The following is a 144,179-nucleotide window of genomic DNA, read 5'->3' as shown; positions in this document are numbered from 1 at the left end:
GTTAATCTCACCCGGTGAGGTACTGACCCACACAGAGAGCAGGAAAGACCCAATTCTGTCCCCGGCTTGTGTTAAATCGTCCCGGTGTTGTATTGACCCACACAGAGAGCAGGAAATACCCAATTCTATCCCCGGCCTCTTAATCCCACACAGTGTGGTACTGACCCACACAGAGAGCAGGAAAGGACCAATTCTATCCCTGATCTGTGTCACTTCCACCCGATGTGGTAATGACCCCCACGTACACACAGAGAGCAGGAAAGGACCATTCTCTCCCTGATCTGTGTCACTCCCACCCGATGTGGTAATGACCCCCACGTACACACAGAGAGCAGGAAAGGACCATTCTCTCCCTGATCTGTGTCATTCCCACATCGTGTGGTACAGACACAGCTAGAAATTTCTATTTCTCTCCCTGGCCTGTGCCAATCCAACATGTTGTGTTAATGACCCCCACACACAGAGCAGGAGATTTCCATCTCTCTCCCTCGCCTGTGTTAATCCAACAAGGTATGTTCCAAGTACAAGTAACGATCAGCCTCTGCTTAAAATTGCTGTCCGTCTATCCCTGATCTGTGTTACTTCCACACAGTGTGGTTTTGACCAAACAAACAGAGCAGGAAAGGACTAATTCTCTCCCTCATCTGTGTTAATCCAACATGATGTTTTCCTGAACCATATCAAAGTACAAGTAATGATCAGCCTCTGCTTAAAATTGTTGACCGTCTGTTGTGCATATCAGGTAAGGTTTCAATGGTTTCTGTTCCCACAGACTCAAAGAATCATACAGCACGGAGGAGGCTATTTGGCCCATCGTGTCTGTGCATGCTGTTTGAAGGAGCAATCCCATTTGTCCCTCTCCTCTACATAATTACCACTTCGCTGAAAATCTCCTCTGATACTATTGAATCAATTCTCTTTTTTAAATTTATTATTGAATCTGCTTCACCACTCTTTCAGGTTGTGAATTCCGGTTTATAATAGATCAATGCATTTTTGTTGGCCCATCACCTTAAAAATGTGTCCTCTGGTTACTGACAGTACTTCCAGTGAAACCAAATTCTCTGTCTTTGCTCCATCAAATATTGTTCAAGATTTTGCATATCTCTATTCAATCTCCATTTAACATTACTGCTCTAAAGAGAACAATTCCAGTTTACAGTCAAGGGACACGAGATAGAGGGGAGGGCGTTGAATTCAGCTCGGACTCGAACACAAAACACCATCACCTCCACATTCCCCTCCTCCGAGCCAAACACCATCTAGACTTGGACAGAAATCACCGTTCCTTCATCATCACTGGGTTAAAAGCCTGAAATCCTTTCTGTAACAGCATTGTGGGAACACATTCACCACACGGACTGCAGTGGTTCAGGATGAAGGCCCATCATTTTCTCATGGTAACCAGGCATGGGGAAGTAATGCCAGCCTTGTCAGTATCACTCATATCTTGAGAACAAATAGACAGGAAATAAAATGGGAATAAAATCAATGTGTTTGTAACTGACTGATTGAAGTGATCAAAGAGAGAGACGTCATAACCCAATATAGTAAATTGTCAGCACAATTCATCTCACCTGGCCCTTGTGTTTGCGTTTCTTCTGTTATCTGTGTGAGGATACAAGTAACAATGAGCCGCTGGCTCAAGAACTGCTGGACATCAATTGTACACACGGAATAAGGACTCAATGGATTCTGTTACCATAGAATTGGAGAATCACAAAGCATGGAAGCAGTCCATTGTCCCATCGTACCTGTGCCATCTTTGAAAGAGCTTTTTATTTTACCCCTCTTTCCTCCTCTTTTCCCAAAGCCCTGCAAATCCCCCTCTGCAGCATTTATCCAGTTCCCTTTTGAAACTTGCTCTTGAATCTACTTCCAGCACATCTTCAGGCCGTGTATTCCAGATTAAAGCAACTCACTGTATAAAAAAATGTTTTCCTTATGGCACCTCTGCATCTTTTGCCAAGTATTTTGAGTCTTGTTATCGGTCCTTTTCCCAAAGGAAACAGTTTACCCTTACTCTGTCAAAACAGCACATAATTGTGATCTGTTCCATTAAATTCCCCCCTTTACCTGATCTACTCTGATTCCTGTTTCTGTCGTCTCCCCATGTTCCTGAACTCCCACATTCCTGGACCATTCCAGTAAATCTCCTCTGCACCTTCTCCAACATTCCGACATCCTTTCTAATAAGTAATGCTCAGAATCGGACACAATTCCTCAGCTGAGACCTAACCAGTGATTTACAAAGTTTCAGTTGACTTCCTTCCTTTTGCACGCTATGCCTCTATTTATAAAGCTCGATATCCTGGATGTGTTTTTAGTAATTTTATCGACTTGTTCTGCTATATTCAAAGACATCTGTTCATGCACCCAATTTAAAATTGCCCCATTTCATTTACATTGCCTCACCTTATTCTTCCTCCCTTACCCCATGTCTGCACTAAATTTCATCTGCTTCATTTCCTCATTTCATCGGTCTCCCTGAATCCTTCTGATATCATCCTCATTTTTTTTGCATTTCCGAGTTTCTGTCACCTGAGTACATTGAAATTATGCCTTTTATATATAAGTAAATGTCACACACAAACACAATACACGGATATATATTTATGTATGTTTCCATAAAGAAGCAATGGCCCGAATACCGACCATTGGGGAGCATCACTGTATAATCCCCTCCACTGTCTGAGCAACAATAGATCACCACTTCCCTCTGTATTCTATCCCTTAGCCAATGTCATATCCACACTGTTACTGCCTCTTGAATCCATGAGGTTCAGACGTCCTAACAAATCTATTAAATGGCATTTGATTCCACGACTTTTGATTGTTCATATACAAAGTAGCAACCATGCTATCCGCAGCAACACTCTCCATTACTTCATCAAAGAATATGATCAAGATAGTCAGACATGATTTGCCACTAACATATCTGGTGGACCTTCTTGTCATTTATAAACTCATGCTATTCAAACCACAATTATCTTGTCCCAGATTACAGACGCTACAAGCTTCTCCAACATTTCAGTGAGGTTAGACTGATGGGTCAGTAGTTCTAGGGTGTAGCCTATCTCTACTGTTTTGAACAGGGTGTAGAATTTGCAACACTTCAGTCCTCTGACATCACTGCCATATCCAAGGAGGATTGGACGATTCGGGCCAGTGGCTCCGCTATTTCCAACATTCCTTCCCTCAGCAACCCTCATACATCCCATCTAGACTGGATAATTGTTTATTGCGGTACAGAAAGTGTTGGATTGAAAGGTGTTGACTGAACTTGTTTGTTCAGTGACTGTAATTAATGTAAGTCTCCATGGACCCTAATTGTGTCATTGGAGGGTTTCCCACTTCTATTAATACAGGACTCCTTCCAATGTGTTATCCCATAGTATCAGCAGGAGCCTCCACCGCGCCCACCCCCACCTCCATCCCTCTCACCGGCACTGACAGGGATAAGTGGCTCCAGAGAGAGGGAGAGGATAGATCAGAATCTGAGAACAATCGATTGGAATGTTACAACAATGGGTCAGAATCTGAGAACAATCGATTGGAATGTGACAACAATGGACAGGAGTTTCTCGTGGGCGTCTGACTATCTTTCTACAAATTATCATCGGCTTTCTTTACAATATCGGATCTATTTCGCGCTTTTGACTATTCAAACGATTTACTATCCGGTCCTCATTGTTGGTGTCCCTGGTAAGTCTCTCTCTACCTAGCTATTAATGTTATAACCAATGATTAACTTCAGTACTGTTCTTGTCAATTACTCTGCCCTTCTTGCGAATATTATTGTTCCTGGTAAACCTCTCTGTCCAGCTATTAGAACTATAGATCATGTTTCACTGCATTGCTGTTCCTTTTATTTAAATATTGGGAATACTAAATCCACTGCCATCGGTTTCTGTCACAAATTCTGTCCCTGTCCACCGACTCTATCACACTCCCTGCCCAATGTCTGAGAACAAACCAGCCTCTTCACAACGTCAGCGATTCCTTTCATCCTAAGCTAAGTTCCAATTCAATATCCTGTCGATCACTAATCCTGCCTACAGCCACCTTTATAATTTTGTTCATTTCCACATCTCCTTCAGTTCATCTACTTATAGACCCTCAGCCGTGCCTTTCTTAGATCCACACTTGATGATACCAATGTCTTCCTGGTCATGCTCACAATAACAAAGCTCGATAAACTGCAGCTCATTCAGAAAACTACTGGCTGCATCACAACTCACACCCAGTCCAGATCACCCATCACCCCTGTACTCACTCACATAACCTACCTCCCAGTCTGGCAATGCCACAATTTTAATATAATCATACTTGGATTAAAAGCTCGAAATTGCCTCAACCTTCCAATTATCCCTATTCCCCTGTCGGGTTCCCATATTCCTTCCATTTGTTCTATTTGAAGTGTTTGTCATTTCTCGTTTTGAAGTGAATTTCATTAGCTATGGATCTGTCTCTGACTCTGATTTGGTCTCAGTACTATCACTGGTGCTGGTGCAGTGGAATCCACACTGATGGGCAGTTCTGGTGTGGCCGACACAGTTCTCATGCTGGACAGGGCACGAGTCCAAGAGTACCCTGCATGGACTGGTAGACTGAACAGGGGTCTGGATGGCATATGAACAACCTGTTCCAGCAGCTTGGAAACTTGGCCTATGCATGTTCACTGACCGCCTGTGTTAGTCACTCTCAGTTAAGCATCCATTCAGCTGGCACAAGGAATCCCCTCTGGGGTTATTTAAAAGGACCGAGCATCCAACTTGCAGGTGAGGGGCTTTGACTTACTGCTGCTATTGTAAAGTTAGTGGAGGTGCTGTGGATGGTTTTCTGGAGTTTGTGTTGTGAGCTCCTGCAGACATTCAGGGAGGACAGAGGATTTAGTGTTCCAACTCTAGACGAGGTATCGGGACTGTAGTTACAGTGTCTCTGGGTCTGTAACATGATCAACAAATGGAGCAGAGGCTGCAGAGAGGGAAAGCTCTGGATGGGAACCAAATGAGGTCAGTGGAGAGTTAGGATGTATTAACGAAAGCCTGTAAGGAACGAGATAATGAAGTCAGCGTGACTAAGGGAAAGAGTAGGCAGGGAGCAGATGATGTAAGCAAAGGGACTGGTGGTCTGAGGTGAATTTGTTTTAATGCAAGAAGTGTAGTAGGTAAGGAAGATGAACTTAGGGCCTGGATTAGTACCTGGGAGTATGATGTTATTGCTATTACTGAGACTTGGTTAAGGGAAGGGCATGATTGGCAACTAAATATCCCAGGATACCGATGCTTCAGGCGTGATAGAGAGGGAGGTAAAAGGGGTGGAGGAGATGCATTACTGGTCAAAGAGGATATCACATCTGTGCTGAAGGAAGGCACTATGGAGGACTCGAGCTGTGAGGCAATATGGGCAGAACTCAGAAACAGGAAGGGTGCGGTAACAATGTTGGGGCTGTACGACAGGCCTCCCAACAGCGAGCGTGAGATAGAGGTACAAATATGTAAACAGATTATGGAAAGCTGTAGTAGCTACAGGGTGGTGGTGATAGGAGATTTTAATTTTAGAACATAGAACATAACAGCGCAGTACAGGCCCTTCAGCCCTCGATGTTGCGCCGACCTGTGAAACCATCTGACCTACACTATTCCATTTTCATCCATATGTCTATCCAATGACCACTTAAATGCCCTTAAAGTTGGCGAGTCTACTACTGTTGCAGGCAGGGCGTTCCACGCCCCTACTACTCTCTGAGTAAAGAAACTACCTCTGACATCTGTCCTATATCTATCACCCCTCAACTTAAAGCTATGTCCCCTCGTATTTGCCATCACCATCCGAGGAAAAAGGCTCTCACTATCCACCCCATCTAACCCTCTGATTATCTTATATGTCTCTATTAAGTCACCTCTTCTCCCCCTTCTCTCTAACGAAAACAACCTCAAGTCCCTCAGCATTTCCTCGGAAGACCTTCCCTCCAGACCAGGCAACATCCTAGTAAATCTCCTCTGCACCTTTTCCAAAGCTTCCACGTCCTTCCTATAATGCGGTGAGCAGAACTGCACGCAATACTCCAGGTGCGGCCGCACCAGAGTTCTGTACAGCTGCAGCATGACCTCGTGTCTCCTAAACTTGATCCCCCTACTAATAAAAGCAAACACACCATATGCCTTCTTAACAGCTCTATTAACCTGGGTGGCAACTTTCAGGGATTTATGTACCTCGACACCAAGATCTCTCTGCTCATCTACACTACCAAGAATCTTCCCATTAGCCCAGTATTCTGAAATCCTGTTACTCCTTCCGAAGTGAATCACCTCACACTTTTCCGCATTAAACTCCATTTGCCATCTCTCAGCCCAGCTCTGCAGCCTATCTATGTCCCTCTGTACCCGACAACATCCTTCGGCACTATCCACAACTCCACCGACCTTCGTGTCATCCGCAAATTTACCAACCCACCCTTCTACACCCTCATGCATGTCATTTATAAAAATGACAAACAGCAGTGGCCCCAAAACAGATCCTTGCGGTACACCACTAGAAACTACACTCCAGGATGAACATTTACCATCAAACACCACCCTCTGTCTTCTTTCAGCTAGCCAAGTTCTGATCCAAAGCACTAATTCACCTTCAATCCCATACTTCTGTATTTTCTGCCATAGCCTACCGTGGGGAACTTTATCAAACGCCTTACTGAAATCCATATACACCACATCCACGGCTTTACCCTCATCCACCTGTTTGGTCACCTTGGCAAAAAACTCAATAAGGTTTGTGAGGCACGACCTACCCTTCACAAAACCGTGCTGACTATCTCTAATGAACTTATTATTTTCAAGATGATTATAAATCCTATCTCTTATAACCTTTTCCAACATTTTACCCACAACCGAAGTAAGGCTCACAGGTCTATAATTACCAGGGCTGTCTCTACTCCCCTTCTTGAACAAGGGGACAACATTTGCTATCCTCCAGTCTTCCGGCACGATTCCTGTCGACAATGACGACATAAAAATCAAGGACAAAGGCTCTGCAATCTCCTCCCTGGCTTCCCAGAGAATCCCAGGATAATTCCCATCTGGCCCAGGGGACTTATCTATTTTCACACTTTCCAAAATTGCTAACACCTCCTCCTTGTGAACCTCAATCCCATCTAGCCTGGTAGTCTGTATCTCAGTATTCTCCTCGACAACATTTTCTTTCTCCACTGTAAATGCTGACGAAAAATATTCATTTAACACTTCCCCTATCTCCTCCGATTCCACACACAACTTCCCACTACTATCCTTGATTGGCCCTAACCTATCTCTAGTCATTCTTTTATTCCTGATATACCTATTGAAAGCCTTAGGGTTTTCTTTGATTCTATCCGCCAATGACTTCTCGTGTCCTCTCCTTGCTCTTCTTATCTCTCCCTTTAGATCCTTCCTGGCTAGCTTGTAACTCTCAAGCGCCCGAACTGAGCCTTCACGTCTCATCCTCACATAAGCCTTCTTCTTCCTCTTGACAATCTCTTCAACTTCTTTAGTAAACCACGGCTCCCTCGCTCGACAACTTCCTCCCTGCCTGACAGGTCCATACTTATCAAGGACACGCAGTAGCTGCTCCTTGAATAAGCTCCACATTTCGATTGTGCCCATCCCCTGCAGTTTCCTTCCCCATCCTACGCATCCTAAATCTTGCCTAATCGCATCATAATTTCCTTTCCCCCAGCTATAATTCTTGCCCTGCTGCATATCCCTGTCCCTGCCCATCGCTAAGGTAAAACTAACCGAATTGTGATCACTATCACCAAAGTGCTCACCAACTTCTAAATCTAACACCTGGCCGGGTTCATTACCCAGTACCAAATCCAATGTGGCATCGCCCCTGGTTGGCCCGTCGACATACTGTGTCAGAAAACCCTCCTGCACACACGGGACAAAAACAGACCCATCTAAAGTACTCGAACTATAGTATTTCCAGTCAATATTTGAAAAGATAAAGTCCCCCATAACCACTACCCTGTTACTGTCGCTCCTGTCAAGAATCATCTTTGGTATCCTTTCCTCTACATCTCTGGAATTATTTGGAGGTCTGTCGAAAACTCCCAACAGGGTGACCTCTCCTCTCCTGTTTCTAACCTCGGCCCATACTACCTCAGTAGACGAGTCCTCAAACGTCCTTTCTGCCGCTGTAATACTTTCCTTGATTAACAATGCCACACCCCCCCCCTCTTTTCCCATCTTCTCTGTTCTTAGTGAAACATCTAAATCCCGGAACCCACAACATCCATTCCTGTCCCTGCTCAACCCATGTCTCTGAAATGACCGCAACATTGACTGGGATTCACTTAATGTTAGAGGTCTAGATGGAGCAGAATTTGTAAGGAGCATCCAGGAGGGTTTTTTAGAGCAGGATGTAAATAGTCCAACTCGGGAAGGGGCCATACTGGACCTGGTGTTGGGAAATGAGACAGGCCAGGTGGTTGACGTTTCAGTAGGGGACTACTTTGGGAATAGTGATCACAATTCCGTAAGTTTTAGAATACTCATGGACAAAGACGAGAGTGGTCCTAAAGGAAGAGTGCTAAATTGGGGGAAGGCCAACTATACCAAAATTCGGCAGGAGCTGGGGAATGTCAATTGGGAGCAGCTGTTTGAAGGTAAATCCACTTTTGATATGTGGGAGGCTTTTGAAGAGATGTGGATTAGCGTGCAGGAGAGACATGTTCCTGTGAAAATGAGGGATAGAAATGGCAAGATTAGGGAACCATGGATGACAGGTGAAATTGTGAGACTAACTAAGAGCAAAAAGGAAGCATACATAAGGTCTAGGCGGCTGAAGAAAGACGAAGCTTTGAAAGAATATCGGGATTGTCGGCGCATTCTGAAACGAGGAATTAAGAGGGCTAAAAGGGGTCATGAAATATCTTTAGTAAACAGGGTTAAGGAAAATCCCAAAGCCTTTTATTCATATATAAGGAGCAAGAGGGTAACTAGAGAAAGGATTGGCCCACTCAAGGACAAAGGAGGAAAGTTATGCGTGGAGTCAGAGAAAATGGGTGAGATTCTAAACGAGTACTTTGCATCGGTATTCACCGAGGAGAGGGACATGACGGATGTTGAGGTTAGGAACAGATGTTTGATTACTCTAGGTCAAGTCGGCATAAGGAGGGAGGAAGTGTTGGGTATTCTAAAAGGCATTAAGGTGGACAAGTCCCCAGGTCCGGATGTGATCTATCCCAGGTTTCTGTGGGAAGCGAGAGAGGAAATAGTTGGGGACTTAACAGATATTTTTGCGACATCCTTAAACACGGGTGAGGTCCCGGAGGACTGGAGAATTGCTAATGTTGTCCCCTTGCTTAAGAAGGGCAGCAGGGAAAATCCAGGTAATTATAGACCGGTGAGCCTGACGTCAGTGGTAGGGAAGCAGCTGGAGAAGATACTGAGGGATAGGATCTATTCCCATCTGGAAGAAAATGGGCTTATCAGTGATAGGCAACATGGTTTTGTGCAGGGAAGATCATGTCTTACCAACTTAATAGAATTCTTTGAGGAAGTGACAAAGTTGATTGATGAGGAAAGGGCTGTAGATGTCATATAGGTGGACTTCAGTAAGGCGTTTGATAAGGTTCCCCATGGTGGGCTGATGGAGAAAGTGAAGGCGCATGGGGTCCAGGGTGTACTAGCTAGATGGATAAAGAACTGGCTGGGCAACAGGAGACAGAGAGTAGCAGTAGAAGGGAGTTTCTCAAAATGGAGACGTGTGACCAGTGGTGTTCCACAGGGATCCGTGCTGGGACCACTGTTGTTTGTGATAGACATAAATGATTTGGAGGAAAGTATAGGTGGTCTGATTAGCAAGTTTGCAGACGACACTAAGATTGGTGGAGTAGCAGATAGTGAAGGGGACTGTCAGAGAACACAGCAGAATATAGATAGATTGGAGAGTTGGGCAGAGAAATGGCAGATGGAGTTCAATCAGGGCAAATGCGAGGTGATGCATTTTGGAAGATCCAATTCAAGAGTGAACTATACAGTAAATGGAAAAGTCCTGGGGAAAATTGATGTACAGAGAGATTTGGCTGTTCAGGTCCATTGTTCCCTGAAGGTGGCAACGCAGGTCAATAGAGTGGTCAAGAAGGCATACGGCATGCTTTCCTTCATCGGGCGGGGTATTGAGTACAAGAGTTGACAGGTCATGTTACAGTTGTATAAGACTTTGGTTCGGCCACATTTGGAATACTGCGTGCAGTTCTGGTCGCCACATTTCCAAAAGGATGTGGATGCTTTGGAGAGGGTGCAGAGGAGGTTCACCAGGATGTTGCCTGGTATGGAGGGCGATAGCTATGAAGCTATGCAGAACCAGAATGTGGCTCCTCGGAGACAATGCCTACCTCACTCTGTACATCACTCCTAATTCAACCCCCAGCATCAATGCCAACCAACCGCATGAAAATAACCCGTGTATAACGTGAGCAATGGAGTCACCAGGAACATGGTGGAACAGACCATCGGTGTGATGAAGCAATGCTTCCAACGTCTGAACCGCTCGGGGGGAGCCCTCCAGTACTCACTGGAGCAGGTGTCCAAGTTCATGGTGTTCTGCTGCATCCTTCATATCATCACCATCATGAGGACACAGGCATTGGCACCAGTAATCCGGAGGCTACCTCAGGAGGAGGAGTGAGGGAGGATATTTCCTGGATGCCTTTGAACCGGGCAGGCTGTCGGAGAGACCCTGCTAGAATTTCGGTTCCCACAGGAGAACTTCCCTTTCCCACCATGGATCCTCCATTCTCCCCCATTACACCCATCTGAGACGCCCCATCACAGTGTCCTGCAATAAAAAAACACCAACAAAAAACTTTTCATTGACATCTTTATCCAATAACACATCCAATTATACAAGCAAAGCTGAACTATTCACCCTTGAATATTCCCTTAGTGCCTGTCTTGTGGATCCCTCGACTTGCCTCGTGCTCCTACACAGTGTTTCCCCAGTGACTGCAGCATGGATGGTGGAAGGCTGCTGACTTTCACTGGGGGAGACTGCAGATGGCCTTGCAGGACGTCCTCGAGCAGCACAGGGCCTTGAGGGCACGGATTCAGACTGCACCACCACGACATGGGCAGCATGCCGTCTGTGCTGCAGTGGAAGCTGAGACAATGGTCACCAACAATTGTATCAATGCTGGGTCCGCTAGTGCTGTCATGGAGTTAGTGACCACTTCCACAGGGGGAAAAATGGGCTTCAAGCTCTGTGCAATGTCCTGTGCCATGTTTGAGCTGGACTCCTCCATGTTATTTGATAGTGACAACAGACTGTCTGACAGGCCTGTCAATGGACAAAGTATCTCTGTGTCCATATCCATCAGCATTCTCCTGTATGCTGTTCCAGCAAAGTTCATATCTGAGTCCTGTGTATTATAACTCGTTTGTGACATTGCCCTCCGGTCATCTGACACATGAACTATCCTTTCCCCCTGGCCTGGCTGCAGCTCACTCGTGCTCGGTGACTCACCACGTGTAGATTCTGACTCTTTACCAGCCTCTAAAGCACACACAGTGTAAGTGTTTGATCTGTTGTCTGTGAGTATCAGACCAAGTGATGGGGCTTCACCATCAGTGCTGTGCTGCTGCTCTCTCTCTGTCTCCTGGAGCTGCTGTGACTGGGAAGCTGGCAGTTTTCAGTTATCGTTGGAAAGAATAAATCAGAATTGGAATGTTGGGGTGAGGGATTGGGGGTGGGATGAAAAGCAGGAGGTCCATGGTCCCATCTGCAGCTTGGACATCATCCCAGACAGCAGGATGAGGGGGAGGTAGGAGTTAAAAAGGGACATAAGGCAGGAACATAGCAACAGCCTGAATGCTGTCGGCGAGGCCGGATGCCACGGGCTCTGTGACAGCCAGTCCCATGATGTATAGAACCATCTCCTCCCTCAGGCTCAGGGGATGAAGATATGCCTGGCCCCCACCAGTTCACTTCTGCCCCCTGTGATTATGGGCAACCTTGTCCTGTAAGAGAGGGGGTGGAATATCAGTAATTGTGTTTCACAGTGTTTGTGTGATGTGCCTTCCATAGCTCAATAGCTGGAGATATGTGGAGACAGTGAGATGTGGGTGTGAGGCTGGTATCAGTGGAAGGTGTGTGAGGGTGAGGTGGAGTATGTGAATGTTAGGTGTGAGTCCTGAGTGTTAGGGACAGCTGATGGGTGAGTGATGGGGGTGTGGTACATTGAGCAGTGTGAGAGGTTGAAAGATATTATTGAATCTGCTTCCATCATGTTTTCAGGCAATGAATTCCAGATCAAAACAACTTGCTGTGTAAGAAAATTCTCCTCATTTCACCTCTGGTTCTTTGTCAATTACCTTCAATCTGTGTCTTCTTAATACTGCACTTTCTGACACTGGAAACAGTTTCACATTAATTACCCTATCAAAACCCCTCATGATTTTGAATTCTATATTAAATCTCCCCTTACCCGTCAGATCTCTAAAGAGAACAATCCCAGCTTTTCCAATCTCTCCACATAACTGAATTCCCAGATCCCTGGTACCATTCCACAAAATCACCTCAGTATCTTCACTAAGTCCTTAACATCCTTACCAAACCGTGGTGATCAGAATTGGACACAATTCTCCAGCTGGGACCTAACCAATGATGTATAAACATCAGCATTTCCTCCAGAGTTTTATTACTCTGTATCTCTCTCTCTAACACCAAAGACACTACATGTTACCTTCTAAGATCTGTGTGTGTACACGCCACTTCTCTCGAATCCTTCACCCGATTTATAATGGTACCACTGAGTTTATATTGTTTCACCTCATACTTCCTACCCAAATGTCTCACTTCACACTTCATTGTGTTAAATTACATCTGCCATGTTCCTGTCCATTTTACCAGTCAGTCTCTGTCCTCCTGAAGTCTTTTACTATCCTTCAGACTGTTTATTAACATTTCTGAGTTTCCAGCCCTCTGAAAACTTTGACATTATCCTCTCTGTACACAAGCCCATTGCATTAACATACAGCAACAGTGATTCCAACAGTAACCCTGGGGAAACCCCACTTTGTACTTCCCTCCAGACTGAACAATAACCATTCTCCACTCCTCTCTGCTTTCTGTCACAGAGCTAATTTCCTGCATGCTGGCATTGAAAATAAAAAAAGGACTTCCATTTATGTAACGCCTTCATGATCACTGCATGTCCCAAAGCGATTTACAACCAACGAGTAGTTTTTAACGTTTAGTCAGTCTTGGAATGCAGGAAAAACAGAGTCAATTTCCGCACAGCAAGATCCCACAAGTAGCAGTCTGATCATGACCAGATCTGTTTTTGTGATGTTGAATTGAGGGGTAAATGTTGACCAGGACACTGGAAATAATTCCATGGGATCTTTACATCCACCTGAGTGGGCAACACGGGGCCTGGCTTTACCTTTTCGGTGATCAGGCGGTACCTCTGACAGTGAAACACTCCCTCAGTACTGCACTGCAGTGTCAGCCTTGATTCTTGTCATCAAGTCCTGCAGTGACACTTGATCCTAGAAGCTTGTGATTGAAAGGGGAGAGAGCGACAAACTGAGCCACTGCTGACATTGGTCCTTTAATCCCATGTGTTTCTAATTTGGTAACACGGCTGTTATGTGGTAATTTATCAAACAGCTGCTGAAAGGATAGGAATATTGGGAAAGTACAGGCTGGAACAATCATAGAATCATAGAATAGCACAGCCCTGAATGATGTCATTCGGCCCATCAAGTCAGTGCTGAACCCTTTCAAAGAACAATCCAGTTAGTCCCACTCCCTGACTCTTTCACTATATCCGAACATTTTTTCTTCTTCAGATATTTATCCAATTCCCTTTTGGGATATACAATTGAATCTGTATCCATCAGCCTATCAGACAGTGCATCCCAAATCCAAACCACTCAGAAACAAAAATCCTCATGTCTGCTTCTTTTACCAATCGCCTTAAATCTGTGTCTCTGATTAATGGTCCCTTGGACATTGGAAACAGTTTCTCTTTATTTAATTTATCTAAACCCTTCCTAATGTTAAACAGCTCAATCGAATCTACTCTGAAAGTTCTCTGCTCGAAGCAGAACAACCCCAGCTACATAACTGTCATCCCTCATGCCTGCACAAATTCTCGTAAAACAGTTCTGTACCCTCTCCGAAGGCTTCATGTCCTTCCTAAAGTGTGGTTCCCAGTATTCGACACAAGACTTCAGGTGCAGCTGAACTAGTATTTTATATATGTTTCACATAATGTCCTTGCTTTTGCTTTTTTTGCTTCTATTTATAAAACCGAGGATCCCATATATTTATTAACGGTTTGGCGACAACGATTTGTGTACAAATACTCCAGGTGTCTCTGTTATTTCACCACCTTTATAGTTATACCATTTAACTTGTATTGTCTCTCCTCATTCTTCCTTTCAAAATGTATTACCTCATACATCTGCAATGCCAATTAAATATTGAGAAGACTGAAGCCATTGCTTTCTGTCTCTGCTTCAAATATTTCCTAGCTACACACTCCATCCCTCTCCTTTGTAAATGTTTGAGACGAAAAGCCAAACTGTTCACACACTTGGTTACATAGTTAACCTTGAGATGCCTTGCGATGAGCTTCTGACCAAATATTCACACCATCAGTAAAATGGCTTATTTCCACCCGCGGTGGAGTTGCATGTCTGGTTAAAAAGGAAAGTAATACAATAGAGAGGAAGGATATGAGATCTGATGATGTGGAGTCTGTATGGTAGAGCTGGGAAACACTAAGGGGCAAAAAACGTGAGTGGGGGCTATATATAGACCCCCAAACTGTGGTGGTGATGTGGGAATGGTCTTAAACAGGAAATTAGAGATGCATGCGATAAAGCAACATCTGTAATTATGGGTGAATTATATCTGCATATAGATTGGTCAAATCAAATTTGTCACAATAACGTAGAGGAGGAATTACTGGAGTGTATACGGGATGGTTTTCTGGACCAATATGTTGAGGAACCGACCAGAGAACAGGCCATCCCAGACTGGGTATTGTGTAAAGAGAGAGGAATAATTGGCAATCTAGTTGTGTGAAATCCCTTGAGGTTGAGCGACCATAATATGATAGAATTCTTCATGAAGAAAGCCAACAGTGACGTCAGAGGAGAGCTGCAAACTGATTGGTTGGGTGAGGATCAGCTATTAGTGCATGTAGATATCTTTAAAAAAGTGAAAAGTTTATTTTTGTGGGAAAAGAACTCTGGTGATAAGGTGAGTACTACTGAAGTGTTTCTTTTTTTAATTCAGTGTAGTTTATTAAGAATCTTAGATTGAAGTGGGTAGAAAAAGGCCCCTCATGGAATTAGTATTTTTTTAAATTAAGGGTGTAACTAATTAGTCTAAGGGTAGGTCATGACAGGAGAGTTCAGCCCCGTGATCTGCTCCTCCTGCCCTTTGTGGAAAATCAGGGATGCTTCCAGTGTCCCTAGTGAGCATGTGTGCAGGAAGTGGATCCATCTGCAACTACTGGCGACCCGCATTATGGAGATGGAGCTGCAGGAGAATTCACTGTGGAGCATCCATAATGCTGAGGACGTCGTGGATAACATGTTTAGCGAGGTGGTCACACCGCAGATAATAGCTGCACAGGCAGAAAAGGGATGTGTGACCACCAGACAGAGTAGTAGGCACAGGCAGGTAGTGCAGCAGTCCCCTGTGGCCACCACCTCTCAAACAGATAGACCACTTTGGATACTGTTGGGGGGGATGACCTCCCAGGGGAAAGCAGCAACAGCCAGGCCCATGGGACCACAGAGGGCTCTGCCGCACAGCAGGGCAGGTAAAGGGGTGTAAGAGCTATCGTGATAGGGAATTCTATCGTAAGGGGTGCATGTAGGCGTTTCTGTGGCCGCAAAAGAGGCACCAGGATGGTATGTTGCCTCCCTGCTGCGAGGGTCAAGGATGTCTCGGAGTGACTGCAGGAAATTCTGAAAGGGGAGAGTGAGCAGCCAGAGTACGTGGTCCATATTGGTGCTAACGACATAGACAGGAAGAGAGATAAGGTCCTTCAAAGTGAATATAGGGAATTAGGCAGAAGGTTCAAAAGTAGAACCTCTAGGGGTAATCTCAGGATTTGGCCTAACCATCAGCCTCAAGAAAATGAACATCATGGGACAGGATGTCAGAAATGCTCCATCCATCAATATCGGCGGCCACGCTCTGGAAGTGGTTCAAGAGTTCACCTACCTCGGCTCAACTGTCACCAGTTACCTGTCTCTAGATGCAGAAATCAACAAGCGCACGGGAAAGGCTTCCACTGCTATGTCTAAACTGGCCAAGAGAGTGTGGCAAAATGGCGCACTGACACGGAACACAAAGTCCGAGTGTCAAGCCTGTGTCCTCAGTACCTTGCTCTATGGCAGCGTGGCCTGGACAACGTATGTTAGCCAAGAGCGACGTCTCAATTCAGTCCATCTTCACTGCCTCCGGAGAATACTTGGCATCAGGTGGCAGGACCGTATCTCCAACACAGAAGTCCTCGAGGCGGCCAACATCCCCAGCTTATACACACTACTGAGTCAGCGGCGCTTGAGATGGTTTGGCCATGTGAGCCGCATGGAAGATGGCAGGATCCCCAAAGACACTTTGTACAGCGACCTCGCCACTGGTATCAGCCCCTCTGGCCGTCCATGTCTCTGCTTTAAAGATGTCTGCAAATGCGACATGAAGTCCTGTGACATTGATCACAAGTCGTGGGAGTCAGTTGCCAGCGATCGGCAGAGCTGGCGGGCAGCCATAAAGGAGGGGCTAAAGTGTGGCGAGTCGAAGAGACTTCACAGTTGGCAGGAAAAAAGGCAGAAGCGCAAGGGGAGAGCCAACTATGTAACAGCCCCGACAGACAATTTTTTCTGCAGCACCTGTGGGAGAGCCTGTCACTCTGGAATTGGCCTTTATAGCCACTCCAGGCGCTGCTGCACAAACCACTGACCACCTCCAGGCGCTTACCCATTGTCTCTCGAGGTAAGGAGGTCAAAGACAAAGAAGAAGAAGAATCTCAGGATTACTCCCTGTGCCACGTGCTAGTGAGGATAGGAATAGGAGGATTAGGCAAATGAAAGTGTGGCTGAAGAGCTGGTGTAGGCGGGAGGGCTTCAGCTACTTGGATCATTGGGATCTCTTCTGGTGCAGAGGTGACCTGTTGAAGAGGGTCGGATTGCATCTAAACTGGAAGGGGACCAATATCCTTGCGGGGAGGTTTGTTAGTACTACTCGGGAGGGTTTAAACTAGTCTTGCAGAGAGGTGGGACTCAAAGTAGTAGTCTCTCCGATGAGATAGTTAAGGTAAATGTAGAGGTTAATGCAAGCAAGTCCAGTAGGCGGGCCTGGCAGTGGCCTGACAGGGAGCATGGAAGGTCTGGTCGACTAAACTACAAGTACTTTAATGCAAGAGGCCTAACAGGTAAGGCAGATGAACTCAGAGCATGGATCAGTACATGGGATTGTGATATTATAGCTATTACAGAAACGTGGTTGAGGGATAGGCAAGACTGGCGGCTCAATGTTACGGGGTACCGATGCTTCAGTTGGAGGGAAGAGAGGATGGGGAGTTGCACTATTGATTAGGGAGCACATCACGGCAGTAGTTAGAGAGGATATCCCGCGGGGAACGTCCAGTGAGGCCATATGAGTGGAGCTTAGAAATAAGCAAGGGGTGATCTCTTTGATGGGATTAGACTATAGGCCCACCAATAGTCAGAGGGAATTGGAGGAGCATATATGCAGGGAAATCACAGATAGGTGTAGGAATTATAGTGTTGTAATAGTAAGTGATTTTAACTTTCCTAATATTGACTGGGACTGCCTTGGTGCTCAGGGATCAGATGGGCAAGAATTTGTTAAGTGTGTCCAGGATAGTTTTATGAAACAGTATGTGGATGGCCCGACGAGAGAAAAGGCTACACTCGACCTCCTCTTTGGAAATGAGGATGGGCAGGTGGATGATGTGTCAGTGAGGGAGCACTTTGGAACCAGTGACCATAACTCCATTAGCTTCAAGATAGTTATGTAAGAGGATCGGACTGGTCCTCAGGTTGAAGTCCTAAATTGGAGGAAGGTTAATTTTGATGGCATCAGACAGGAACTCTCAAAAGTTGAATGAAAGGGGCTGTGTACAGATAAAGGGACGTCTGGCAAGTGGGAGGCTTTTAAAAGTGAGATAGGAAGAGTTATGGGCTGGCATATTCCTGTTAGATGGAAGGGCAAGACTGGCAAGTTTAGGGAACCTTGGTTGATGATGGATGTTGAGGGTCTGATCAGGACGAAGAAGGAGGCATATGTCAGGTATAGGCAGCGGGGATCAAACGAGTCCCTTCAGGAATAGAGTGGATGTAGGAGTACACTCAAGAAAGAAATTAGGAGGGAGAAAAGGGGCCATGAGATTTCCCTGGCAGATAAGATAATGGAGAATCCTAAAATAGTCTATGAGTATATTAAGAGTAAAAGGGCAGCTAGGGAGAGAGTCGGTCCCCTTAAGGATCAGTGTGGTAATCTACGTGTGCAGCCACGGGAAATGGGCGAGGTCTTAAATGAATACTTCTCGTCTTTATTTACCATGGAGACAATATGGAAGCTAGTGAGTTCAATGGAGGGAACAGTGATATCCTGGAGCATATCAACATTACAAAGGAGGCGGTGTTGGAGGTTTTGAAGCGCATTAAGGTAGATAAATCCTCAGGGCCTGACCAGGTGTATCCTGGGATGCTATGGGAAGAAAGGCAGGATATTCCTGGTGCCCGAGCAGAGCTTTTTGCATTATCGTTAGCCATGGGTGAGGTACCGGAAGACTGGAGGATAGCTAATATTGTGCCTTTATTTAATAGGGGCAGCAGTGATAAGCCAGGGAACTACAGGCTGGTGAGCCTGACATCAGTGGTGGGAAAGTTACTGTAAGGGATTCTGATAGACAGGATTTATATGCATCCGGAAAGGCAACGTCTGATTAGGGATAGTCAACATGGCTTTGTGCATGGGAATCGTCTCAGGAATTTGATTGCGTTTTTTGAGGAGGTGACCAAGAGGATTATGGGGGGAAGGGCGAAGGACGTTGTCTACATGGACTTTAGCAAGGCCTTTGACAAGGTCCCGCATGGTCGGCTGGTTCAGAAGGTTCAAACACATGGGATCCAGGATGTGCTAGCCAATTGGATACAAAATTGGCTTCGTGATCGGATAGTAGTGGGGGGTTGTTTTTCAGATTGGAGGCTGGTGACCAGTGGTGTGCCACAGGGATCGGTTCTGGGTCCTCTCTTGTTTGTCATATATATTAATGACTTGGATATGAATGTAGGGGGCATGATTGGTAAGTTTGCAGATGATACAAAAATTGATGGGATAGTAGAAAGTGAAGAAGGTTGTCTAAGGTTACAACAGGATATAGATAAACTTGGAAAGTGGACAAGGGATTGGCAAATGGAATTTAAGGCAGACAAGTGCGAAGTGATGCATTTTGGGAAGTTAAACCAGTGCAGTACATATACAGTGAATGATAGGGCCTGGGGAGTGTTGTTGAGCAGAGAGACCTTGGGGTGCAAGTGCATAGTTCCCTGAATGTGGCAAAACAGGTAGACTGGGTGGTGAAGAAGGTGTATGGCATGCTTGTCTTCATCAAATGCGGCATGGAGTACAAGAGTTGGGACGTCATGTTGCAGTTGTACATAACATTGGTTATTCCGCATTTGGAGTACAGTGTGCAGTTCTGGTCGCAGCACGACAGGAAAGATGTGATTAAGCTAGAGAGGGTGCAGAAAAGATTCATAAGGATGTTGCCTAGTTTGGAAGGCTTGAGTTATAAAGAGAGATTGGGTAGGCTGGGTCTGTTTTCCCTGGAGCAAAGACGGCTGAGAGGGGACATGATGGAGGTATATAAAATTATGAGAGGCATAGACTGAGCAGGTAGCCAGAGTCTGTTTCCCATGGTAGGGGTGACTAAAACTAGAGGGCATAGATTTAAGATGAAAGGGAGGAGGTTTAAAGGGGATTAAAAGGGTTATTTTTTCACACAAAGAATATTGCGTATCTGGAATGAGCTGCCAGAGGAGGTGGTGGAGGCAGGAACAGTAGCCACATTTAAGAGTCATCTGGACAGGTATTTGAATGAGCAAAGCATAGACGGATATGGAATTAATGCAGGCACGTGGAACCAGTATAGATCGGCATTATGGTCGGCATGGACTCAGTGGGCCGAAGGGCCTGTTTCTATGCTGTACGAATCTATGACTCCAAGATGGAGAGTGACGTAGTTGATTCTGAGACTAGGGTCGTGAATCTTAATACAGCAAAGTATGAAGGTATGAGGCACGAGTTGGCTATGATGGATTGGGAAACGTTACTTAAAGGAATGAGGGAGGAAAGGCAATGGCAATATTCAAAGAGTGCATTGATGAACTGCAACAATTGTTTACTCCTGTCTGGCGCAAAAGTAAAATGGGAAAGGTAGCCAAACCATGGCTGAGAAGGAAAATTAGAGATAGTATTAGATTCACAGAAGAGGCATATACATTCGACAGAAAGGAACAACAGACCTGAGGATTGGGAGCAGTTTAGAATTCAGCAAAGGAGGACCAAGGGATTGATTAATAAGGGGAAAATAAAGTACATGGGTAAGCTTGCGGGGAACATACAACCTGACTGTAAAGGTTTCTGTAGGTATGTGAAGAGGAAAGGATTGGTTCAGACAAATGTAGGTCCTTACAGTTAGAAACATGGGAATTTATTATGGGAAACAAAGAAATGGGTAACCAACTAAATGCTTACTTTGATTCTGTCTTCAGAAAGGATGGCACAAATATCTTACCAGAAATGTTGGGGAACACAGGGTTTAGTGAGAGGAAGGAACCGAAGGAAATCAGTATTAGTAGAGAAATTGTGTTGGGGAAGTTGATGGTATTGAAGGCCGATAAATCCTCAGGGCCTGATAATCGACATCCCAGATTACTTAAAGAAGTGACCCTAGAAATAGTGCATGCATTGGTGGTCATCTTTCAAGATTCTTTAGACTTTGGAACAGTTCCAGCTGATTGGAGGGCAGCTAATGTAACCCCACCATTTAAAAAGGGAGGTAGAAATAAAGCAGGGCATTATAGACAAGTCAGCCTGACGTCGGTAGTGGGGAAAATTCTAGAGTCCATTATCAAAGTTTTTATGGCAGAGCACTTGGAGAACAGTGTTAGAATCGGATAGAGTCAGCATGGATTTACGAAAGGGAAATCATGCTTGATAAATCTATTAGAATTCTTCGAATATGTAACTAATAGAGTGGATGATGGGGAGCCAGAGAATGTGGTTTATTAGGACTTTCAGAAGGCGTTCGACAAAGTCCCACATAAGAGATTATTGAGTAAAATTAAAGCGCATGGGATTAGTGGTAGTGTATTGCGATAGATAGAAAATTGGTTGGCAGATGGAAAAAAAGAGTAGGGATCAACGGATCTTTTTCCAAATGGCAGGCAGTGATTAGTGGGGTACCACAGGGATCGGTGCTAGGACCCCAACTATTCACACTCTATATTAATGATTTAGATGAGGGAACTAAATGTAATATCTCCAAATTTGCAGAAGACACAAAACTGGGTGGGAGGGTGAGTTGTGAGGAGGATGCAAAGAGGCTTCAGGGTGATTCGGACAAGTTGAGTCAGTGGGCTATTGCATGGCAGATGCAGTATAATGTGAATAAATGTGAGGTTATCCACTTTGGCAGCAAAAACAGGAAGGCAGATTATCATCTGAACAGCTACAAACTGAGAGAGGGGAATATGCAGCGAGACATGGGTGTTCTCGGACACCAGTCACTGAAGGTAAGCATGCAGGTGCAACAGGCGGTAGAAAAAGGTGAATGTTATGTTGGCCTTCATAGAGACAGGATTCGAGTACAGGAGCAGAGATGTTTTGCTGCAATTATACAGGGCCTTGGTGAGGCCGCACTTGGAATATTGTGTGCAGTTTTGGTTTCCTTCTCTGAGAAAGGATGTTCTTGCTATAGAGAGAGTGCAACGAAGGTTTATCAGACTGATTCCTGGGATGGCGGGACTCACGTATGAGGAGAGTTAGGATTATATTCGCTGGAGTTCAGAAGAGTGAAGAGGGATCTCAAAGAAACCTATAAAATTCTAACAGGATTTGACAGGGTAGTTGCAGGAAGGATGTTCCCTATGGTGGGGGAGTCCAGAACCAGGGGTCATAGTCTAAGGATACGGGGTAAACTTTTCAGGACTGAAATGAAGAGAAATTTCTTCACCCAGAGAGTGGTGAGCCAGTGAAATTACGTCATCACTCCCATATCCAAGAGGGATTGGAATATGCTGGCCAGTGCCTCTCCTACTTCCACCATTTCATCCCTCAGCAACCCTCATGCATCCAATCCAGACTGGGTAAATTATCTACTTTATTGTGGTACAAAAAGTGCTGTATTGAAAAGGGTTAACTGAATCTGTTTGTTCAGTGTCTGTAATTAATGTCAGTCTCCATGGACCCTAATTGTGTCATTGGAGGTTTTCCATCTTCTATTAATAAGGGGCTTCCATGTGTTATCCCATCGTTTCAGCCGCAACATCAGCCCCGGCACAACAGAGATCAGTGGCTCCAGAGAGAGAGAAAGGATAGATCAGAATCTGAGAACAAATGACTGGAATGTAACAACACTTGGTCAGAATCTGAGAACAATAGATTGGAATGTTACAACAATGGGTCAGAATCTGAGAACAATAGATTGGAATGTTACAACAATGGGTCAGAATCTGAGAACAATAGATTGGAATGTTACAACAATGGGTCAGAATCTGAGAACAAGGGATTGGAATGTTACAACAATGGGTCAGAATCTGAGAACAATAGATGGGAATGTTACAACAATGGACAGGAGTTTATCCTCGGATCTTTACTCTCTTTCTACATATTATGATCGGTACTCATTAAACTTCCGTATCTATCTCGCACTGAAGATTATTCAATACATTTACTATCCCATATTGGCTATTATTGGTGTCCCTGGTAAGTCTCTGTATCTAGCTATTAATTCTATAAACCAAGTTTAACAGCATTACTGCTCCTGTAATTTACTCTGCACTTTTTGCTGCCGTTGTATTCCTGGTGAATATGTCCAGCTATCAGCTCGAAAAACCATTGCCAACTTTATTGGTATTTCTTGTCATTTAATCTCTCATCTTTGCTGCCCTTGCTGTCTCTATTTCCGTCTAGGAGATCTGTAAACCCTGTTTTACTGAAATACTGTTCTGTTATGTAAAGTTTGGGAAGACTGAAGCCAGTGTCATTGGTCTCCATCACAAAGTCCATCCCCTATCTGTCAAACAAATACACCACCCTGCCCAATACTGAGGCTGAACCAGATTGTTTGCAATCGGTGTGTTCTATTTAAACCTGAGCTGAGTCCATCTCCATATTCTCTCCATTACCAACCCTGTCTACGACCACCTCTGTCATATCCCCCATCTCCACCTCTGTCTCAGCCAATCTGCTGCATAAACCCTCACCTGTACCTTTGTTAAATCCACACTTGACTATTCCAATTCTATCCTGGTCACCCTCCCAGTTATAAACCTCCATAAACCACAGCCCATCCAGATCTCTGCTGCCTGTATCCTAACTCACACCAAATCCCGATCACCCATCACCCCTGTGCTCACTGATCTACATTGGCTCCCGGTCTGGCAGCACCTTAATTTTAATATTCTCATCCTTGTGTTTGAATCCCTCCATGGCCTCACCCCTCCAATTAGTCCCATTCTCCTGCCCATTCTCATATTCCTGAAAATGTTTTGACTTCAATCTTTTCTCATTTCTCCTTTTCAAGTGAATTCCTTTCCCTCTGTATCTGTCCCGAGCCACTATTTAGACTCTATAGCACTACTGGTGCTGACGGTACAGAAGCTGGGATCCATAGAGAGATGTGAGCTGCTCAGCCAGGCACTTCCAGTGCGGCCTGCACAGTGCCCCATGCTGGGCAGGGATCTAGTTCAATCGTACCATGTATGTGTTGTTGCGCTGAGGATGGTTTTAAATGTGATGTCAATATACCAAACCGGCAGCTTTGATGTACGTCTTTGAAACTTGGTCTGTGCATGTCCGCTGACTGCTTGTGTTAGTCACTCTCAGCTGAACATATATTCAGCAGCATGAGGATTATGCATAACATAACATCTAGTATTATTTAAAAGGACCAGGCATCCAACTTACAGGTGAGGGGCTTTTGACTTACTTCTATTATTGTAAAGTTAGTGGAGGTGCTGTGGATGGTATGTTGGAGGTTGTGTTGTGAGCTGCTGCAGACATTCAGGGAGGACAGAGGATTTGGTGACCCAACTCTGCACGAGGTATGGCCTATCAGGGGAAAACAGCAGCAGCCAGAGCAGTGGCACCACGGCTGGCACTGTTGCTCAGCAGGGAGGGACAAAGCGCAGAAGAGCAATAGTTGTAGGGGACTTTATAGTCAGGGGCACAGATATGCCCTTCAGTGGACGTGAACGAGACTCCAGGATGGTATGTTACCTCCCTGGTGCCAGGGTCAAGGATGTCTCTGAACGGACAGGGGGCATTCTGAAGGGGGAGGGTGAACAGCCAGAGGTTGTGGTACACATCGGTAGCAATGACATAGGCAGGAAGAGTGATGAGGTCCTGCAGGGGGAGTTTAGGAAGTTAGGGAGTAAGTTACAAAACAAGACCTCGAGGGTTGTAATCGCTGGATTCCTCCCTGTGCCACGTGCCAGTGAGGCTAGAAATAGGAAGATAGTGCAGCTAAACACGTGGCTGAGCAGCTGGTGCCGGATGGAGGGTTTCAGATATCTGGACCATTGGGCTCTGTTCAGGGACAGATGGGACCTGTACAAGAAGGACGGGTTGCATCTGAACTGGAAGGGCAAAAATATCCTGGCTGCAAGGTTTGCAAGCGTCACTCGGAAGGGTTTAAACTACTGTTGCAGGGGGGTGGGGGGGGGGGGGGACCAGAGCAGGAGGACAGCTAGTGAAATAAATGAGGAGGACATAGTAAATAAGACCAGTAGGACGAAGAGGAAGAGCAGGCACTGAGATGTTGCTGAGTACAGCGTGACTGGTGGTCTGAAGTGCTTTTGTTTCAATGCCACAAATATAACAGGTAAGGCAGATGAACTTAGAACTTGGATTAGTACTTGGAAATCTGATGTTGTTGCTATTACAGAGACTTGGTTGAGGGAAGGGCAGGATTGGCAGCTAAATGTTGCAGGCTTTAGAAGTTTCAGGCGGGATAGAGGGGAATGTAAAAGGGGTGGGGGAGCTGCATTACTGCTTAAGGAGAATATCAAAGTTGTACTGCGGGAGGACACCTCAGAGGGGTCATGCAGCGAGGCAATATGAGTGGAGCTCAGGAATAGGAAGGTTGCAGTCACGATGTTGGGGGTTTACTACAGGCCTCCCAACAGCCAGCGGGAGGGAGAGGAGCAGATATGTAGACAGATTTTGGAAAGATGTAAAGGTAACAGGGTTGTGGTGGTGGGTGATTTTAACTTCCCCAATATTGACTGGGATTCGCTTTGTGCGGCTTGGATGGGGCAGAATGTCTGAGGAGAATCCAGGAGGGCTTCTTGAAACAGTATGTAGATAGTCCAACTAGGGATGGGGCCATTCTGGACCTGGTATTGTGGAATGAGCCCGGCAAGGTGGTCGACGTTGCCGTGGGGGAGCATTTCGGGAACAGTGACCATAGTTCCATAAGTGTGAAGGTACTTGTGGATAAGGATAAGAGTAGTCCTCGGGTGAAGGTGCTAAATTGGGGGAAGGCCAATTATAACAATATATGGCAGGATCTGAAGAATTTAGATTGGGGGCGTCTGTTTGAGGGTAAATCAACATCTGAAATGTGGGAGTCTTTCAAACGTCAGCTGATTAGAATCCAGGACCAGCATGTTCTGGAAGAAAGACAAGTTTGGCAAGTTTCGGGAAGCTTGGATAACACGGGATATTGTGAGCCTAGTCAAAAAGGAAAAGGAAGCATTTGTAAGGGCTGGAAGGCTAGGAACAGACGAAGCACTTGAGGAATATAAAGACAGTAGGAATGAACTTAAGCAAGGAAGACTAAAAGGGGTCATGAAAAGTCATTGGCAAACAGGATTAAGGAAAATCCCAAGGATTTTTATACATATATCAAGAGCAAGAGTGTAACCAGGGAAAGGGTTGGCCCACTCAAGGACAGAGATGGCAATCTATGTGTGGAGCCAGAGGAAGTGGGCGAGGTGCTAAATGAGTACTTTGCATCAGTATTCACCAAAGTGAAGGACTTGGTGGATGATGAGCCTAGAGAAGGGAGTGCAGATAGTCTCAGTCATTTCATTATCAATATGGAGGAGGTGTTGGGTGTCTTGCAAAGCATTAAGGTAGATAAGTCTCCAGGGCCTGATGGGATCTACCCTAGAATACTGAGGGAGGCAAGGGAAGAAATTGCTGGCGCCTTGACAGAAATCTTTGCATCCTCATTTGCGACAGTTGTGGTTCCAGAGGACTGGAGAATAGTCAATGTTGTTCCTTTGTTTAAGAAGGGTGGCAAGGATAATCCACGAAATTATGGGCTGGTGAGCCTTACATCAGTGGTAGGGAAACAATTAGAGATTATTATTCCGGACATGATTTACTCCCATTTGGAAACAAACGAACTCATTAGCGAGAGGCAGCATGGTTTTGTGAAGGGGAGGTCGTGTGTCACTAATTTGATTGAGTTTTTTGAGGAATTGACGAAGATGATTGATGAAGAAAGGGCAGTGGATGTTATCTGTATGGACTTTACTAAAGCCTTTGACAAGGTCCCGCATGGCAGACTGGTACGAAAGGTGAAGTCACACGGGATCAGAGGTGAGCTGGCAAGATGGATACAGAACTGGCTCGGTCAGAGAAGACAGAGGGTAACAGTGGATGGGCATTTTTCTGAATGGCGGGATGTGATTAGTGGTGTTCCGCAGGGATCACTGCTGGGACCTTTGCTGTTTGTAGTATATATAAATGATTTGGAGGAAAATGTAGCTGCTCTGATTAGTAAGTTTGCGAACGACACAAAGGTTGGTGGAGTTGCGGATAATGATGAGGATTGTCAGAGGATACAGCAGGATATAGATCAGGTGGAGACTTGGGCGGAGAAATGGCAGATGGAGTTTAATCCGGAAAAATGTGAGGTAATGCATTTTGGAAGGTCGATTGCAGGTGGGAGGTATGCAGTAAATGGCAGAACCCTTAGGAGTATTGACAGGCAGAGAGATCTGGGCGTACAGGTCCACAGGTCACTGAAAGTGGCAACACAGGTGGATAAGGTAGTCAAGAAGGCATACGGCATGCTTATCTTCATGGGTCGGGGCGCAGAGTATAAAAATTGGCAAGTCGTGTTGCAGCTGTACAGAACCTTAGTTAGACCACACTTGGAATATTGTATGCAATTCTGGTCACTACACTACCAGAAGGATGTGGAGGCATTGGAGAGGGTGCAGAGGAGGTTTACCAGGATGTTGCCTGGTCTGGAGGGCATTAGCTATGAGGAGAGGTTGGAAAAACTCGGATTGTTTTCACTGGAACGACGGAGGTGCGACATAATAGACGTTTACAAAGTTATGAGCGGCATGGACAGAGTGGATAGTCAGAAGCTTTTTCCCAGGGTGGAAGAGTCAGTTACTAGGGGACATAGGTTTAAGGTGCGAGGGGTAAAAGTTAGAGGGGATGTGCGAGGCAGGTTTTTTACACAGAGGGTGGTGAGTGCCTGGAACTTGCTGCCGGGGGACATGGTGGAAGCAGATACGATAGCGACGTTTAAGAGACATCTTGACAAATACATGAATAGGAAGGGAATAGAGGGATATGGGCCCCGGAAGTGAAGAAGGTGTTAGTTTCGGCAGGCATCAAGATTGGCGCAGGCTTGGAGGGCCGAATGGCCTGTTCCTGTGCTGTACTGTTCTTTGTTCTTTGTTCTTGACTGTAGTTACAATGTCCCTGGGTCTGTAACGTGATCACCAAATGGAGCAGAGGCTGCAGAAAGGGGAATCTCTGTAAAGAGGGATGAGGAGCGGGTTCTGCCCGCTTATATTTAAACCTGAGCTGAGGTCATCTCCATATTCTTTCCATCACCAACCCTGCCTACTAACACCTTTGTAATATCACCCATCTCCACTCCTGCCTCAGCCCATCTGCTGCATAAACCCTCATCCGTGTCACTGTTAGATCCACAGTTGACTATTCCAATTCTATCCTGGTCACCCTCCCAGTTATATACCCCCATAAACCACAGTTCATCCAGCACTCTGCTGCCTGTATTCGAACACACACCAAATCCTGATCACCCATCACACCTGTGCTCACTGATCTACATTGGCTCCCGGTCTGGCAGCTCCTTAATTTTAATATTCTCATTCCTGTGTTTGAATCTCTCCATGGCCCACCCCTCCAGTTAGTCCCATTTCCCTGTCCATTTCCCAGATTCCTGCAACTCTTTTGACTTCAATCTTTTTTTCAGTTCTCCTGATAAAGTGAATTTATTTCCCTCTGTATCTGTCCCAAGCCCCGATTTTAGACTCTGCAGCACTACTGGTGCTGACGTTACAGATGCTGGGATCCATAAAATGATGAGAACCGCAGAGCCGACCACTGCTAGTGCACAATACCCCATGCTGGGCAGGGCTCCAGCAAACTCGTATCATCTATGTTCCATTCGTGTGGTCTTCACAGCTGGCCAATTCTAGAGTGGCCTGCACAGTGTCCCAATCTGGGCAGGGCTCTAGCTCAATCGTACCATATCTCTGTTGTGCCTTTGAGCATGGAGTTGAAAGTGATGTCAATGTACCATACCGGGAACTTTGATGTACGTCTTTGAAACTTGGTCTGTGCATGTCCACTGACCGCCTGTGTTAGTCACTCTCAGCTGATATACATTCAGCAGCACGAGGAACTCCCTTCAGTGTTATTTAAAAGTACCAGGCATTCAACTTACAGGTGAGGGGCTTCTGGCTTACTTCTGCTATTGTAAAGTTAGTGGAGGTGCTGTGGATGGTTTCCTGGAGGTTGTGTTGTGAGCTGCTTCAGACATTCAGGGAGGACAGAGGATTTGGTGACCCAACTCTGGACGAGGTACGGGGACTGTAGTTACAGTGTCTCTGGGTCTGTAACATGACCAACACATGGAGCAGAGGCTGCAGAGAAGGGAAGCTCTGTCAAGAGGGAGGAGGAGTGGGCTCTGCCCTACCCACCCCGGGTTTTCCAGGAACACTTTTCCTATCTGCACCTAACCCAGGAGCAGTGTGTGAGGTAACTCTGATTCAATAAGGAGGTGGTCACAGAGCTGCGTCACCTCCTGTAACACAACCTGGATCCTCACACCAGGGTGAGGACGGAGTTGTCAGTGGCTGTTAAGGTCACAGTTTCATTGATCTTCTCTGTATCTGAATCTTTCCAGGCAGCAGCAGGAGACATATCCAACATAGAGTCATAGAGAGTGATAGATACATTTATGACATAGAAGAAGGCCATTCGGCCCCTCGGTGCCCGCTCCCTGTGGAGCAATCCAGTCAGTCCCACTCTCCCAGTCAGTACCCGTATCCCTGCAAGATCATCTCCTTCGGGTGTCCAGCCAGTATCCTTTTGAAGTAATTGCCTCGAATGATGAAGCCCAAGATCTGACATGCTTCTCTAAACACGCTCCTAATATGTCCTGCCAACATCAAATATCAATGCATATGCAGCCCCAGGTCCCTCTGTTCGTGCACAATCTTGAGAACTCTGTCATTAAGTCTATATTACCTTCCTATGCCTTCTGACAAAATACATCACCTCAGACTCCTCTGTATGAAATTCCACCTGCCACTTCTCTGTCCATTCTGCTAGCCTATCTGTATCCAGCTACAGGTGGTTTGTAACATCCTCACTGTTTACCACACCTCCAAGATTGGTATCATCGGAAATTATTGAAATTCTACTCTGTATTCCAAGAGCCATGCCATTTATATATAGGGGGACTTTAACTTTCCAAATATTGACTGGAAATACTATAGTTCGAGTACTTAAGATGGGTCTGTTTTTGTCCAGTGTGTGCAGGAGGGTTTTCTGACACAGTATGTGGACAGGCCAACCAGGGGCGATGCCACATTGGATTTGGTACTGGGTAATGAACCCGGCCAGGTGTTCGATTTAGATGTAGGTGAGCACTTTGGCGATAGTGATCACAATTCGGTTAGGTTTACCTTAGCGATGGGCTGGGACAGGTATATACCACAGGGCAAGAATTATAGCTGGGGGAAAGGAAATTATGACGCGATTAGGCAAGATTTAGGATGTGTAGGATGGGGAAGGAAACTGCAGGGGATGGGCACAAACGAAATGTGGAGCTTATTCAAGGAGCAGCGAATGCATGTCCTTGATAAGTATGTACCTGTCAGGCAGGGAGGAAATTGTCGAGCGAGGGAGCCGTGGTTTACTCAAGAAGTTGAAGAGCTTGTCAAGAGGAAGAGGGCGGCTTATGTTAGGATGAGACGTGAAGGCTCAGTTAGGGCGCTTGAGAGTTACAAGCTAGCCAGGAAGGATCTAAAGGGAGGGCTAAGAAGAGCAAGGAGAGGACACGAGAAGTCATTGGCGGATAGGATCAAAGAAAACCCTAAGGCTTTCTATAGGTATATCAGGAATAAACGAATGACAAGAGTTAGAACAGGGCCAATCAAGCATAGTAGTGGGAAGTTGTGTGCGGAATCAGAGGAGATAGGGGAAGCGTTAAATGAATATTTTTCGTCAGTATTTACAGTAGAAAAAGAAAATGTTGCCGAGGAGTTTACTGAGATACAGCCTACTAGGCTAGATGGGATTGAGATTCACAAGGAGGAGGTGTTAGCAATTTTGGAAAGAGTGAAAATAGATAAGTCCCCTGGGCCAGATGGGATTTATCCTAGGATTCTCTAGGAAGCCAGGGAGGAGATTGCAGAGCCGTTGTTGTTGATCATTATGTCGTCATTGTCGACAGGAGTAGTGCCGGAGGACTGGAGGATAGCAAATGTTGTCCCCTTGTTCAAGAAGGGGAGTAGAGACAGCCCTGGTAATTATAGACCTGTGAGCCTTACTTCGGTTGTGGGTAAAATGTTGGAAAAGGTTATGAGAGACAGGATTTATAATCATCTTGAAAAGAATAAGTTCATTTGCGATAGTCAGCACGGTTTTGTGAAAGGTAGGTCGTTCCTCACAAACCTTATTGAGTTTTTCGAGAAGGTGACCAAACAGGTGGATGAGGGTAAAGCCGTGGATGTGGTGTATATGGATTTTAGTAAGGCGTTTGATAAGGTTCCCCACGGTAGGCTATTGCAGAAAATACGGAAGTATGGGGTTGAAGGTGATTTAGAGCTTTGGATCAGAAATTGGCTAGCTGAAAGAAGACAGAGGGTGGTGGTTGATGGCAAATGTTCATCCTGGAGTTTAGTTACTAGTGGTGTACCGCAAGGTTCTGTTTTGGGGCCACTGCTGTTTGTCATTTTTATAAACGACCTGGATGAGGGTGTAGAAGGGTGGGTTAGTAAATTTGCGGATGACACGAAGGTCGGTGGAGTTGTGGATAGTGTCGAAGGGTGTTGTAGGGTACAGAGGGACATAGATAGGCTGCAGAGCTGGGCTGAGAGATGGCAAATGGAGTTTAATGCGGAGAAGTGTGAGGTGATTCACTTTGGAAGGAGTAACAGCAATGCAGAGTACTGGGCTAATGGGAAGATTCTTGGTAGTGTAGATGAGCAGAGAGATCTTGGTATCCAGGTACATAAATCCCTGAAAGTTGCTACCCAGGTTAATAGGGCTGTTAAGAAGGCATATGGTGTGTTAGCTTTTATTAGTAGGGGGATCGAGTTTCGGAGCCACGAGGTCATGCTGCAGCTGTACAAAACTCTGGTGAGACTGCACCTGGAGTATTGCGTGCAGTTCTGGTCACCGCATTATAGGAAGGATGTCGAAGCTTTGGAAAGGGTGCAGAGGAGATTTACTAGGATGTTGCCTGGTATGGAAGGAAGGTCTTACGAGGAAAGGCTGAGGGACTTGGGGTTGTTTTCGTTCGAGAGAAGGAGGAGGAGAGGTGACATAATAGAGACAGACAAGATAATCAGAGGGTTAGATAGGGTGGATAGTGAGAGTCTTTTTCCTCGGATGAGGATGGCAAACACGAGGGGACATAGCTTTAAGTTGAGGGGTGAAAGATATAGGACAGATGTCAGAGGTCGTTTCTTTACGCAGAGAGTAGTAGGGGCGTGGAACGCCCTGCCTGCAACAGTAGTAGACTCGCCAAATTTAAGGGCATTGAAGTGGTCATTGGATAGACATATGAATGTAAATGGAATAGTGTAGGTCAGATGATCGGCGCAACATCGAGGGCCGAAGGGCCTGTACTGCGCTGTAATGTTCTAAAAAAAAAGAAAAACAGTGGTCCTAAGCACTGAACCTTGGGGAACATCACTGTCTACCATCCTCCGGTCTGAAAAACAACCATTTAACACATTGCTCTTTTTCTTGTCATCTGGACAATTTTTTTCCAATTGGATGCTATTCCATGAGGTTCAATTTTATCAACCAAGCTTCTGTGTTGTTCATCATCAAATAATTTCATAAAGTCCACGTAGACAGCATCCACCACATTCCCTTCATCAACCTTCTCTCATTTTCCGAATAAATTCAATTAGTTCATCATGCATGATCTGCCTTTCAGAAATCCGTGCTGACAGTCCTTAATTAACTCAATCTCTCCAAGTGTGTGTTGTCCTTTTGCCCTGATTATTGTTTCTAAAACCTTACTCACCACTGATGTTAAACTAACTGGCCAGTAGTTGCGAGGCCTGTGTGTTGTCCATTGATAATTCTGGGAAGTGAGTGTGACCATCTATGTCATCAATATCTCCCTCAGCAGGAAGAAGCAGGATGAGAGATCCTGTGGCTTTGTCAGGATAGCGGGATTCCTGATGGTTTCGGTTGATCTGCGGGGCCCCCATGTCAATGGGTTGAGGTACAGGAACTGGAAGAACTCTCACTCCATTAATGTACAGTTGGTGTGTGAGCATGCCCAGTACATCATGCTGGTGAATGTCCACTATCCTGGCAGCAGACACCATACATTCATTCTGAAGCAGTCAGCCGGTCCCAACACTTCGGGGCTCCATGCAGAACCAGAATGTGGCTCCTTGGAGACAAATGAACCCCCTCTAGACACAGCTCATGTTTCTACACCCCCAAACCACCTCCCACCGTCAACTGTTAGTTACGCAATTAACGTGTGTTATGTGAGCAATGGAGTCACCAGGAGCATGGTGGAACAAACCATCGGTGTGATGAAGCAATGCTTCCGATGCCAGAACCGCTCGGGGAGAGCCCTCCAGTACACATTGGAGAAGGTGTCTGAGCTCATGGTGTTCTGCTGCACGCTTCATATCGTCAGCAGCATGTGAACACAGTCATTGGCACCAGGAATCCGGAGGCCACCTCAGGAGGTGGTGGGAGGGAAGATATTTCCTCGATGCCTTCGACCCGGACAGGCTGTCGGAGAGTCCCTGCTAAGATTCCAGTTCCCATAGGACAACTTCCCTTCCCCACCATGGATCCCCCATTCTCCACCATTACACCCATCTGAGACGCCCCATCACAGTGTCACCTTGGTCAGCATCCTGTAATATAAACATCAGAGAATTATTACAGCACAGAAGGACCAATTTAGCCTTTCGTGTCTGCACTGGCTCTCCGAATGAGCAATTCTCCGAATGCCGTTCCCTGCACTCTCCATGCAACCCAGAACATTCTTCCTTCTCATAGAACAGTCGATTCAGCTTCAATTGAACCTGCCTCCACCACACTCTCAGGCAGTGAATTCCAGACTCTAACCACTCACTGTGTGAAAAAATATTTTCCTCGGGTCGTCTTTGCTTCTTTTACCCATGACTTTAAATCTGTGCCCTTTCGTTCTCGATCCTTTCAAGAGTGGGAACTGTTTCTCTCTATCTGCTCTGTCCAGAAACCTCATGATTTTTGAAACATCTAATTAAGCACCTCTCAGCCTTCTCCGAGGAAAACAGTCCTAACTTCTCCAGCCTATCTTCATAACAGAAAATCCTCATCCCGGGAATCATTCACGTGAATATTTTCTGTACTCTCTCCAATGCCCTCACGTCTTTCCTCAAGTGTGGCACCCAGAACTGGACGCAATGTCACAGCTGAGGCTGAAATAGTGTATTATATAAGTTCAACATAACTTCCTTGCTCTTGTACTCTATGCCCCTATTAATAAAGCCCAGGATACTGTATGCTTAATTAAACACTTTCTCAACCTGTCCTGCCGCCTTCGATGACTTCTGCACATATACACACAGGTCCCTCTGCTCCTGCACACCCTATAGAATTGTATCCTTTATTGTATATTGTCTCCCCATGTTCTTCCTATCAACATGAATCACTTCACATTTCTCTGTATTGAACTTCATCTGCCACCTGCCTGCCCATTCCACCAACTTGTGTGTGTCCTTTTGAAGTTCTACACTATCCTCCTCACAGTTCACAATGCTTCCAACTTTCGTATCAGCTGCAAACTTTGAAATTGTGCCTGCATACCCAGGTTTCGGTCCTTAATATATATCAGGAAAAGCAAGGATGTCTGGGGAACTCCACAACAAACCTTCCTCCAGACTGCAAAACATCCATTAATCATTAATGTTTGTTTCCTGTCACTTAGCTAATATCGTATCCATGTTGCTACCGTCCCTTTTATTCCATGAGCTACATGTTTGCTCACAGGTCTGTTGTGCGGCTTTGTATCAAAAGGTTTTTGCATGCAGGGAATAGTTAAATGTCTGGAATGCACTGCTTGAGAATGGTGGAGGCAGGTTCATTTGAAACTGAATAGACCGTTATATGAAAGTCAATGTACACCACATCAACAGAATTGCTCTCATCAACTTTCTATGATACCACCTCAAACATCTCCAGCAAATTAGTTAAACATGATGTTCTCTCAAGAAATACATGCTGGCTTGTTTAATTAACTCGCATTTGTCCATGTGACTATTAGCTTTGTCCAAGATTATTTCTTTCTAGAAGTTTTCCCACCACCGAAATTAAACTGACAGGCATGTAGTTGCTGGCCTTATCTTTACACTCTTTTTGAACAAGGGTGTAACATTTACAATTCGCCAGCCCTCTTGCATCACCCTCAAGTCTAAGGAAGACGGAAAAATTATGGCCAGTGCCTGTGCGATTTCCACACTTACTTCCCTCAGTATCCTTGGATGCATCTCATCTTTTCCTGGAGCCTTATTCAATTTAAGTCCAGACAGCCTATCCAATACTTCCTCTTAATCAATTTTAAACCCCACTAGTGTCGGACTTACCTCCTCTTTCAACATTGCCTGGGTTGCGTCTTGGAATCATAGAAAGCGAAGTCATTCTTGTAATGTAGGAAACAGGCAGCTCCTGGAAATATGTCCTGTCTCAGTCAATTACTATCATCCTGACTCTCTGTCTATTCTAATTATCTGTGTCCTGTTTCAGTGAATTACTATCATCATGATCCTCTGAACATTCTAATTATCTATGTCCTGTTTCAGTCAATTACTATCATCCTGATCCTCTGTCTATTCTAATTATCTATGTCCTGTTTCAGTCAATTACTATCATCCTGATCCTCTGTCCATTCTAATTATTTATGTCCTGTTTCAGTCAATTACTATCATCCTGATCCTCTGTCCATTCTAATTATCCATGTCCTGCTTCAGTCAATTACTATCATCCTGATCCTCTGTCCATTCTAATTATCCATGTCCTGTTTCAGTCAATTACTATCATCCTGATCCTCTGTCCATTCTAATTATCTATGTCCTGTTTCAGTCAATTGCTATCATCCTGATCCTCTGTCCATTCTAATTATCTATGTCCTATTTCAGTCAATTACTATCATCCTGATCCTCTGAACATTCTAATAATCTATGTCCTGTTTCAGTCAATTACTATCATCCTGATCCTCTGTCTTTTATAATTATCTGTGTCCTATTTCAGTCAATTACTATCATCCTGATCCTCTGTATTTTATAATTATCTATGTCCTGTTTCAGTCAATTACTATCATCCTGATCCTCTGCCCATTCTAATTATCTATGTCCTGTTTCAGTCAATTACTATCATCCTGATCCTCTGTCCATTCTAATTATCTATGTCCTGTTTCAGTCAACTACTATCATCCTGATCCTCTGAACATTCTAATTATCTATGTCCTGTTTCTGCCAATTACTATCATCCTGATCCTCTGTCCATTCTAATTATCTCTGTCCCGTTTCAGTCAATTACTATCATCCTGATCCTCTGTCCATTCTAATTATCTATGTCCTGTTTCAGTCAACTACTATCATCCTGATCCTCTGAACATTCTAATTATCTATGTCCTGTTTCAATCAATTACTATCATCCTGATCCTCTGTCCATTCTAATTATCTATGTCCCGTTTCATTCAATTACTGTCATCCTGATCATCTGTCTATTCTAATTATCTATGTCCTGTTTCAGTCAATTACTGTCATCCTGATCCTCTGTCCATTCTAATTATCTATTTCCTGTTTCAGTCAATTACTGTCATCCTGATCCTCTGTCTATTCTAATTATCTATTTCCTGTTTCAGTCAATTACTATCATCCTGATCCTCTGTCCATTCTAATTATCTATGTCCCGTTTCAGTCAATTACTGTCGTCCTGATCCTCTGTCCTTTCTAATTATCTATTTCCTGTTTCAGTCAATTACTGTCATCCTGATCCTCTGTCTATTCTAATTATCTATTTCCTGTTTCAGTCAATTACTATCATCTATATCTTCTGTCTATTCTAATTATCTATGTCCTGTTTCAGTCAATTACTGTCATCCTGATCCTCTGTCCATTCTAATTATCTATGTCCTGTTTCAGTCAATTACTGTCATCCTGATCCTCTGTCTATTCTAATTATCTATGTCCTGTTTCAGTCAATTACTGTCATCCTGATCCTCTGTCTATTCTAATTATCTATGTCCTTTTTAAGTCAATTACTGTCATCCTGATCCTCTGTCTATTCTAATTATCTATGTCCTGTTTCAGTCAATTACTGTCATCCTGATCCTCTGTCTATTCTAATTATCTATGTCCTGTTTCAGTCAATTACTGTCATCCTGATCCTCTGTCTATTCTAATTATCTATGTCCTTTTTAAGTCAATTACTGTCATCCTGATCCTCTGTCTATTCTAATTATCTATGTCCTTTTTAAGTCAATTACTGTCATCCTGATCCTCAGTCCATTCTAATTATCTATGTCCTGTTTCAGTCAATTACTGTCATCCTGATCCTCTGTCTATTCTAATTATCTATGTCCTGTTTCAGTCAATTACTGTCATCCTGATCCTCTGTCTATTCTAATTATCTATGTCCTTTTTAAGTCAATTACTGTCATCCTGATCCTCTGTCTATTCTAATTATCTATGTCCTGTTTCAGTCAATTACTGTCTTCCTGATCCTCTGTCTATTCTAATTATCTATGACCTGTTTCAGTCAATTACTATCATCCTGATCCTCTGTCCATTCTAATTATCTATGTCCTGTTTCAGTCAATTACTGTCATCCTGATCCTCTGAACATTCTAATTATCTATGTCCTGTTTCTGCCAATTACTATCATCCTGATCCTCTGTCCATTCTAATTATCTCTGTCCCGTTTCAGTCAATTACTATCATCCTGATCCTCTGTCCATTCTAATTATCTATGTCCTGTTTCAGTCAATTACTGTCATCCTGATCCTCTGTCTATTCTAATTATCTATGTCCTGTTTCAGTCAATTACTGTCATCCTGATCCTCTGTCTATTCTAATTATCTATGTCCTTTTTAAGTCAATTACTGTCATCCTGATCCTCTGTCTATTCTAATTATCTATGTCCTGTTTCAGTCAATTACTGTCTTTCTGATCCTCTGTCTATTCTAATTATCTATGACCTGTTTCAGTCAATTACTATCATCCTGATCCTCTGTCCATTCTAATTATCTATGTCCTGTTTCAGTCAATTACTGTCATCCTGATCCTCTGAACATTCTAATTATCTATGTCCTGTTTCAGTCAATTACTATCATCCTGATCCTCTGTCCATTCTAATTATCTATGTCCTGTTTCAGTCAATTACAATCATCCTGATCCTCTGTCCATTCTAATTATCTATGACCCGTTTCAGTCAATTACTATCATCCTGATCCTCTGTCCATTCTAACTATCTATGTCCTGTTTCAGTCAATTACTATCATCCTTTTCCTCTGTCCATTCTGATTATCTATGTCCTGTTTCAGTCAATTACTATCATCCTGATCCTCTGTCCATTCTAATTATCTATGTCCTGTTTCAGTCAATTACTATCATCCTGATCCTCTGTCCATTCTAACTATCGATGTCCTGTTTCAGTCAATTACTATCATCCTGATCCTCTGTCCATTCTAATTATCTATGTCCTGTTTCAGTCAATTACTATCATCCTTTTCCTCTGTCCATTCTGATTATCTATGTCCTGTTTCAGTCAATTACTATCATCCTGATCCTCTGTACATTCTAATTATCTATTTCCTGTTTCAGTCAATTACTGTCATCCTGATCCTCTGTCCATTCTAATTATCTATGTCCCGTTTCAGTCAATTACTATCATCCTTTTCCTCTGTCCATTCTAATTATCTATGTCCTGTTTCAGTCAATTACTATCATCCTTTTCCTCTGTCCATTCTAATTATCTATGTCCTGTTTCAGTCAATTACTATCATCCTGATGCTCTGTCCATTCTAATTATCTATTTCCTGTATCAGTCAATTACTGTCATTCTGATCCTCTGTTCATTCTAATTATCTATGTCCTGTTTCAGTCAATTACTATCATCCTGATCCTCTGTCCATTCTAATTATCTATGTCCCGTTTCAGTCAATTACTATCATCCTGATCCTCTGTCCATTCTAATAATCTATGTCCTGTTTCAGTCAATTACTATCATCCTGATTCCCTGGCTATTCTAATTATCTATGTCCTGTTTCAGTCAATTACTATCATCCTGATCCTCTGTCCATTCTAATTATCCATGTCCTGCTTCAGTCAATTACTATCATCCTGATCCTCTGTCCATTCTAATTATACATGTCCTGTTTCAGTCAATTGCTATCATCCTGATCCTCTGTACATTCTAATTATCTATGTCCTGTTTCAGTCAATTACTATCATCCTGATTCCCTGTCTATTCTAATTATCTATGTCCTGTTTCAGTCAATTACTATCATCCTGATCCTCTGTCCATTCTAATTATCCATGTCCTGCTTCAGTCAATTACTATCATCCTGATCCTCTGTCCATTCTAATTATACATGTCCTGTTTCAGTCAATTGCTATCATCCTGATCCTCTGAACATTATAATTATCTATGTCCCGTTTCAGTCAATTACTGTCATCCTGATCCTCTGAACATTCTAATTATCTATGTCCTGTTTCAGTCAATTACTATCATACTGATCCTCTGTCCATTCAAATTATCTATGTCCTGTTTCAGTCAATTACTATCATCCTGATCCTCTGTCCATTCTAATTATCTATGTCCTGTTTCAGTCAATTACTATCATCCTGATCCTCTGTCCATTCTAATTATCTATGTCCTGTTTCAGTCAACTACTATCATCCTGATCCTCTGATCATTCTAATTATCTGTGTCCCGTTTCAGTCAATTACTGTCATCCTGATTCTCTGAACATTATAATTATCGATGTCCCGTTTCAGTCAATTACTGTCATCCTGATCCTCTGAACATTCTAATTATCTATGTCCTGTTTCAGTCAATTACTATCATCCTGATCCTCTGTCTATTCTAATTATCTATGTCCTGTTTCAGTCAATTACTATCATCCTGATCCTCTGTCCATTCTAATTATCTATGTCCTGTTTCAGTCAATTACTATCATCCTGATCCTCTGTCCATTCTAATTATCTATGTCCTGTTTCAGTCAATTACTATCATCCTGATCCTCTGTCTATTCTAATTATCTATGTCCTGTTTCAGTAAATTACTATCATCCTGATCCTCTGTCCATTCTAATTATCTATTTCCTGTTTCACTCAATTACTGTCATCCTGATCCTCTGTCTATTCTAATTATCTATGTCCTGTTTCAGTCAATTACTATCATCCTGATCCTCTGTCCATTCTAATTATCTATGTCCCGTTTCAGTCAATTACTGTCATCCTGATCCTCTGTCTATTCTAATTATCTGTGTCCTGTTTCAGTCAATTACTGTCATCCTGATCCTCAGTCTATTCTAATTATCTATGTGCTGTTTCTGCCAATTACTATCATCCTGATCCTCTGTCCATTCTAATTATCTATGTCCTGTTTCAGTCAATTACTATCATACTGATCCTCTGTCCATTCAAATTATCTATGTCCTGTTTCAGTCAATAACTATCATCCTGATCCTCTGTCCATTCTAATTATCTATGTTCTGTTTCAGTCAATTACTATCATCCTGATCCTCTGTCTATTCTAATTATCTATGTCCTGTTTCAGTCAATTACTATCATCCTGACACTCTGTCCATTCTACTTATCTATGTCCTGTTTCAGTCGATTACAAACATCCTGATCCTCTGTCCATTCTAATTATCTATGTTCTGTTTCAGTCAAATACTATCATCCTGATCCTCTGAACATTCTAATTATCTATGTCCTGTTTCAGTCAATTACTATCATCCTGATCCTCTGTCAATTCCAATTATCTATGTCCTGTTTCAGTCAATTACTATAATCCTCATCCTCTGTCCATTCTAATTATCTATGTCCTGTTTCAGTCAATTACTATCATCCTGATCCTCTGTCCATTCTAATTATCTATGTCCTGTTTCAGTCAATTACTATCATCCTGATCCTCTGAACATTCTAATTATCTATGTCCTGTTTCAGTCAATTACTATCATCCTGATCCTCTGTCCATTCTAATTATCTATGTCCTGTTTCAGTCAATTACTATAATCCTCATCCTCTGTCCATTCTAATTATCTATGTCCCGTTTCAGTCAATTACTATCATCCTGATGCTCTGTCCATTCTAATTATCTATGTCCTGTTTCAGTCAATTACTATCATCCTGATCCTCTGTCCATTCTAACTATCTATGTCTTGTTTCATTCAATTACTATAATCCTCATCCTCTGTCCATTCTAATTATCTATGTCCCGTTTCAGTCAATTACTATCATCCTGATCCTCTGTCCATTCTAATTATCTATGTCCTGTTTCAGTCAATTACTATCATCCTGATCCTCTGTCCATTCTAACTATCTATGTCCTGTTTCAGTCAATTACTATCATCCTGATCCTCTGTCCATTCTAATTATCTATGTCCTGTTTCAGTCAATTACTATCATCCTTTTCCTCTGTCCATTCTGATTATCTATGTCCTGTTTCAGTCAATTACTATCATCCTGATCCTCTGTGCATTCTAATTATCTATTTCCTGAATCAGTCAATTACTGTCATCCTGATCCTCTGTCCATTCTAATTATCTATGTCCCGTTTCAGTCAATTAATATCATCCTTTTCCTCTGTCCATTCTAATTATCTATGTCCTGTTTCAGTCAATTACTATCATCCTTTTCCTCTGTCCATACTAATTATCTATGTCCTGTTTCAGTCAATTACTATCATCCTGATGCTCTGTCCATTCTAATTATCTATTTCCTGTTTCAGTCAATTACTGTCATTCTGATCGTCTGTCCATTCTAATTATCTATGTCCTGTTTCAGTCAATTACTATCATCCTGATGCTCTGTCCATTCTAATTATCTATTTCCTGTTTCAGTCAATTACTGTCATTCTGATCGTCTGTCCATTCTAATTATCTATGTCCCGTTTCAGTCAATTACTGTCATCCTGATCCTCTGAACATTCTAATTATCTATGTCCTCTTTCAGCCAATTACTATCATCCTGATCCTCTGTCCATTCAAATTATCTATGTCCTGTTTCAGTCAATTACTATCATCTTGATGCTCTGTCCATTCTAATTATCTATTTCCTGTTTCAGTCAATTACTGTCATTCTGATCGTCTGTCCATTCTAATTATCTAAGTCCTGTTTCAGTCAATTACTATCATCATGATCCTCTGTCCATTCTAATTATCTATGTCCTCTTTCAGCCAATTACTATCATCCTGATCCTCTGTCCATTCAAATTATCTATGTCCTGTTTCAGTCAATTACTATCATCCTGATCCTCTGTCCATTCTAATTATCTATGTCCCGTTTCAGTCAATTACTGTCATCCTGATCCTCTGAACATTCTAATCATCTATGTCCTGTTTCAGTCAATTACTATCATCCTGATCCTCTGTCCATTCAAATCATCAATGTCCTGTTTCAGTCAATTACTATCATCCTGATCCTCTGTCCATTCTAATTATCTATGTCCTGTTTCAGTCAATTACTGCCATCCTGATCCTTTGAACATTCTAATTATCTATGTCCTGTTTCAGTCAATTACTATCATCCTGATCCTCTGTCCATTCAAATCATCTATGTCCTGTTTCAGTCAATTACTATCATCCTGATCCTCTGAACACTCTAATTATCTATGTCCTGTTTCAGTCAATTACTATCATCCTGATCCTCTGTCCATTCTAATTATCTATGTCCTGTTTCAGTCAATTACTATCATCCTGATCCTCTGAACATTCTAATTATCTATGTCCTGTTTCAGTCAATTACTATCATCCTGATCCTCTGTCCATTCTAATTATCTCTGTCCTGTTTCAGTCAATTACTATCATCCTGATCCTCTGTCCATACTAATTATCTATGTCCTGTTTCAGTCAATTACTATCATCCTGATCCTCTGAACATTCTAATTATCTATGTCCTGTTTCAGTCAATTACTATCATCCTCATCATCTGTCCATTCTAATTATCTATGTCCTGTTTCAGTCAATTACTATCATTGTGATCCCCTGTCTATTCTAATTATCTCTGTCCTGTTTCAGTCAATTACTATCATCCTGATACTCTGTCCATTCTAATTATCTATGTCCTGTTTCAGTCAATTACTATCATCCTCATCATCTGTCCATTCTAATTATCTATGTCCTGTTTCAGTCAATTACTATCATTGTGATCCCCTGTCTATTCTAATTATCTATGTCCTGTTTCAGTCAATTACTATCATCCTGATCCTCCGACCATTCTAATTATCTATGTCCTGTTTCAGTCAATTACTATCATCCTGATCCTCTGTCCATTCTAATTATCTATGTCCTGTTTCAATCCATTACTATCATCCTGATACTCTGACCATTCTAATTATCTATGTCCTGTTTCAGTCAATTACTATCAGCCTGATCCTCTGTCCATTCTAATTATCTACGTCCTGTTTCAGTCAATTACTATCATCCTGATCCTCTTTCCATTCTATATATCTATGCCCTGTTTCAGTCAATTACTATCATCCTGATCCTCTGTCTATTCTAATTATCTATGTCCTGTTTCAGTCAATTACTATCATCCTGATCCTCTGAACATTCTAATTATCTATGTCCTGTTTCAGTCAATTACTATCATCCTGATCCTCTGTCCATTCTAATTATCTATGCCCTGTTTCAGTCAATTACTATCATCCTGATCCTCTGTCCATTCTAATTATCTATGTCCTGTTTCAGTCAATTACTATCATCCTGATCCTCTGTCCATTCAAATTATCTATGTCCTGTTTCAGTCAATTACTATCATCCTGATCCTCTGTCCATTCTAATTATCTATGTCCTGTTTCAGTCAACTACTATCATCCTGATCCTCTGATCATTCTAATTATCTATGTCCCGTTTCAGTCAATTACTGTCATCCTGATTCTCTGAACATTATAATTATCTATGTCCTGTTTCAGTCAATTACTATCATCCTGATCCTCTGTCCATTCTAATTATCTATGTCCTGTTTCAGTCAACTACTATCTTCCTGATCCTCTGATCATTCTAATTATCTATGTCCCGTTTCAGTCAATTACTGTCATCCTGATTCTCAGAACATTATAATTATCTATGTCCTGTTTCAGTCAATTACTATCATCCTGATCCTCTGTCCATTCTAATTATCTATGTCCTGTTTCAGTCAATTACTATCATCCTGATCCTCTGTCCATTCTAATTATCTATGTCCTGTTTCAGTCAACTACTATCATCCTGATCCTCTGATCAGTCTAATTATCTATGTCCCGTTTCAGTCAATTACTATCATCCTGATCCTCTGTCTTTTATAATTATCTATGTCCTGTTTCAGTCAATTACTATCATCCTGATCCTCTGTCCATTCTAATTATCTATGTCCTGTTTCAGTCAATTACTATCATCCTGATCCTCTGTCTATTCTAATTATCTATGTCCTGTTTCAGTCAACTACTATCATCCTGATCCTCTGATCATTCTAATTATCTATGTCCCGTTTCAGTCAATTACTATCATCCTGATCCTCTGTCTTTTATAATTATCTATGTCCTGTTTCAGTCAATTACTATCATCCTGATCCTCTGTCCATTCTAATTATCTATGTCCTGTTTCAGTCAATTACTATCATCCTGATCCTCTGTCCATTCTAATTATCTATGTCCTGTTTCAGTCAATTACTATCATCCTGATCCTCTGTCTATTCTAATTATCTATGTCCCGTTTCAGTCAATTACTGTCATCCTGATCCTCTGAACATTCTAATTATCTATGTCCTGTTTCAGTCAATTACTATCATCCTGATCCTCTGTCCATTCTAATTATCTCTCTCCTGTTTCAGTCAATTACTATCATCCTGATCCTCTGTCCATACTAATTATCTATGTCCTGTTTCAGTCAATTACTATCATCCTGATCCTCTGAACATTCTAATTATCTATGTCCTGTTTCAGTCAATTACTATCATCCTGATCCTCTGTCTATTCTAATTATCTGTGTCCTGTTTCAGTCAATTACTATCATCCTGACTCTCTGTCCATTCTAATTATCTATGTCCTGTTTCAGTCAATTACTATCATCCTGATCCTCTGAACATTCTAATTATCTATGTCCTGTTTCAGTCAATTACTATCATCCTGATCCTCTGTCCATTCTAATTATCTCTGTCCTGTTTCAGTCAATTACTATCATCCTGATCCTCTGTCCATACTAATTATCTATGTCCTGTTTCAGTCAATTACTATCATCCTGATCCTCTGAACATTCTAATTATCTATGTCCTGTTTCAGTCAATTACTATCATCCTCATCATCTGTCCATTCTAATTATCTATGTCCTGTTTCAGTCAATTACTATCATTGTGATCCCCTGTCTATTCTAATTATCTCTGTCCTGTTTCAGTCAATTACTATCATCCTGATACTCTGTCCATTCTAATTATCTATGTCCTGTTTCAGTCAATTACTATCATTCTGATCCTCTGTCCATTCTAATTATCTATGTCCTGTTTCAATCCATTACTATCATCCTGATCCTCTGACCATTCTAATTATCTATGTCCTGTTTCAGTCAATTACTATCAGCCTGATCCTCTGTCCATTCTAATTATCTACTTCCTGTTTCAGTCAATTACTATCATCCTGATCCTCTTTCCATTCTAATTATCTATGCCCTGTTTCAGTCAATTACTATCATCCTGATCCTCTGTCTATTCTAATTATCTATGTCCTGTTTCAGTCAATTACTATCATCCTGATCCTCTGAACATTCTAATTATCTATGTCCTGTTTCAGTCAACTACTATCATCCTGACCCTCTGATCATTCTAATTATCTATGTCCCGTTTCAGTCAATTACTATCATCCTGATCCTCTGTCTTTTATAATTATCTATGTCCTGTTTCAGTCAATTACTATCATCCTGATCCTCTGTCCATTCTAATTATCTATGTCCTGTTTCAGTCAATTACTATCATCCTTATCCTCTGTCCATTCTAATTATCTATGTCCTGTTTCAGTCAATTACTATCATCCTGATCCTCTGTCTATTCTAATTATCTATGTCCCGTTTCAGTCAATTACTGTCATCCAGATCCTCTGAACATTCTAATTATCTATGTCCTGTTTCAGTCAATTACTATCATCCTGATCCTCTGTCTATTCTAATTATCTGTGTCCTGTTTCAGTCAATTACTATCATCCTGACTCTCTGTCCATTCTAATTATCTATGTCCTGTTTCAGTCAATTACTATCATCCTGATCCTCTGAACATTCTAATTATCTATGTCCTGTTTCAGTCAATTACTATCATCCTGATCCTCTGTCCATTCTAATTATCTCTGTCCTGTTTCAGTCAATTACTATCATCCTGATCCTCTGTCCATACTAATTATCTATGTCCTGTTTCTGTCAATTACTATCATCCTGATCCTCTGAACATTCTAATTATCTATGTCCTGTTTCAGTCAATTACTATCATCCTCATCATCTGTCCATTCTAATTATCTATGTCCTGTTTCAGTCAATTACTATCATTGTGATCCCCTGTCTATTCTAATTATCTCTGTCCTGTTTCAGTCAATTACTATCATCCTGATACTCTGTCCATTCTAATTATCTATGTCCTGTTTCAGTCAATTACTATCATCCTGATCCTCTGTCCATTCTAATTATCTATGTCCTGTTTCAATCCATTACTATCATCCTGATCCTCTGACCATTCTAATTATCTATGTCCTGTTTCAGTCAATTACTATCAGCCTGATCCTCTGTCCATTCTAATTATCTACTTCCTGTTTCAGTCAATTACTATCATCCTGATCCTCTTTCCATTCTAATTATCTATGCCCTGTTTCAGTCAATTACTATCATCCTTATCCTCTGTCCATTCTAATTATCTATGTCCTGTTTCAGTCAATTACTATCATCCTGATCCTCTGTCTATTCTAATTATCTATGTCCCGTTTCAGTCAATTACTGTCATCCAGATCCTCTGAACATTCTAATTATCTATGTCCTGTTTCAGTCAATTACTATCATCCTGATCCTCTGTCTATTCTAATTATCTGTGTCCTGTTTCAGTCAATTACTATCATCCTGACTCTCTGTCCATTCTAATTATCTATGTCCTGTTTCAGTCAATTACTATCATCCTGATCCTCTGAACATTCTAATTATCTATGTCCTGTTTCAGTCAATTACTATCATCCTGATCCTCTGTCCATTCTAATTATCTCTGTCCTGTTTCAGTCAATTACTATCATCCTGATCCTCTGTCCATACTAATTATCTATGTCCTGTTTCTGTCAATTACTATCATCCTGATCCTCTGAACATTCTAATTATCTATGTCCTGTTTCAGTCAATTACTATCATCCTCATCATCTGTCCATTCTAATTATCTATGTCCTGTTTCAGTCAATTACTATCATTGTGATCCCCTGTCTATTCTAATTATCTCTGTCCTGTTTCAGTCAATTACTATCATCCTGATACTCTGTCCATTCTAATTATCTATGTCCTGTTTCAGTCAATTACTATCATCCTGATCCTCTGTCCATTCTAATTATCTATGTCCTGTTTCAATCCATTACTATCATCCTGATCCTCTGACCATTCTAATTATCTATGTCCTGTTTCAATCCATTACTATCATCCTGATCCTCTGACCATTCTAATTATCTATGTCCTGTTTCAGTCAATTACTATCAGCCTGATCCTCTGTCCATTCTAATTATCTATGCCCTGTTTCAGTCAATTACTATCATCCTGATCCTCTGTCCATACTAATTATCTATGTCCTGTTTCTGTCAATTACTATCATCCTGATCCTCTGAACATTCTAATTATCTATGTCCTGTTTCAGTCAATTACTATCATCCTCATCATCTGTCCATTCTAATTATCTATGTCCTGTTTCAGTCAATTACTATCATTGTGATCCCCTGTCTATTCTAATTATCTCTGTCCTGTTTCAGTCAATTACTATCATCCTGATACTCTGTCCATTCTAATTATCTATGTCCTGTTTCAGTCAATTACTATCATCCTGATCCTCTGTCCATTCTAATTATCTATGTCCTGTTTCAATCCATTACTATCATCCTGATCCTCTGACCATTCTAATTATCTATGTCCTGTTTCAGTCAATTACTATCAGCCTGATCCTCTGTCCATTCTAATTATCTACTTCCTGTTTCAGTCAATTACTATCATCCTGATCCTCTTTCCATTCTAATTATCTATGCCCTGTTTCAGTCAATTACTATCATCCTGATCCTCTGTCTATTCTAATTATCTATGTCCTGTTTCAGTCAATTACTATCATCCTGATCCTCTGAACATTCTAATTATCTATGTCCTGTTTCAGTCAATTACTATCATCCTGATCCTCTGTCCATTCTAATTATCTATGCCCTGTTTCAGTCAATTACTATCATCCTGATCCTCTGTCCATTCAAATTATCTATGTCCTGTTTCAGTCAATTACTATCATCCTGATCCTCTGTCCATTCAAATTATCTATGTCCTGTTTCAGTCAATTACTATCATCCTGATCCTCTGTCCATTCTAATTATCTATGTCCTGTTTCAGTCAACTACTATCATCCTGATCCTCTGATCATTCTAATTATCTATGTCCCGTTTCAGTCAATTACTGTCATCCTGATTCTCTGAACATTATAATTATCTATGTCCTGTTTCAGTCAATTACTATCATCCTGATCCTCTGTCCATTCTAATTATCTATGTCCTGTTTCAGTCAATTACTATCATCCTGATCCTCTGTCCATTCAAATTATCTATGTCCTGTTTCAGTCAATTACTATCATCCTGATCCTCTGTCCATTCAAATTATCTATGTCCTGTTTCAGTCAATTACTATCATCCTGATCCTCTGTCCATTCTAATTATCTATGTCCTGTTTCAGTCAACTACTATCATCCTGATCCTCTGATCATTCTAATTATCTATGTCCCGTTTCAGTCAATTACTATCATCCTGATCCTCTGTCCATTCAAATTATCTATGTCCTGTTTCAGTCAATTACTATCATCCTGATCCTCTGTCCATTCTAATTATCTATGTCCTGTTTCAGTCAACTACTATCATCCTGATCCTCTGATCATTCTAATTATCTATGTCCTGTTTCAGTCAATTACTGTCATCCTGATCCTCTGTCCATTCTAATTATCTATGTCCTGTTTCAGTCAATTACTGTTATCCTGATCCTCTGTCTATTCTAATTATCTATGTCCTGTTTCAGTCAATTACTGTCATCCTGATCCTCTGTCTATTCTAATTATCTATGTCCTTTTTAAGTCAATTACTGTCATCCTGATCCTCTGTCTATTCTAATTATCTATGTCCTGTTTCAGTCAATTACTGTCATCCTGATCCTCTGTCTATTCTAATTATCTATGTCCTGTTTCAGTCAATTACTGTCATCCTGATCCTCTGTCTATTCTAATTATCTATGTCCTGTTTCAGTCAACTACTATCATCCTGATCCTCTGATCATTCTAATTATCTATGTCCCGTTTCAGTCAATTACTATCATCCTGATCCTCTGTCTATTCTAATTATCTATGTCCTGTTTCAGTCAATTACTATCATCCTGATCCTCTGAACATTCTAATTATCTATGTCCTGTTTCAGTCAACTACTATCATCCTGATCCTCTGATCATTCTAATTATCTATGTCCCGTTTCAGTCAATTACTATCATCCTGATCCTCTGTCTTTTATAATTATCTATGTCCTGTTTCAGTCAATTACTATCATCCTGATCCTCTGTCCATTCTAATTATCTATGTCCTGTTTCAGTCAATTACTATCATCCTTATCCTCTGTCCATTCTAATTATCTATGTCCTGTTTCAGTCAATTACTATCATCCTGATCCTCTGTCTATTCTAATTATCTATGTCCCGTTTCAGTCAATTACTGTCATCCAGATCCTCTGAACATTCTAATTATCTATGTCCTGTTTCAGTCAATTACTATCATCCTGATCCTCTGTCTATTCTAATTATCTGTGTCCTGTTTCAGTCAATTACTATCATCCTGACTCTCTGTCCATTCTAATTATCTATGTCCTGTTTCAGTCAATTACTATCATCCTGATCCTCTGAACATTCTAATTACCTATGTCCTGTTTCAGTCAATTACTATCATCCTGATCCTCTGTCCATTCTAATTATCTCTGTCCTGTTTCAGTCAATTACTATCATCCTGATCCTCTGTCCATACTAATTATCTATGTCCTGTTTCTGTCAATTACTATCATCCTCATCATCTGTCCATTCTAATTATCTATGTCCTGTTTCAGTCAATTACTATCATTGTGATCCCCTGTCTATTCTAATTATCTCTGTCCTGTTTCAGTCAATTACTATCATCCTGATACTCTGTCCATTCTAATTATCTATGTCCTGTTTCAGTCAATTACTATCATCCTGATCCTCTGTCCATTCTAATTATCTATGTCCTGTTTCAATCCATTACTATCATCCTGATCCTCTGACCATTCTAATTATCTATGTCCTGTTTCAGTCAATTACTATCAGCCTGATCCTCTGTCCATTCTAATTATCTACTTCCTGTTTCAGTCAATTACTATCATCCTGATCCTCTTTCCATTCTAATTATCTATGCCCTGTTTCAGTCAATTACTATCATCCTGATCCTCTGTCTATTCTAATTATCTATGTCCTGTTTCAGTCAATTACTATCATCCTGATCCTCTGAACATTCTAATTATCTATGTCCTGTTTCAGTCAATTACTATCATCCTGATCCTCTGTCCATTCTAATTATCTATGCCCTGTTTCAGTCAATTACTATCATCCTGATCCTCTGTCCATTCAAATTATCTATGTCCTGTTTCAGTCAATTACTATCATCCTGATCCTCTGTCCATTCAAATTATCTATGTCCTGTTTCAGTCAATTACTATCATCCTGATCCTCTGTCCATTCTAATTATCTATGTCCTGTTTCAGTCAACTACTATCATCCTGATCCTCTGATCATTCTAATTATCTATGTCCCGTTTCAGTCAATTACTGTCATCCTGATTCTCTGAACATTATAATTATCTATGTCCTGTTTCAGTCAATTACTATCATCCTGATCCTCTGTCCATTCTAATTATCTATGTCCTGTTTCAGTCAATTACTATCATCCTGATCCTCTGTCCATTCAAATTATCTATGTCCTGTTTCAGTCAATTACTATCATCCTGATCCTCTGTCCATTCAAATTATCTATGTCCTGTTTCAGTCAATTACTATCATCCTGATCCTCTGTCCATTCTAATTATCTATGTCCTGTTTCAGTCAACTACTATCATCCTGATCCTCTGATCATTCTAATTATCTATGTCCCGTTTCAGTCAATTACTATCATCCTGATCCTCTGTCCATTCAAATTATCTATGTCCTGTTTCAGTCAATTACTATCATCCTGATCCTCTGTCCATTCTAATTATCTATGTCCTGTTTCAGTCAACTACTATCATCCTGATCCTCTGATCATTCTAATTATCTATGTCCTGTTTCAGTCAATTACTGTCATCCTGATCCTCTGTCCATTCTAATTATCTATGTCCTGTTTCAGTCAATTACTGTTATCCTGATCCTCTGTCTATTCTAATTATCTATGTCCTGTTTCAGTCAATTACTGTCATCCTGATCCTCTGTCTATTCTAATTATCTATGTCCTTTTTAAGTCAATTACTGTCATCCTGATCCTCTGTCTATTCTAATTATCTATGTCCTGTTTCAGTCAATTACTGTCATCCTGATCCTCTGTCTATTCTAATTATCTATGTCCTGTTTCAGTCAATTACTGTCATCCTGATCCTCTGTCTATTCTAATTATCTATGTCCTTTTTAAGTCAATTACTGTCATCCTGATCCTCTGTCTATTCTAATTATCTATGTCCTTTTTAAGTCAATTACTGTCATCCTGATCCTCAGTCCATTCTAATTATCTATGTCCTGTTTCAGTCAATTACTGTCATCCTGATCCTCTGTCTATTCTAATTATCTATGTCCTGTTTCAGTCAATTACTGTCATACTGATCCTCTGTCTATTCTAATTATCTATGTCCTTTTTAAGTCAATTACTGTCATCCTGATCCTCTGTCTATTCTAATTATCTATGTCCTGTTTCAGTCAATTACTGTCTTCCTGATCCTCTGTCTATTCTAATTATCTATGACCTGTTTCAGTCAATTACTATCATCCTGATCCTCTGTCCATTCTAATTATCTATGTCCTGTTTCAGTCAATTACTGTCATCCTGATCCTCTGAACATTCTAATTATCTATGTCCTGTTTCTGCCAATTACTATCATCCTGATCCTCTGTCCATTCTAATTATCTCTGTCCCGTTTCAGTCAATTACTATCATCCTGATCCTCTGTCCATTCTAATTATCTATGTCCTGTTTCAGTCAACTACTATCATCCTGATCCTCTGAACATTCTAATTATCTATGTCCTGTTTCAGTCAATTACTGTCATCCTGATCCTCTGTCTATTCTAATTATCTATGTCCTGTTTCAGTCAATTACTGTCATCCTGATCCTCTGTCTATTCTAATTATCTATGTCCTTTTTAAGTCAATTACTGTCATCCTGAAACTCTGTCTATTCTAATTATCTATGTCCTGTTTCAGTCAATTACTATCATCCTGATCCTCTGAACATTCTAATTATCTATGTCCTGTTTCAGTCAATTGCTATCATCCTGATCCTCTGTCCATTCTAATTATCTATGTCCTGTTTCAGTCAATTACAATCATCCTGATCCTCTGTCCATTCTAATTATCTATGTCCCGTTTCAGTCAATTACTATCATCCTGATCCTCTGTCCATTCTAACTATCTATGTCCTGTTTCAGTCAATTACTATCATCCTTTTCCTCTGTCCATTCTGATTATCTATGTCCTATTTCAGTCAATTACTATCATCCTGATCCTCTGTCCATTCTAATTATCTATGTCCTGTTTCAGTCAATTACTATCATTCTGATCCTCTGTCCATTCTAACTATCGATGTCCTGTTTCAGTCAATTACTATCATCCTGATCCTCTGTCCATTCGAATTATCTATGTCCTGTTTCAGTCAATTACTATCATCCTTTTCCTCTGTCCATTCTGATTATCTATGTCCTGTTTCAGTCAATTACTATCATCCTGATCCTCTGTACATTCTAATTATCTATTTCCTGTTTCAGTCAATTACTGTCATCCTGATCCTCTGTCCATTCTAATTATCTATGTCCCGTTTCAGTCAATTACTATCATCCTTTTCCTCTGTCCATTCTAATTATCTATGTCCTGTTTCAGTCAATTACTATCATCCTTTTCCTCTGTCCATTCTAATTATCTATGTCCTGTTTCAGTCAATTACTATCATCCTGATGCTCTGTCCATTCTAATTATCTATTTCCTGTATCAGTCAATTACTGTCATTCTGATCCTCTGTTCTTTCTAATTATCTATGTCCTGTTTCAGTCAATTACTATCATCCTGATCCTCTGTCCATTCTAATTATCTATGTCCTGTTTCAGTCAATTACTATCATCCTGATCCTCTGTCCATTCTAATAATCTATGTCCTGTTTCAGTCAATCACTATCATCCTGATTCCCTGGCTATTCTAATTATCTATGTCCTGTTTCAGTCAATTACTATCATCCTGATCCTCTGTCCATTCTAATTATCCATGTCCTGCTTCAGTCAATTACTATCATCCTGATCCTCTGTCCATTCTAATTATACATGTCCTGTTTCAGTCAATTGCTATCATCCTGATCCTCTGTACATTCTAATTATCTATGTCCTGTTTCAGTCAATTACTATCATCCTGATTCCCTGTCTATTCTAATTATCTATGTCCTGTTTCAGTCAATTACTATCATCCTGATCCTCTGTCCATTCTAATTATCCATGTCCTGCTTCAGTCAATTACTATCATCCTGATCCTCTGTCCATTCTAATTATACATGTCCTGTTTCAGTCAATTGCTATCATCCTGATCCTCTGAACATTATAATTATCTATGTCCCGTTTCAGTCAATTACTGTCATCCTGATCCTCTGAACATTCTAATTATCTATGTCCTGTTTCAGTCAATTACTATCATACTGATCCTCTGTCCATTCAAATTATCTATGTCCTGTTTCAGTCAATTACTATCATCCTGATCCTCTGTCCATTCTAATTATCTATGTCCTGTTTCAGTCAATTACTATCATCCTGATCCTCTGTCCATTCTAATTATCTATGTCCTGTTTCAGTCAACTACTATCATCCTGATCCTCTGATCATTCTAATTATATGTGTCCCGTTTCAGTCAATTACTGTCATCCTGATTCTCTGAACATTATAATTATCGATGTCCCGTTTCAGTCAATTACTGTCATCCTGATCCTCTGAACATTCTAATTATCTATGTCCTGTTTCAGTCAATTACTATCATCCTGATCCTCTGTCTATTCTAATTATCTATGTCCTGTTTCAGTCAATTACTATCATCCTGATCCTCTGTCCATTCTAATTATCTATGTCCTGTTTCAGTCAATTACTATCATCCTGATCCTCTGTCCATTCTAATTATCTATGTCCTGTTTCAGTCAATTACTATCATCCTGATCCTCTGTCTATTCTAATTATCTATGTCCTGTTTCAGTAAATTACTATCATCCTGATCCTCTGTCCATTCTAATTATCTATTTCCTGTTTCACTCAATTACTGTCATCCTGATCCTCTGTCTATTCTAATTATCTGTGTCCTGTTTCTTTCAATTACTATCATCCTGATCCTCTGTCCATTCTAATTATCTATGTCCCGTTTCAGTCAATTACTGTCATCCTGATCCTCTGTCTATTCTAATTATCTGTGTCCTGTTTCAGTCAATTACTGTCATCCTGATCCTCAGTCTATTCTAATTATCTATGTCCTGTTTCAGTCAATTACTGTCTTCCTGATCCTCTGTCCATTCTAATTATCTATGTCCTGTTTCAGTCAATTACTATCATACTGATCATCTGTCCATTCAAATTATCTATGTCCTGTTTCAGTCAATTACTATCATCCTGATCCTCTGTCCATTCTAATTATCTATGTTCTGTTTCAGTCAATTACTATCATCCTGATCCTCTGTCTATTCTAATTATCTATGTCCTGTTTCAGTCAATTACTATCATCCTGACACTCTGTCCATTCTACTTATCTATGTCCTGTTTCAGTCGATTACAAACATCCTGATCCTCTGTCCTTTCTAATTATCTATGTCCTGTTTCAGTCGAATACTATCATCCTGATCCTCTGAACATTCTAATTATCTATGTCCTGTTTCAGTCAATTACTATCATCCTGATCCTCTGTCCATTCTAATTATCTATGTCCTGTTTCAGTCAATTACTATAATCCTCATCCTCTGTCCATTCTAATTATCTATGTCCTGTTTCAGTCAATTACTATCATCCTGATCCTCTGTCCATTCTAATTATCTATGTCCTGTTTCAGTCAAATACTATCATCCTGATCCTCTGAACATTCTAATTATCTATGTCCTGTTTCAGTCAATTACTATCATCCTGATCCTCTGTCCATTCTAATTATCTATGTCCTGTTTCAGTCAATTACTATAATCCTCATCCTCTGTCCATTCTAATTATCTATGTCCCGTTTCAGTCAATTACTATCATCCTGATGCTCTGTCCATTCTAATTATCTATGTCCTGTTTCAGTCAATTACTATCATCCTGATCCTCTGTCCATTCTAACTATCTATGTCTTGTTTCATTCAATTACTATAATCCTCATCCTCTGTCCATTCTAATTATCTATGTCCCGTTTCAGTCAATTACTATCATCCTGATCCTCTGTCCATTCTAATTATCTATGTCCTGTTTCAGTCAATTACTATCATCCTGATCCTCTGTCCATTCTAACTATCTATGTCCTGTTTCAGTCAATTACTATCATCCTGATCCTCTGTCCATTCTAATTATCTATGTCCTGTTTCAGTCAATTACTATCATCATTTTCCTCTGTCCATTCTGATTATCTATGTCCTGTTTCAGTCAATTACTATCATCCTGATCCTCTGTGCATTCTAATTATCTATTTCCTGAATCAGTCAATTACTGTCATCCTGATCCTCTGTCCATTCTAATTATCTATGTCCCGTTTCAGTCAATTAATATCATCCTTTTCCTCTGTCCATTCTAATTATCTATGTCCTGTTTCAGTCAATTACTATCATCCTTTTCCTCTGTCCATACTAATTATCTATGTCCTGTTTCAGTCAATTACTATCATCCTGATGCTCTGTCCTTTCTAATTATCTATTTCCTGTTTCAGTCAATTACTGTCATTCTGATCGTCTGTCCATTCTAATTATCTATGTCCTGTTTCAGTCAATTACTATCATCCTGATGCTCTGTCCATTCTAATTATCTATTTCCTGTTTCAGTCAATTACTGTCATTCTGATCGTCTGTCCATTCTAATTATCTATGTCCCGTTTCAGTCAATTACTGTCATCCTGATCCTCTGAACATTCTAATTATCTATGTCCTCTTTCAGCCAATTACTATCATCCTGATCCTCTGTCCATTCAAATTATCTATGTCCTGTTTCAGTCAATTACTATCATCTTGATGCTCTGTCCATTCTAATTATCTATTTCCTGTTTCAGTCAATTACTGTCATTCTGATCGTCGGTCCATTCTAATTATCTATGTCCTGTTTCAGTCAATTACTATCATCATGATCCTCTGTCCATTCTAATTATCTATGTCCTCTTTCAGCCAATTACTATCATCCTGATCCTCTGTCCATTCAAATTATCTATGTCCTGTTTCAGTCAATTACTATCATCCTGATCCTCTGTCCATTCTAATTATCTATGTCCCGTTTCAGTCAATTACTGTCATCCTGATCCTCTGAACATTCTAATTATCTATGTCCTGTTTCAGTCAATTACTATCATCCTGATCCTCTGTCCATTCAAATCATCAATGTCCTGTTTCAGTCAATTACTATCATCCTGATCCTCTGTCCATTCTAATTATCTATGTCCTGTTTCAGTCAATTACTGCCATCCTGATCCTTTGACCATTCTAATTATCTATGTCCTGTTTCAGTCAATTACTATCATCCTGATCCTCTGTCCATTCAAATCATCTATGTCCTGTTTCAGTCAATTACTATCATCCTTATCCTCTGTCCATTCTAATTATCTATGTCCTGTTTCAGTCAATTACTATCATCCTGATCCTCTGTCTATTCTAATTATCTATGTCCCGTTTCAGTCAATTACTGTCATCCAGATCCTCTGAACATTCTAATTATCTATGTCCTGTTTCAGTCAATTACTATCATCCTGATCCTCTGTCTATTCTAATTATCTGTGTCCTGTTTCAGTCAATTACTATCATCCTGACTCTCTGTCCATTCTAATTATCTATGTCCTGTTTCAGTCAATTACTATCATCCTGATCCTCTGAACATTCTAATTACCTATGTCCTGTTTCAGTCAATTACTATCATCCTGATCCTCTGTCCATTCTAATTATCTCTGTCCTGTTTCAGTCAATTACTATCATCCTGATCCTCTGTCCATACTAATTATCTATGTCCTGTTTCTGTCAATTACTATCATCCTCATCATCTGTCCATTCTAATTATCTATGTCCTGTTTCAGTCAATTACTATCATTGTGATCCCCTGTCTATTCTAATTATCTCTGTCCTGTTTCAGTCAATTACTATCATCCTGATACTCTGTCCATTCTAATTATCTATGTCCTGTTTCAGTCAATTACTATCATCCTGATCCTCTGTCCATTCTAATTATCTATGTCCTGTTTCAATCCATTACTATCATCCTGATCCTCTGACCATTCTAATTATCTATGTCCTGTTTCAGTCAATTACTATCAGCCTGATCCTCTGTCCATTCTAATTATCTACTTCCTGTTTCAGTCAATTACTATCATCCTGATCCTCTTTCCATTCTAATTATCTATGCCCTGTTTCAGTCAATTACTATCATCCTGATCCTCTGTCTATTCTAATTATCTATGTCCTGTTTCAGTCAATTACTATCATCCTGATCCTCTGAACATTCTAATTATCTATGTCCTGTTTCAGTCAATTACTATCATCCTGATCCTCTGTCCATTCTAATTATCTATGCCCTGTTTCAGTCAATTACTATCATCCTGATCCTCTGTCCATTCAAATTATCTATGTCCTGTTTCAGTCAATTACTATCATCCTGATCCTCTGTCCATTCAAATTATCTATGTCCTGTTTCAGTCAATTACTATCATCCTGATCCTCTGTCCATTCTAATTATCTATGTCCTGTTTCAGTCAACTACTATCATCCTGATCCTCTGATCATTCTAATTATCTATGTCCCGTTTCAGTCAATTACTGTCATCCTGATTCTCTGAACATTATAATTATCTATGTCCTGTTTCAGTCAATTACTATCATCCTGATCCTCTGTCCATTCTAATTATCTATGTCCTGTTTCAGTCAATTACTATCATCCTGATCCTCTGTCCATTCAAATTATCTATGTCCTGTTTCAGTCAATTACTATCATCCTGATCCTCTGTCCATTCAAATTATCTATGTCCTGTTTCAGTCAATTACTATCATCCTGATCCTCTGTCCATTCTAATTATCTATGTCCTGTTTCAGTCAACTACTATCATCCTGATCCTCTGATCATTCTAATTATCTATGTCCCGTTTCAGTCAATTACTATCATCCTGATCCTCTGTCCATTCAAATTATCTATGTCCTGTTTCAGTCAATTACTATCATCCTGATCCTCTGTCCATTCTAATTATCTATGTCCTGTTTCAGTCAACTACTATCATCCTGATCCTCTGATCATTCTAATTATCTATGTCCTGTTTCAGTCAATTACTGTCATCCTGATCCTCTGTCCATTCTAATTATCTATGTCCTGTTTCAGTCAATTACTGTTATCCTGATCCTCTGTCTATTCTAATTATCTATGTCCTGTTTCAGTCAATTACTGTCATCCTGATCCTCTGTCTATTCTAATTATCTATGTCCTTTTTAAGTCAATTACTGTCATCCTGATCCTCTGTCTATTCTAATTATCTATGTCCTGTTTCAGTCAATTACTGTCATCCTGATCCTCTGTCTATTCTAATTATCTATGTCCTGTTTCAGTCAATTACTGTCATCCTGATCCTCTGTCTATTCTAATTATCTATGTCCTTTTTAAGTCAATTACTGTCATCCTGATCCTCTGTCTATTCTAATTATCTATGTCCTTTTTAAGTCAATTACTGTCATCCTGATCCTCAGTCCATTCTAATTATCTATGTCCTGTTTCAGTCAATTACTGTCATCCTGATCCTCTGTCTATTCTAATTATCTATGTCCTGTTTCAGTCAATTACTGTCATACTGATCCTCTGTCTATTCTAATTATCTATGTCCTTTTTAAGTCAATTACTGTCATCCTGATCCTCTGTCTATTCTAATTATCTATGTCCTGTTTCAGTCAATTACTGTCTTCCTGATCCTCTGTCTATTCTAATTATCTATGACCTGTTTCAGTCAATTACTATCATCCTGATCCTCTGTCCATTCTAATTATCTATGTCCTGTTTCAGTCAATTACTGTCATCCTGATCCTCTGAACATTCTAATTATCTATGTCCTGTTTCTGCCAATTACTATCATCCTGATCCTCTGTCCATTCTAATTATCTCTGTCCCGTTTCAGTCAATTACTATCATCCTGATCCTCTGTCCATTCTAATTATCTATGTCCTGTTTCAGTCAACTACTATCATCCTGATCCTCTGAACATTCTAATTATCTATGTCCTGTTTCAGTCAATTACTGTCATCCTGATCCTCTGTCTATTCTAATTATCTATGTCCTGTTTCAGTCAATTACTGTCATCCTGATCCTCTGTCTATTCTAATTATCTATGTCCTTTTTAAGTCAATTACTGTCATCCTGAAACTCTGTCTATTCTAATTATCTATGTCCTGTTTCAGTCAATTACTATCATCCTGATCCTCTGAACATTCTAATTATCTATGTCCTGTTTCAGTCAATTGCTATCATCCTGATCCTCTGTCCATTCTAATTATCTATGTCCTGTTTCAGTCAATTACAATCATCCTGATCCTCTGTCCATTCTAATTATCTATGTCCCGTTTCAGTCAATTACTATCATCCTGATCCTCTGTCCATTCTAACTATCTATGTCCTGTTTCAGTCAATTACTATCATCCTTTTCCTCTGTCCATTCTGATTATCTATGTCCTATTTCAGTCAATTACTATCATCCTGATCCTCTGTCCATTCTAATTATCTATGTCCTGTTTCAGTCAATTACTATCATTCTGATCCTCTGTCCATTCTAACTATCGATGTCCTGTTTCAGTCAATTACTATCATCCTGATCCTCTGTCCATTCGAATTATCTATGTCCTGTTTCAGTCAATTACTATCATCCTTTTCCTCTGTCCATTCTGATTATCTATGTCCTGTTTCAGTCAATTACTATCATCCTGATCCTCTGTACATTCTAATTATCTATTTCCTGTTTCAGTCAATTACTGTCATCCTGATCCTCTGTCCATTCTAATTATCTATGTCCCGTTTCAGTCAATTACTATCATCCTTTTCCTCTGTCCATTCTAATTATCTATGTCCTGTTTCAGTCAATTACTATCATCCTTTTCCTCTGTCCATTCTAATTATCTATGTCCTGTTTCAGTCAATTACTATCATCCTGATGCTCTGTCCATTCTAATTATCTATTTCCTGTATCAGTCAATTACTGTCATTCTGATCCTCTGTTCTTTCTAATTATCTATGTCCTGTTTCAGTCAATTACTATCATCCTGATCCTCTGTCCATTCTAATTATCTATGTCCTGTTTCAGTCAATTACTATCATCCTGATCCTCTGTCCATTCTAATAATCTATGTCCTGTTTCAGTCAATCACTATCATCCTGATTCCCTGGCTATTCTAATTATCTATGTCCTGTTTCAGTCAATTACTATCATCCTGATCCTCTGTCCATTCTAATTATCCATGTCCTGCTTCAGTCAATTACTATCATCCTGATCCTCTGTCCATTCTAATTATACATGTCCTGTTTCAGTCAATTGCTATCATCCTGATCCTCTGTACATTCTAATTATCTATGTCCTGTTTCAGTCAATTACTATCATCCTGATTCCCTGTCTATTCTAATTATCTATGTCCTGTTTCAGTCAATTACTATCATCCTGATCCTCTGTCCATTCTAATTATCCATGTCCTGCTTCAGTCAATTACTATCATCCTGATCCTCTGTCCATTCTAATTATACATGTCCTGTTTCAGTCAATTGCTATCATCCTGATCCTCTGAACATTATAATTATCTATGTCCCGTTTCAGTCAATTACTGTCATCCTGATCCTCTGAACATTCTAATTATCTATGTCCTGTTTCAGTCAATTACTATCATACTGATCCTCTGTCCATTCAAATTATCTATGTCCTGTTTCAGTCAATTACTATCATCCTGATCCTCTGTCCATTCTAATTATCTATGTCCTGTTTCAGTCAATTACTATCATCCTGATCCTCTGTCCATTCTAATTATCTATGTCCTGTTTCAGTCAACTACTATCATCCTGATCCTCTGATCATTCTAATTATATGTGTCCCGTTTCAGTCAATTACTGTCATCCTGATTCTCTGAACATTATAATTATCGATGTCCCGTTTCAGTCAATTACTGTCATCCTGATCCTCTGAACATTCTAATTATCTATGTCCTGTTTCAGTCAATTACTATCATCCTGATCCTCTGTCTATTCTAATTATCTATGTCCTGTTTCAGTCAATTACTATCATCCTGATCCTCTGTCCATTCTAATTATCTATGTCCTGTTTCAGTCAATTACTATCATCCTGATCCTCTGTCCATTCTAATTATCTATGTCCTGTTTCAGTCAATTACTATCATCCTGATCCTCTGTCTATTCTAATTATCTATGTCCTGTTTCAGTAAATTACTATCATCCTGATCCTCTGTCCATTCTAATTATCTATTTCCTGTTTCACTCAATTACTGTCATCCTGATCCTCTGTCTATTCTAATTATCTGTGTCCTGTTTCTTTCAATTACTATCATCCTGATCCTCTGTCCATTCTAATTATCTATGTCCCGTTTCAGTCAATTACTGTCATCCTGATCCTCTGTCTATTCTAATTATCTGTGTCCTGTTTCAGTCAATTACTGTCATCCTGATCCTCAGTCTATTCTAATTATCTATGTCCTGTTTCAGTCAATTACTGTCTTCCTGATCCTCTGTCCATTCTAATTATCTATGTCCTGTTTCAGTCAATTACTATCATACTGATCATCTGTCCATTCAAATTATCTATGTCCTGTTTCAGTCAATTACTATCATCCTGATCCTCTGTCCATTCTAATTATCTATGTTCTGTTTCAGTCAATTACTATCATCCTGATCCTCTGTCTATTCTAATTATCTATGTCCTGTTTCAGTCAATTACTATCATCCTGACACTCTGTCCATTCTACTTATCTATGTCCTGTTTCAGTCGATTACAAACATCCTGATCCTCTGTCCTTTCTAATTATCTATGTCCTGTTTCAGTCGAATACTATCATCCTGATCCTCTGAACATTCTAATTATCTATGTCCTGTTTCAGTCAATTACTATCATCCTGATCCTCTGTCCATTCTAATTATCTATGTCCTGTTTCAGTCAATTACTATAATCCTCATCCTCTGTCCATTCTAATTATCTATGTCCTGTTTCAGTCAATTACTATCATCCTGATCCTCTGTCCATTCTAATTATCTATGTCCTGTTTCAGTCAAATACTATCATCCTGATCCTCTGAACATTCTAATTATCTATGTCCTGTTTCAGTCAATTACTATCATCCTGATCCTCTGTCCATTCTAATTATCTATGTCCTGTTTCAGTCAATTACTATAATCCTCATCCTCTGTCCATTCTAATTATCTATGTCCCGTTTCAGTCAATTACTATCATCCTGATGCTCTGTCCATTCTAATTATCTATGTCCTGTTTCAGTCAATTACTATCATCCTGATCCTCTGTCCATTCTAACTATCTATGTCTTGTTTCATTCAATTACTATAATCCTCATCCTCTGTCCATTCTAATTATCTATGTCCCGTTTCAGTCAATTACTATCATCCTGATCCTCTGTCCATTCTAATTATCTATGTCCTGTTTCAGTCAATTACTATCATCCTGATCCTCTGTCCATTCTAACTATCTATGTCCTGTTTCAGTCAATTACTATCATCCTGATCCTCTGTCCATTCTAATTATCTATGTCCTGTTTCAGTCAATTACTATCATCATTTTCCTCTGTCCATTCTGATTATCTATGTCCTGTTTCAGTCAATTACTATCATCCTGATCCTCTGTGCATTCTAATTATCTATTTCCTGAATCAGTCAATTACTGTCATCCTGATCCTCTGTCCATTCTAATTATCTATGTCCCGTTTCAGTCAATTAATATCATCCTTTTCCTCTGTCCATTCTAATTATCTATGTCCTGTTTCAGTCAATTACTATCATCCTTTTCCTCTGTCCATACTAATTATCTATGTCCTGTTTCAGTCAATTACTATCATCCTGATGCTCTGTCCTTTCTAATTATCTATTTCCTGTTTCAGTCAATTACTGTCATTCTGATCGTCTGTCCATTCTAATTATCTATGTCCTGTTTCAGTCAATTACTATCATCCTGATGCTCTGTCCATTCTAATTATCTATTTCCTGTTTCAGTCAATTACTGTCATTCTGATCGTCTGTCCATTCTAATTATCTATGTCCCGTTTCAGTCAATTACTGTCATCCTGATCCTCTGAACATTCTAATTATCTATGTCCTCTTTCAGCCAATTACTATCATCCTGATCCTCTGTCCATTCAAATTATCTATGTCCTGTTTCAGTCAATTACTATCATCTTGATGCTCTGTCCATTCTAATTATCTATTTCCTGTTTCAGTCAATTACTGTCATTCTGATCGTCGGTCCATTCTAATTATCTATGTCCTGTTTCAGTCAATTACTATCATCATGATCCTCTGTCCATTCTAATTATCTATGTCCTCTTTCAGCCAATTACTATCATCCTGATCCTCTGTCCATTCAAATTATCTATGTCCTGTTTCAGTCAATTACTATCATCCTGATCCTCTGTCCATTCTAATTATCTATGTCCCGTTTCAGTCAATTACTGTCATCCTGATCCTCTGAACATTCTAATTATCTATGTCCTGTTTCAGTCAATTACTATCATCCTGATCCTCTGTCCATTCAAATCATCAATGTCCTGTTTCAGTCAATTACTATCATCCTGATCCTCTGTCCATTCTAATTATCTATGTCCTGTTTCAGTCAATTACTGCCATCCTGATCCTTTGACCATTCTAATTATCTATGTCCTGTTTCAGTCAATTACTATCATCCTGATCCTCTGTCCATTCAAATCATCTATGTCCTGTTTCAGTCAATTACTATCATCCTGATCCTCTGTCCATTCTAATTATCTATGTCCTGTTTCAGTCAATTACTATCATCCTGATCCTCTGAACATTCTAATTATCTATGTCCTGTTTCAGTCAATTACTATCATCCTGATCCTCTGTCCATTCTAATTATCTCTGTCCTGTTTCAGTCAATTACTATCATCCTGATCCTCTGTCCATACTAATTATCTATGTCCTGTTTCAGTCAATTACTATCATCCTGATCCTCTGAACATTCTAATTATCTATGTCCTGTTTCAGTCAATTACTATCATCCTCATCATCTGTCCATTCTAATTATCTATGTCCTGTTTCAGTCAATTACTATCATTGTGATCCCCTGTCTATTCTAATTATCTCTGTCCTGTTTCAGTCAATTACTATCATCCTGATACTCTGTCCATTCTAATTATCTATGTCCTGTTTCAGTCAATTACTATCATCCTCATCATCTGTCCATTCTAATTATCTATGTCCTGTTTCAGTCAATTACTATCATTGTGATCCCCTGTCTATTCTAATTATCTATGTCCTGTTTCAGTCAATTACTATCATCCTGATCCTCCGACCATTCTAATTATCTATGTCCTGTTTCAGTCAATTACTATCATCCTGATCCTCTGTCCATTCTAATTATCTATGTCCTGTTTCAATCCATTACTATCATCCTGATCCTCTGACCATTCTAATTATCTATGTCCTGTTTCAGTCAATTACTATCAGCCTGATCCTCTGTCCATTCTAATTATCTACGTCCTGTTTCAGTCAATTACTATCATCCTGATCCTCTTTCCATTCTAATTATCTATGCCCTGTTTCAGTCAATTACTATCATCCTGATCCTCTGTCTATTCTAATTATCTATGTCCTGTTTCAGTCAATTACTATCATCCTGATCCTCTGAACATTCTAATTATCTATGTCCTGTTTCAGTCAATTACTATCATCCTGATCCTCTGTCCATTCTAATTATCTATGCCCTGTTTCAGTCAATTACTATCATCCTGATCCTCTGTCCATTCTAATTATCTATGTCCTGTTTCAGTCAATTACTATCATCCTGATCCTCTGTCCATTCAAATTATCTATGTCCTGTTTCAGTCAATTACTATCATCCTGATCCTCTGTCCATTCTAATTATCTATGTCCTGTTTCAGTCAACTACTATCATCCTGATCCTCTGATCATTCTAATTATCTATGTCCCGTTTCAGTCAATTACTGTCATCCTGATTCTCTGAACATTATAATTATCTATGTCCTGTTTCAGTCAATTACTATCATCCTGATCCTCTGTCCATTCTAATTATCTATGTCCTGTTTCAGTCAACTACTATCTTCCTGATCCTCTGATCATTCTAATTATCTATGTCCCGTTTCAGTCAATTACTGTCATCCTGATTCTCAGAACATTATAATTATCTATGTCCTGTTTCAGTCAATTACTATCATCCTGATCCTCTGTCCATTCTAATTATCTATGTCCTGTTTCAGTCAATTACTATCATCCTGATCCTCTGTCCATTCTAATTATCTATGTCCTGTTTCAGTCAACTACTATCATCCTGATCCTCTGATCAGTCTAATTATCTATGTCCCGTTTCAGTCAATTACTATCATCCTGATCCTCTGTCTTTTATAATTATCTATGTCCTGTTTCAGTCAATTACTATCATCCTGATCCTCTGTCCATTCTAATTATCTATGTCCTGTTTCAGTCAATTACTATCATCCTGATCCTCTGTCTATTCTAATTATCTATGTCCTGTTTCAGTCAACTACTATCATCCTGATCCTCTGATCATTCTAATTATCTATGTCCCGTTTCAGTCAATTACTATCATCCTGATCCTCTGTCTTTTATAATTATCTATGTCCTGTTTCAGTCAATTACTATCATCCTGATCCTCTGTCCATTCTAATTATCTATGTCCTGTTTCAGTCAATTACTATCATCCTGATCCTCTGTCCATTCTAATTATCTATGTCCTGTTTCAGTCAATTACTATCATCCTGATCCTCTGTCTATTCTAATTATCTATGTCCCGTTTCAGTCAATTACTGTCATCCTGATCCTCTGAACATTCTAATTATCTATGTCCTGTTTCAGTCAATTACTATCATCCTGATCCTCTGTCTATTCTAATTATCTGTGTCCTGTTTCAGTCAATTACTATCATCCTGACTCTCTGTCCATTCTAATTATCTATGTCCTGTTTCAGTCAATTACTATCATCCTGATCCTCTGAACATTCTAATTATCTATGTCCTGTTTCAGTCAATTACTATCATCCTGATCCTCTGTCCATTCTAATTATCTCTGTCCTGTTTCAGTCAATTACTATCATCCTGATCCTCTGTCCATACTAATTATCTATGTCCTGTTTCAGTCAATTACTATCATCCTGATCCTCTGTCTATTCTAATTATCTATGTCCCGTTTCAGTCAATTACTGTCATCCTGATCCTCTGAACATTCTAATTATCTATGTCCTGTTTCAGTCAATTACTATCATCCTGATCCTCTGTCTATTCTAATTATCTGTGTCCTGTTTCAGTCAATTACTATCATCCTGACTCTCTGTCCATTCTAATTATCTATGTCCTGTTTCAGTCAATTACTATCATCCTGATCCTCTGAACATTCTAATTATCTATGTCCTGTTTCAGTCAATTACTATCATCCTGATCCTCTGTCCATTCTAATTATCTCTGTCCTGTTTCAGTCAATTACTATCATCCTGATCCTCTGTCCATACTAATTATCTATGTCCTGTTTCAGTCAATTACTATCATCCTGATCCTCTGTCCATTCTAATTATCTCTGTCCTGTTTCAGTCAATTACTATCATCCTGATCCTCTGTCCATTCTAATTATCTATGTCCTGTTTCAGTCAATTACTATCATCCTGATCCTCTGTCCATTCTAATTATCTATGTCCTGTTTCAGTCAATTACTATCATCCTGATCCTCTGAACATTCTAATTATCTATGTCCTGTTTCAGTCAATTACTATCATCCTCATCATCTGTCCATTCTAATTATCTATGTCCTGTTTCAGTCAATTACTATCATTGTGATCCCCTGTCTATTCTAATTATCTCTGTCCTGTTTCAGTCAATTACTATCATCCTGATACTCTGTCCATTCTAATTATCTATGTCCTGTTTCAGTCAATTACTATCATCCTGATCCTCTGTCCATTCTAATTATCTATGTCCTGTTTCAATCCATTACTATCATCCTGATCCTCTGACCATTCTAATTATCTATGTCCTGTTTCAGTCAATTACTATCAGCCTGATCCTCTGTCCATTCTAATTATCTACTTCCTGTTTCAGTCAATTACTATCATCCTGATCCTCTTTCCATTCTAATTATCTATGCCCTGTTTCAGTCAATTACTATCATCCTGATCCTCTGTCTATTCTAATTATCTATGTCCTGTTTCAGTCAATTACTATCATCCTGATCCTCTGAACATTCTAATTATCTATGTCCTGTTTCAGTCAACTACTATCATCCTGATCCTCTGATCATTCTAATTATCTATGTCCCGTTTCAGTCAATTACTATCATCCTGATCCTCTGTCTTTTATAATTATCTATGTCCTGTTTCAGTCAATTACTATCATCCTGATCCTCTGTCCATTCTAATTATCTATGTCCTGTTTCAGTCAATTACTATCATCCTTATCCTCTGTCCATTCTAATTATCTATGTCCTGTTTCAGTCAATTACTATCATCCTGATCCTCTGTCTATTCTAATTATCTATGTCCCGTTTCAGTCAATTACTGTCATCCTGATCCTCTGAACATTCTAATTATCTATGTCCTGTTTCAGTCAATTACTATCATCCTGATCCTCTGTCTATTCTAATTATCTGTGTCCTGTTTCAGTCAATTACTATCATCCTGATCCTCTGAACATTCTAATTATCTATGTCCTGTTTCAGTCAATTACTATCATCCTGATCCTCTGAACATTCTAATTATCTATGTCCTGTTTCAGTCAACTACTATCATCCTGATCCTCTGATCATTCTAATTATCTATGTCCCGTTTCAGTCAATTACTATCATCCTGATCCTCTGTCTTTTATAATTATCTATGTCCTGTTTCAGTCAACTACTATCATCCTGATCCTCTGATCATTCTAATTATCTATGTCCCGTTTCAGTCAATTACTATCATCCTGATCCTCTGTCTTTTATAATTATCTATGTCCTGTTTCAGTCAATTACTATCATCCTGATCCTCTGTCCATTCTAATTATCTATGTCCTGTTTCAGTCAATTACTATCATCCTTATCCTCTGTCCATTCTAATTATCTATGTCCTGTTTCAGTCAATTACTATCATCCTGATCCTCTGTCTATTCTAATTATCTATGTCCCGTTTCAGTCAATTACTGTCATCCTGATCCTCTGAACATTCTAATTATCTATGTCCTGTTTCAGTCAATTACTATCATCCTGATCCTCTGTCTATTCTAATTATCTGTGTCCTGTTTCAGTCAATTACTATCATCCTGACTCTCTGTCCATTCTAATTATCTATGTCCTGTTTCAGTCAATTACTATCATCCTGATCCTCTGAACATTCTAATTATCTATGTCCTGTTTCAGTCAATTACTATCATCCTGATCCTCTGTCCATTCTAATTATCTCTGTCCTGTTTCAGTCAATTACTATCATCCTGATCCTCTGTCCATACTAATTATCTATGTCCTGTTTCAGTCAATTACTATCATCCTGATCCTCTGAACATTCTAATTATCTATGTCCTGTTTCAGTCAATTACTATCATCCTCATCATCTGTCCATTCTAATTATCTATGTCCTGTTTCAGTCAATTACTATCATTGTGATCCCCTGTCTATTCTAATTATCTCTGTCCTGTTTCAGTCAATTACTATCATCCTGATACTCTGTCCATTCTAATTATCTATGTCCTGTTTCAGTCAATTACTATCATCCTGATCCTCTGTCCATTCTAATTATCTATGTCCTGTTTCAATCCATTACTATCATCCTGATCCTCTGACCATTCTAATTATCTATGTCCTGTTTCAGTCAATTACTATCAGCCTGATCCTCTGTCCATTCTAATTATCTACTTCCTGTTTCAGTCAATTACTATCATCCTGATCCTCTTTCCATTCTAATTATCTATGCCCTGTTTCAGTCAATTACTATCATCCTGATCCTCTGTCTATTCTAATTATCTATGTCCTGTTTCAGTCAATTACTATCATCCTGATCCTCTGAACATTCTAATTATCTATGTCCTGTTTCAGTCAATTACTATCATCCTGATCCTCTGTCCATTCTAATTATCTATGCCCTGTTTCAGTCAATTACTATCATCCTGATCCTCTGTCCATTCAAATTATCTATGTCCTGTTTCAGTCAATTACTATCATCCTGATCCTCTGTCCATTCAAATTATCTATGTCCTGTTTCAGTCAATTACTATCATCCTGATCCTCTGTCCATTCTAATTATCTATGTCCTGTTTCAGTCAACTACTATCATCCTGATCCTCTGATCATTCTAATTATCTATGTCCCGTTTCAGTCAATTACTGTCATCCTGATTCTCTGAACATTATAATTATCTATGTCCTGTTTCAGTCAATTACTATCATCCTGATCCTCTGTCCATTCTAATTATCTATGTCCTGTTTCAGTCAATTACTATCATCCTGATCCTCTGTCCATTCAAATTATCTATGTCCTGTTTCAGTCAATTACTATCATCCTGATCCTCTGTCCATTCAAATTATCTATGTCCTGTTTCAGTCAATTACTATCATCCTGATCCTCTGTCCATTCTAATTATCTATGTCCTGTTTCAGTCAACTACTATCATCCTGATCCTCTGATCATTCTAATTATCTATGTCCCGTTTCAGTCAATTACTATCATCCTGATTCTCTGAACATTATAATTATCTATGTCCTGTTTCAGTCAATTACTATCATCCTGATCCTCTGTCCATTCTAATTATCTATGTCCTGTTTCAGTCAACTACTATCTTCCTGATCCTCTGATCATTCTAATTATCTATGTCCCGTTTCAGTCAATTTCTGTCATCCTGATTCTCAGAACATTATAATTATCTATGTCCTGTTTCAGTCAATTACTATCATCCTGATCCTCTGTACATTCTAATTATCTATGTCCTGTTTCAGTCAATTACTATCATCCTGATTCTCAGAACATTATAATTATCTATGTCCTGTTTCAGTCAATTACTATCATCCTGATCCTCTGTCCATTCTAATTATCTATGTCCTGTTTCAGTCAATTACTATCATCCTGATCCTCTGTCCATTCTAATTATCTATTTCCTGTTTCAGTCAATTACTGTCATCCTGATCCTCTGTCTATTCTAATTATCTATGTCCCGTTTCAGTCAATTAATGTCATCCTGATTCTCAGAACATTATAATTATCTATGTCCTGTTTCAGTCAATTACTATCATCCTGATCTTCTGTCGACTCTAATTATCTATGTCCTGTTTCAGTCAATTACTATCATCCTGATCCTCTGTCCATTCTGATTATCTATGTCCTGTTTCAGTCAATTACTATCATCCTGATCCTCTGTCCATTCTAATTATCTATGTCCTGTTTCAGTCAATTACTATCATCCTGATCCTCTGTCTATTCTAATTATCTATGTCCCGTTTCAGTCAATTACTGTCATCCTGATCCTCTGAACATTCTAATTATCTATGTCCTGTTTCAGTCAATTACTATCATCCTGATCCTCTGTCTATTCTAATTATCTATGTCCTGTTTCAGTCAATTACTATCATCCTGATCCTCTGTCCATTCTAATTATCTATTTCCTGTTTCAGTCAATTACTGCCATCCTGATCCTCTGTCTATTCTAATTATCTATGTCCTGTTTCAGTCAATTACTATCATCCTGATCCTCTGTCCATTCTAATTATCTATGTCCCGTTTCAGTCAATTACTGTCATCCTGATCCTCTGTCTATTCTAATTATACATGTCCTGTTTCAGTCAATTGCTATCATCCTGATCCTCTGTCCATTCTAATTATACATGTCCTGTTTCAGTCAATTGCTATCATCCTGATCCTCTGTCCATTCTAATTATCTATGTCCTATTTCAGTCAATTACTATCATCCTGATCCTCTGTCTTTTATAATTATCTATGTCCTGTTTCAGTCAATTACTATTAGCCTGATCCTCTGTCCATTCTAATTATCTATGTCCTGTTTCAGTCAACTACTATCATCCTGATCCTCTGATCATTCTAATTATCTGTGTCCCGTTTCAGTCAATTACTGTCATCCTGATTCTCTGAACATTATAATTATCTATGTCCCGTTTCAGTCAATTACTGTCATCCTGATCCTATGAATATTCTAATTATCTATGTCCTGTTTCAGTCAATTACTATCATCCTGATCCTCTGTCCATTCTAATTATCTATGTCCTGTTTCAGTCAATTACTATCATCCTGATCCTCTGTCCATTCTAATTATCTATGTCCTGTTTCAGTCAATTACTATCATCCTGATCCTCTGTCCATTCTAATTATCTATGTCCTGTTTCAGTCAACTACTATCATCCTGATCCTCTGATCATTCTAATTATCTGTGTCCCGTTTCAGTCAATTACTGTCATCCTGATTCTCTGAACATTATAATTATCTATGTCCCGTTTCAGTCAATTACTGTCATCCTGATCCTCTGAACATTCTAATTATCTATGTCCTGTTTCAGTCAATTACTATCATCCTGATCCTCTGTCTATTCTAATTATCTATGTCCTGTTTCATTCAATTACTATCATCCTGATCCTCTGTCCATTCTAATTATCTATGTCCCTTTTCAGTCAATTACTGCCGTCCTGATCCTCTGTCTATTCTAATTATCTATGTCCTGTTTCAGTCAATTACTATCATCCTGATCCTCTGTCCATTCTAATTATCTATGTCCCGTTTCAGTCAATTACTGTCATCCTGATCCTCTGTCTATTCTAATTATTTGTGTCCTGTTTCAGTCAATTACTGTCATCCTGATCCTCTGTCTATTCTAATTATCTATGCCCTGTTTCAGTCAATTACTATCTTCCTGATCCTCTGTCTATTCTAATTATCTATGTCCTGTTTCAGTCAATTACTATCATCCTGACACTCTGTCCATTCTAATTATCTATGTCCTGTTTCAGTCGATTACAAACATCCTGATCCTCTGTCCATTCTAATTATCTATGTCCTGTTTCAGTCAAATACTATCATCCTGATCCTCTGAACATTCTAATTATCTATGTCCCGTTTCAGTCAATTAATATCATCCTGATCCTCTGTCCATTCTAATTATCTATGTCCTGTTTCAGTCAATTACTATAATCCTCATCCTCTGTCCATTCCAATTATCTATGGCCCGTTTCAGTCAATTACTATCATCCTGATTCTCTGTCCATTCTAATTATCTATGTCCTGTTTCAGTCAATTACTATCATCCTGATCCTCTGTCCATTCTAATTATCTATGTCCTGTTTCAGTCCATTACTATCATCCTGATCCTCTGTCCATTCTAATTATCTACGTCCTGTTTCAGTCAATTACTATCATCCTGATCCTCTTTCCATTCTAATTATCTATGCCCTGTTTCAGTCAATTACTATCATCCTGATCCTCTGTCTATTCTAATTATCTATGTCCTGTTTCAGTCAATTACTATCATTGTGATCCCCTGTCTATTCTAATTATCTATGTCCTGTTTCAGTCAATTACTATCATCCTGATCCTCTGAACATTCTAATTATCTATGTCCTGTTTCAGTCAATTACTATCATCCTGATCCTCTGTCCATTCTAATTATCTATGTCCTGTTTCAGTCAATTACTACCACCTGATCCTCTGTCCATTCTAATTATCTATGTCCTGTTTCAGTCAATTACTATCATCCTGATCCTCTGTCCATTCTAATTATCTATGTCCTGTTTCAGTCAACTACTATCATCCTGATCCTCTGATCATTCTAATTATCTATGTCCCGTTTCAGTCAATTACTGTCATCCTGATTCTCTGAACATTATAATTATCTATGTCCTGTTTCAGTCAATTACTATCATCCTGATCCTCTGTCCATTCTAATTATCTATGTCCTGTTTCAGTCAACTACTATCATCCTGATCCTCTGATCATTCTAATTATCTATGTCCCGTTTCAGTCAATTACTGTCATCCTGATTCTCTGAACATTATAATTATCTATGTCCTGTTTCAGTCAATTACTATCATCCTGATCCTCTGTCCATTCTAATTATCTATGTCCTGTTTCAGTCAATTACTATCATCCTGATCCTCTGTCCATTCTAATTATCTATGTCCTGTTTCAGTCAACTACTATCATCCTGATCCTCTGATCATTCTAATTATCTATGTCCCGTTTCAGTCAATTACTATCATCCTGATCCTCTGTCTTTTATAATTATCTATTGTCCTGTTTCAGTCAATTACTATCATCCTGATCCTCTGTCCATTCTAATTATCTATGTCCTGTTTCAGTCAATTACTATCATCCTGATCCTCTGTCCATTCTAATTATCTTTGTCCTGTTTCAGTCAATTACTATCATCCTGATCCTCTGTCCATTCTAATTATCTATGTCCTGTTTCAGTCAATTACTATCATCCTGATCCTCTGTCCATTCTAATTATCAATGTCCTGTTTCAGTCAATTACTATCATCCTGATCCTCTGATCATTCTAATTATCTATGTCCCGTTTCAGTCAATTACTATCATCCTGATCCTCTGTCTTTTATAATTATCTATTGTCCTGTTTCAGTCAATTACTATCATCCTGATCCTCTGTCCATTCTAATTATCTATGTCCTGTTTCAGTCAATTACTATCATCCTGATCCTCTGTCTATTCTAATTATCTATGTCCCGTTTCAGTCAATTACTATCATCCTGATCCTCTGTCTATTCTAATTATCTATGTCCTGTTTCAGTCAATTACTATCATCCTGATCCTCTGTCCATTCCAATTATCTATTTCCTGTTTCAGTCAATTACTATCATCCTGATCCTCTGTCTATTCTAATTATCTATGTCCTGTTTCAGTCAATTACTATCATCCTGATCCTCTGTCCATTCTAATTATCTATGTCCCGTTTCAGTCAATTACTATCATCCTGATCCTCTGTCTATTCTAATTATCTATGTCCCGTTTCAGTCAATTACTATCATCCTGATCCTCTGTCTTTTATAATTATCTATGTCCTGTTTCAGTCAATTACTATCATCCTGATCCTCTGTCTATTCTAATTATCTATGTCCTGTTTCAGTCAATTACTGTCATCCTGATCCTCTGTCCATTCTAATTATCTATTTCCTGTTTCAGTCAATTACTGTCATCCTGATCCTCTGTCCATTCTAATTATCTATTTCCGGTTTCAGTCAATTACTGTCATCCTGATCCTCTGTCCATTCTAATTATCTATTTCCTGTTTCAGTCAATTACTGTCATCCTGATCCTCTGTCCATTCTAATTATCTATTTCCTGTTTCAGTCAATTACTATCATCCTGATCCTCTGTCTATTCTAATTATCTATGTCCTGTTTCAGTCAATTACTATCATCCTGATCCTCTGTCCATTCTAATTATCTATGTCCTGTTTCAGTCAATTACTGTCATCCTGATCCTCTGTCCATTCTAATTATCTATTTCCTGTTTCAGTCAATTACTGTCATCCTGATCCTCTGTCTATTCTAATTATCTATGTCCTGTTTCAGTCAATTGCTATCATCCTGATCCTCTGTCCATTCTAATTATCTATGTCCTGTTTCAGTCAATTACTATCATCCTGATCCTCTGAACATTCTAATTATCTATGTCCTGTTTCAGTCAATTACTATCATCCTGATCCTCTGTCCATTCTAATTATCTATGTCCCGTTTCAGTCAATTACTGTCGTCCTGATCCTCTGTCTATTCTAATTATCTATGTCCTGTTTCAGTCAATTACTATCATCCTGATCCTCTGTCCATTCTAATTATCTATGTCCCGTTTCAGTCAATTACTTTCATCCTGATCCTCTGTCTATTCTAATTATCCATGTCCTGTTTCAGTCAATTACTGTCATCCTGATCCTCTGTCTATTCTAATTATCTATGTCCTGTTTCAGTCAATTACTGACTTCCTGATCCTCTGTCTATTCTAATTATCTATGTCCTGTTTCAGTCAATTACTATCATCCTGACACTCTGTCCATTCTAATTATCTATGTCCTGTTTCAGTCAATTACTGTCATCCTGATCCTCTCAACATTCTAATTATCTATGTCCTGTTTCAGTCAATTACTATCAACCTGATCCTCTGTCCATTCTAATTATCTATGTCCTGTTTCAGTCAATTACTATAATCCTCATCCTCTGTCCATTCTAATTATCTATGGCCCGTTTCAGTCAATTACTATCATCCTGATGCTCTGTCCATTCTAATTATCTATGTCCTGTTTCAGTCAATTACTATCATCCTGATCCTCTGTCCATTCTAATTATCTATGTCCTGTTTCAGTCAATTACTATCATCCTGATCCTCTGGCTATTCTAATGATCTATGTCCTGTTTCAGTCAATTACTATCATCCTGATCCTCTGGCTATTCTAATTATCTATGTCCTGTTTCAGTCAATTACTATCATCCTGATCCTCTGTCCATTCTAATTATCTATGTCCTGTTTCAGTCAATTACTATCATCCTGATCCTCTGTCCATTCTAACTATCTATGTCCTGTTTCAGTCAATTACTATCATCCTGATCCTCTGTCCATTCTAATTATCTATGTCCTGTTTCAGTCAATTACTATCATCCTTTTCCTCTGTCCATTCTGATTATCTATGTCCTGTTTCAGTCAATTACTATCATCCTGATCCTCTGTCCATTCTAATTATCTATGTCCTGTTTCAGTCAATTACTATCATCCTGATCCTCTGTCCATTCTAATTATCTATGTCCCGTTTCAGTCAATTACTTTCATCCTGATCCTCTGTCTATTCTAATTATCCATGTCCTGTTTCAGTCAATTACTGTCATCCTGATCCTCTGTCTATTCTAATTATCTATGTCCTGTTTCAGTCAATTACTGACTTCCTGATCCTCTGTCTATTCTAATTATCTATGTCCTGTTTCAGTCAATTACTATCATCCTGACACTCTGTCCATTCTAATTATCTATGTCCTGTTTCAGTCAATTACTGTCATCCTGATCCTCTCAACATTCTAATTATCTATGTCCTGTTTCAGTCAATTACTATCAACCTGATCCTCTGTCCATTCTAATTATCTATGTCCGGTTTCAGTCAATTACTATAATCCTCATCCTCTGTCCATTCTAATTATCTATGGCCCGTTTCAGTCAATTACTATCATCCTGATGCTCTGTCCATTCTAATTATCTATGTCCTGTTTCAGTCAATTACTATCATCCTGATCCTCTGTCCATTCTAATTATCTATGTCCTGTTTCAGTCAATTACTATCATCCTGATCCTCTGGCTATTCTAATGATCTATGTCCTGTTTCAGTCAATTACTATCATCCTGATCCTCTGGCTATTCTAATTATCTATGTCCTGTTTCAGTCAATTACTATCATCCTGATCCTCTGTCCATTCTAATTATCTATGTCCTGTTTCAGTCAATTACTATCATCCTGATCCTCTGTCCATTCTAACTATCTATGTCCTGTTTCAGTCAATTACTATCATCCTGATCCTCTGTCCATTCTAATTATCTATGTCCTGTTTCAGTCAATTACTATCATCCTTTTCCTCTGTCCATTCTGATTATCTATGTCCTGTTTCAGTCAATTACTATCATCCTGATCCTCTGTCCATTCTAATTATCTATGTCCAGTTTCAGTCAATTAGTATCATCCTGATCCTCTGTACATTCTAATTATCTATGTCCTGTTTCAGTCAATTACTATCATCCTGATCCTCTGAACATTCTAATTATCTATGTCCTGTTTCAGTCAATTACTATCATCCTGATCCTCTGTCTATTCTAATTATCTATGTCCCGTTTCAGTCAATTACTGTCATCCTGATGCTCTGAACATTCTAATTATCTATGTCCTGTTTCAGTCAATTACTATCATCCTGATCCTCTGTCTATTCTAATTATCTATGTCCTGTTTCAGTCAATTACTATCATCCTGATCCTCTGTCCATTCTAATTATCTATTTCCTGTTTCAGTCAATTACTGTCATCCTGATCCTCTGTCTATTCTAATTATCTATGTCCTGTTTCAGTCAATTACTATCATCCTGATCCTCTGTCCATTCTAATTATCTATGTCCCGTTTCAGTCAATTACTGTCGTCCTGATCCTCTGTCTATTCTAATTATCTATGTCCTGTTTCAGTCAATTACTATCATCCTGATCCTCTGTCCATTCTAATTATCTATGTCCTGTTTCAGTCAATTACTGTCATCCTGATCCTCTGTCCATTCTAATTATCTATTTCCTGTTTCAGTCAATTACTGTCATCCTGATCCTCTGTCTATTCTAATTATCTATGTCCTGTTTCAGTCAATTGCTATCATCCTGATCCTCTGTCCATTCTAATTATCTATGTCCTGTTTCAGTCAATTACTATCATCCTGATCCTCTGAACATTCTAATTATCTATGTCCTGTTTCAGTCAATTACTATCATCCTGATCCTCTGTCCATTCTAATTATCTATGTCCCGTTTCAGTCAATTACTGTCGTCCTGATCCTCTGTGTATTCTAATTATCTATGTCCTGTTTCAGTCAATTACCATCATCCTGATCCTCTGTCCATTCTAATTATCTATGTCCCGTTTCAGTCAATTACTTTCATCCTGATCCTCTGTCTATTCTAATTATCCATGTCCTGTTTCAGTCAATTACTGTCATCCTGATCCTCTGTCTATTCTAATTATCTATGTCCTGTTTCAGTCAATTACTGACTTCCTGATCCTCTGTCCATTCTAATTATCTATGTCCTGTTTCAGTCAATTACTGTCATCCTGATCCTCTCAACATTCTAATTATCTATGTCCTGTTTCAGTCAATTACTATCATCCTGATCCTCTGTCCATTCTAATTATCTATGTCCTGTTTCAGTCAATTACTATAATCCTCATCCTCTGTCCATTCTAATTATCTATGGCCCGTTTCAGTCAATTACTATCATCCTGATGCTCTGTCCATTCTAATTATCTATGTCCTGTTTCAGTCAATTACTATCATCCTGATCCTCTGTCCATTCTAATTATCTATGTCCTGTTTCAGTCAATTACTATCATCCTGATCCTCTGGCTATTCTAATGATCTATGTCCTGTTTCAGTCAATTACTATCATCCTGATCCTCTGGCTATTCTAATTATCTATGTCCTGTTTCAGTCAATTACTATCATCCTGATCCTCTGTCCATTCTAATTATCTATGTCCTGTTTCAGTCAATTACTATCATCCTGATCCTCTGTCCATTCTAACTATCTATGTCCTGTTTCAGTCAATTACTATCATCCTGATCCTCTGTCCATTCTAATTATCTATGTCCTGTTTCAGTCAATTACTATCATCCTTTTCCTCTGTCCATTCTGATTATCTATGTCCTGTTTCAGTCAATTACTATCATCCTGATCCTCTGTCCATTCTAATTATCTATGTCCAGTTTCAGTCAATTAGTATCATCCTGATCCTCTGTACATTCTAATTATCTATGTCCTGTTTCAGTCAATTACTATCATCCTGATCCTCTGAACATTCTAATTATCTATGTCCTGTTTCAGTCAATTACTATCATCCTGATCCTCTGTCTATTCTAATTATCTATGTCCCGTTTCAGTCAATTACTGTCATCCTGATGCTCTGAACATTCTAATTATCTATGTCCTGTTTCAGTCAATTACTATCATCCTGATCCTCTGTCTATTCTAATTATCTATGTCCTGTTTCAGTCAATTACTATCATCCTGATCCTCTGTCCATTCTAATTATCTATTTCCTGTTTCAGTCAATTACTGTCATCCTGATCCTCTGTCTATTCTAATTATCTATGTCCTGTTTCAGTCAATTACTATCATCCTGATCCTCTGTCCATTCTAATTATCTATGTCCCGTTTCAGTCAATTACTGTCGTCCTGATCCTCTGTCTATTCTAATTATCTATGTCCTGTTTCAGTCAATTACTATCATCCTGATCCTCTGTCCATTCTAATTATCTATGTCCCGTTTCAGTCAATTACTGTCGTCCTGATCCTCTGTCTATTCTAATTATCTATGTCCTGTTTCAGTCAATTACTATCATCCTGATCCTCTGTCCATTCTAATTATCTATGTCCCGTTTCAGTCAATTACTTTCATCCTGATCCTCTGTCTATTCTAATTATCTATGTCCTGTTTCAGTCAATTACTGTCATCCTGATCCTCTGTCTATTCTAATTATCTATGTCCTGTTTCAGTCAATTACTGACTTCCTGATCCTCTGTCTATTCTAATTATCTATGTCCTGTTTCAGTCAATTACTATCATCCTGACACTCTGTCCATTCTAATTATCTATGTCCTGTTTCAGTCGATTACAAACATCCTGATCCTCTGTCCATTCTAATTATCTATGTCCTGTTTCAGTCAATTACTGTCATCCTGATCCTCTGAACATTCTAATTATCTATGTCCTGTTTCAGTCAATTACTATCATCCTGATCCTCTGTCCATTCTAATTATCTATGTCCTGTTTCAGTCAATTACTATAATCCTCATCCTCTGTCCATTCTAATTATCTATGGCCCGTTTCAGTCAATTACTATCATCCTGATGCTCTGTCCATTCTAATTATCTATGTCCTGTTTCAGTCAATTACTATCATCCTGATCCTCTGTCCATTCTAATTATCTATGTCCTGTTTCAGTCAATTACTATCATCCTGATCCTCTGTACATTCTAATTATCTATGTCCTGTTTCAGTCAATTACTATCATCCTGATCCTCTGGCTATTCTAATTATCTATGTCCTGTTTCAGTCAATTACTATCATCCTGATCCTCTGTCCATTCTAATTATCTATGTCCTGTTTCAGTCAATTACTATCATCCTGATCCTCTGTCCATTCTAACTATCTATGTCCTGTTTCAGTCAATTACTATCATCCTGATCCTCTGTCCATTCTAATTATCTATGTCCTGTTTCAGTCAATTACTATCATCCCTTTCCTCTGTTCATTCTGATTATCTATGTCCTGTTTCAGTCAATTACTATCATCCTGATCCTCTGTCCATTCTAATTATCTATGTCCTGTTTCAGTCAATTAGTATCATCCTGATCCTCTGTACATTTTAATTATCTATGTCCTGTTTCAGTCAATTACTATCATCCTGATCCTCTGTACATTCTAATTATCTATTTCCTGATTCAGTCAATTACTGTCATCCTGATCCTCTGTCCATTCTAATTATCTATGTCCCGTTTCAGTCAATAACTATCATGCTTTTCCACTGTCCATTCTAATTATCTATGTCCTGTTTCAGTCAATTACTATCATCCTTTTCCTCTGTCCATTCTAATTATCTATGTCCTGTTTCAGTCAATTACTATCATCCTGATGCTCTGTCCATTCTAATTATCTATTTCCTGTTTCAGTCAATTACTATCATCCTGATCCTCTGTCCATTCTAATTATCTATGTCCCGTTTCAGTCAATTACTGTCATCCTGATCCTCTGAACATTCTAATTATCTATGTCCTGTTTCAGTCAATTACTATCATCATGATCCTCTGTCCATTCTAATTATCTATGTCCTGTTTCAGCCAATTACTATCATCCTGATCCTCTGTCCATTCAAATTATCTATGTCCTGTTTCAGTCAATTACTATCATCCTGATCCTCTGTCCTTTCTAATTATCTATGTCCCGTTTCAGTCAATTACTGTCATCCTGATCCTCTGAACATTCTAATTATCTATGTCCTGTTTCAGTCAATTACTATCATCATGATCCTCTGTCCATTCTAATTATCTATTTCCTGTTTCAGTCAATTACTATCATCCTGATCCTCTGTCCATTCTAATTATCTATGTCCTGTTTCAGTCAATTACTGTCATCCTGATACTCTGAACATTCTAATTATCTATGTCCTGTTTCAGTCAATTACTATCATCATGATCCTCTGTCCATTCTAATTATCTATGTCCTGTTTCAGCCAATTACTATCATCCTGATCCTCTGTCCATTCAAATTATCTATGTCCTGTTTCAGTCAATTACTATCATCCTGATCCTCTGTCCTTTCTAATTATCTATGTCCCGTTTCAGTCAATTACTGTCATCCTGATCCTCTGAACATTCTAATTATCTATGTCCTGTTTCAGTCAATTACTATCATCATGATCCTCTGTCCATTCAAATTATCTATGTCCTGTTTCAGTCAATTACTATCATCCTGATCCTCTGTCCTTTCTAATTATCTATGTCCCGTTTCAGTCAATTACTGTCATCCTGATCCTCTGAACATTCTAATTATCTATGTCCTGTTTCAGTCAATTACTATCATCATGATCCTCTGTCCATTCTAATTATCTATGTCCTGTTTCAGCCAATTACTATTATCCTGATCCTCTGTCCATTCAAATTATCTATTTCCTGTTTCAGTCAATTACTATCATCCTGATCCTCTGAACATTCTAATTATCTATGTCCTGTTTCAGTCAATTACTATCATCCTGATCCTCTGTCCATTCTAATCATCTATGTCCTGTTTCAGTCAATTACTATCATCCTGATCCTCTGAACACTCTAATTATCTATGTCCTGTTTCAGTCAATTACTATCATCCTGATCCTATGTCCATTCTAATTATCTATGTCCTGTTTCAGTCAATTACTATCATCCTGATCCTCTGAAAATTCTAATTATCTATGTCCTGTTTCAGTCAATTACTATCACCCTGATCCTCTGTCCATTCCAATTATCTATGTCCTGTTTCAGTCAATTACTATCATCCTGATCCTCTGTCCATTCTAATTATCTATGTCCTGTTTCAGTCAATTACTATCATCCTGATCCTCTGAACATTCTAATTATCTATGTCCTGTTTCAGCCAATTACTATCATCCTGATCCTCTGTCCATTCAAATTATCTATGTCCTGTTTCTGTCAATTACTATCATCCTGATCCTCTGAACATTCTAATTATCTATGTCCTGTTTCAGTCAATTACTATCATCCTGATCCTCTGTCCATTCTAATCATCTATGTCCTGTTTCAGTCAATTACTATCATCCTGATCCTCTGAACACTCTAATTATCTATGTCCTGTTTCAGTCAATTACTATCATCCTGATCCTCTGTCCATTCTAATTATCTATGTCCTGTTTCAGTCAATTACTATCATCCTGATCCTCTGAACATTCTAATTATCTATGTCCTGTTTCAGTCAATTACTATCATCCTGATCCTCTGTCCATTCTAATTATCTATGTCCTGTTTCAGTCAATTACTATCATCCTGATCCTCTGTCCATTCTAATTATCTATGTCCTGTTTCAGTCAATTACTATCATCCTCATCATCTGTCCATTCTAATTATCTATGTCCTGTTTCAGTCAATTACTATCATTGTGATCCCCTGTCTATTCTAATTATCTATGTCCTGTTTCAGTCAATTACTATCATCCTGATCCTCTGACCATTCTAATTATCTATGTCCTGTTTCAGTCAATTACTATCATCCTGATCCTCTGTCCATTCTAATTATCTATGTCCTGTTTCAGTCAATTACTATCATCCTGATCCTCTGTCCATTCTAATTATCTATGTCCTGTTTCAGTCAATTACTATCATCCTGATCCTCTGTCCATTCTAATTATCTATGTCCTGTTTCAGTCAATTACTATCATCCTGATCCTCTGTCCATTCTAATTATCTATGTCCTGTTTCAGTCAATTACTATCATCCTGATCCTCTGTCCATTCTAATTATCTATGTCCTGTTTCAGTCAATTACTATCATCCTGATCCTCTGTCCATTCTAATTATCTACGTCCTGTTTCAGTCAATTACTATCATCCTGATCCTCTTTCCATTCTAATTATCTATGCCCTGTTTCAGTCAATTACTATCATCCTGATCCTCTGTCTATTCTAATTATCTATGTACTGTTTCAGTCAATTACTATCATCCTGATCCTCTGAACATTCTAATTATCTATGTCCTGTTTCAGTCAATTACTATCATCCTGATCCTCTGTCCATTCTAATTATCTATGCCCTGTTTCAGTCAATTACTATCATCCTGATCCTCTGTCTATTCTAATTATCTATGTCCTGTTTCAGTCAATTACTATCATCCTGATCCTCTGTCCATTCTAATTATCTATGTCCTGTTTCAGTCAATTACTATCATCCTGATCCTCTGAACATTCTAATTATCTATGTCCTGTTTCAGTCAATTACTATCATCCTGATCCTCTGTCCATTCTAATTATCTATGTCCTGTTTCAGTCAATTACTATCATCCTGATCCTATGTCCATTCTAATTATCTATGTCCTGTTTCAGTCAATTACTATCATCCTGATCCTCTGTGTATTCTAATTATCTATGTCCTGTTTCCGTCAATTGCTGTCATCCTGATCCTCTGTCCATTCTAATTATCAATGTCCTGTTTCAGTCAATTACTGTCATCCTGATCCTCTGTCCATTCTAATTATCTATGTCCCGTTTCAGTCAATTACTATCATCCTTTTCCTCTGTCCATTGTAATTATCTATGTCCTGTTTCAGTCAATTACTATCATCATGATCCTCTGTACATTGTAATTATCTATTTCCTGTTTCAGTCAATTACTATCATCCTGATCCTCTGTCCATTCTAATTATCTATGTCCCGTTTCAGTCAATAACTATCATGCTTTTCCTCTGTCCATTCTAATTATCTATGTCCTGTTTCAGTCAATTACTATCATCCTTTTCCTCTGTCCATTCTAATTATCTATGTCCTGTTTCAGTCAATTACTATCATCCTGATGCTCTGTCCATTCTAATTATCTATTTCCTGTTTCAGTCAATTACTATCATCCTGATCCTCTGTCCATTCTAATTATCTATGTCCCGTTTCAGTCAATTACTGTCATCCTGATCCTCTGAACATTCTAATTATCTATGTCCTGTTTCAGTCAATTACTATCATCATGATCCTCTGTCCATTCTAATTATCTATGTCCTGTTTCAGCCAATTACTATCATCCTGATCCTCTGTCCATTCAAATTATCTATGTCCTGTTTCAGTCAATTACTATCATCCTGATCCTCTGTCCTTTCTAATTATCTATGTCCCGTTTCAGTCAATTACTGTCATCCTGATCCTCTGAACATTCTAATTATCTATGTCCTGTTTCAGTCAATTACTATCATCATGATCCTCTGTCCATTCTAATTATCTATTTCCTGTTTCAGTCAATTACTATCATCCTGATCCTCTGTCCATTCTAATTATCTATGTCCTGTTTCAGTCAATTACTGTCATCCTGATCCTCTGAACATTCTAATTATCTATGTCCTGTTTCAGTCAATTACTATCATCATGATCCTCTGTCCATTCTAATTATCTATGTCCTGTTTCAGCCAATTACTATCATCCTGATCCTCTGTCCATTCAAATTATCTATGTCCTGTTTCAGTCAATTACTATCATCCTGATCCTCTGAACATTCTAATTATCTATGTCCTGTTTCAGTCAATTACTATCATCCTGATCCTCTGTCCTTTCTGATTATCTATGTCCCGTTTCAGTCAATTACTGTCATCCTGATCCTCTGAACATTCTAATTATCTATGTCCTGTTTCAGTCAATTACTATCATCATGATCCTCTGTCCATTCTAATTATCTATGTCCTGTTTCAGCCAATTACTATCATCCTGATCCTCTGTACATTCAAATTATCTATTTCCTGTTTCAGTCAATTACTATCATCCTGATCCTCTGAACATTCTAATTATCTATGTCCTGTTTCAGTCAATTACTATCATCCTGATCCTCTGTCCATTCTAATCATCTATGTCCTGTTTCAGTCAATTACTATCATCCTGATCCTCTGAACACTCTAATTATCTATGTCCTGTTTCAGTCAATTACTATCATCCTCTTCCTATGTCCATTCTAATTATCTATGTCCTGTTTCAGTCAATTACTATCATCCTGATCCTCTGAAAATTCTAATTATCTATGTCCTGTTTCAGTCAATTACTATCACCCTGATCCTCTGTCCATTCCAATTAACTATGTCCTGTTTCAGTCAATTACTATCATCCTGATCCTCTGTCCATTCTAATTATCTATGTCCTGTTTCAGTCAATTACTATCATCCTGATCCTCTGAACATTCTAATTATCTATGTCCTGTTTCAGCCAATTACTATCATCCTGATCCTCTGTCCATTCAAATTATCTATGTCCTGTTTCTGTCAATTACTATCATCCTGATCCTCTGAACATTCTAATTATCTATGTCCTGTTTCAGTCAATTACTATCATCCTGATCCTCTGTCCATTCTAATCATCTATGTCCTGTTTCAGTCAATTACTATCATCCTGATCCTCTGAACACTCTAATTATCTATGTCCTGTTTCAGTCAATTACTATCATCCTGATCCTCTGTCCATTCTAATTATCTATGTCCTGTTTCAGTCAATTACTATCATCCTGATCCTCTGAACATTCTAATTATCTATGTCCTGTTTCAGTCAATTACTATCATCCTGATCCTCTGTCCATTCTAATTATCTATGTCCTGTTTCAGTCAATTACTATCATCCTGATCCTCTGTCCATTCTAATTATCTATGTCCTGTTTCAGTCAATTACTATCATCCTCATCATCTGTCCATTCTAATTATCTATGTCCTGTTTCAGTCAATTACTATCATTGTGATCGCCTGTCTATTCTAATTATCTATGTCCTGTTTCAGTCAATTACTATCATCCTGATCCTCTGACCATTCTAATTATCTATGTCCTGTTTCAGTCAATTACTATCATCCTGATCCTCTGTCCATTCTAATTATCTATGTCCTGTTTCAGTCAATTACTATCATCCTGATCCTCTGTCCATTCTAATTATCTATGTCCTGTTTCAGTCAATTACTATCATCCTGATCCTCTGTCCATTCTAATTATCTATGTCCTGTTTCAGTCAATTACTATCATCCTGATCCTCTGTCCATTCTAATTATCTATGTCCTGTTTCAGTCAATTACTATCATCCTGATCCTCTGTCCATTCTAATTATCTATGTCCTGTTTCAGTCAATTACTATCATCCTGATCCTCTGTCCATTCTAATTATCTACGTCCTGTTTCAGTCAATTACTATCATCCTGATCCTCTTTCCATTCTAATTATCTATGCCCTGTTTCAGTCAATTACTATCATCCTGATCCTCTGTCCATTCTAATTATCTATGTCCTGTTTCAGTCAATTACTATCATCCTGATCCTCTGAACATTCTAATTATCTATGTCCTGTTTCATTCAATTACTATCATCCTGATCCTCTGTCCATTCTAATTATCTATGCCCTGTTTCAGTCAATTACTATCATCCTGATCCTCTGTCTATTCTAATTATCTATGTCCTGTTTCAGTCAATTACTATCATCCTGATCCTCTGTCCATTCTAATTATCTATGTCCTGTTTCAGTCAATTACTATCATCCTGATCCTCTGAACATTCTAATTATCTATGTCCTGTTTCAGTCAATTACTATCATCCTGATCCTCTGTCCATTCTAATTATCTATGTCCTGTTTCAGTCAATTACTATCATCCTGATCCTATGTCCATTCTAATTATCTATGTCCTGTTTCAGTCAATTACTATCATCCTGATCCTCTGTGTATTCTAATTATCTATGTCCTGTTTCCGTCAATTGCTGTCATCCTGATCCTCTGTCCATTCTAATTATCAATGTCCTGTTTCAGTCAATTACTGTCATCCTGATCCTCTGTCCATTCTAATTATCTATGTCCCGTTTCAGTCAATTACTATCATCCTTTTCCTCTGTCCATTGTAATTATCTATGTCCTGTTTCAGTCAATTACTATCATCATGATCCTCTGTACATTGTAATTATCTATTTCCTGTTTCAGTCAATTACTATCATCCTGATCCTCTGTCCATTCTAATTATCTATGTCCCGTTTCAGTCAATTACTGTCATCCTGATCCTCTGAACATTCTAATTATCTATGTCCTGTTTCAGTCAATTACTATCATCATGATCCTCTGTCCATTCTAATTATCTATGTCCTGTTTCAGCCAATTACTATCATCCTGATCCTCTGTCCATTCAAATTATCTATGTCCTGTTTCAGTCAATTACTATCATCCTGATCCTCTGTCCTTTCTAATTATCTATGTCCCGTTTCAGTCAATTACTTTCATCCTGATCCTCTGAACATTCTAATTATCTATGTCCTGTTTCAGTCAATTACTATCATCATGATCCTCTGTCCATTCTAATTATCTATGTCCTGTTTCAGCCAATTACTATCATCCTGATCCTCTGTCCATTCAAATTATCTATGTCCTGTTTCAGTCAATTACTATCATCCTGATCCTCTGAACATTCTAATTATCTATGTCCTGTTTCAGTCAATTACTGTCATCCTGATCCTCTGTCCATTCTAATTATCTATGTCCCGTTTCAGTCAATTACTGTCATCCTGATCCTCTGAACATTCTAATTATCTATGTCCTGTTTCAGTCAATTACTATCATCATGATCCTCTGTCCATTCTAATTATCTATGTCCTGTTTCAGCCAATTACTATCATCCTGATCCTCTGTCCATTCAAATTATCTATGTCCTGTTTCAGTCAATTACTATCATCCTGATCCTCTGAACATTCTAATTATCTATGTCCTGTTTCAGTCAATTACTATCATCCTGATCCTCTGTCCATTCTAATCATCTATGTCCTGTTTCAGTCAATTACTATCATCCTGATCCTCTGAACACTCTAATTATCTATGTCCTGTTTCAGTCAATTACTATCATCCTGATCCTCTGTCCATTCTAATTATCTATGTCCTGTTTCAGTCAATTACTATCATCCTGATCCTCTGAAAATTCTAATTATCTATGTCCTGTTTCAGTCAATTACTATCATCCTGATCCTCTGTCCATTCCAATTATCTATGTCCTGTTTCAGTCAATTACTATCATCCTGATCCTCTGTCCATTCTAATTATCTATGTCCTGTTTCAGTCAATTACTATCATCCTGATCCTCTGAACATTCTAATTATCTATGTCCTGTTTCAGCCAATTACTATCATCCTGATCCTCTGTCCATTCAAATTATCTATGTCCTGTTTCTGTCAATTACTATCATCCTGATCCTCTGTCCATTCTAATTATCTATGTCCTGTTTCAGTCAATTACAATCATCCTGATCCTCTGTCCATTCTAATCATCTATGTCCTGTTTCAGTCAATTACTATCATCCTGATCCTCTGAACACTCTAATTATCTATGTCCTGTTTCAGTCAATTACTATCATCCTGATCCTCTGAACATTCTAATTATCTATGTCCTGTTTCAGTCAATTACTATCATCCTGATCCTCTGTCCATTCTAATTATCTATGTCCTGTTTCAGTCAATTACTATCATCCTGATCCTCTGTCCATTCTAATTATCTATGTCCTGTTTCAGTCAATTACTATCATCCTCATCATCTGTCCATTCTAATTATCTATGTCCTGTTTCAGTCAATTACTATCATTGTGATCCCCTGTCTATTCTAATTATCTATGTCCTGTTTCAGTCAATTACTATCATCCTGATCCTCTGACCATTCTAATTATCTATGTCCTGTTTCAGTCAATTACTATCATCCTGATCCTCTGTCCATTCTAATTATCTATGTCCTGTTTCAGTCAATTACTATCATCCTGATCCTCTGTCCATTCTAATTATCTATGTCCTGTTTCAGTCAATTACTATCATCCTGATCCTCTGTCCATTCAAATTATCTATGTCCTGTTTCAGTCAATTACTATCATCCTGATCCTCTGTCCTTTCTAATTATCTACGTCCTGTTTCAGTCAATTACTATCATCCTGATCCTCTGTCCATTCTAATTATCTATGTCCTGTTTCAGTCAATTACTATCATCCTGATCCTCTGTCCATTCTAATTATCTGTGTCCTGTTTCAGTCAATTACTATCATCCTGATCCTCTTTCCATTCTAATTATCTATGCCCTGTTTCAGTCAATTACTATCATCCTGATCCTCTGTCTATTCTAATTATCTATGTCCTGTTTCAGTCAATTACTATCATCCTGATCCTCTGAACATTCTAATTATCTATGTCCTGTTTCAGTCAATTACTATCATCCTGATCCTCTGTCCATTCTAATTATCTATGCCCTGTTTCAGTCAATTACTATCATCCTGATCCTCTGTCTATTCTAATTATCTATGTCCTGTTTCAGTCAATTACTGTCATCCTGATCCTCTGTCCATTCTAATTATCTATGTCCTGTTTCAGTCAATTACTATCATCCTGATCCTCTGAACATTCTAAATATCTATGTCCTGTTTCAGTCAATTACTATCATCCTGATCCTCTGTCCATTCTAATTATCTATGTCCTGTTTCAGTCAATTACTATCATCCTGATCCTATGTCCATTCTAATTATCTATGTCCTGTTTCAGTCAATTACTATCATCCTGATCCTCTGTGTATTCTAATTATCTATGTCCTGTTTCCGTCAATTGCTGTCATCCTGATCCTCTGTCCATTCTAATTATCAATGTCCTGTTTCAGTCAATTACTGTCATCCTGATCCTCTGTCCATTCTAATTATCTATGTCCCGTTTCAGTCAATTACTATCATCCTTTTCCTCTGTCCATTGTAATTATCTATGTCCTGTTTCAGTCAATTACTATCATCATGATCTTCTGTACATTGTAATTATCTATTTCCTGTTTCAGTCAATTACTGTCATCCTGATCCTCTGTCCATTCTAATTATCTATGTCCCGTTTCAGTCAATTACTGTCATCCTGATCCTCTGTCTATTCTAATTATCTATGTCCTGTTTCAGTCAATTACTATCATCCTGATCCTCTGTCCATTCTAATTTCTATGTCCCGTTTCAGTCAATTACTGTCATCCTGATCCTCTGTCTATTCTAATTATCTATGTCCTGTTTCAGTCAATTACTATCATCCTGATCCTCTGTCCATTCTAATTATCTATGTCCTGTTTCAGCCAATTACTATCATCTTGATCCTCTGTCCATTCTAATTATCTATGTCCTGTTTCAGTCAAATACTATCATCCTGATCCTCTGTCCATTCTAATTATCTATGTCCCGTTTCAGTCAATTACTGTCATCCTGATCCTCTGAACATTCTAATCATCTATGTCCTGTTTCAGTCAATTACTATCATTCTAATCCTCTGTCCATTCTAATTATCTATGTCCTGTTTCAGTCAATTACTATCATCCTGATCCTCTGAACACTCTAATTATCTATGTCCTGTTTCAGTCAATTACTATCATCCTGATCCTCTGTCCATTCTAATTTTCTATGTCCTGTTTCAGTCAATTACTATCATCCTGATCCTCTCTCCATTCTAATTATCTCTGTCCTGTTTCAGTCAATTACTATCATCATGATCCTCTGTCCATTCTAATTATCTATGTCCTGTTTCAGTCAATTACTATCATCCTGATCCTCTGAACATTCTAATTATCAATGTCCTGTTTCAGTCAATTACTGTCATCCTCATCCTCTGTCCATTCTAATTATCTATGTCCTGTTTCAGTCAATTACTATCATCAAGATCCCCTGTCTATTCTAATTATCTATGTCCTGTTTCAGTCAATTACTCTCATCCTGATCCTCTGACCATTCTAATTATCTATGTCCTGTTTCAGTCAATTACTATCATCCTGATCCTCTGTCCATTCTAATTATCTATGTCCTGTTTCAGTCAATTACTATCATCCTGATCTTCTGTCCATTCTAATTACCTACGTCCTGTTTCAGTCAATTACTATCATCCTGATCCTCTTTCCATTCCAATTATCTATGCCCTGTTTCAGTCAATTACTATCATCCTGATCCTCTGTCTATTCTAATTCTCTATGTCCTGTTTCAGTCAATTACTATCATCCTGATCCTCAAAACATTCTAATTATCTATGTCCTGTTTCAGTCAATTACTATCATCCTGATCCTCTGTCCATTCTAATTATCTATGTCCTGTTTCAGTCAATTACTATCATCCTGATCCTCTGTCCATTCTAATTATCTATGTCCTGTTTCAGTCAATTACTATCATCCTGATCCTCTGAACATTCTATTTATCTATGTCCTGTTTCAGTCAATTACTATCATCCTGATCCTCTGTCCATTCTAATTATCTATGTCCTGTTTCAGTCAATTACTATCATCCTGATCCTATGTCCGTTCTAATTATCTATGTCCTGTTTCAGTCAATTTCTATCATCCTGATCCTCTGTGTATTCTAATTATCTATGTCCTGTTTCCGTCAATTACTGTCATCCTGATCCTCTGTCCATTCTAATTATCTATGTCCTGTATCAGTCAATTACTATCATCCTGATCCTATGTCCGTTCCAATTATCTATGTCCTGTTTCAGTCAATTACTATCATCCTGATCCTCTGTTTATTCTAATTATCTATGTCCTGTTTCAGTCAATTACTATCATCCTGATCCTCTGTCCATTCTAATTATCTATGTCCTGTTTCAGTCAATTACTATCATCCTGATCCTCTGTCCATTCTAATTATCTATGTCCTGTTTCAGACAATTACCATCATCCTGATCCTCTGAACATTCTAATTATCTATGTCCTGTTTCAGTCAATTACTATCATCCTGATCCTCTGTCCATTCTAATTATCTATGTCCTGTTTCGGTCAATTACTATCATCCTGATCCTCTGTCCATTCTAATTATCTATGTCCTGTTTCAGTCAATTACTATCATCCTCATCCTCTGAACATTCTAATTATCAATGTCCTGTTTCAGTCAATTACTGTCATCCTGATCCTCTGAACATTCTAATTATCTATGTCCTGTTTCAGTCAATTACTATCATCCTGATTCTCTGTCTATTCTTATTATCTATGTCCTGTTTCAGTCAATTACCATCATCCTGATCCTCTGAACACTCTAATTATCTATGTCCTGTTTCAGTCAATTACTATCATCCTGATCCTCTGTCCATTCTAATTATCTATGTCCTGTTTCAGTCAATTACTATCATCCTGATCCTCTGAACATTCTAAATATCTATGTCCTGTTTCAGTCAATTACTATCATCCTGATCCTCTGTCCATTCTAATTATCTATGTCCTGTTTCAGTCAATTACTATCATCCTGATCCTCTGTCCATTCTAATTATCTATGTCCTGTTTCAGTCAATTACTATCATCCTGATCCTCTGTCCATTCTAATTATCAATGTCCTGTTTCAGTCAATTACTATCATCCTGATCCTCTGTCCATTCTAATTATCTATGTCCTGTTTCACTCAATTACTATGATCCTGATCCTCTGTCCATTCTAATTATCTATGTCCTGTTTCAGTCAATTACTATCATCCTGATCTTCTGAACATTCTAAATATCTATGTCCTGTTTCAGTCAATTACTATCATCCTGATCCCCTGTCCATTCTAATTATCTATTTCCTGTTTCAGTCAATTACTGTCATCCTGATCCTCTGTCCATTCTAATTATCTATGTCCCGTTTCAGTCAATTACTGTCATCCTGATCCTCTGTCTATTCTAATTATCTATGTCCTGTTTCAGTCAATTACTATCATCCTGATCCTCTGTCCATTCTAATTATCTATGTCCTGTTTCAGCCAATTACTATCATCTTGATCCTCTGTCCATTCTAATTATCTATGTCCTGTTTCAGTCAAATACTATCATCCTGATCCTCTGTCCATTCTAATTATCTATGTCCCGTTTCAGTCAATTACTGTCATCCTGATCCTCTGAACATTCTAATCATCTATGTCCTGTTTCAGTCAATTACTATCATTCTAATCCTCTGTCCATTCTAATTCTCTATGTCCCGTTTGAGTCAATTACTATCATCCTGATCCTCAGTCCATTCTAATTATCTATGTCCCGTTTCAGTCAATTACTGTCATCCTGATCCTCTGAACATTCTAATTATCTATGTCCTGTTTCAGTCAATTACTATCATCCTGATCCTCTGTCTATTCTAATTATCTATGTCCTGTTTCAGTCAATTACTATCATCCTGATCCTCTGAACACTCTAATTATCTATGTCCTGTTTCAGTCAATTACTATCATCCTGATCCTCTGTCCATTCTAATTATCTATGTCCTGTTTCAGTCAATTACTATCATCCTGATCCTCTCTCCATTCTAATTATCTCTGTCCTGTTTCAGTCATTTACTATCATCATGATCCTCTGTCCATTCTAATTATCTATGTCCTGTTTCAGTCAATTACTATCAACCTGATCCTCTGAACATTCTAATTATCAATGTCCTGTTTCAGTCAATTACTATCAACCTGATCCTCTGAACATTCTAATTATCAATGTCCTGTTTCAGTCAATTACTATCATCCTCATCCTCTGTCCATTCTAATTATCTATGTCCTGTTTCAGTCAATTACTATCATCAAGATCACCTGTCTATTCTAATTATCTATGTCCTGTTTCAGTCAATTACTCTCATCCTGATCCTCTGACCATTCTAATTATCTATGTCCTGTTTCAGTCAATTACTATCATCCTGATCCTCTGTCCATTCTAATTATCTATGTCCTGTTTCAGTCAATTACTATCATCCTGATCTTCTGTCCATTCTAATTATCTACGTCCTGTTTCAGTCAATTACTATCATCCTGATCCTCTGAACATTCTAATTATCAATGTCCTGTTTCAGTCAATTACTATCATCCTCATCCTCTGTCCATTCTAATTATCTATGTCCTGTTTCAGTCAATTACTATCATCAAGATCCCCTGTCTATTCTAATTATCTATGTCCTGTTTCAGTCAATTACTCTCATCCTGATCCTCTGACCATTCTAATTATCTATGTCCAGTTTCAGTCAATTACTATCATCCTGATCCTCTGTCCATTCTAATTATCTATGTCCTGTTTCAGTCAATTACTATCATCCTGATCTTCTGTCCATTCTAATTATCTACGTCCTGTTTCAGTCAATTACTATCATCCTGATCCTCTTTCCATTCCAATTATCTATGCCCTGTTTCAGTCAATTACTATCATCCTGATCCTCTGTCTATTCTAATTATCTATGTCCTGTTTCAGTCAATTACTATCATCCTGATCCTCAAAACATTCTAATTATCTATGTCCTGTTTCAGTCAATTACTATCATCCTGATCCTCTGTCCATTCTAATTATCTATGTCCTGTTTCAGTCAATTACTATCATCCTGATCGTCTGTCCATTCTAATTATCTATGTCCTGTTTCAGTCAATTACTATCATCCTGATCCTCTGAACATTCTATTTATCTATGTCCTGTTTCAGTCAATTACTATCATCCTGATCCTCTGTCCATTCTAATTATCTATGTCCTGTTTCAGTCAATTACTATCATCCTGATCCTATGTCCGTTCTAATTATCTATGTCCTGTTTCAGTCAATTACTATCATCCTGATCCTCTGTGTATTCTAATTATCTATGTCCTGTTTCCGTCAATTACTGTCATCCTGATCCTCTGACCATTCTAATTATCTATGTCCTGTTTCAGTCAATTACTATCATCCTGATCCTCTGTCCATTCTAATTATCTATGTCCTGTTTCAGTCAATTACTATCATCCTCATCCTCTGAACATTCTAATTATCAATGTCCTGTTTCAGTCAATTACTGTCATCCTGATCCTCTGAACATTCTAATTATCTATGTCCTGTATCAGTCAATTACTATCATCCTGATCCTATGTCCGTTCTAATTATCTATGTCCTGTTTCAGTCAATTACTATCATCCTGATCCTCTGTGTATTCTAATTATCTATGTCCTGTTTCAGTCAATTACTATCATCCTGATCCTCTGTCCATTCTAATTATCTATGTCCTGTTTCAGTCAATTACTATCATCCTGATCCTCTGTCCATTCTAATTATCTATGTCCTGTTTCAGACAATTACTATCATCCTGATCCTCTGAACATTCTAATTATCTATGTCCTGTTTCAGTCAATTACTATCATCCTGATCCTCTGTCCATTCTAATTATCTATGTCCTGTTTCAGTCAATTACTGTCATCCTGATCCTCTGAACATTCTAATTATCTATGTCCTGTATCAGTCAATTACTATCATCCTGATCCTATGTCCGTTCTAATTATCTATGTCCTGTTTCAGTCAATTACTATCATCCTGATCCTCTGTGTATTCTAATTATCTATGTCCTGTTTCAGTCAATTACTATCATCCTGATCCTCTGTCCATTCTAATTATCTATGTCCTGTTTCAGTCAATTACTATCATCCTGATCCTCTGTCCATTCTAATTATCTATGTCCTGTTTCAGACAATTACTGTCATCCTGATCCTCTGAACATTCTAATTATCTATGTCCTGTTTCAGTCAATTACTATCATCCTGATCCTCTGTCCATTCTAATTATCTATGTCCTGTTTCAGTCAATTACTATCATCCTCATCCTCTGAACATTCTAATTATCAATGTCCTGTTTCAGTCAATTACTGTCATCCTGATCCTCTGAACATTCTAATTATCTATGTCCTGTTTCAGTCAATTACTATCATCCTGATTCTCTGTCTATTCTAATTATCTATGTCCTGTTTCAGTCAATTACTATCATCCTGATCCTCTGAACACTCTAATTATCTATGTCCTGTTTCAGTCAATTACTATCATCCTGATCCTCTGTCCATCCTAATTATCTATGTTCTGTTTCAGTCAATTACTATCATCCTGATCCTCTGAACATTCTAAATATCTATGTCCTGTTTCAGTCAATTACTATCATCCTGATCCTCTGTCCATTCTAATTATCTATGTCCTGTTTCAGTCAATTACTATCATCCTGATCCTCTGTCCATTCTAATTATCTATGTCCTGTTTCAGTCAATTACTATCATCCTGATCCTCTGTCCATTCTAATTATCAATGTCCTGTTTCAGTCAATTACTATCATCCTGATCCTCTGTCCATTCTAATTATCTATGTGCTGTTTCAGTCAATTACTATGATCCTGATCCTCTGTCCATTCTAATTATCTATGTCCCGTTTCAGTCAATTACTATCATCCTGATCTTCTGAACATTCTAAATATCTATGTCCTGTTTCAGTCAATTACTATCATCCTGATCCTCTGTCCATTCTAATTATCTATTTCCTGTTTCAGTCAATTACTGTCATCCTGATCCTCTGTCCATTCTAATTATCTATGTCCCGTTTCAGTCAATTACTGTCATCCTGATCCTCTGTCTATTCTAATTATCTATGTCCTGTTTCAGTCAATTACTATCATCCTGATCCTCTGTCCATTCTAATTATCTATGTCCTGTTTCAGCCAATTACTATCATCTTGATCCTCTGTCCATTCTAATTATCTATGTCCTGTTTCAGTCAAATACTATCATCCTGATCCTCTGTCCATTCTAATTATCTATGTCCCGTTTCAGTCAATTACTGTCATCCTGATCCTCTGAACATTCTAATCATCTATGTCCTGTTTCAGTCAATTACTATCATTCTAATCCTCTGTCCATTCTAATTCTCTATGTCCCGTTTGAGTCAATTACTATCATCCTGATCCTCAGTCCATTCTAATTATCTATGTCCTGTTTCCGTCAATTACTATCATCCTGATCCTCTGTCCATTCTAATTATCTATGTCCCGTTTCAGTCAATTACTGTCATCCTGATCCTCTGAACATTCTAATCATCTATGTCCTGTTTCAGTCAATTACTGTCATCCTGATCCTCTGTCCATTCTAATTATCTATGTCCCGTTTCAGTCAATTACTGTCATCCTGATCCTCTGTCTATTCTAATTATCTATGTCCTGTTTCAGTCAATTACTATCATCCTGATCCTCTGTCCATTCTAATTATCTCTGTCCTGTTTCAGTCAATTACTATCATCCTGATCCTCTCTCCATTCTAATTATCTCTGTCCTGTTTCAGTCAATTACTATCATCATGATCCTCTGTCCATTCTAATTATCTATGTCCTGTTTCAGTCAATTACTATCATCCTGATCCTCTGAACATTCTAATTATCAATGTCCTGTTTCAGTCAATTACTATCATGCTCATCCTCTGTCCATTCTAATTATCTATGTCCTGTTTCAGTCAATTACTATCATCAAGATGCCCTGTCTATTCTAATTATCTATGTCCTGTTTCAGTCAATTGCTCTCATCCTGATCCTCTGACCATTCTAATTATCTATGTCCTGTTTCAGTCAATTACTATCATCCTGATCCTCTGTCCATTCTAATTATCTATGTCCTGTTTCAGTCAATTACTATCATCCTGATCTTCTGTCCATTCTAATTATCTACGTCCTGTTTCAGTCAATTACTATCATCCTGATCCTCTTTCCATTCTAATTATCTATGCCCTGTTTCAGTCAATTACTATCATCCTGATCCTCTGTCTATTCTAATTATCTATGTCCTGTTTCAGTCAATTACTATCATCCTGATCCTCAAAACATTCTAATTATCTATGTCCTGTTTCAGTCATTTACTATCATCCTGATCCTCTGTCCATTCTAATTATCTATGTCCTGTTTCAGTCAATTACTATCATCCTGATCCTCTGTCCATTCTAATTATCTATGTCCTGTTTCAGTCAATTACTATCATCCTGATCCTCTGAACATTCTATTTATCTATGTCCTGTTTCAGTCAATTACTATCATCCTGATCCTCTGTCCATTCTAATTATCTATGTCCTGTTTCAGTCAATTACTATCATCCTGATCCTATGTCCGTTCTAATTATCTATGTCCTGTTTCAGTCAATTACTATCATCCTGATCCTCTGTGTATTCTAATTATCTATGTCCTGTTTCAGTCAATTACTATCATCCTGATCCTCTGTCCATTCTAATTATCTATGTCCTGTTTCAGTCAATTACTATCATCCTGATCCTCTGTCCATTCTAATTATCTATGTCCTGTTTCAGACAATTACTATCATCCTGATCCTCTGAACATTCTAATTATCTATGTCCTGTTTCAGTCAATTACTATCATCCTGATCCTCTGTCCATTCTAATTATCTATGTCCTGTTTCAGTCAATTACTATCATCCTGATCCTCTGTCCATTCTAATTATCTATGTCCTGTTTCAGTCAATTACTATCATCCTGATCCTCTGTCCATTCTAATTATCTATGTCCTGTTTCAGTCAATTACTATCATCCTCATCCTCTGAACATTCTAATTATCTATGTCCTGTTTCAGTCAATTACTATCATCCTGATCTTCTGTCCATTCTAATTATCTACGTCCTGTTTCAGTCAATTACTATCATCCTGATCCTCTTTCCATTCTAATTATCTATGCCCTGTTTCAGTCAATTACTGTCATCCTGATCCTCTGTCTATTCTAATTATCTATGTCCTGTTTCAGTCAATTACTATCATCCTGATCCTCAAAACATTCTAATTATCTATGTCCTGTTTCAGTCATTTACTATCATCCTGATCCTCTGTCCATTCTAATTATCTATGTCCTGTTTCAGTCAATTACTATCATCCTGATCCTCTGTCCATTCTAATTATCTATGTCCTGTTTCAGTCAATTACTATCATCCTGATCCTCTGAACATTCTATTTATCTATGTCCTGTTTCAGTCAATTACTATCATCCTGATTCTCTGTCTATTCTAATTATCTATGTCCTGTTTCAGTCAATTACTATCATCCTGATCCTCTGAACACTCTAATTATCTATGTCCTGTTCCAGTCAATTACTATCATCCTGATCCTCTGTCCATTCTAATTATCTATGTCCTGTTTCAGTCAATTACTATCATCCTGATCCTCTGAACATTCTAAATATCTATGTCCTGTTTCAGTCAATTACTATCATCCTGATCCTCTGTCCATTCTAATTATCTATGTCCTGTTTCAGTCAATTACTATCATCCTGATCCTCTGTCCACTCTAATTATCTATGTCCTGTTTCAGTCAATTACTATCATCCTGATCCTCTGTCCATTCTAATTATCTATGTCCTGTTTCAGTCAATTACTATCATCCTGATCCTCTGTCCATTCTAATTATCAATGTCCTGTTTCAGTCAATTACTATCATCCTGATCCTCTGTCCATTCTAATTATCTATGTCCTGTTTCAGTCAATTACTATGATCCTGATCCTCTGTCCATTCTAATTATCTATGTCCTGTTTCAGTCAATTACTATCATCATGATCCTCTGTCCATTCTAATTATCTATGTCCTGTTTCAGTCAATTACTATCATCCTGATCCTCTGAACATTCTAATTATCAATGTCCTGTTTCAGTCAATTACTATCATGCTCATCCTCTGTCCATTCTAATTATCTATGTCCTGTTTCAGTCAATTACTATCATCAAGATGCCCTGTCTATTCTAATTATCTATGTCCTGTTTCAGTCAATTGCTCTCATCCTGATCCTCTGACCATTCTAATTATCTATGTCCTGTTTCAGTCAATTACTATCATCCTGATCCTCTGTCCATTCTAATTATCTATGTCCTGTTTCAGTCAATTACTATCATCCTGATCTTCTGTCCATTCTAATTATCTACGTCCTGTTTCAGTCAATTACTATCATCCTGATCCTCTTTCCATTCTAATTATCTATGCCCTGTTTCAGTCAATTACTATCATCCTGATCCTCTGTCTATTCTAATTATCTATGTCCTGTTTCAGTCAATTACTATCATCCTGATCCTCAAAACATTCTAATTATCTATGTCCTGTTTCAGTCATTTACTATCATCCTGATCCTCTGTCCATTCTAATTATCTATGTCCTGTTTCAGTCAATTACTATCATCCTGATCCTCTGTCCATTCTAATTATCTATGTCCTGTTTCAGTCAATTACTATCATCCTGATCCTCTGAACATTCTATTTATCTATGTCCTGTTTCAGTCAATTACTATCATCCTGATCCTCTGTCCATTCTAATTATCTATGTCCTGTTTCAGTCAATTACTATCATCCTGATCCTATGTCCGTTCTAATTATCTATGTCCTGTTTCAGTCAATTACTATCATCCTGATCCTCTGTGTATTCTAATTATCTATGTCCTGTTTCAGTCAATTACTATCATCCTGATCCTCTGTCCATTCTAATTATCTATGTCCTGTTTCAGTCAATTACTATCATCCTGATCCTCTGTCCATTCTAATTATCTATGTCCTGTTTCAGACAATTACTATCATCCTGATCCTCTGAACATTCTAATTATCTATGTCCTGTTTCAGTCAATTACTATCATCCTGATCCTCTGTCCATTCTAATTATCTATGTCCTGTTTCAGTCAATTACTATCATCCTGATCCTCTGTCCATTCTAATTATCTATGTCCTGTTTCAGTCAATTACTATCATCCTGATCCTCTGTCCATTCTAATTATCTATGTCCTGTTTCAGTCAATTACTATCATCCTCATCCTCTGAACATTCTAATTATCTATGTCCTGTTTCAGTCAATTACTATCATCCTGATCTTCTGTCCATTCTAATTATCTACGTCCTGTTTCAGTCAATTACTATCATCCTGATCCTCTTTCCATTCTAATTATCTATGCCCTGTTTCAGTCAATTACTGTCATCCTGATCCTCTGTCTATTCTAATTATCTATGTCCTGTTTCAGTCAATTACTATCATCCTGATCCTCAAAACATTCTAATTATCTATGTCCTGTTTCAGTCATTTACTATCATCCTGATCCTCTGTCCATTCTAATTATCTATGTCCTGTTTCAGTCAATTACTATCATCCTGATCCTCTGTCCATTCTAATTATCTATGTCCTGTTTCAGTCAATTACTATCATCCTGATCCTCTGAACATTCTATTTATCTATGTCCTGTTTCAGTCAATTACTATCATCCTGATTCTCTGTCTATTCTAATTATCTATGTCCTGTTTCAGTCAATTACTATCATCCTGATCCTCTGAACACTCTAATTATCTATGTCCTGTTCCAGTCAATTACTATCATCCTGATCCTCTGTCCATTCTAATTATCTATGTCCTGTTTCAGTCAATTACTATCATCCTGATCCTCTGAACATTCTAAATATCTATGTCCTGTTTCAGTCAATTACTATCATCCTGATCCTCTGTCCATTCTAATTATCTATGTCCTGTTTCAGTCAATTACTATCATCCTGATCCTCTGTCCACTCTAATTATCTATGTCCTGTTTCAGTCAATTACTATCATCCTGATCCTCTGTCCATTCTAATTATCTATGTCCTGTTTCAGTCAATTACTATCATCCTGATCCTCTGTCCATTCTAATTATCAATGTCCTGTTTCAGTCAATTACTATCATCCTGATCCTCTGTCCATTCTAATTATCTATGTCCTGTTTCAGTCAATTACTATGATCCTGATCCTCTGTCCATTCTAATTATCTATGTCCTGTTTCAGTCAATTACTATCATCCTGATCTTCTGAACATTCTAAATATCTATGTCCTGTTTCAGTCAATTACTATCATCCTGATCCTCTGTCCATTCTAATTATCCATGTCCTGTTTCAGTCAATTACTATCATCCTGATCCTCTGTCCATTCTAATTATCTATGTCCTGTTTCAGTCAATTACTATCATCCTGATCCTCTGTCCATTCTAATTATCTACGTCCTGTTTCAGTCAATTACTATCATCCTGATCCTCTTTCCATTGTAATTATCTATGTCCTGTTTCAGTCAATTACTATCATCCTGATCCTCTGTCTATTCTAATTATCTATGTCCTGTTTCAGTCAATTACTATCATCCTGATCCTCTGAACATTCTAATTATCTATGTCCTGTTTCAGTCAATTACTATCATCCTGATCCTCTGTCCATTCTAATTATCTATGTCCTGTTTCAGTCAATTACTATCATCCTGATCCTCTGTCCATTCTAATTATCTGTGTCCTGTTTCAGTCAATTACTATCATCCTGATCCTCTGAACATTCTAATTATCTATGTCCTGTTTCAGTCAATTACTATCATCCTGATCCTCTGTCCATTCTAATTATCTATGTCCTGTTTCAGTCAATTACTATCATCCTGATCCTATGTCCATTCTAATTATCTATGTCCTGTTTCAGTCAATTACTATCATCCTGATCCTCTGTGTATTCTAATTATCTATGTCCTGTTTCCGTCAATTACTGTCATCCTGATCCTCTGTCCATTCTAATTATCTATGTCCTGTTTCAGTCAATTACTATCATCCTGATCCTCTGTCCATTCTAATTATCTATGTCCTGTTTCAGTCAATTACTATCATCCTGATCCTCTGTCCATTCTAATTATCTATGTCCTGTTTCAGTCAATTACTATCATCCTGATCCTCTGAATATTCTAAATATCTATGTCCTGTTTCAGTCAATTACTATCATCCTGATCCTCTGTCCATTCTAATTATCTCTGTCCTGTTTCAGTCAATTACTATCATCCTGATCCTCTGTCCATTCTAATTATCTATGTCCTGTTTCAGTCAATTACTATCATCCTGATCCTCTGTCTATTCTAATTATCAATGTCCTGTTTCAGTCAATATTACTATCATCCTGATCCTCTGTCCATTCTAATTATCTATGCCCTGTTTCAGTCAATTACTATGATCCTGATCCTCTGTCCATTCTAATTATCTATGTCCTGTTTCAGTCAATTACTATCATCCTGATCCTCTGAACATTCTAATTATCTATGTCCTGTTTCAGTCAATTACTATCATCCTGATCCTCTGTCCATTCTAATTATCTATGTCCTGTTTCAGTCAATTACTATCATCCTGATCCTCTGTCTATTCTAATTATCTATGTCCTGTTTCAGTCAATTACTATCATCCTGATCCTCTGTCCATTCTAATTATCTATGTCCTGTTTCAGTCAATTACTATCATCCTGATCCTCTGAATATTCTAAATATCTATGTCCTGTTTCAGTCAATTACTATCATCCTGATCCTCTGTCCATTCTAATTATCTATGTCCTGTTTCAGTCAATTATTATCATCCTGATCCTCTGTCCATTCTAATTATCTATGTCCTGTTTCAGTCAATTACTATCATCCTGATCCTCTGTCTATTCTAATTATCAATGTCCTGTTTCAGTCAATATTACTATCATCCTGATCCTCTGTCCATTCTAATTATCTATGCCCTGTTTCAGTCAATTACTATGATCCTGATCCTCTGTCCATTCTAATTATCTATGTCCTGTTTCAGTCAATTACTATCATCCTGATCCTCTGAACATTCTAATTATCTATGTCCTGTTTCAGTCAATTGCTATCATCCTGATCCTCTGTCCATTCTAATTATCTATGTCCTGTTTCAGTCAATTACTATCATCCTGATCCTCTGTCTATTCTAATTATCTATGTCCTGTTTCAGTCAATTACTATCATCCTGATCCTCTGACCCTTCTAATTATCTATGTCCTGTTTCAGTCAATTACTATCATCCTGATCCTCTGTCCATTCTAATTATCTATGTCCTGTTTCAGTCAATTACTATCATCCTGATCCTCTGTCCATTCTAATTATCTACGTCCTGTTTCAGTCAATTACTATCATCCTGATCCTCTTTCCATTCTAATTATCTATGCCCTGTTTCAGTCAATAACTATCATCCTGATCCTCTGTCTATTCTAATTATCTATGTCCTGTTTCAGTCAATTACTATCATCCTGATCCTCTGAACATTCTAATTATCTATGTCCTGTTTCAGTCAATTACTATCATCCTGATCCTCTGTCCATTCTAATTATCTATGTCCTGTTTCAGTCAATTACTATCATCCTGATCCTCTGTCCATTCTAATTATCTATGTCCTGTTTCAGTCAATTACTATCATCCTGATCCTCTGAACATTCTAATTATCTATGTCCTGTTTCAGTCAATTACTATCATCCTGATCCTCTGTCCATTCTAATTATCTATGTCCTGTTTCAGTCAATTACTATCATCCTGATCCTGTGTCCATTCTAATTATCTATGTCCTGTTTCAGTCAATTACTATCATCCTGATCCTCTGTCTATTCTAATTATCTATGTCCTGTTTCCGTCAATTACTGTCATCCTGATCCTCTGTCCATTCTAATTATCTATGTCCTGTTTCAGTCAATTACTATCATCCTGATCCTCTGTCCATTCTAATTATCTATGTCCTGTTTCAGTCAATTACTATCATCCTGATCCTCTGTCCATTCTAATTATCTATGTCCTGTTTCTGTCAATTACTATCATCCTGATCCTCTGAACATTCTAATTATCTATGTCCTGTTTCAGTCAATTACTATCATCCTGATCCTCTGTCCATTCTAATTATCTATGTCCTGTTTCAGTCAATTACTATCATCCTGATCCTCTGAACATACTAATTATCAATGTCCTGTTTCAGTCAATTACTATCATCCTGATCCTCTGTCTATTCTAATTATCTATGTCCTGTTTCAGTCAATTACTCTCATCCTGATCCTCTGAACATTCTAATTATCTATGTCCTGTTTCAGTCAATTACTCTCATCCTGATCCTCTGAACATTCTAATTATCTATGTCCTGTTTCTGTCAATTACTATCATCCTGATCCTCTGTCCATTCTAATTATCTATGTCCTGTTTCAGTCACTTACTATCATCCTGATCCTCTGAACATTCTAATTATCTATGTCCTGTTTCAGTCAATTACTATCATCCTGATCCTCTGTCCATTCTAATTATCTATGTCCTGTTTCAGTCACTTACTATCATCCTGATCCTCTGTACATTCTAATTATCTATGTCCTGTTTCAGTCAATTACTATCATCCTGATCCTCTGTCCATTCTAATTATCTATGTCCTGTTTCAGTCAATTACTATCATCCTGATCCTCTGTCTATTCTAATTATCTATGTCCTGTTTCAGTCAATTACTATCATCCTGATCCTCTTTCCATTCTAATTATCTATGTCCTGTTTCAGTCAATTACTATCATCCTGATCCTCTGAACATACTAATTATCAATGTCCTGTTTCAGTCAATTACTATCATCCTGATCCTCTGTCTATTCTAATTATCTATGTCCTGTTTCAGTCAATTACTCTCATCCTGATCCTCTGAACATTCTAATTATCTATGTCCTGTTTCAGTCAATTACTATCATCCTGATCCTCTGAACATTCTAATTATCTATGTCCTGCTTCAGTCAATTACTATCATCCTGATCCTCTGTCCATTCTAATTATCTATGTCCTGTTTCAGTCAATTACTATCATCCTGATCCTCTGAACATTCTAATTATCTATGTCCTGTTTCAGTCAATTACTATCATCCTGATCCTCTGTCCATTCTAATTATCTATGTCCTGTTTCAGTCAATTACTATCATCCTGATCCTCTGAACATTCTAATTATCAATGTCCTGTTTCAGTCAATTACTATCATCCTGATCCTCTGTCCATTCTAATTATCTATGTCCTGTTTCAGTCAATTACTATCATCCTGATCCTCTGTCTATTATAATTATCTATGTCCTGTTTCAGGCAATTACTATCATCCTGATCCTCTGTCCATTCTAATAATCTATGTCCTGTTTCAGTCAATTCCTATCATCCTGATCCTCTGTCTATTCTAATTATCTATGTCCTGTTTCAGTCAATTACTATCATCCTGATCCACTGTCCATTCTAATTATCTATGTCCTGTTTCAGTCAATTACTATCTTCCTGATCCTCTGAACATTCTAATTATCGATGTCCTGTTTCAGTCACTTACTATCATCCTGATCCTCTGTCCATTCTAATTATCTATGTCCTGTTTCAGTCAATTACTATCATCCTGATCCTATGTCCATTCTAATTATCTATGTCCTGTTTCAGTCAATTACTATCATCCTGATCCTCTGTGTATTCTAATTATCTATGTCATGTTTCCGTCAATTACTGTCATCCTGATCCTCTGTCCATTCTAATTATCTATGTCCTGTTTCAGTCAATTACTATCATCCTGATCCTCTGAACATTCTAATTATCTATGTCCTGTTTCAGTCAATTACTATCATCCTGATCCTCGGAACATTCTAATTATCTATGTCCTGTTTCAGTCAATTACTATCATCATGATCCCCTGTCTATTCTAATTATCTATGTCCTGTTTCAGTCAATTACTATCATCCTGATCCTCTGACCATTCTAATTATCTATGTCCTGTTTCAGTCAATTACTATCATCCTGATCCTCTGTCCATTCTAATTATCTACGTCCTGTTTCAGTCAATTACTATCATCCTGATCCTCTGAACATTCTAATTATCTATGTCCTGTTTCAGTCAATTACTATCATCCTGATCCTCTGTCCATTCTAATTATCTATGTCCTGTTTCAGTCAATTACTATCATCCTGATCCTCTGAACATTCTAATTATCTATGTCCTGTTTCAGTCAATTACTATCATCCTGATCCTCTGTCCATTCTAATTATCTATGTCCTGTTTCAGTCAATTACTATCATCCTGATCCTCTGAACATTCTAATTATCTATGTCCTGTTTCAGTCAATTACTATCATCCTGATGCTCTGTCCATTCTAATTATCTATGTCCTGTTACAGTCAATTACTATCATCCTGATCCTATGTCCATTCTAATTATCTATGTCCTGTTTCAGTCAATTACTATCATCCTGATCCTCTGTGTATTCTAATTATCTATGTCCTGTTTCCGTCAATTACTGTCATCCTGATCCTCTGTCCATTCTAATTATCTATGTCCTGTTTCAGTCAATTACTATCATTCTGATCCTCTGAACATTCTAATTATCTATGTCCTGTTTCAGTCAATTGCTATCATCCTGATCCTCTGAACATTCAAATTATCTATGTCCTGTTTCAGTCAATTACTATCATCCTGATCCTCTGTCCATTCTAATTATCTATGTCCTGTTTCAGTCAATTACTATCATCCTGATCCTCTGAACATTCTAATTATCAATGTCCTGTTTCAGTCAAATACTATCATCCTGATCCTCTGTCCATTCTAATTATCTATGTCCTGTTTCAGTCAATTACTATCATCCTGATCCTCTGTCTATTATAATTATCTATGTCCTCTTTCAGGCAATTACTATCATCCTGATCCTCTGTCCATTCTAATAATCTATGTCCTGTTTCAGTCAATTCCTATCATCCTGATCCTCTGTCTATTCTAATTATCTATGTCCTGTTTCAGTCAATTACTATCATCCTGATCCACTGTCCATTCTAATTATCTATGTCCTGTTTCAGTCAATTACTATCTTCCTGATCCTCTGAACATTCTAATTATCGATGTCCTGTTTCAGTCACTTACTATCATCCTGATCCTCTGTCCATTCTAATTATCTATGTCCTGTTTCAGTCAATTACTATCATCCTGATCCTATGTCCATTCTAATTATCTATGTCCTGTTTCATTCAATTACTATCATCCTGATCCTCTGTGTATTCTAATTATCTATGTCATGTTTCCGTCAATTACTGTCATCCTGATCCTCTGTCCATTCTAATTATCTATGTCCTGTTTCAGTCAATTACTATCATCCTGATCCTCTGAACATTCTAATTATCTATGTCCTGTTTCAGTCAATTACTATCATCCTGATCCCCTGCCTATTCTAATTATCTATGTCCTGTTTCAGTCAATTACTATCATCCTGATCCTCTGTCCATTCTAATTATCTATGTCCTGTTTCAGTCAATTACTATCATCCTGATCCTCTGTCCATTCTAATTATCTATGTCCTGTTTCAGTCAATTACTATCATCCTGATCCTCTGTCCATTCTAATTATCTACGTCCTGTTTCAGTCAATTACTATCATCCTGATCCTCTGTCCATTCTAATTATCTATGCCCTGTTTCAGTCAATTACTATCATGCTGATCCTCTGTCTATTCTAATTATCTATGTCCTGTTTCAGTCAATTACTATCATCCTGATCCTCTGAACATTCTAATTATCTATGTCCTGTTTCAGTCAATTACTATCATCCTGATCCTCTGTCCATTCTTATTATCTATGTCCTGTTTCAGTCAATTACTATCATCCTGATCCTCTGAACATTCTAATTATCTATGTCCTGTTTCCGTCAATTACTGTCATCCTGATCCTCAGTCCATTCTAATTATCTATGTCCTGTTTCAGTCAATTACTATCATCCTGATGCTCTGTCCATTCTAATTATCTATGTCCTGTTACAGTCAATTACTATCATCCTGATCCTATGTCCATTCTAATTATCTATGTCCTGTTTCAGTCAATTACTATCATCCTGATCCTCTGTGTATTCTAATTATCTATGTCCTGTTTCCGTCAATTACTGTCATCCTGATCCTCTGTCCATTCTAATTATCTATGTCCTGTTTCAGTCAATTACTATCATCCTGATCCTCTGAACATTCTAATTATCTATGTCCTGTTTCAGTCAATTACTATCATCCTGATCCTCTGTCCATTCTAATTATCTATATCCTGTTTCAGTCAATTACTATCATCCTGATCCTCTGTCCATTCTAATTATCTATGTCCTGTTTCAGTCAATTACTATCATCCTGATCCTCTGTCCATTCTAATTATCTATGTCCTGTTTCAGTCAATTACTATCATCCTGATCCTTTGAACATTCTAATTATCTATGTCCTGTTTCAGTCAATTACTATCATCCTGATCCTCTGTCCATTCTAATTATCTATGTCCTGTTTCAGTCAATTACTATCATCCTGATCCTCTGAACACTCTAATTATCTATGTCCTGTTTCAGTCAATTATTATCATCCTGATCCTCTGTCCATTCTAATTATCTATGTCCTGTTTCAGTCAATTACTATCATCCTGATCCTCTGTCTATTCTAATTATCTATGTCCTGTTTCAGTCAATTACTATCATCCTGATCCTCTGTCCATTCTAATAATCTATGTCCTGTTTCAGTCAATTACTATCATCCTGATCCTCTGTCTATTCTAAGTATCTATGTCCTGTTTCAGTCAATTACTATCATCCTGATCCTCTGTCCATTCCAATTATCTATGTCCTGTTTCAGTCAATTACTATCATCCTGATCCTCTGAACATTCTACTTATCTATGTCCTGTTTCAGTCAATTACTATCATCCTGATCCTCTGTCCATTCTAATTATCTATGTCCTGTTTCAGTCACTTACTATCATCCTGATCCTCTGAACATTCTAATTATCTATGTCCTGTTTCAGTCAATTACTATCATCCTGATCCTCTGTCCATTCTAATTATCAATGTCCTGTTTCAGTCAATTACTATCATCCTGATCCTATGTCCATTCTAATTATCTATGTCCTGTTTCAGTCAATTACTATCATCCTGATCCTCTGTGTATTCTAATTATCTATGTCCTGTTTCCGTCAATTACTGTCATCCTGATCCTCTGTCCATTCTAATTATCTATGTCCTGTTTCAGTCAATTACTATCATCCTGATCCTCTGAACATTCTAATTATCTATGTCCTGTTTCAGTCAATTACTATCATCCTGATCCTCTGTCCATTCTAATTATCTATGTCCTGTTTCAGTCAATTACTATCATCCTGATCCTCTGGCCATTCTAATTATCTATGTCCTGTTTCAGTCAATTACTATCATCCTGATCCTCTGTCCATTCTAATTATCTATGTCCTGTTTCAGTCAATTACTATCATCCTGATCCTCTGAACATTCTAATTATCCATGTCCTGTTTCAGTCAATTACTATCATCCTGATCCTCTGTCCATTCTAATTATCTATGTCCTGTTTCAGTCAATTACTATCATCCTGATCCTCTGAACATTCTAATTATCTATGTCCTGTTTCAGTCAATTACTATCATCCTGATCCTCTGTCCATTCTAATTATCTATGTCCTGTTTCAGTCCATTACTATCATCCTGATAGCAACAACTACCGTGGAATCTCCCTGCTCAGCATAGTGGGGAAAGTCTTTGCTCGAGTCGCTCTGAACAGGCTCCAGAAGCTGGCCGAGCGCGTCTACCCTGAGGCACATTGTGGCTTTCGTGCAGAGAGATCGACTATTGACATGCTGTTCTCCCTTCGTCAGATACAGGAGAAATGCCGTGAACAACAGATGCCCCTCTACATTGCTTTCATTGATCTCACCAAAGCCTTTGACCTCGTCAGCAGACGTGGTCTCTTCAGACTACTAGAAAAGATCGGATGTCCACCAAAGCTACTAAGTATCATCACCTCATTCCATGACAATATGAAAGGCACAATTCAACATGGTGGCTCCTCATCAGAGCCCTTTCCTATCCTGAGTGGTGTGAAACAGGGCTGTGTTCTCGCACGCACACTTTTTGGGATTTTCTTCTCCCTGCTGCTTTCACATGCGTTCAAATCCTCTGAAGAAGGAATTTTCCTCCACACAAGATCAGGGGGCAGGTTGTTCAACCTTGCCCGTCTAAGAGCGAAGTCCAAAGTACGGAAAGTCCTCATCAGAGAACTCCTCTTTGCTGACGATGCTGCTTTAACATCTCACACTGAAGAATGCCTGCAGAGTCTCATCGACAGGTTTGCGTCTGCCTGCAATGAATTTGGCCTAACCATCAGCCTCAAGAAAACGAACATCATGGGGCAGGATGTCAGAAATGCTCCATCCATCAATATTGGCGACCACGCTCTGGAAGTGGTTCAAGAGTTCACCTACCTAGGCTCAACTATCACCAGTAACCTGTCTCTAGATGCAGAAATCAACAAGCGCATGGGTAAGGCTTCCACTGCTATGTTCAGACTGGCCAAGAGAGTGTGGGAAAATGGCGCACTGACACGGAACACAAAAGTCCGAGTGTATCAGGCCTGTGTCCTCAGTACCTTGCTCTACGGCAGCGAGGCCTGGACAACGTATGCCAGCCAAGAGCGACGTCTCAATTCATTCCATCTTCGCTGCCTTCGGAGAATACTTGGCATCAGGTGGCAGGACTATATCTCCAACACAGAAGTCCTTGAAGCGGCCAACATCCCCAGCTTATACACACTACTGAGTCAGCGGCGCTTGAGATGGCTTGGCCATGTGAGCCGCATGGAAGATGGCAGGATCCCCAAAGACACATTGTACAGCGAGCTCGCCACTGGTATCAGACCCACCGGCCGTCCATGTCTCCGTTATAAAGACGTCTGCAAACGCGACATGAAATCGTGTGACATTGATCACAAGTCGTGGGAGTCAGTTGCCAGCATTCGCCAGAGCTGGCGGGCAGCCATAAAGACAGGGCTAAATTGTGGCGAGTCGAAGAGACTTAGTAGTTGGCAGGAAAAAAGACAGAGGCGCAAGGGGAGAGCCAACTGTGCAACAGCCCCAACAAACAAATTTCTCTGCAGCACCTGTGGAAGAGCCTGTCACTCCAGAATTGGCCTTTATAGCCACTCCAGGCGCTGCTTCACAAACCACTGACCACCTCCAGGCGCGTATCCATTGTCTCTCGAGATAAGGAGGCCCAAAAGAAAAGAAAGATCCTCTGTCTCTTCTAATTATCTATGTCCTGTTTCAGTCAATTACTATCATCCTGATCCTCTGTCTCTTCTAATTATCTATGTCCTGTTTCAGTCAATTACTATCATCCTGATCCTCTGTCCATTCTAATTATCTATGTCCTGTTTCAGTCAATTACTATCATCCTGATCCTCTGTCCATTCTAATTATCTATGTCCTGTTTCAGTCCATTACTATCATCCTGATCCTCTGTCTCTTCTAATTATCTATGTCCTGTTTCAGTCAATTACTATCATCCTGATCCTCTGTCTCTTCTAATTATCTATGTCCTGTTTCAGTCAATTACTATCATCCTGATCCTCTGTCCATTCTAATTATCTATGTCCTGTTTCAGTCAATTACTATCATCCTGATCCTCTGCACATTCTAATTATCTAGGTCCTGGTTCAGTCAATTACTATCATCCTGATCCTCTGTCCATTCTAATTATCTATGTCCTGTTTCAGTCACTTACTATCATCCTGATCCTATGTCCATTCAAATTATCTATGTCCTGTTTCAGTCAATTACTATCATCATGATCCTCTGTGTATTCTAATTATCTATGTCCTGTTTCCGTCAATTACTGTCATCCTGATCCTCTGTCCATTCTAATTATCTATGTCCTGTTTCAGTCAATTACTATCATCCTGATCCTCTGTCCATTCTAATTATCTATGTCCTGTTTCAGTCAATTACTATCATCCTGATCCTCTGTCCATTCTAATTATCTATGTCCTGTTTCAGTCAATTACTATCATCCTGATCCTCTGAAAATTCTAATTATCTATGTCCTGTTTCAGTCAATTACTATCATCCTGATCCTCTGTCCATTCTAATTATCTATGTCCTGTTTCAGTCAATTACTATCATCCTGATCCTCTGAACATTCTAATTATCTATGTCCTGTTTCAGGCAATTACTATCATCCTGATCCTCTGTCCATTCTAATAATCTATGTCCTGTTTCAGTCAATTACTATCATCCTGATCCTCTGTCTATTCTAATTATCTATGTCCTGTTTCAGTCAATTACTATCATCCTGATCCTCTGTCCATTCTAATTATCTATGTCCTGTTTCAGTCAATTACTATCATCCTGATCCTCTGAACATTCTAATTATCTATGTCCTGTTTCAGTCAATTACTATCATCCTGATCCTCTGTCCATTCTAATTATCTATGTCCCGTTTCAGTCACTTACTATCATCCTGATCCTATGTCCATTCAAATTATCTATGTCCTGTTTCAGTCAATTACTATCATCCTGATCCTCTGTGTATTCTAATTATCTATGTCCTGTTTCCGTCAATTACTGTCATCCTGATCCTCTGTCCATTCTAATTATCTATGTCCTGTTTCAGTCAATTACTATCATCCTCATCCTCTGAACATTCTAATTATCTATGTCCTGTCTCAGTCAATTACTATCATCCTGATCCTCTGTCCATTCTAATTATCTATGTCCTGTTTCAGTCAATTACTATCATCCTGATCCTCTGTCCATTCTAATTATCTATGTCCTGTTTCAGTCAATTACTATCATCCTGATCCTCTGTCCATTCTAATTATCTATGTCCTGTTTCAGTCAATTACTATCATCCTGATCCTCTGAAAATTCTAATTATCTATGTCCTGTTTCAGTCAATTACTATCATCCTGATCCTCTGTCCATTCTAATTATCTATGTCCTGTTTCAGTCAATTACTATCATCCTGATCCTCTGAACATTCTAATTATCTATGTCCTGTTTCAGTCAATTACTATCATCCTGATCCTCTGTCCATTCTAATTATCTATGTCCTGTTTCAGTCAATTACTATTATCCTGATCCTCTGTCTATTCTAATTATCTATGTCCTGTTTCAGGCAAATACTATCATCCTGATCCTCTGTCCATTCTAATAATCTATGTCCTGTTTCAGTCAATTACTATCATCCTGATCCTCTGTCTATTCTAATTGTCTATGTGCTGTTTCAGTCAATTACTATCATCCTGATCCTCTGAACATTCTAATTATCTATGTCCTGTTTCAGTCAATTACTATCATCCTGATCCTCTGTCTATTCTAATTATCTATGTCCTGTTTCAGTCAATTACTATCATCCTGATCCTCTGAACATTCTAATTATCTATGTCCTGTTTCAGTAAATTACTATCATCCTGATTCTCTGTCCATTCTAATTATCTATGTCCTGTTTCAGTCAATTGCTATCATCCTGATCCTCTGAACATTCTAATTATCAATGTCCTGTTTCAGTCAATTACTATCATCCTGATCCTCTGTCCATTCTAATTATCTATGTCCTGTTTCAGTCAATTACTATCATCCTGATCCTCTGAACATTCTAATTATCTATGTCCTGTTTCAGTCAATTACTATCATCCTGATCCTCTGTCCATTCTAATTATCTATGTCCTGTTTCAGTCAATTACTATCATCCTGATCCTCTGAACATTCTAATTATCTATGTCCTGTTTCAGTAAATTACTATCATCCTGATTCTCTGTCCATTCTAATTATCTATGTCCTGTTTCAGTCAATTACTATCATCCTGATCCTCTGAACATTCTAATTATCAATGGCCTGTTTCAGTCAATTACTATCATCCTGATCCTCTGTCCATTCTAATTATCTATGTCCTGTTTCAGTCAATTACTATCATCCTGATCCTCTGAACATTCTAATTATCTATGTCCTGTTTCAGTCAATTACTATCATCCTGATCCTCTGTCCATTCTAATTATCTATGTCCTGTTTCAGTCAATTACTATCATCCTGATCCTCTGTCCATTCTAATTATCTATGCCCTGTTTCAGTCAATTTCTGTCATCCTGATCCTCTGTCCATTCTAATTATCTATGTCTTGTTTCAGTCAATATTACGATCATCCTGATCCTCTGTCCATTCTAATTATCTATATCCTGTTTCAGTCAATAATTATCATCCTGATCCTCTGTCCATTCTAATTATCTATGTCCTGTTTCAGTTTCTTAATATCATCCTGATCCTCTGTCTATTCTAATTATCTATGTCCTGTTTCAGTCAATTACTATCATCCTGATCATCTGTCCATTCTAATTATCTATGTCCTGCTTCAGTCAATTACTATCATCCTGATCCTCTGTCCATTCTAATTATCTATGTCCTGTTTCAGTCAATTACTATCATCCTGATCCTCTGTCCATTCTAATTATCTATGTCCTGTTTCAGTCAATTACTATCATCCTGATGCTCTGTCCATTCTAATTATCTATGTCCTGTTTCAGTCAATTACTATCATCCTGATCCTCTGAACATTCTAATTATCTATGTCCTGTTTCAGTCAATTACTATCATCCTGATCCTCTGTCCATTCTAATTATCTATGTCCTGTTTCAGTCAATTACTATCATCCTGATCCTCTGTCTATTCTAATTATCTATGTCCTGTTTCAGTCAATTACTATCATCCTGACTCTCTGTCTATTCTAATTATCTATGTCCTGTTTCAGTCAATTACTATCATCCTGATCCTCTGTCCATTCTAATAATCTATGTCCTGTTTCAGTCAATTACTATCATCCTGATCCTCTGTCTATTCTAATTATCTATGTCCTGTTTCAGTCAATTACTATCATCCTGATCCTCTGTCCATTCTAAATATCTATGTCCTGTTTCAGTCAATTACTATCATCCTGATCCTCTGTCCATTCTAAATATCTATGTCCTGTTTCAGTCAATTACTATCATCCTGATCCTCTGTCCATTCTAATTATCTATGTCCTGTTTCAGTCACTTACTATCATCCTGATCCTATGTCCATTCAAATTATCTATGTCCTGTTTCAGTCAATTACTATCATCCTGATCCTCTGTGTATTCTAATTATCTATGTCCTGTTTCCGTCAATTACTGTCATCCTGATCCTCTGTCCATTCTAATTATCTATGTCCTGTTTCAGTCAATTACTATCATCCTGATCCTCTGAACATTCTAATTATCTATGTCCTGTTTCAGTCAATTACTATCATCCTGATCCTCTGTCCATTCTAATTATCTATGTCCTGTTTCAGTCAATTACTATCATCCTGATCCTCTGTCCATTCTAATTATCTATGTCCTGTTTCAGTCAATTACTATCATCCTGATCCTCTGTCCATTCTAATTATCTATGTCCTGTTTCAGTCAATTACTATCATCCTGATCCTCTGAACATTCTAATTATCTATGTCCTGTTTCAGTCAATTACTATCATCCTGATCCTCTGTCCATTCTAATTATCTATGTCCTGTTTCAGTCACTTACTATCATCCTGATCCTATGTCCATTCAAATTATCTATGTCCTGTTTCAGTCAATTACTATCATCCTGATCCTCTGTGTATTCTAATTATCTATGTGCTGTTTCCGTCAATTAATGTCATCCTGATCCTCTGTCCATTCTAATTATCTATGTCCTGTTTCAGTCAATTACTATCATCCTGATCCTCTGTCCATTCTAATTATCTATGTCCTGTTTCAGTCAATTACTATCATCCTGATCCTCTGTCCATTCTAATTATCTATGTCCTGTTTCAGTCAATTACTATCATCCTGAACCTCTGTCCATTCTAATTATCTATGTCCTGTTTCAGTCAATTACTATCATCCTGATCCTCTGTCCATTCTAATTATCTATGTCCTGTTTCAGTCAATTACTATCATCCTGATCCTCCGTCCATTCTAATTATCTATGTCCTGTTTCAGTCAATTACTATCATCCTGATCCTCTGAACATTCTAATTATCTATGTCCTGTTTCAGTCAATTACTATCATCCTGATCCTCTGTCCATTCTAATTATCTATGTCCTGTTTCAGTCAATTACTATCATCCTGATCCTCTGTCTATTCTAATTATCTATGTCCTGTTTCAGGCAATTACTATCATCCTGATCCTCTGTCCATTCTAATAATCTATGTCCTGTTTCAGTCAATTACTATCATCCTGATCCTCTGTCTATTCTAATTATCAATGTCCTGTTTCAGTCAATTACTATCATCCTGATCCTCTGAACATTCTAATTATCTATGTCCTGTTTCAGTCAATTACTATCATCCTGATCCTCTGTCTATTCTAATTATCTATGTCCTGTTTCAGTCAATTACTATCATCCTGATCCTCCGTCCATTCTAATTATCTATGTCCTGTTTCAGTCAATTACTATCATCCTGATCCTCTGAAAATTCTAATTATCTATGTCCTGTTTCAGTCAATTACTATCATCCTGATCCTCTGTCTATTCTAATTATCTATGTCCTGTTTCAGTCAATTACTATCATCCTGATACTCCGTCCATTCTAATTATCTATGTCCTGTTTCAGTCAATTACTATCATCCTTATCCTCTGAACATTCTAATTATCTATGTCCTGTTTCAGTCAATTACTATCATCCTGATCCTCCGTCCATTCTAATTATCTATGTCCTGTTTCAGTCAATTACTATCATCCTGATCCTCTGAACATTCTAATTATCTATGTCCTGTTTCAGTCAATTACTATCATCCTGATCCTCTGTCCATTCTAATTATCTATGTCCTGTTTCAGTCAATTACTATCATCCTGATCCTCTGTCTATTCTAATTATCTATGTCCTGTTTCAGGCAATTACTATCATCCTGATCCTCTGTCCATTCTAATAATCTATGTCCTGTTTCAGTCAATTACTATCATCCTGATCCTCTGTCTATTCTAATTATCAATGTCCTGTTTCAGTCAATTACTATCATCCTGATCCTCTGAACATTCTAATTATCTATGTCCTGTTTCAGTCAATTACTATCATCCTGATCCTCTGTCTATTCTAATTATCTATGTCCTGTTTCAGTCAATTACTATCATCCTGATCCTCCGTCCATTCTAATTATCTATGTCCTGTTTCAGTCAATTACTATCATCCTTATCCTCTGAACATTCTAATTATCTATGTCCTGTTTCAGTCAATTACTATCATCCTGATCCTCTGTCCATTCTAATTATCTATGTCCTGTTTCAGTCAATTACTATCATCCTGATCCTCTGTCCATTCTAATTATCTATGCCCTGTTTCAGTCAATTTCTGTCATCCTGATCCTCTGTCCATTCTAATTATCTATGTCTTGTTTCAGTCAATATTACGATCATCCTGATCCTCTGTCCATTCTAATTATCTATATCCTGTTTCAGTCAATAATTATCATCCTGATCCTCTGTCCATTCTAATTATCTATGTCCTGTTTCAGTTTCTTAATATCATCCTGATCCTCTGTCTATTCTAATTATCTATGTCCTGTTTCAGTCAATTACTATCATCCTGATCATCTGTCCATTCTAATTATCTATGTCCTGCTTCAGTCAATTACTATCATCCTGATCCTCTGTCCATTCTAATTATCTATGTCCTGTTTCAGTCAATTACTATCATCCTGATCCTCTGTCCATTCTAATTATCTATGTCCTGTTTCAGTCAATTACTATCATCCTGATCCTCTGTCCATTCTAATTATCGATGTCCTGTTTCAGTCAATTACTATCATCCTGATCCTCTGAACATTCTAATCATCTATGTCCTGTTTCAGTCAATTACTATCATCCTGATCCTCTGTCCATTCTAATTATCTATGTCCTGTTTCAGTCAATTACTATCATCCTGATCCTCTGTCTATTCTAATTATCTATGTCCTGTTTCAGTCAATTACTATCATCCTGATCCTCTGTCCATTCTAATAATCTATGTCCTGTTTCAGTCAATTACTATCATCCTGATCCTCTGTCTATTCTAATTATCTATGTCCTGTTTCAGTCAATTACAATCATCCTGATCCTCTGTCCATTCTAATTATCTATGTCCTGTTTCAGTCAATTACTATCATCCTGATCCTCTGAACATTCTAATTATCTATGTCCTGTTTCTGTCAATTACTATCATCCTGATCCTCTGTCCATTCTAATTATCTATGTCCTGTTTCAGTCACTTACTATCATCCTGATCCTATGTCCATTCAAATTATCTATGTCCTGTTTCAGTCAATTACTATCATCCTGATCCTCTGTGTATTCTAATTATCTATGTCCTGTTTCCGTCAATTACTGTCATCCTGATCCTCTGTCCATTCTAATTATCTATGTCCTGTTTCAGTCAATTACTATCATCCTGATCCTCTGAACATTCTAATTATCTATGTCCTGTTTCAGTCAATTACTATCATCCTGATCCTCTGTCCATTCTAATTATCTATGTCCTGTTTCAGTCAATTACTATCATCCTGATCCTCTGTCCATTCTAATTATCTATGTCCTGTTTCAGTCAATTACTATCATCCTGATCCTCTGTCCATTCTAATTATCTATGTCCTGTTTCAGTCAATTACTATCATCCTGATCCTCTGAACATTCTAATTATCTATGTCCTGTTTCAGTCAATTACTATCATCCTGATCCTCTGTCCATTCTAATTATCTATGTCCTGTTTCAGTCACTTACTATCATCCTGATCCTATGTCCATTCAAATTATCTATGTCCTGTTTCAGTCAATTACTATCATCCTGATCCTCTGTGTATTCTAATTATCTATGTCCTGTTTCCGTCAATTAATGTCATCCTGATCCTCTGTCCATTCTAATTATCTATGTCCTGTTTCAGTCAATTACTATCATCCTGATCCTCTGAACATTCTAATTATCTATGTCCTGTTTCAGTCAATTACTATCATCCTGATCCTCTGTCCATTCTAATTATCTATGTCCTGTTTCAGTCAATTACTATCATCCTGAACCTCTGTCCATTCTAATTATCTATGTCCTGTTTCAGTCAATTACTATCATCCTGATCCTCTGTCCATTCTAATTATCTATGTCCTGTTTCAGTCAATTACTATCATCCTGATCCTCCGTCCATTCTAATTATCTATGTCCTGTTTCAGTCAATTACTATCATCCTGATCCTCTGAACATTCTAATTATCTATGTCCTGTTTCAGTCAATTACTATCATCCTGATCCTCTGTCCATTCTAATTATCTATGTCCTGTTTCAGTCAATTACTATCATCCTGATCCTCTGTCTATTCTAATTATCTATGTCCTGTTTCAGGCAATTACTATCATCCTGATCCTCTGTCCATTCTAATAATCTATGTCCTGTTTCAGTCAATTACTATCATCCTGATCCTCTGTGTATTCTAATTATCTATGTCCTGTTTCAGTCAATTACTATCATCCTGATCCTCTGTCCATTCTAATTATCTATGTCCTGTTTCAGTCAATTACTATCATCCTGATCCTCTGTCCATTCTAATTATCTATGTCCTGTTTCAGTCAATTACTATCATCCTGAACCTCTGTCCATTCTAATTATCTATGTCCTGTTTCAGTCAATTACTATCATCCTGATCCTCTGTCCATTCTAATTATCTATGTCCTGTTTCAGTCAATTACTATCATCCTGATCCTCCGTCCATTCTAATTATCTATGTCCTGTTTCAGTCAATTACTATCATCCTGATCCTCTGAACATTCTAATTATCTATGTCCTGTTTCAGTCAATTACTATCATCCTGATCCTCTGTCCATTCTAATTATCTATGTCCTGTTTCAGTCAATTACTATCATCCTGATCCTCTGTCTATTCTAATTATCTATGTCCTGTTTCAGGCAATTACTATCATCCTGATCCTCTGTCCATTCTAATAATCTATGTCCTGTTTCAGTCAATTACTATCATCCTGATCCTCTGTCTATTCTAATTATCTATGTCCTGTTTCAGTCAATTACTATCATCCTGATCCTCTGTCCATTCTAATTATCTATGTCCTGTTTCAGTCAATTACTATCATCCTGATCCTCTGAACATTCTAATTATCTATGTCCTGTTTCAGTCAATTACTGTCATCCTGATCCTCTGTCCATTCTAATTATCTATGTCCTGTTTCAGTCAATTACTGTCATCCTGATTCTCTGTCCATTCTAATTATCTATGTCCTGTTTCAGTCAATTACTATCATCCTGATCCTCTGAACATTCTAATTATCAATGTCCTGTTTCAGTCAATTACTATCATCCTGATCCTCTGTCCATTCTAATTATCTATGTCCTGTTTCAGTCAATTACGATCATCCTGATCCTCTGAACATTCTAATTATCTATGTCCTGTTTCAGTCAATTACTATCATCCTGATCCTCCGTCCATTCTAATTATCTATGTCCTGTTTCAGTCAATTACTATCATCCTGATCCTCTGTCCATTCTAATTATCTATGTCCTGTTTCAGTCAATTACTATCATCCTGATCCTCCGTCCATTCTAATTATCTATGTCCTGTTTCAGTCAATTAATATCATCCTGATCCTCTGAACATTCTAATTATCTATGTCCTGTTTCAGTCAATTACTATCATCCTGATCCTCTGTCCATTCTAATTATCTATGTCCTGTTTCAGTCAATTACTATCATCCTGATCCTCTGTCTATTCTAATTATCTATGTCCTGTTTCAGGCAATTACTATCATCCTGATCCTCTGTCCATTCTAATAATCTATGTCCTGTTTCAGTCAATTACTATCATCCTGATCCTCTGTCTATTCTAATTATCAATGTCCTGTTTCAGTCAATTACTATCATCCTGATCCTCTGAACATTCTAATTATCTATGTCCTGTTTCAGTCAATTACTATCATCCTGATCCTCTGTCTATTCTAATTATCTATGTCCTGTTTCAGTCAATTACTATCATCCTGATCCTCTGTCTATTCTAATTATCTATGTCCTGTTTCAGGCTATTACTATCATCCTGATCCTCTGTCCATTCTAATAATCTATGTCCTGTTTCAGTCAATTACTATCATCCTGATCCTCTGTCTATTCTAATTATCTATGTCCTGTTTCAGTCAATTACTATCATCCTGATCCTCTGAACATTCTAATTATCTATGTCCTGTTTCTGTCAATTACTATCATCCTGATCCTCTGTCTATTCTAATTATCTATGTCCTGTTTCAGTCAATTACTATCATCCTGATCCTCTGAACATTCTAATTATCAATGTCCTGTTTCAGTCAATTACTATCATCCTGATCCTCTGTCCATTCTAATTATCTATGTCCTGTTTCAGTCAATTACGATCATCCTGATCCTCTGAACATTCTAATTATCTATGTCCTGTTTCAGTCAATTACTATCATCCTGATCCTCCGTCCATTCTAATTATCTATGTCCTGTTTCAGTCAATTACAATCATCCTTATCCTCTGAACATTCTAATTATCTATGTCCTGTTTCAGTCAATTACTATCATCCTGATCCTCCGTCCATTCTAATTATCTATGTCCTGTTTCAGTCAATTACAATCATCCTTATCCTCTGAACATTCTAATTATCTATGTCCTGTTTCAGTCAATTACTATCATCCTGATCCTCTGTCCATTCTAATTATCTATGTCCTGTTTCAGTCAATTACTATCATCCTGATTCTCTGTCTATTCTAATTATCTATGTCCTGTTTCAGTCAATTACTATCATCCTGATCCTCTGTCCATTCTAATAATCTATGTCCTGTTTCAGTCAATTACTATCATCCTGATCCTCTGTCTATTCTAATTATCTATGTCCTGTTTCAGTCAATTACTATCATCCTGATCCTCTGAACATTCTAATTATCTATGTCCTGTTTCAGTCAATTACTATCATCCTGATCCTCTGAACATTCTAATTATCTATGTCCTGTTTCAGTCAATTACTATCATCCTGATCCTCTGAACATTCTAATTATCTATGTCCTGTTTCAGTCAATTACTATCATCCTGATTCTCGGTCCATTCTAATTATCTATGTCCTGTTTCAGTCAATTACTATCATCCTGATCCTCTGAACATTCTAATTATCAATGTCCTGTTTCAGTCAATTACTATCATCCTGATCCTCTGTCCATTCTAATTATCTATGTCCTGTTTCAGTCAATTACTATCATCCTGATCCTCTGAACATTCTAATTATCTATGTCCTGTTTCAGTCAATTACTATCATCCTGATCCTCTGTCCATTCTAATTATCTATGTCCTGTTTCAGTCAATTTCTGTCATCCTGATCCTCTGTCCATTCTAATTATCTATGTCTTGTTTCAGTCAATATTACGATCATCCTGATCCTCAGTCCAGTCTAATCATCTGTGTGCTGTTTCAGTCAATTACTATCATCCTGATCCTCTGTCCATTCTAATTATCGATGTCCTGTTTCAGTCAATTACTATCATCCTGATCCTCTGTCCATTCTAATTATCTATGACTTGTTTCAGTCAATTACTATCATCCTGATCCTCTGTCCATTCTAATTATCTATGTCCTGTTTCAGTCAATTACTATCATCCTCATCCTCTGTCCATTCTAATTATCTATGTCCTGTTTCAGTCAATTACTGTCATCCTGATCCTCTGTCCATTCTAATTATCTATGTCCTGTTTCAGTCAATTACTATCATCCTGATCCTCTGTCCATTCTAATTATCGATGTCCTGTTTCAGTCAATTACTATCATCCTGATCCTCTGTCCATTCTAATTATCTATGACTTGTTTCAGTCAATTACTATCATCCTGATCCTCTGTCCATTCTAATTATATATGTCTTGTTTCAGTCAATTACTATCATCCTTTTCCTCTGTCTATTCTAATTATCTATTTCCTGTTTCAGTCAATTACTATCATCCTGATCCTCTGAACATTCTAATTATCTATTTCCTGTTTCAGTCAATTACTATCATCCTGATCCTCTGTCTATTCTAATTTTCTATGTCCTGTTTCAGTCAATTACTATCATCCTGATCCTCTGTCTATTCTAATTATCTATTTCCTGTTTCAGTCAATTACTATCATCCTGATCGTCTGCCCATTCTAATTATCTATGTCCTGTTTCAGTCAATTACTATCATCCTGATCCTCTGAACATTCTAATTATCTATTTCCTGTTTCAGTCAATTACTATCATCCTGATCCTCTGTCTATTCTAATTTTCTATGTCCTGTTTCAGTCAATTACTATCATCCTGATCCTCTGCCCATTCTAATTATCTATGTCCTGTTTCAGTCAATTACTATCATCCTGATCCTCTGACCATTCTAATTATCTATGTCCTGTTTCAGTCAATTACTATCATCCTGATCCTCTGTCTATTCTAATTATCTATGTCCTGTTTCAGTCAATTACTATCATCCTGATCCTCTGATCATTGTAATTATCTATGTCCTGTTTCAGTAAATTACTATCATCCTGATCCTTTGTCCATTCCACTTATCTATGTCCTGTTTCTGTCAATTACTATCATCCTTTTCCTCTGTCCATTCTAATTAATTATGTCCAGTTTCGGTCAATTATTATCATCCTGATCCTTTGTCTATTCTAATTATCTATGTCCTGTTTCAGTCAATTGCTATCATCCTGATCCTCTGTCCATTCTAATCATCTATGTCCTGTTTCAGTCAATTACTATCATCCTGATCCTCTGACCATTCCAATTAGCAATGTCCTGTTTCAGTCAATTACTATCATCCTGATCCTCTGTCTATTCTAATTAGCTATGTCCTGTTTCAGTCAATTACTATCATCCTGACCCTCTGACCATTCTAATTATCTATGTCCTGTTTCAGTCAATTACTATCATCCTGATCCTCTGTCTATTCTAATTATCTATGTACTGTTTCAGTCAATTGCTATCATCCTGTTCCTCTGTCCATTATAATTATCTATGTCCTATTTCAGACAATTACTATCATCCTGATCCTCTGACCATTCTAATTATCTATGTCCTGTTTCAGTCAATTACTATCATCCTGATCCTCTGTCTATTCGAATTATCTATGTCCTGTTTCAGTCAATTACTATCATCCTAATCCTCTTAACATTCTAATTATCTATGTCCTGTTTCAGTCAATTAGTATCATCCTGATCCTCTGTCTATTCTAAATATCTGTGTCCTGTTTCTGTCAATTACTATCATCCTGATCCTCTGAACATTCTAATTATCTATGTCCTGTTTCAGTCAATTACTATCATCCTGAACCTCTGTTCATTCTAATTATCTGTGTCCTGTTTCTGTCAATTACTATTATCCTGATCCTCTGAACATTCTAATTATCTATGTCCTGTTTCAGTCAATTACTATCATCCTGATCCTCTGACCATTCTAATTATCTATGTCCTGTTTCAGTCAATTACTATCATCCTGATCCTCTGTCTATTCTAATTATCTATGTCCTGTTTCAGTCAATTACTATCATCCTGATCCTCTTAACATTCTAATTATCTATGTCCTGTTTCAGTCAATTACTATCATCCTGATCCTCTGTCCATTCTAATTATCTGTGTCCCGTTTCGGTCAATTACTGTTATCCTGATCCTCTGTCCATTCTAATTATCTATGTCCTGTTTCAGTCAATTACTATCATCCTGATCCTCTTAACATTCTAATTATCTATGTCCTGTTTCAGTCAATTACTATCATCCTGATCCTCTGTCCATTCTAATTATCTGTGTCCCGTTTCAGTCAATTACTATCATCCTGATCCTCTGTCTATTCGAATTATCTATGTCCTGTTTCAGTCAATTACTATCATCCTGATCCTCTTAACATTCTAATTATCTATGTCCTGTTTCAGTCAATTACTATCATCCTGATCCTCTGTCCATTTTAATTATCTATGTCCTGTTTCAGTCAATTACTATCATCCTGATCCTCTGTCTATTCTAATCATCTATGTCCTGTTTCAGTCAATTACTATCATCCTGATCCTCTGTGTATTCTAGTTATCTGTGTCCTGTTTCAGTCAATATTACTATCATCCTGATAATCTGTCTACTCTAATCATCTATGTCCTGTTTCAGTCAATTACTATCATCCTGATCCTCTGTCCATTCTAATTATCTATGTCCTGTTTCAGTCAATATCACTATCATCCTGATCCTCTGTCTATTCTAATTATCTATGTCCTGTTTCAGTCAATTACTATCATCCTGATCCTCTGTGTATTCTAATTATCTATATCCTGTTTCAGTCAATTACTATCATCCTGATAATCTGTCTACTCTAATCATCTATGTCCTGTTTCAGTCAATTACTATCATCCTGATCCTCTGTCCATTCTAATTATCTATGTCACGTTTCAGTCAATATTACTATCATCCTGATAATCTGTCTACTCTAATCATCTATGTCCTGTTTCAGTCAATTACTATCATCCTGATCCTCTGAACATTCTAATTATCTATGTCCTGTTTCAGTCAATTACTATCATCCTGATCCTCTGTCTGTTCTAATTATCTATGTCCTGTTTCAGTCAATTACTATCATCCTGATCCTCTGTCTGATCTAATTATCTATGTTCTGTTTCAGTCAATTACTATCATCCTGATCCTCTGTCTGTTCTAATTATCTATGTCCTGTTTCAGTCAATTACTATCATCCTGATCCTCTGTCCATTCTAATTATCTATGTCCTGTTTCAGTCAATTACTATCATCCTGATCCTCTGTCTGTTCTAATTATCTATGTCCTGTTTCAGTCAATTACTGTCATCCTGATCCTCTGTCCATTCTAATTATCTATGTCCTGTTTCAGTCAATATTACTATCATCCTGATCCTCTGTCTATTCTAATTATCTATGTCCTGTTTCAGTCAATTACTATCATCCTGATAATCTGTCTACTCTAATCATCTATGTCCTGTTTCAGTCAATTACTATCATCCTGATCCTCTGTCCATTCTAATTATCTATGTCCTGTTTCAGTCAATATTACTATCATCCTGATCCTCTGTCTATTCTAATTATCTATGTCCTGTTTCAGTCAATTACTATCATCCTGATCCTCTGTGTATTCTAATTATCTATGTCACGTTTCAGTCAATATTACTATCATCCTGATAATCTGTCTACTCTAATCATCTATGTCCTGTTTCAGTCAATTACTATCATCCTGATCCTCTGTCCATTCTGATTATCTATGTCCTGTTTCAGTCAATTACTATCATCCTGATCCTCTGTCGACTCCAATTATCTATGTCCTGTTTCAGTCAATTACTATCATCCTGATCCTCTGTCTATTCTAATTATCTATGTCCTGTTTCAGTCAATTACTATCATCCTGATCCTCTGTCCATTCTAATTATCTATGTCCTGTTTCAGTCAATTACTATCATCCTGATCCTCTGTCTATTCTAAATATCTCTGTCCAGTTTCAGTCAATTACGATCATCCTGATCCTCTGTCCATTCTAATTATCTCTGTCCCGTTTCAGTCAATTACGATCATCCTGATCCTCTGTCCATTCTGATTATCTATGTCCTGTTTCAGTCAATTACTATCATCCTGATCCTCTGTCGACTCCAATTATCTATGTCCTGTTTCAGTCAATTACTATCATCCTGATCCTCTGTCTATTCTAATTATCTATGTCCTGTTTCAGTCAATTACTATCATCCTGATCCTCTGTCCATTCTAATTATCTATGTCCTGTTTCAGTCAATTACTATCATCCTGATCCTCTGTCTATTCTAAATATCTATGTCCAGTTTCAGTCAAATACTATGACCCTGATCCTCTGTCTACTATAATTATCTATGACCTGTTTCAGACAATTAATATCATCCTGATCCTCAGTCCATTCCAATTATCTATGTCCTGTTTCAGTCAATTACTATCATCCTGATCCTCTGCCTATTCTAATTATCGATGTCCTGTTTCAGTCAATTACTATTATCCTGATCCTCTGTCGACTCCAATTATCTATGTCCTGTTTCAGTCAATTACTATCATCCTGATCCTCTGTCTATTCTAATTATCTATGTCCTGTTTCAGTCAATTACTATCATCCTGATCCTCTGTCCATTCTAATTATCTATGTCCTGTTTCAGTCAATTACTATCATCCTGATCCTCTGTCTATTCTAAATATCTATGTCCAGTTTCAGTCAATTACGATCATCCTGATCCTCTGTCCATTCTAATTATCTCTGTCCCGTTTCAGTCAATTACGATCATCCTGATCCTCTGTCCATTCTGATTATCTATGTCCTGTTTCAGTCAATTACTATCATCCTGATCCTCTGTCGACTCCAATTATCTATGTCCTGTTTCAGTCAATTACTATCATCCTGATCCTCTGTCTATTCTAATTATCTATGTCCTGTTTCAGTCAAATACTATGACCCTGATCCTCTGTCTACTATAATTATCTATGACCTGTTTCAGACAATTAATATCATCCTGATCCTCAGTCCATTCCAATTATCTATGTCCTGTTTCAGTCAATTACTATCATCCTGATCCTCTGCCTATTCTAATTATCGATGTCCTGTTTCAGTCAATTACTATCATCCTGATCCTCTGTCCATTCTAATTATCTATGTCCTGTTTCAGTCAATTACTATCATCCTGATCCTCTGTCCATTCTAATTATCTATGTCCTGTTTCAGTCAATTACTATCATCCTGGCCCTCTGTCCATTCTAATTATCTATGTCCTGTTTCAGTCAATTACTATCATCATGATCCTCTCTCCATTCTAATTATCTATGCCCTGTTTCAGTCAATTACTATCATCCTGATCCTCTGTCCATTCTAATTATCTCTGTCCCGTTTCAGTCAATTACGATCATCCTGATCCTCTGTCCATTCTAATCATCTATGTCCTGTTTCAGTCACTTACTATCAGCCTGATCCTCTGTCCATTCTAATTATCTATGTCCTGTTTCAGTCAATTACGATCATCCTGATCCTCTGTCCATTCTAATCATCTATGTCCTGTTTCAGTCACTTACTATCAGCCTGATCCTCTGTCCATTCTAATTATCTATGTCCTGTTTCAGTCAATTACTATCATCCTGATCCTCTTTCCATTCTAATTATCTATGTCCTGTTTCAGTCAATTACTATCAGCCTGATCCTCTGTCCATTCTAATTATCTATGTCCTGTTTCAGTCAATTACTATCATCCTGATCCTCTGTCTATTCTAATTATCTATGTCCTGTTTCAGTCAATTACTATCATCCTGATCCTCTGAACATTCTAATTATCTATGTCCTGTTTCAGTCAATTAGTATCATCCTTATCTTCTGTCTATTCTAATTATCTATGTCCTGTTTCAGTCAATTACTATCATCCTGATCCTCTGAACATTCTAATTATCTATGTCTTGTTTCAGTCAATTAGTATCATCCTGATCCTCTGTCTATTCTAATTATCTATGTCCTGTTTCAGTCAATTACTATCATCCTGATCCTCTGTCCATTCTAATTATCTGTGTCCTGTTTCAGTCAATTACTATCAACCTGATCCTCTGAACATTCTAATTATCTATGTCCTGTTTCAGTCAATTACTATCATCCTGACCCTCTGTCCATTCTAATTGTCTATGTCCTGTTTCAGTCAATTACTATCATCCTGATCCCCTGTCCATTCTAATTATCTATGTCCCGTTTCAGTCAATTACTGTTATCCTGATCCTCTGAACATTCTAATTATCTATGTCCTGTTTCAGTCAATTACTATCATCCTGACCCACTGTCCATTCAAATTATCTATGTCCTGTTTCAGTCAATTACTATCATCCTGATAATCTGTCCATTTTAATTATCTGTGTCCTGTTTCAGTCAATTACTATCATCCTGATACTCTGTCTAATCTAATCATCTATGTCCTGTTTCAGTCAATTACTATCATCCTGATCCTCTGAACATTCTAATTATCTATGTCCTGTTTAAGTCAATTACTATCATCCTGATCCTCTGAACATTATAATTATCTATGTCCTGTTTCAGTCAATTAATATCATCCTGATCCTCTGTCCATTCCATTAATCTATGTCCTGTCTCAGTCAATTACTATCATCCTGATCCTCTTTCCATTCTAATTATCTATGTCCTGTTTCAGTCAATTACTATCATCCTGATCCTCTGTCCATTCCGATTATCTATGTCCTGTTTCAGTCAATTACTATCATCCTGATCCTCTGTCTATTCTAATTATCTATGTCCTGTTTCAGTCAATTGCTATCCTCCTGATCCTCTGTCCATTCCGATTATCTATGCCCTGTTTCAGGCAATTACTATCATCCTGATCCTCTGTCCATTCTAATTATCTATGTCCTGTTTCAGTCAATTAATATCATCCTGATCCTCTGTCCATTCTAATTATCTATGTCCTGTTTCAGTCAATTACTATCATCCTGATCCTCTGTCCATGCTGATTATCTATGTCCTGTTTCAGTCAATTACTATCATCCTGATCCTCTGTCCATGCTGATTATCTATGTCCTGTTTCAGTCAATTACTATCATCCTGATCCTCTGTCCATTCTAATTATCTATGTCCTGTTTCAGTCAATTACTATCATCCTGATCCTCTGTCTATTCTAATTATCTATGTCCTGTTTCAGTCAATTGCTATCATCCTGATCCTCTGTCCATTCCGATTATCTATGTCCTGTTTCAGTCAATTACTATCATCCTGATCCTCTGTCCATTCTAATTATCTATGTCCTGTTTCAGTCAATTAATATCATCCTGATCCTCTGTCCATTCTAATTATCTATGTCCTGTTTCAGTCAATTGCTATCATCCTGATCCTCTGTCCATTCCGATTATCTATGTCCTGTTTCAGTCAATTACTATCATCCTGATCCTCTGTCTATTCTAATTATCTATGTCCTGTTTCAGTCAATTACTATCATCCTGATCCTCTGTCCATGCTGATTATCTATGTCCTGTTTCAGTCAATTACTATCATCCTGATCCTCTGTCCATTCCGATTATCTATGTCCTGTTTCAGTCAATTACTATCATCCTGATCCTCTGTCCATTCTAATTATCTATGTCCTGTTTCAGTCAATTACTATCATCCTCATCCTCTGTCCATTCTAATTATCTATGTCCTGTTTCAGTCAATTACTATCATCCTGATCCTCTGTCCATTTTAATTATCTATGTCCTGTTTCAGTCAATTACTATCATCCTGATCCTCTGTACATTCTAATTATCTATGTCCTGTTTCAGTCACTTACTATCATCCTGATCCTCTGATCATACTAAATTTCTCTTTCTTGTTTCAGTCAATTACTATCGTCCTGATCCTCTGTCCATTCTAATTATCTATGTCCTGTTTCAGTCAATTACTATCATCCTGATCATCTGTCCATTCTAATTATCTGTGTCCTGTTTCAGTCACTTAATATCATCCTAATCCTCTGTCCATTCTAATTATCTATGTCCTGTTTCAGTCAATTGTTATCATCCTGATCCTCTGTACATTCTAATTATCTAGGTCCTGTTTCAGTCAATTACTATCATCCTGATCCTCTGTCCATTCTAATTATCAATGTCCTGCTTCTGTCACTTAATATCATCCTGATCCTCAGTCCATTCTAATTATCTATGTCCTGTTTCAGTCAATTACTATCATCCTGATCCTCTGTCCATTCTAATTATCTATGTCCTGTTTCAGTCAATTTTTATCATCCTGATCCTCTGACCATTCAAATTATCTATGTCCTGTTTCAGTCAATTGCTATCATCCTGATCCTCTGTCCTTTCTAATTATCTATGTCCTGTTTCAGTCAATTTTTATCATCCTGGTCCTCTGTCCGTTCTGATTATCTATGTCCTGTTTCAGTCAATTACTATCATCCTGATCCTCTGTCCATTCTAATTATCTATGTCCTGTTTCAGTCAATTTTTATCATCCTGATACTCTGTCTATTCTAATTATCTATGTCCTGCATCTGTTAATTACTATCATCCTGATCCTCTGTCCATTCTAATTATCTATGTCCTGTTTCAGTCAATTACTATCATCCTGAACCTCTGACCATTCAAATTATCTATGTCCTTCTTCTGTCAATTACTATCATCCTGATCCTCTGTGCATTCTAATTATCTATGTCCTGTTTGAGTCAATTACTATCGTCCTGATCCTCTGTCCATTCTAATTATCTATGTCCTGTTTCAGTCAATTACTATCATCCTGATCCTCTGTCCATTCTAATTATCTATGTCCTGTTTCAGTCAATTACTATCATCCTGATCCTCTGCACATTCTAATTATCTATTTCCTGTTTCAGTCAATTACTATCATCCTGATCCTCTGTCCATTCTAAATATCTATGTCCTGTTTCAGTCAATTACTGTCATCCTGATCCTCTGTCCATTCTAATTATCTATGTCCTGTTTCAGTCAATTACTATCATCCTGATCCTCTGTCCATTCTAATTATCTATGTCCTGTTTCAGTCAATTGTTATCATCCTGATCCTCTGTCCATTCTAATTATCTATGTCCTGTTTCAGTCAATTACTATCATCCTGATCCTCTGTCTATTCTAATTATCTATGTCCTGTTTCAGTCAATTACTATCATCCTGATCCTCTGTCTGTTCTAATGATCTATGTCCTGTTTCAGTTAATTACTATCATCCTGATCCTCTGTCCATTCTAATTATCCATGTCCTGTTTCAGTGAATTACTATCATCCTGATCCTCTGTCTATTTTAATTATCTATGTCCTGTTTCAGTCAATTACTATCATCCTGATCCTCTTTCCATTCTAATTATCTATGTCCTGTTTCAGTCAATTACTATCATCCTGATCCTCTGTCTATTCTAATTATATATTTACTGTTTCAGTCAATTACGATCATCCTGATCCTCTTTCCATTCTAATTATCTATGTCCTGTTTCAGTCAATTACTATCATCCTGATCCTCTGTCCATTCCGATTATCTATGTCCTGTTTCAGTCAATTACTATCATCCTGATCCTCTGTCTATTCTAATTATCTATGTCCTGTTTCAGTCAATTGTTATCATCCTGATCCTCTGTCCATTCTAATTATCTATGTCCTGTTTCAGTCAATTACTATCATCCTGATCCTCTGTCTATTCTAATTATCTATGTCCTGTTTCAGTCAATTACTATCATCCTGATCCTCTGTCTATTCAAATGATCTATGTCCTGTTTCAGTTAATTACTATCATCCTGATCCTCTGTCTATTTTAATTATCTATGTCCTGTTTCAGTCAATTACTATCATCCTGATCATCTGTCCATTCTAATTATCTATGTCCTGTTTCAGTCAATTACTATCATCCTGATCTTCTGTCTATTCTAATTATCTATGTCCTGTTTCAGTCAATTACTATCATCCTGATCCTCTGTCTATTCTAATGATCTATGTCCTGTTTCAGTTAATTACTATCATCCTGATCCTCTGTCTATTTTAATTATCTATGTCCTGTTTCAGTCAATTACTATCATCCTGATCCTCTGTCTATTTTAATTATATATGTCCTGTTTCAGTCAATTACTATCATCCTGATCCTCTGTCCATTCTAATTATCTATGTCCTGTTTTAGTCAATTACTATCATCCTGATCCTCTGTCTATTCTAATTATCTATGTCCTGTTTTAGTCAATTACTAACATCCTGATCCTCTGAACATTCTAATTATCTATGTCCTGTTTCAGTCAATTACTATCATCCTGATCCTCTGTCTATCCTAATTATCTATGTCCTGTTTCAGTCAATTACTATCATCCTGATCCTCTGTCTAATCTAATTATCTATGTCCTGTTTCAGTCAATTACTATCATCCTGATCCTCTGTCTATTCTAATTATCTATGTCCTGTTTTAGTCAATTACTATCATCCTGATCCTCTGAACATTCTAATTATCTATGTCCTGTTTCAGTCAATTACTATCATCCTGATCCTCTGTCTATCCTAATTATCTATGTCCTGTTTCAGTCAATTACTATCATCCTGATCCTCTGTCTATTCTAATTATCTATGTCCTGTTTCAGTCAATTACTATCATCCTGATCCTCTGTCTATTCTAATTATCTATGTCCTGTTTCAGTCAATTACTATCATCCTGATCCTCTGTCTATTCTAATTATCTATGTCCTGTTTCAGTCAATTACTATCATCCTGATCCTCTGTCTATTCTAATTATCTATGTCCTGTTTCAGTCAATTACTATCATCCTGATCCTCTGTCCATTCCGATTATCTATGTACTGTTTCAGTCAATTACGATCATCCTGATCCTCTGTCCATTCTAATTATCTATGTCCTGTTTCAGTCAATATTAACATCATCCTGATCCTCTGTCCATTCTAATTATCTATGTCCTGTTTCAGTCAATTACTATCATCCTGATCCTCTGTCCATTTTGATTATCTTTGTCCTGTTTCAGTCAATTACTGTCATCCTGATCCTCTGTCCATTCTAATTATCTATGTCCTGTTTCAGTCAATTACTATCATCCTGATCCTCTGTCCATTCTAATAATCGATGTCCTGTTTCAGTCAATTACTAACATCCTGATCCTCTGTCCATTCTAATTATCTATGACTTGTTTCAGTCAATTACTATCATCCTGATCCTCTGTCCATTCTAATTATCTATGTCCTGTTTCAGTCAATTACTATCATCCTGATCCTCTGTCCATTCTAATTATCTATGTCCTGTTTCAGTCAATTACTGTCATCCTGATCCTCTGTCCATTCTAATTATCTATGTCCTGTTTCAGTCAATTACTATCATCCTGATCCTCTGTCCATTCTAATTATCGATGTCCTGTTTCAGTCAATTACTATCATCCTGATCCTCTGTCCATTCTAATTATCTATGACTTGTTTCAGTCAATTACTATCATCCTGATCCTCTGTCCATTCTAATTATCTATGTCCACTTTCGGTCAATTAGTATCATCCTGATCCTCTGTCCATTCTAATTATCTATGTCCTGTTTCAGTCAATTACTATCATCCTGATCCTCTGTCTATTCTAATTATCTATTTCCTCTTTCAGTCAATTACTATCATCCTGATCCTCTGAACATTCTAATTATCTATGTCCTGTTTCAGTCAATTACTATCATCCTGATCCTCTGCCCATTCTAATTATCTATGTCCTGTTTCAGTCAATTACTATCATCCTGATCCTCTGAACATTCTAATTATCTATTTCCTGTTTCAGTCAATTACTATCATCCTGATCCTCTGTCTATTCTAATTTTCTATGTCCTGTTTCAGTCAATTACTATCATCCTGATCCTCTGTCTATTCTAATTATCTATTTCCTGTTTCAGTCAATTACTTTCATCCTGATCCTCTGCCCATTCTAATTATCTATGTCCTGTTTCAGTCAATTACTATCATCCTGATCCTCTGAACATTCTAATTATCTATTTCCTGTTTCAGTCAATTACTAACATCCTGATCCTCTGTCTATTCTAATTTTCTATGTCCTGTTTCAGTCAATTACTATCATCCTGATCCTCTGCCCATTCTAATTATCTATGTCCTGTTTCAGTCAATTACTATCATCCTGATCCTCTGACCATTCTAATTATCTATGTCCTGTTTCAGTCAATTACTATCATGCTGATCCTCTGACCATTCTAATTATCTATGTCCTGTTTCAGTCAATTACTATCATCCTGATCCTCTGTCTATTCTAATTATCTATGTCCTGTTTCAGTCAATTACTATCATCCTGATCCTCTGATCATTGTAATTATCTATGTCCTGTTTCAGTAAATTACTATCATCCTGATCCTTTGTCCATTCCACTTATCTATGTCCTGTTTCTGTCAATTACTATCATCCTTTTCCTCTGTCCATTCTAATTAATTATGTCCAGTTTCGGTCAATTATTATCATCCTGATCCTTTGTCTATTCTAATTATCTATGTCCTGTTTCAGTCAATTGCTATCATCCTGATCCTCTGTCTATTCTAATTATCTATGTCCTGTTTCAGTCAATTACTATCATCCTGATCCTCTGTCCATTCCAATTACAAATGTCCTGTTTCAGTCAATTATTATCATCCTGATCCTTTGTCTATTCTAATTATCTATGTCCTGTTTCAGTCAATTACTATCATCCTGATCCTCTGTCCATTCCAATTAGCAATGTCCTGTTTCAGTCAATTATTATCATCCTGATCCTTTGTCTATTCTAATTATCTATGTCCTGTTTCAGTCAATTACTATCATCCTGATCCTCTGTCTATTCTAATTTTCTATGTCCTGTTTCAGTCAATTACTATCATCCTGATCCTCTGCCCATTCTAATTATCTATGTCCTGTTTCAGTCAATTACTATCATCCTGATCCTCTGACCATTCTAATTATCTATGTCCTGTTTCAGTCAATTACTATCATGCTGATCCTCTGACCATTCTAATTATCTATGTCCTGTTTCAGTCAATTACTATCATCCTGATCCTCTGAACATTCTAATTATCTATTTCCTGTTTCAGTCAATTACTATCATCCTGATCCTCTGTCTATTCTAATTTTCTATGTCCTGTTTCAGTCAATTACTATCATCCTGATCCTCTGTCTATTCTAATTATCTATTTCCTGTTTCAGTCAATTACTTTCATCCTGATCCTCTGCCCATTCTAATTATCTATGTCCTGTTTCAGTCAATTACTATCATCCTGATCCTCTGAACATTCTAATTATCTATTTCCTGTTTCAGTCAATTACTAACATCCTGATCCTCTGTCTATTCTAATTTTCTATGTCCTGTTTCAGTCAATTACTATCATCCTGATCCTCTGCCCATTCTAATTATCTATGTCCTGTTTCAGTCAATTACTATCATCCTGATCCTCTGACCATTCTAATTATCTATGTCCTGTTTCAGTCAATTACTATCATGCTGATCCTCTGACCATTCTAATTATCTATGTCCTGTTTCAGTCAATTACTATCATCCTGATCCTCTGTCTATTCTAATTATCTATGTCCTGTTTCAGTCAATTACTATCATCCTGATCCTCGGATCATTGTAATTATCTATGTCCTGTTTCAGTAAATTACTATCATCCTGATCCTTTGTCCATTCCACTTATCTATGTCCTGTTTCTGTCAATTACTATCATCCTTTTCCTCTGTTCATTCTAATTAATTATGTCCAGTTTCGGTCAATTATTATCATCCTGATCCTTTGTCTATTCTAATTATCTATGTCCTGTTTCAGTCAATTGCTATCATCCTGATCCTCTGTCTATTCTAATTATCTATGTCCTGTTTCAGTTAATTACTATCATCCTGATCCTCTGTCCATTCCAATTACAAATGTCCTGTTTCAGTCAATTATTATCATCCTGATCCTTTGTCTATTCTAATTATCTATGTCCTGTTTCAGTCAATTACTATCATCCTGATCCTCTGTCCATTCCAATTAGCAATGTCCTGTTTCAGTCAATTATTATCATCCTGATCCTTTGTCTATTCTAATTATCTATGTCCTGTTTCAGTCAATTACTATCATCCTGATCCTCTGTCTATTCTAATTTTCTATGTCCTGTTTCAGTCAATTACTATCATCCTGATCCTCTGCCCATTCTAATTATCTATGTCCTGTTTCAGTCAATTACTATCATCCTGATCCTCTGACCATTCTAATTATCTATGTCCTGTTTCAGTCAATTACTATCATGCTGATCCTCTGACCATTCTAATTATCTATGTCCTGTTTCAGTCAATTACTATCATCCTGATCCTCTGTCTATTCTAATTATCTATGTCCTGTTTCAGTCAATTACTATCATCCTGATCATCTGATCATTGTAATTATCTATGTCCTGTTTCAGTAAATTACTATCATCCTGATCCTTTGTCCATTCCACTTATCTATGTCATGTTTCTGTCAATTACTATCATCCTTTTCCTCTGTCCATTCTAATTAATTATGTCCAGTTTCGGTCAATTATTATCATCCTGATCCTTTGTCTATTCTAATTATCTATGTCCTGTTTCAGTCAATTGCTATCATCCTGATCCTCTGTCTATTCTAATTATCTATGTCCTGTTTCAGTCAATTACTATCATCCTGATCCTCTGTCCATTCCAATTAGCAATGTCCTGTTTCAGTCAATTATTATCATCCTGATCCTTTGTCTATTCTAATTATCTATGTCCTGTTTCAGTCAATTGCTATCATCCTGATCCTCTGTCTATTCTAATTATCTATGTCCTGTTTCAGTCAATTACTATCATCCTGATCCTCTGTCCATTCCAATTAGCAATGTCCTGTTTCAGTCAATTACTATCATCCTGATCCTCTGTCTATTCTAATTAGCTATGTCCTGTTTCAGTCAATTACTATCATCCTGATCCTCTGTCTATTCTAATTATCTATGTCCTGTTTCAGTCAATTACTATCATCCTGATCCTCTGTCTATTCTAATTATCTATGTACTGTTTCAGTCAATTGCTATCATCCTGTTCCTCTGTCCATTATAATTATCTATGTCCAATTTCAGACAATTACTATCATCCTGATCCTCTGACCATTCTAATTATCTATGTCATGTTTCAGTCAATTACTATCATCCTGATCCTCTGTCTATTCGAATTATCTATGTCCTGTTTCAGTCAATTACTATCATCCTGATCCTCTTAACATTCTAATTATCTATGTCCTGTTTCAGTCAATTAGTATCATCCTGATCCTCTGACCATTCTAATTATCTATGTCCTGTTTCAGTCAATTACTATCATCCTGATCCTCTGTGTATTCTAATTATCTATGTCCTGTTTCCGTCAATTACTGTCATCCTGATCCTCTGTCCATTCTAATTATCTATGTCCTGTTTCAGTCAATTACTATCATCCTGATCCTCTGAACATTCTAATTATCTATGTCCTGTCTCAGTCAATTACTATCATCCTGATCCTCTGTCCATTCTAATTATCTATGTCCTGTTTCAGTCAATTACTATCATCCTGATCCTCTGTCCATTCTAGTTATCTATGTCCTGTTTCAGTCAATTACTATCATCCTGATCCTCTGTCCATTCTAATTATCTATGTCCTGTTTCAGTCAATTACTATCATCCTGATCCTCTGAAAATTCAAATTATCTATGTCCTGTTTCAGTCAATTACTATCATCCTGATCCTCTGTCCATTCTAATTATCTATGTCCTGTTTCAGTCAATTACTATCATCCTGATCCTCTGAACATTCTAATTATCTATGTCCTGTTTCAGTCAATTACTATCATCCTGATCCTCTGTCCATTCTAATTATCTATGTCCTGTTTCAGTCAATTACTATTATCCTGATCCTCTGTCTATTCTAATTATCTATGTCCTGTTTCAGGCAATTACTATCATCCTGATCCTCTGTCCATTCTAATAATCTATGTCCTGTTTCAGTCAATTACTATCATCCTGATCCTCTGTCTATTCTAATTATCTATGTGCTGTTTCAATCAATTACTATCATCCTGATCCTCTGAACATTCCAATTATCTATGTCCTGTTTCAGTCAATTACTATCATCCTGATCCTCTGTCCATTCTAATTATCTATGTCCTGTTTCAGTCAATTACTATTATCCTGATCCTCTGTCTATTCTAATTATCTATGTCCTGTTTCAGGCAATTACTATCATCCTGATCCTCTGTCCATTCTAATAATCTATGTTCTGTTTCAGTCAATTACTATCATCCTGATCCTCTGTCTATTCTAATTATCTATGTGCTGTTTCAGTCAATTACTATCATCCTGATCCTCTGAACATTCTAATTATCTATGTCCTGTTTCAGTCAATTACTATCATCCTGATCCTCTGAACATTCTAATTATCTATGTCCTGTTTCAGTCAATTACTATCATCCTGATCCTCTTTCCATTCTAATTATCTATGTCCTGTTTCAGTCAATTACTATCATCCTGATCCTCTGAACATTCTAATTATCTATGTGCTGTTTCAGTCAATTACTATCATCCTGATCCTCTGAACATTCTAATTATCTATGTCCTGTTTCAGTCAATTACTATCATCCTGATCCTCTGCACATTCTAATTATCTATGTCCTGTTTCAGTCAATTACTATCATCCTGATCCTCTGTCCATGCTGATTATCTATGTCCTGTTTCAGTCACTTACTATCATCCTGATCCTATGTCCATTCAAATTATCTATGTCCTGTTTCAGTCAATTACTATCATCCTGATCCTCTGTGTATTCTAATTATCTATGTCCTGTTTCCGTCAATTACTGTCATCCTGATCCTCTGTCCATTCTAATTATCTATGTCCTGTTTCAGTCAATTACTATCATCCTGATCCTCTGTCCATTCTAATTATCTATGTCCTGTTTCAGTCAATTACTATCATCCTGATCCTCTGTCCATTCTAATTATCTATGTCCTGTTTCAGTCAATTACTATCATCCTGATCCACTGTCCATTCTAATTATCTATGTCCTGTTTCAGTCAATTACTATCTTCCTGATCCTCTGAACATTCTAATTATCGATGTCCTGTTTCAGTCACTTACTATCATCCTGATCCTCTGTCCATTCTAATTATCTATGTCCTGTTTCAGTCAATTACTATCATCCTGATCCTATGTCCATTCTAATTATCTATGTCCTGTTTCAGTCAATTACTATCATCCTGATCCTCTGTGTATTCTAATTATCTATGTCCTGTTTCCGTCAATTACTGTCATCCTGATCCTCTGTCCATTCTAATTATCTATGTCCTGTTTCAGTCAATTACTATCATCCTGATCCTCTGAAAATTCAAATTATCTATGTCCTGTTTCAGTCAATTAGTATCATCCTGATCCTCTGACCATTCTAATTATCTATGTCCTGTTTCAGTCAATTACTATCATCCTGATCCTCTGTGTATTCTAATTATCTATGTCCTGTTTCCGTCAATTACTGTCATCCTGATCCTCTGTCCATTCTAATTATCTATGTCCTGTTTCAGTCAATTACTATCATCCTGATCCTCTGAACATTCTAATTATCTATGTCCTGTCTCAGTCAATTACTATCATCCTGATCCTCTGTCCATTCTAATTATCTATGTCCTGTTTCAGTCAATTACTATCATCCTGATCCTCTGTCCATTCTAGTTATCTATGTCCTGTTTCAGTCAATTACTATCATCCTGATCCTCTGTCCATTCTAATTATCTATGTCCTGTTTCAGTCAATTACTATCATCCTGATCCTCTGAAAATTCAAATTATCTATGTCCTGTTTCAGTCAATTACTATCATCCTGATCCTCTGTCCATTCTAATTATCTATGTCCTGTTTCAGTCAATTACTATCATCCTGATCCTCTGAACATTCTAATTATCTATGTCCTGTTTCAGTCAATTACTATCATCCTGATCCTCTGTCCATTCTAATTATCTATGTCCTGTTTCAGGCAATTACTATCATCCTGATCCTCTGTCCATTCTAATAATCTATGTCCTGTTTCAGTCAATTACTATCATCCTGATCCTCTGTCTATTCTAATTATCTATGTGCTGTTTCAATCAATTACTATCATCCTGATCCTCTGAACATTCCAATTATCTATGTCCTGTTTCAGTCAATTACTATCATCCTGATCCTCTGTCCATTCTAATTATCTATGTCCTGTTTCAGTCAATTACTATTATCCTGATCCTCTGTCTATTCTAATTATCTATGTCCTGTTTCAGGCAATTACTATCATCCTGATCCTCTGTCCATTCTAATAATCTATGTTCTGTTTCAGTCAATTACTATCATCCTGATCCTCTGTCTATTCTAATTATCTATGTGCTGTTTCAGTCAATTACTATCATCCTGATCCTCTGAACATTCTAATTATCTATGTCCTGTTTCAGTCAATTACTATCATCCTGATCCTCTGAACATTCTAATTATCTATGTCCTGTTTCAGTCAATTACTATCATCCTGATCCTCTTTCCATTCTAATTATCTATGTCCTGTTTCAGTCAATTACTATCATCCTGATCCTCTGAACATTCTAATTATCTATGTGCTGTTTCAGTCAATTACTATCATCCTGATCCTCTGAACATTCTAATTATCTATGTCCTGTTTCAGTCAATTACTATCATCCTGATCCTCTGCACATTCTAATTATCTATGTCCTGTTTCAGTCAATTACTATCATCCTGATCCTCTGTCCATGCTGATTATCTATGTCCTGTTTCAGTCACTTACTATCATCCTGATCCTATGTCCATTCAAATTATCTATGTCCTGTTTCAGTCAATTACTATCATCCTGATCCTCTGTGTATTCTAATTATCTATGTCCTGTTTCCGTCAATTACTGTCATCCTGATCCTCTGTCCATTCTAATTATCTATGTCCTGTTTCAGTCAATTACTATCATCCTGATCCTCTGTCCATTCTAATTATCTATGTCCTGTTTCAGTCAATTACTATCATCCTGATCCTCTGTCCATTCTAATTATCTATGTCCTGTTTCAGTCAATTACTATCATCCTGATCCTCTGTCCATTCTAATTATCTATGTCCTGTTTCAGTCAATTACTATCATCCTGATCCTCTGTCCATTCTAATTATCTATGTCCTGTTTCAGTCAATTACTATCATCCTGATCCTCTGAACATTCTAATTTTCTATGTCCTGTTTCAGTCAATTACTATCATCCTGATCCTCTGTCCATTCTAATTATCTATGTCCTGTTTCAGTCAATTACTATCATCCTGATCCTCTGAACATTCTAATTATCTATGTCCTGTTTCAGTCAATTACTATCATCCTGATCCTCTGTCCATTCTAATTATCTATGTCATGTTTCAGTCAATTACTATCATCCTGATCCTCTGTCTATTCTAATTATCTATGTCCTGTTTCAGTCAATTACTATCATCCTGATCCTCTGTCCATTTTAATAATCTATGTCCTGTTTCAGTCAATTACTATCATCCTGATCCTCCGTCTATTCTAATTATCTATGTCCTGTTTCAGTCAATTACTATCATCCTGATCCTCTGTCCATTCTAATTAACTATGTCCTGTTTCAGTCAATTACTATCATCCTGATCCTCTGAACATTCTAATTATCTATGTCCTGTTTCAGTCAATTACTATCATCCTGATCCTCTGTCCATTCTAATTATCTATGTCCTGTTTCAGTCAATTACTATCATCCTGATCCTCTGTCCATTCTAATTATCTATGTCCTGTTTCAGTCAATTACTATCATCCTGATCCTCTGAACATTCTAATTATCTATGTCCTGTTTCAGTCAATTACTATCATCCTGATCCTCTGTCCATTCTAATTATCTATGTCCTGTTTCAGTCAATTACTATTATCCTGATCCTCTGTTTATTCTAATTATCTATGTCCTGTTTCAGGCATTTACTATCATCCTGATCCTCTGTCCATTCTAATAATCTATGTCCTGTTTCAGTCAATTACTATCATCCTGATCCTTGTCTATTCTAATTATCTATGTGCTGTTTCAGTCAATTACTATCATCCTGATCCTCTGAACATTCTAATTATCTATGTCCTGTTTCAGTCAATTACTATCATCCTGATCCTCTGTCTATTCTAATTATCTATGTCCTGTTTCAGTCAATTACTATCATCCTGATCCTCTGAACATTATAATTATCTATGTCCTGTTTCAGTCAATTACTATCATCCTGATCCTCTGTCTATTCTAATTATCTATGTCCTGTTTCAGTCAATTACTATCATCCTGATCCTCTGAATATTCTAATTATCTATGTCCTGTTTCAGTAAATTACTATCATCCTGATTCTCTGTCCATTCTAATTATCTATGTCCTGTTTCAGTCAATTACTATCATCCTGATCCTCTGAACATTCTAATTATCAATGTCCTGTTTCAGTCAATTACTATCATCCTGATCCTCTGTCCATTCTAATTATCTATGTCCTGTTTCAGTCAATTACTATCATCCT

Source organism: Heterodontus francisci, unplaced genomic scaffold, assembly GCF_036365525.1.
Source record: "Heterodontus francisci isolate sHetFra1 unplaced genomic scaffold, sHetFra1.hap1 HAP1_SCAFFOLD_260, whole genome shotgun sequence".
In the NCBI taxonomy this organism is placed as follows: domain Eukaryota; kingdom Metazoa; phylum Chordata; class Chondrichthyes; order Heterodontiformes; family Heterodontidae; genus Heterodontus; species Heterodontus francisci.
The sequence above is the reverse complement of the archived record's forward strand: the minus strand, read 5'-3'. Positions refer to the sequence as shown.